Source organism: Myxine glutinosa, chromosome 5, assembly GCF_964187855.1.
Source record: "Myxine glutinosa chromosome 5, kmMyxGlut1.1, whole genome shotgun sequence".
NCBI lineage: Eukaryota > Metazoa > Chordata > Myxini > Myxiniformes > Myxinidae > Myxine > Myxine glutinosa.
In genome coordinates this window covers 6,590,807-6,734,985 of record NC_136265.1, presented here as the reverse complement: position 1 = coordinate 6,734,985, position 144,179 = coordinate 6,590,807, and the positions used below count along the sequence as shown (strand labels likewise).

At 45.5% G+C, this 144,179-nt stretch overlaps 2 protein-coding genes across 2 annotated transcripts; both read right to left on the bottom strand.

The window, feature by feature from the left end:
- Positions 1 to 10,461: 10,461 nt before the first annotated feature.
- On the bottom strand, positions 10,462 to 12,488 carry LOC137428753 (muscarinic acetylcholine receptor M2-like). Its single transcript, XM_068118650.2, has one exon. The coding sequence runs from the start codon at positions 12,412 to 12,414 to the stop codon at positions 10,462 to 10,464; it is 1,953 nt and encodes a 650-aa protein (XP_067974751.2). The 5' UTR covers positions 12,415 to 12,488.
- A 15,234-nt stretch (positions 12,489 to 27,722) lies between these two features.
- TPCN2 (two pore segment channel 2) lies at positions 27,723 to 116,484 on the bottom strand. Its single transcript, XM_068117900.2, has 26 exons — positions 116,207 to 116,484; positions 104,264 to 104,812; positions 103,667 to 103,716; positions 100,035 to 100,111; positions 96,684 to 96,828; positions 96,410 to 96,526; positions 96,155 to 96,261; positions 94,761 to 94,833; positions 82,411 to 82,510; positions 79,501 to 79,566; positions 79,209 to 79,273; positions 78,996 to 79,087; positions 78,820 to 78,901; positions 62,008 to 62,112; positions 61,177 to 61,296; positions 60,921 to 60,980; positions 60,698 to 60,826; positions 52,088 to 52,137; positions 50,548 to 50,650; positions 46,889 to 46,960; positions 46,396 to 46,481; positions 46,088 to 46,160; positions 34,022 to 34,104; positions 29,438 to 29,519; positions 29,105 to 29,196; positions 27,723 to 28,926 (listed from the first exon to the last, which is right to left on the bottom strand). Exons 2-26 carry the CDS (start codon positions 104,805 to 104,807, stop codon positions 28,809 to 28,811), a joined length of 2,691 nt encoding a protein of 896 aa, XP_067974001.2. The 5' UTR covers positions 104,808 to 104,812; positions 116,207 to 116,484; the 3' UTR covers positions 27,723 to 28,808.
- Between the last annotated feature and the right edge of the window lie 27,695 nt (positions 116,485 to 144,179).

Sequence of the window (144,179 nt, the reverse complement as noted above, 5' to 3'; positions counted from 1 at the left end):
CCTGTTTGCCATGTGACGCCAGGTTGACATCTTACCAAGGTTATCTTTGTCACCTTTACCAGTCTCCTATAGACCAATATGTATATTCTAGTATGCTTTTTGTTCACCGTTTGTTTCATGTGGAAATGCAACATTGGTGCACAACATGTAATGGTGCTTATTCATAGACATGCCGTTCACATACAAGGATTTTTTACACAGTTGGAACTGTTTCTCATTCCAACATCACCCGTGCATGTGGATCAAGTCGTATACAGTGATGGCTGGACGTACAGAGTACAATGAACGATGAATGAAAGTCTTTTTCGAATAAGCCCTGAAAGGAGCACTCTGAGGTTTCCAATTACTGGTACATGCTCATGTATCGGGGCCATGTCCCCTTCCATGCCTCACTTTATTGTCTTCGTTAATGATAACTATGGCCTGCTCTGGAATGGCTGGGCGAGCTCAATCTCGGTGAGAAGTTGGAGATATTATCAATAATACGGTTCATGTATGAGGAGTGTCTCTTCTGTTTCGGAGCTTTACCTGTACCCATCTTAGCGGCTGTTCGTGGCCCATGGATGCCTTGCGAAGTTTGGAGAGTACGTCAGCGCACGACAGTGCCCTCGTTCGCACACTGTGCTCAAATACACCACGTCGTACAACTATCGGGGATGCCGTTTCGCGGTGGTTGTACCCTCCCAACGCAAGTCGGCGGCCAGTTCTATTTGTCAGGACAGCAGGGAAGATTCCGGGTTCAAGATCAGAGTGCCAATCGGTCCCCATGTACCGACCCTTTCCCTCTTGTCCCTTCTCTTTTTCTCTCTCCCTCTCTTTCTCTCTCTCTCTCTCTAACTCTGTCAGGGCCTTGACTTCATGAAAGTGGGGGTACACCATGCTGGTAGTGGGGATCTCTGGGTCTCTCCTGGGAGATCGATCAGCTGTCTCCGTGCCATGGACTTGTTCGAGAGAACTGTCCAGGGCTAAACAACAACAACAACACAATCACCACCACCACGTCGAGGTGAAAGTCATTGCTTGGATATAAGCAGCAGCATCGGGGTTTGTCTCGCCCGTCACGGACATTATCGACCACTGTGACCAAACGGTGTTGCATTTTTATTTGCACGGCTAATCACGGTGTGCAGGTAGCGTACAGCGCGTCACAAAAAAAAAAAAGACGAGCGTGAATCAGTTTCAGGTACATTCAATGGCCGATCCATTAGAAAGCTGAACCAAGTTGTAGTAAATATGTACATTGCTATTAATATTGTACAATAGATTTAAATATATATTTTACTCACAAATATCATCAGGTGACAAAGTAATGGAAGTGAGATGGAATTTTCGAACGATTGAGTCGTCAAATAATACATTTGCTATGGTAATAAGTCATCATGATGGAGGATCTCTGTGTGACGGTGTGCAAGTTCTTGGCAATGAAACTTGCCATAATGATTACATGTGATCAATTTGTGATGGGTGTCCTGTGTCGGATCTATACTCTGGCCCGCCATATGGAATATCTATCTCTCAATCTTTGCACTGCAATTCCTCAAAGCCAAATGAATGATGTCTGCGCACACACACACACACACACACACACACACACACACACACACACACACACACACACATACATACATACATACATACATACATACATACATACATACATAGTCACATGAAAAAGTAAGTTCACCCCATGTAAAGTTTTGACTTTTTCAACATTTCAACATACAGCTATTTGATCTTCATTTCAACAATATTGATAGATAAAGGTGATATAATATACCAAATAGCATGAAACATTTACATTGTGTAGTCCATTGTATAATTTAAATAAACATAAATGCAAATTTCGCATGTGGAAAAAGTAAGGACACCCCATGAAATGTTTAAAAAAAAATCTTTTTAACATATGTGGACATATCAATATTTGATCTTCATTTAAACAGTATCGATAGATAAAGGTGATCTAATTGAACAAAAAAGAATGAAAAATTGACTTTGCAATAATTTATTCAACCAAAAATTGCATGCACAGCTCGTTTCAAATCCCCCCACAACATCTCGATGGGATTTAGATCCGGGCTTTGACTTGGTCATTCCAGAACCCTCCATTTCTTCTTTTCAGCCATTCCTTGGTGGATTTACTGGTATGTATTGGGTCATTGTCATGTTGCAAGGTCCACCTTCGGTTGAGCTTCAACTTTCCGACAGATGGCCTCACATTATCCTCAAGCACCCTCTGGTACAATGAAGAATTCATCGTGGATTCTATGATGGTGAGCTGCCCAGGCCCTGATGCAGCAAAGCTGCCCCAAACCATAATATTTCCACCACCACGCTTTACAGTTGGTATCAGGTTCTTGTGGTCAAATGCTGTCTTTGGTTTTCGCCAAACATGTCTTCTGGTACTGTGGCCAAATAGCTCTACCTTTGACTCATCTGTCCAGAGCACATTGTTCCAGAAGTGCTGGTCTTTGCCGAGGTGTTCATTGGCAAACTTTAGTCTTGCCCTGATGTTCTTTCTGGACAGCAACGGTTTCCTCCTGGCACACCTCCCATGTAGATCAAATTTGTGCAGCCTCTTTATCATGGTGGACTCGTGCACTTTGACATCAACAGTGGCAAGAGCTACCTGTAGGTCCCGTGATGACATTCTGGGGTTCTTCGAGACTTCTTTCAGCATCTTGCGGTCTGCTCTCGGGCTGAACTTGCTGGGGCGGCCTGGCCTGAACAAGTTGGCAGTTGTTTGGAATCTTCTCCACTTGTAGATGATCTGCCGGACAGTCGAATGAATGATTTCAAATTGTTTGGAGATCTTTTTAAATCCCTTCCCAGACTCGTAGGCATATATAACCTTCTTTCTGAATCCTCAGAGAGCTCTTTTGATCTAGGCATGGTGACGCCGCACACTTCAACAACAAAGAGCAAACCAAACGAAATGTCTGAGGTTTAAATAAGACAGGTTCCTCCAAGATCCTCTCTAACGATGTTCTAATCATTTGCACCTGAGCTGGTGCACCTGATTCTAATTTTAGGTATTTGAAGTAGTGATAAATGTAGGGGTGAACTTACTTTTTCCACGTGCGAAATTTGCATTTATGTTTATTTAAATTATACAATGGACTACAAAATTTAAATGTTTCATGATATTTGTTATATTATATCACCTTTATCTATCAATATTGTTGAAATGAAGATCAAATAGCTGTATGTTGAAAAAGTCAAAACTTTACATGGGGTGTACTTACTTTTTCACGTGACTATATATATGTATATATATATATATATAGATATATATATATATATATATATATATATATATATAGACACACAGTATATATATATATATATATATATATATATATATATATATATATGTATATATATATATATATGTATATATATATATATATATATATATATATATATATATATATATATATATATATATATATCATGTTTACCTGACAAGAAAATTATGTGCATAAGAATAATGACAGAACGTTTAGATACAAGAATGAAACGAGCAGAACAATTATCATGACGATGCTCCATCTGCCGACTAACGTGCGTCACAAGGCGCATACAATGGAGACACCTGGTGGTGCGGTCAAAGGGGGCAAAGGGGCGAGGAGGGGAATGATGGTGATGCGTGAAATCGTGGGACGCGAATTGCTGCTTCCAGCCGGTCGTTATCGATTCCTCCGGACAGTCAGCCGGGACGGCCTTCTCCCATCCCTCACCACCATCCCTTCTAGAGCCGTAGGTACGTTGAGCAAATCACCTGTGTCATTTGAGGAGTGAAAACGCTGTTTAAATCGAGGTACAAAGTTGAGACGACAGGGAGCTGAGTGGTCAGGTAGGCCGCAAGAATATCTGGAAGTAACTTGGGATGTATAAAATGGCAGTGAATGTGATGATCAAAACAAAGGTCAGACACCTCTGCTTGTCATACCTGTCAAAAGAATGTATTCTTACAAGATCACCAAAGCATGTTCCAATTGCTTCAGTCTTGAACTCCCACAGTGCAACCCTTAGTCTGGTGCAATGGGTCTGACGACCTTCAAACATTGTCCATTGAGTAGTCTTCTAATAGGAAGCAAACGGTACAATGCACGTTATTAATGTTGTGTAATCTACTTCTTTCTCTACTTTTCTTTACCACTCCTACATGTGTTGAATGCTCATTACATTGTGTATAATTGTCCTTTACTTCCTTTCCTTTCCCTTGGTTTCCAATACAAATGACCACGCTTGGTGTTCCTCATACGAAGTGGATATTTTATATGCCACTTTACATCCGGCTGAATGAGAGATCGGATTGTGTCAAGCACCTGGACCTGCGGAATGATCTCCACCCCACCGTCATCTAAAGAGTGCACCTTTCGGCAGGTGTTACAGGTAAAACCGTTCGACCTGTGATAGTGTTAAAAAACCGGATCTTTGGAACAGACGAGGCAGTAAAACCTGGAGTTGGCGAGACGGTGTGGCTGCAAATGGACAATGCCATGATGGATGTATTGGCATGATTATGGACGATGTGTGTGTGTGTGTGTGTGTGTGTGTGTGTGTGTGTGTGTGTGTGTGTGTGTGTGTGTGTGTGTGTGTGTGTGTGTGTGTGTGTGTGTGTGTGTGTGTGTGTGTGTGTGTGTGTGTATATATATATATATATATATATATATACACAGTGCATATCAAAAAAAAGGTAATCCGAATTCAAGGGGTTAATATGCAAAGGTTATTTAGTTTGACAATTTACATGTGGTTACGAATTATGAGGAGATCCTCAACTTTCCATTGATGCCTTTCATGCATCATTGCTGTCACACATGACCGAGTACATGTTCATTGAAAATGACAAGTTCAAATCGTATTTTTACAAGTTTGGCTAATCGGTGCAAGACAGTTTTAAATGGACGCATTACTTGTCAACTGCCAAGTTGATTATGTAAAATTGTTAAGCTGGTCTGGTAATCGTCGGTTGCGTCATCCTTTGTTTAATATGGGTATTTAAGATGGGCCGACAGTGTATAGGTTTTGAGACAGTCTGAGTCATTGAAAAGATGGTTCAACTTACAACTGAACAGCGGACCTTCGTGGTTACAACCTTTCACCAAACTGGAAGTTTGCAGTGAACTCGTGATGCGGTCAGGGAACGTTTCCCAGAACGGGAGCCTCCAGCAGCCAAAACCATCTCGGCGAATGTTAGAAAATACCAAGAGCATCGCACTAGCCTCAACTGCAACAAGGAGAATTCTGGTAGGAGGCGCACTGGGTGATCGGAAATGAACATTGCAGCAGTAAGGCAGCAAGTTTTGGAGCATCCGAGGGATACCAGCGCAAGACGAAATGGGACGGGATTGCCTTGGGCAACATTCAACCGAATCACAAGACTGGACCTCGACCAACATCCATATATGATTCACATCCGGCATCAACTTACGCCAGGGGATTTTGCCAGGAGGCTGGTGCTTGCCAGATGGTTGATAGCACCTTGCGAAGCAGTCAATTTCCTGCTGTATCTCGTTATCAGCGACGAAGCTGCTTTCGCCATGGACGGCAAGGTCAATACCCATAATGTTCTTGAATATGCACCAACAGGACAACCCCTGGAATTTTATTTTGACACCAACATGAATCGACAAAAGTGGACTGTTTGGTTGGGACTTTGTGGAAGTGGTCAGGTGATCGGACCATTTTTCTTTCAAAGGAATGTCAATGGTAACAGGTATCTGCAGATGATCAATGATGACGTTTTACCACAGCTGGAGGAGAACTTTGAGCGACAGGTTCGTGGTGTCTTCAGATATCTCTGGTGGGCCCAAGACGGCGCGCCAGCACATCGTCTTATCGCTGTCCGAGATCGACTGAGGGAACTCTTTGGAGACCGAGTCATCGCCCTCAACCATGCAGTGTAATGGCCGCCAAGATCACCTGACCTCACACCATGTGGTTATTTCCTTTGGGGACATTTAAAGAACAAGGCGTTCGTAACTCCTCCCCGTGATCTTGACGAATTGCAGGGCCGTATTCGACATGAAGTGGATGCTTTGCGCAATGACCCGGCAATGTTGAGACGAGCAGTTCAGGGTATGCTCCGCCACTGTGAGCTTTGTGTTGAAAGGGGAGGTGGACATGTTGAATGTGTGGGTGCATAAAGGCCAATCATTCCTGAGAAAAGTTCACATCTGACGTTCATTTTGCACCAATTATCCTGACTTGCATCGATTAGCCAAACTTGTAAAAATGCGATTTGAACTTGTCATTTTCAATGAACATGTACTCGGTCATGTGTGACAGCAATGATGCATGGAAGGTATCAATGGAAAGCTGAGGATCTCCTCTTAATTAGTAAACCACATGTAAATTGTCAAAATAAATAACCTTTGCATATTAACCCCTTGAATTCGGATAACCTTTTTTTTGATATGCACTGCATATAAAAAGTCATGTGAAAAAGTAAGTACACCCCATGTAGAGTTTTGACTTTTTCAACATATTTCAACATACAGCTCTTTGATCTTCATTTCAACAATATTGATAGATAAAGGTGATATAATATAACAAATATCATGAACATTTACATTTTGTAGTCCATTGTATAATTTAAACAAACATAAATGCAAATTTAGCGTGTGGAAAAAGTAAATACACCCCTACATTTATCACGACTTCAAATACCTAAAATTAGAATCAGGTGCACCAGCTCAGGTGCAAATAATTAGAACATCGTTAGAGAGGATCTTGGAGGAACCTGTCTTATTTAAACCTCAGAAATTTAGTTTGGTTTGCTCTTTGTTGTTGAAGTGTGTGGTGTAGTCAGGTTCACTATGTTAACAAATATAATTTCGTTCAAAATTTTGGTAGATTAGCAAAACTATACATTTTTGGAATATTCAGAGCATGAGGAATCCAAAAATTAATGTTTACATTTGCGTAGACACCTTTGTGAAAATGACACTCAGGACAGTGATTAAGATAGTCAGGTTCACTATGTTAACAAATATAATTTCTTTTAAAATTTTGGGATTAGCAAACCTGTACATTTTTGGAATCTTCAGAGCATGGAGAATCTGCAAATCAATGTTGGCATTTGCACAGACACCTGCATGGCCGCCATTTTGGATTTTGAAAATGGCCGCCATAAAATACATATTTTGCATGATCTCGGCTTCTAGTCAACCTAGAGACTTAATTAAATATGCTAATCCTATGTTTTCTGGGTCAAGGAATCCAATAAAGGCCTCAAAATAGTGCTCAGGATTATAGAAAAGCAACAATCAAAGGTAATTGAAAACCATTGTCTTTATATTTGTGATATAACTGTATTACATAATACATGATATTGCAAGTCCTTTGAAGTTATAGGTTGTTATAGGAAGTTATAGGTAGTATCAGATTGAACTATAAGTCCTATACACAGGATCTACGAGGTCTATACCGTTCAGGAATATGCTTTTACAGATCTTCATCACTGTCCTGAGTGTCATTTTCGCAAAGGTGTCCACACAAATGTAAACATTAATTTTTGGATTCCTCATGCTCTGAATATTCCAAAAATGTATAGTTTTGCTAATCTACCAAAATTTTGAACGAAAAAACATAGTGAACCTGACTAGCGTCACCATGCCAAGATCAAAAGAGCTCTCTGAGGACTTCAGAAAGAAGGTTAAAGATGCCTACGAGTCTGGGAAGGTATTTAAAAAGATCTCCAAACAATTTGAAATCAATCGTTCAACTGTCCGGAAGATCACCGACAAGTGGAGAAGATTCCAAACAACTGCCAACTCGTTCAGGCCAGGCCGCCCCAGCAAGTTCAGCCCGAGAGCAGACCGCAAGATGCTGAAAGAAGTCTCGAAGAACCCCAGAATGTCATCACGGGACCTACAAGTAGCTCTTGCCACTGTTGATGTCAAAGTGCACGAGTCTACCATTAGAAAGAGGCTGCACAAATTTGATCTACATGGGAGGTGTGCCAGGAGGAAACCTTTGCTGTCCAGAAAGAACATCAGGGCAAGACTAAAGTTTGCCAATGAACACCTGGCCAAAGACCAGCACTTCTGGAACAATGTGCTCTGGACAGATGAGTCAAAGGTAGAGCTATTTGGCCACAATACCAGAAGACATGTTTGGCGAAAACCAAAGACAGCATTTGACCACAAGAACCTGATACCAACTGTAAAGCATGGTGGTGGAAATATTATGGTTTGGGGCAGCTTTGCTGCATCAGGGCCTGGGCAGCTCACCATCATAGAATCCACTATGAATTCTTCATTGTACCAGAGGGTGCTTGAGGATAATGTGAGGCCATCTGTCGGAAAGTTGAAGCTCAACCGAAGGTGGACCTTGCAACATGACAATGACCCTAAACATACCAGTAAATCCACCAAGGAATGGCTGAAAAGAAAGAAATGGAGGGTTCTGGAATGGCCAAGTCAAAGCCCGGATCTAAATCCCATCGAGATGTTGTGGGGGATTTGACACAAGCTGTGCATGCAAGAAACCCCTCGAACATCGCACAGCTGAAAGAATTCTGCACGGAGGAGTGGGCAAAAATTTCTCCCAGTCGATGTCAGAGACTGGTAGATAGTTATAAGAAACGCCTACTTGAGGTTGTTTCTGCCAAAGGGGGCAATACCACCTATTAGAGCCAAGGGTGTACTTACTTTTTCCAAATGTGAAATTTGCATTTATGTTTATTTAAATTATACAATGGACTACAAAATGTAAATGTTTCATAATATTTGTTATATTATATCACCTTTATCTATCAACTAGGGCATGCCCGTACTATATATAAGCTAGGACGTGCCCGTACGTGGGTGCCCGTTCCTTGCCAAAAAAAAAAAAAAAAAAAAAATTTGTGTAGGGGTGTGTGTGTGTAAACATCCTAGGGCGTGCCCGTACGTGGGTGCAAAAAAACATGCGTGCAAACAACAACAACAAAAAAAAACTTTGAAACCACGTGGCAGTAACGACCACAGAACCCCCCCCCCCCTCTATTTACATGAATGGTTTGGTCCATTCGCAACGACCACAGAACCCCCCCCTCTATTTACATGCAATGGTTTGGTCCAAAGCGAACGGTTTGGTCCATTCGATGTGATTCGATGATTCGATGTGAATGGTTTGGTCCATTCGCAACGACCACAGAACCCCCCCCCCCCCTCTATTTACATGAATGGTTTGGTCCATTCGCAAAGCCAAAGCGAACGACCACAGAACCCCCCCCCTCTATTTACATGAATGGTTTGGTCCATTCGCAAAGCCAAAGCGAACGACCACAGAACCCCCCCCCCCCCCCTCTATTTACATGAATGGTTTGGTCCATTCGCAACGCCAAAGCGAACGGCGAACGGCTAAATCGCCATAGCTCGGTAAGTACTTGTCCGATTAATTTCAAACCTTGAAAAGGCACATCCTCGGGTCCCCAGCAATATACCTGGCAAGTTTCAAGTATATCGGACCGGTAGTTGTCGAGAAACAGCGGTCACAGACAAACAGACAAACGTACAAACGTACAGACAGAGATTACTGGAATTATAGATAGATGTTGTTGAAATGAAGATCAAATAGCTGTCTTGAAATATGTTGAAAAAGTCAATAGTTTACATGGGGTGTACTTACATTTTCACGTGACTGTGTATATATATATATATATATATATATATATATATATATATATATATATATATATATATATATATATATATATATATATATATATGGAGGGATAGATGGATGGATGTATGTATGTATATCTTATTTATAAAAGTGCTTTTGGCAACGATTTATTTTATATTTAAACTAGAAACTTAGTAACTTTCTCCTCTGGTGAGACTTCACATAAATTGACTTAGTCTTAATTTAATTGTTCCAAACAAGCTCAGAATTACCATAATTTGAGACGGAAAATGAAACCATCAGGAAGTGCATCGTAGATGAAGTTGTTGAGCCATTGCCGTCTTGCACAGATTTTGGGAGTTTCAGATGGCTTTGATTTTGTGATACGACCCGGTCTTTGTGGCATAAAGACCATCTAATTGAACGAGATCGGTCATGACGAGTGGTGCTTGTATTGCCGTCATCTTACCCGAGAAACCAGAATGTTCTGTGCGAGTGCCGAGTACACAGTTTGGTTCATTCGCTGGTGACCTCCTCCAGGCACTTGGCCTACTACCCCCAGAAAACAGAACTCGAGTTTCCACACCGTTGCTTAAAGGAAGACGAAGGTGTACGAGCAAGCACCTGCACAATAATCCACATCTCTACTAATCAGTGAGTTGTATACTATTGTACAACTATATGATGGTACAGAATTGTGTGAATGCCATTTTATCTGCAGACACGTCCACAGGTGTTGCAAAGATTATAAAAATAGTCATTTTTTGTTCAGTACATTGTGAAGTGCGAGAAACTCCGTGGCGGATGATATAATAGGTATAACAAGTTGGAGGATACCGGCCTTCAGCGCCCCGTAGCAAAGTTCCTGTAATGGCATCTGAGCAACCTCTTGAATGTCCTCTTGAAGGCGGCATTGCAGAGGGCGTAGCATGCGGGGTTGATGGTGCTGTTGATGTAGCAAAGCCAGTAGCCTGCCGTCCACACTCCACCGGGCACACAGCCGTGACACAGGGCGTTTATGAGCACGGCTACGTTGTAAGGAGTCCATGTGATGATGAAAGCCAGCAGAATTGCCAAGATTGTCCGTGTCACTTTCCTCTCTCGCGCGGCCACTGCTCGGCGGCGTCGTTGGGCCTGTCGGGCCACTGAAGCGAAGCGACAAGCTGCCGTCATTTTCTGTCTGTGGGCCGCTTGTCGTGCCTCGGCCACGCTCACGACTTCCACTGACGTTCTTACGGTCGTCTTTGTTGTAGCGTTTGTTATGATGCCGGCTTCACCCGGGTCTGCGCTTTCTGCTATCACCGGTCTAGTTACAATCCGAATTCTTGCCCATCGAGATGTCGTGGATGGGCGATTGGTCGCCGATATTCCTGGGTGCATCTCCAGAGGCTTGATCTTGTCCTCGCTGGGTGAGCTCTGACACTTTCTTTCTGCACTTAAAAGTGGGCCTTCGCCCTCTCTGTTTCCTTCCACCATTTGTTCTTCTTTCTCTTTGTCGTCACCCTTCTGTTCTTTGGTCTTTCCCTGTGCTTTGTTCTCTTTATTTTTGACTTCAGTCTTTACGCTCAATGTGGCCAACACCAGATCAGCAACCGACTTGCCAGGTGAAGCTTGTTTAAGGTCTTTATCGTCAGAAGTGCTCTCCGATTCAGACACCAAATCTACTGCTGACTGGGTTAGATGGGTTTTATTCAAGGCGGAAGGTTTGTTCTTTCTATTTATTAATGAGGCCTTTATGGATAGGGATTCGTTTAATGAACCTTGAACTAGGCCTAACTTGTTGCAAAATGAATCGTTCCCAAGATCCTTTTTTTCGATTATAGCTTGTTCGGATATGGTAAGGCCCAGCAAAGCCTGCACGAAACCTGTGCCGGTGAGTGGAGCCGGAATAAAGCCGGTGTAGCAAGGTTCCTCTGGATCCATCCTCGTGATGGGAGCTGTTGAAGCCTGTGAAATGCTTCCGGCACGACTGTGCTCCACACAGGCCGTTTCATAACTTTCCATCCGTTTGGCAGGAGACGGCGGTAGTTCCTTGATGGAGTCTTTTTTGCTCGGAGACATCTCGCTCGCGGCATTCCCTCTTACCGTCGGTGGTGTTAACGCCATTCGGAGCCGAAGGTGTGCAGCTCTGGCCTGTTGCCAGGTCAGCGAGAGAGTTCTGGCAAGGCACGAGAAAAACGATGCAAAGCAACGTGGTCCTAAGCTGACGGCTGGGCTTGACGGGGAAGTCGCTGGTAATGGCCCGAGACTAGGCCTCATCACGCGGCAGCGACTTGCATGCGACACTCTTACGTAAAGAAACGTCATTGTTATAACCGGTAGATAGAAGGCAATGATAGCCGTTCCAAAAGCTGCGGCGGTATTGGAGAGAAACTGGATGTGGCACTGACCATTTTGGAGGGAGCGAACGCCAGACGTCCATGGCCATAGCAAAATGGCGGGCGCCCAAAGTGCCAATGAGAGCAACCACGCGGAGGCGATCATTATGCCGGCCGTACCATGAGATCGACGCACTGGATACGTCAGGGGCTTGGTGACGCAGAAGTAGCGATCAAAGCTGATGAGAAGAAGGTTCATAACGGAAGCGTTGCTTACGACGTAGTCGAGCGCGAGCCACAAGTCGCAGAGAAGTGGACCCAGGAGCCAGCGGCCGGCCAACACGTATAATGTGTAAAGGTTCATGGAGAAGGCTCCGATGATGAGGTCGGCACAGGCCAGACTGAATAGAAAGGCATTGTTCACCGTCTGTAGTTGCCGGTTCACCTTGATTGAGAGCATCACCAAAACGTTGCCCATGATCGTCACCAAACTGAGAACAATGGAGAATGTTGCTATGGCAACAACCTCAAAGAGGCTGTAACTCTCCACAACCAGCGGTCCTGTTTTGTTTGTCCCCTCGGTGCTTCTGTTGTCCCAAGTAACATGTTCTGTTGAGTTCATGATGTTCATCGAATATAGTGGTGGTGATGATGGTGGTGGTGGTGGTGGTGGTGGTGGTGAGGCTGCTGAATTCGCTGGATCTCTAGAAGAATGAAGCACAATGGTGTCAAGGAAAGCAAAGATGCCATTTAAGGTAAAAATGTGAGTTAGGGAGTGCAGAGCGTCGAGGCAGAATGTGTATACAGGAATCTCTTATACCCTGAAATCTACCAACTACTTTGGCTTGGGTACTCGGACACCTACCTGTTAAACTGGAGGGAGGCCTAAGTGGACAGGAATGTATTTCTGATCAGTCGATTAGCAACTTCCATTTTGTTTTTTTTAATTTATTTTTGCTCGTGCTCAAGTCTTTCCCCTTGATGCAAATCTCACTGTCTATATCTTCATCTCTCAGGATACATTTGTGATAAATTGTGGCTAAAGATGCACCCGATTAGGTCCTAATTGCTATTTTAACGGTAAATTGGCCATTTTAAACGTGGCCTATCCAGGACACAATTTGCCTTGTTTACAAGGGAACACAAACTTACAAGCTGTGAAACTTCCTACCAGCAATATATAGATCCCAGCTGTCGTGGACCATCCTCCTGATCCAGGCCGAGATTAACTTCTTCCATTGTTGTGCATTTACCGCCAAATGTTGGATTGGTTCCTCCTTCAGGATGGACCGTGATCCGCCATATGGTTCCATTCGGAAAACATGCGGATAAATTGTCCGTCTTTCCTTGAAAGAGCAACTCGAACCTGGTGGTTTTGTCCCGTCCTCACGACGCAGACATCACGATGTAAGATTCACAGAAGAGACCACTCGTTGATTTGATGTTAGAGGCCAAACGTAGTGGTCTTCCTCCTCGAGCTGGGGTACTTGTTGCCTCCAATTCCAATTTCGAAAATTAATTATCACCTCGCGGTCGTGGCAAGGTTCACCTTCACCAGGTGAAGTTTGACCTGCAATCCCTCTCGTACGGATCTTAGAAGATCCCACTCAGGTGATCGAGTGCACTCGCTTGCTAGACTGCTGGTGGACCCTCCTGACCGAACGGTCGTGGAGGTGTGGACCTTTGCAAGGCCAGTCTTGGACACGGTGAGCACGTTGGATCGATTTGTCCTCAATACTTTCTCTTCATATACAAAATGATCTGTTCAAGTCAAATCCTTACTGATAGATGATGATGATGATGTTCCACTGTGAGAAATCATGTCCAGGCCTCGTATCCCATAAGGCAACATCAATGAGTCACTGCTGCCTTCATGTCTTGATGGGATTAATTGCCCTCCGTTCTCCCACCACCCACCCGTTCTCACCGCCCTGGTATCATTAGCCGCTGATCCTAATGGCTTTGTCTGAACGACAAGCAACAGAATGCAACCAAATTGGAACATAAGAAGGTTCTCATTAGCACCCACTCACTGGCTGTCCTGCGTGTCTCCACCGTCCTGGCTTCGACACTCGCATCTTCCGTCTGCGCTGTCCACGTTCCACGACAAACATTCCGACACCTTTAACGGCGACACGATTTGTCCTGCGGGTTACGAGCACTTTCTCTCGTCGCCCCAAAACCCCGTCTAGTCCTAATTTGCCAATAGTCTCAGGAACCGGGCAAGGTGTGACATTGTAACGACTGCATGAAAATGGGATTCCAACCACCTTCCCACAATAGCGCATCGCAAGCGACCCCACTGGCATCTTCAAACCTCAGACTTCGCTTCCCAAAGTACTCAAGAACCCAGGACCTTTTCTTTCCAACGGACACGTAGACCTTCCTCGCCACAATCACCCGGATTGCCACGTTGTGCATCAATTGTGGCATAAAAACGCATTATACGACGACGATGCAACAAACAGGTAAAACCTGTACCGTTAAGGTGTCTTTACCTACCCTATGAGAGACGAATGCAGGCACTGGCAGATATAAGCCTTAAATATGTTTGTCCTCATTAAATCTACTCGTGTTAATTCTGCTATCTTCTGCTTGCTTTGTACACCAATAACGAAGGAACAAAGATGATTAAATGAGGGATCATATGCCAAGTATGGAATAACGAAACGGTTTAAACGGTTCCCTTACCTGATCCACATTTATCTTCCTTTCCTCGCTGTCCCTCACTGAGCACCGCTTTGGCTACTCTCTTATTCCACCTCCTTGCAACCCCTCCCCTCCGGCCCCTCCCCTCCTTCTTGCCCCTCCCCTCCGGCCCCTCCTCTCCATCTTCCCCTCCCCCTCCATGTCTGTCTCCTTTAAAGGGTTGAAATGTCCATGATGAAGACAGCCCAGCTGACGATCCGGATGGTCCTTAGATCTGTCAGTTACTAGGTCAGTTATCCCATTTTGATGTGATTATGTTGGATTATGGCTGTAAATACAAGTGTGATGTGAGTTCATTACTCTCGGTGTAGTACTTGGGTTACATGGGTCTTAAAGGTGTTCTTATTCTTCAGATCTCTCCACCTTTACTGCTACCTCTCTACTACCTCAATCCTTACCTCTCCACCTCGACCGCATTTATCTCTCTGCAATCTCCACCTTTACGACAGAGTTGCATTAAACTGGGGAAACCTGTGTACCTACCTGCTTATTCATAAACGCAATGCTGTTAAATCCGCTAAATCCTCATCCGCTTTGTTTTCAGTCTTCTTCTTCTGTATGCTAAACATGGAAACGAAAAAAAAATACGAAAAAATTTGACGATTTTAGGTGACCTTGACCTTTTGACCTCAAAAGCAATAAGTTTCAGTGACTCAATATGCAAACCCTGCTCAAATGTCAGGTCAATCGGATAAAATTAGATTTTATGCAACCTTGACCTTTGACCTTTTGATTGAATTTTAAAAAAAAACCGGCTTCTAGCTTTTGATGAGGGAACCAATTCGGTGACCCGATGTGCAAATAGTTAAAATTTCAAGTCAATTGGATGAAATTTGATTTTATGCAACCTTGACCTTTGACCTTTTGATTGAATTTTTAAAAAAACAGCTTCTAGCTTTTGATTAGTGAACCAATTCAGTGACCCAATGTGCAAATAGTTAAAATTTCAAGTCAATTGGATGAAATTTGATTTTATGCAACCTTGACCTTTGACCTTTTGATTGAGAAAAAAAAAAACCGGCTTCTAGCTTTTGATCAGATATGAAAAAACAACCGGCTTCCAGCTTTTGATTAGTGAACCAATTCAGTGAGAACCAATATGCAAATTGTTAAAATTTCAAGTCAATTGGATGAAATTTGATTTGATGCAATCTTGACCTTTGACCTTTTGATTGAATAATAATAAAAAAACAAACTGGCTTCTTGCCTAGCTTTTGATTAGTGAACCAATTCAGTGAGACCCAATATGCAAATAGTTGAAATTTCAAGTCAATTGGATGAAATTTGATTTGATGCAATCTTGACCTTTGACCTTTTGATTGAATAATAATAAAAAAACAAACTGGCTTCTTGCCTAGCTTTTGATTAGTGAACCAATTCAGTGAGACCCAATATGCAAATAGTTGAAATTTCAAGTCAATTGGATGAAATTTGATTTGATGCAATCTTGACCTTTGACCTTTTGATTGAATAATAATAAAAAAACAAACTGGCTTCTTGCCTAGCTTTTGATTAGTGAACCAATTCAGTGAGACCCAATATGCAAATAGTTGAAATTTCAAGTCAATTGGATGAAATTTGATTTGATGCAATCTTGACCTTTGACCTTTTGATTGAATAATAATAAAAAAAAAAACTGGCTTCTTGCCTAGCTTTTGATTAGTGAACCAATTCAGTGAGACCCAATATGCAAATAGTTGAAATTTCAAGTCAATTGGATGAAATTTGATTTGATGCAATCTTGACCTTTGACCTTTTGATTGAATAATAATAAAAAAACAAACTGGCTTCTTGCCTAGCTTTTGATTAGTGAACCAATTCAGTGAGACCCAATATGCAAATAGTTGAAATTTCAAGTCAATTGGATGAAATTTGATTTGATGCAATCTTGACCTTTGACCTTTTGATTGAATAATAATAAAAAAACAAACTGGCTTCTTGCCTAGCTTTTGATTAGTGAACCAATTCAGTGAGACCCAATATGCAAATAGTTGAAATTTCAAGTCAATTGGATGAAATTTGATTTGATGCAATCTTGACCTTTGACCTTTTGATTGAATAAAAAAAAAAAAAAAAACTGGCTTCTTGCCTAGCTTTTGATTAGTGAACCAATTCAGTGAGACCCAATATGCAAATAGTTGAAATTTCAAGTCAATTGGATGAAATTTGATTTGATGCAATCTTGACCTTTGACCTTTTGATTGAATAATAATAAAAAAAAAAACTGGCTTCTTGCCTAGCTTTTGATTAGTGAACCAATTCAGTGAGACCCAATATGCAAATAGTTGAAATTTCAAGTCAATTGGATGAAATTTGATTTGATGCAATCTTGACCTTTGACCTTTTGATTGAATAATAATAAAAAAACAAACTGGCTTCTTGCCTAGCTTTTGATTAGTGAACCAATTCAGTGAGACCCAATATGCAAATAGTTGAAATTTCAAGTCAATTGGATGAAATTTGATTTTATGCCACCTTGACCTTTGACCTTTTGATTGAATAATAATAAAAAAACAACCGGCTTCCAGCTTTTGATTAGTGAACCAATTCAGTGAGACCCAATATGCAAATTGTTAAAATTTCAAGTCAATTGGATGAAAATCGCCGATTTTACGGCGGAAATTTTACGGCGATTTTACGGAAACGTGTTGTTGACCTTTCACACTCTGACCAAATTATTAATTTGTCTTCTCCATATTCCCATAATCAAGCTTTGGAAATTTGATGACAAAACTCAAATGGCAAAAAAAAGTTATGGTCCGGACAGAAAGACACAGAAGTGATTGCAAAACCCTGTCTTCTGCTGTGCAAGGGATTGGCTAATAATAAATAATAGCCTTGTAATAAATAAATAAATAGCTTTGACCCAATTTTCTGATTATGATCCTTCGCATTCTATAATAATCACAGCTGTCCAATTAAAATCTGCGAGTGAACATCCATAATGGGATCATTCAATGTTCTTCAATTCAATGTGCTCATCGATCATTAGCATTACTACCTGGAAGTGCGAGTTGAGGTATAAAATGTAAAATATTGGGTTTGTCTTTGGTGGCGACCTGTGTAAATAGTGTTCTTATTAGCACCAGGAGACGGGATCTTGCAATCACGTGTCTATCTGTCTGTGTCTCTCCGGGCCGTAACTTTTTACCATTTGAGCCAAAGTTTCACCAAAGCTCTCCTATGATGATACCGAGGAAGGCAAAATAATCATTTGATCAAAAGGTCAAAAGGTCAGCGTCACAAAAATCAATTTTCATCCAATTGACCTGAAATTAAAATTTACAATTTCAGTTTTGCCATATTTTCAACAAAGCTTTATTATGAGAATATGGAGAAGGGAAATTAATAATTTGGTCAAAAGGTCAAAAGGTCAGCGTCACAAAATCGCCAATTTTCACCCGATTGACCTGAAATTTTAGACTTTGCATATCGGGTCGCTGAATTGGTCTACCAATCAAAAGGTAGGGGGTCAATTGTTTTTTTTTTTAGATCAAAAGGTCAAGGCTGCGTAAAATCACTAATTTTCACCCGACTGACCTGAAATTTAAAGAATTTGCATATTGGGTCACTTAATTGGTTCACCAATCAAAAGGTAGGAGTTGACTGGTTTTTTTAAGATCAAAAGGTCAAAGGTCAAAGCTGTGTAAAATCACCAATTTTCACCCGATTGATCTGAAATTTTAGACTGCATATCGGGTCGCTGAATTGGTCTACCAATCAAAAGGTAGGGGTCAATTGTTTTTTTTTAAGATCAAAAGGTCAAAGGTCAAAGTTGCGTAAAATCACTAATTTTCACCCGACTGACCTGAAATTTAAAGAATTTGCATATTGGGTCACTGAATTGGTTCGCAAATCAAAAGGTAGGAGGTGACGTTTTTTTTTTAGATCAAAAGGTCAAAGGTCAAGGCTGAATAAAATCATCACTTTTCATGTTGTATTTTTTTTTTAACTGTTTTTGTTATTTTGAGCATATGGAAGAAGAAGACGTCTGAATACAAACGGATGCGGACGGGCTTTGCATTTTCAGATTCTTTCTAGTTTAATCATTTGTAGTACACATTGATATTGGTGTGGGCAGGAAGAGGTGTGGACCAATCGTATAATGTGGACGAGTCGGTTATATATGGCTACTTGATAATGGGGGAGGGGGTTCAGGTTTCGGGTCCAGATCCGACCTATCGGTGTATACAAAACGTAACCTGTTCATCCTGGCGGAGGTATGCTCTCTATCGAGTACCGTTCCACTTATTTATGCAACCAATTGTTTTTTTGTTTAACATATTGTGGATTATTAGACTTTGATTACAACTCCTATCCCCCAACCCTGTTACCTGGGATACAAGCACATTCTTCATGCTCAATGTCTCCTCGCTACATGTATAATTTGCTCTGAAAGAAGACGCTCCCACTGACAATGTAATTTTCCTATGACGTCACAGCCATTCTATTAAAAGCTATTCGGTGCGAAGGCTCAAAAACATTGATTGAACAATAACCGCTACATTTTGTGATCCTCCTCTTTGTTTACATCGTCTGTGACTGCATTATACCTTATTTGCTTGATGTGCATGAAATGTCACCAAGAGACAGTCTGGTGTCCAACCATCTACAGACATGTCGATTCAAAACTCCAGCAATCGGTCCACGCTACTCTTGGCTCTTCTTATTACGTTTTGTCTATCATCCTTTTCAAATGGAGAGAACTTTTACACCGGTCTCAGGACAAAGACATTTAGAGACTTTCATGAATTGAACTCTGTCCTGTGGCCAACTTCCACATTCTCTGGAGGGAAGAATGGGGTTAAAGACAGCTGTTCACCACCATCTCATAATCTCATATGGTCCCCAATCCAAAACTATGACCTTTCCTACCCGTGTTTACCCCCACCCAATCCCTCCTCCCAAATTTCCCTCCTGAGTTTCCTTCTTTACCCGTCTTGTTCATCCCATGTGTGTTTCCTCTAACCCTTGTTCCTCCCCACACATTTTGTCCAGGTCTCCCTATATCTTGTACCTATATCAACTCTGCGGTTGGTGTTGCCCCCTCTCTCAACTGTTCCTTTTGTCCTCTTGTGTCCTGATCCGTTCAGTTTAATAGTACTAGCTCTTCCATGAGCCTCGACTTTATATACAAAAAAGAACTAGTGTATAGTTTGAGGACCGAGTGTATAGGTTGAGGACCCATAGAGGACTAGACTCGCGGAAGAGCTAGAAAACAAAGCATGTTGAAGGTGAACAAAAACAAACAAGAGGGTGACGGTGAATAAATAGTTTGATAAGGGATGTGGACACAACATACAAGGTAGTAGATAAACCTGCAGACCTCTGACAAAGAGTAGATAAACCTCGAGATAAACCACTGACACAATCTGTCAATTTCCCGACCCGGATCTCAACCAATGGAGTATCTTCTCTTCTAGACTTGGTTATGACAAACTTCCCTGCAAATGTCTGCTGCTCTTCTTCTGCTCCAATCGGTTCTTCTGATCATGTGCTTGTTAAAGTGGACATCTCTCTGGCCATTCTCAGAGAGCCTCCTCAGCGTCGACGAGTCTGGCATTTCACTCAGGCCGACTGGCATGGTCTTCAAGCAGTCATCAATCATCTGGACTGGTCTCCCATCTCCACTGCCTCTGACATCAATTCTTCCTGGGAATTCTTCCAAAGCAAACTGCTCTCTCTCATGCACAGATTTATCCCATCTCGTCTTCAGTTGTCTTACCCTTCCTCCCGTCCATGGTACACTGAATCTTGTGGTGAGGCAGTTGCCCTGAAACAACTTGCCTTTGCCTCTTGGAAGGCTAATCCAACTGAAGGCAATCTCAGTTCCTTCCACCAGGCTCGGAACAAGTGTGTGTCTACCCTCAGGTGTGCCAGGAAGCACTATCTCTCCACACTCAAGAATGAACTCTCAAACCTGTCTCCTTCCTCCAAATCCTGGTGGCGTCTGGTCAAATCCGTTTCTGGTGTTTGTTCCTCCTCCATCCCCTCCCTTACCTCAAATGGCTACACAGTTGACACCGCACATGACAAAGCCGAATGCCTCAACTCTGTGTTTGCCTCAAAATCTTGTGTCCCAAACCCATCTCTCTCTGTTCCCACCTTACCCAGTCAAACCCAACTGCTCCTGGACTCTGTGTACTTCTCTCCTGACAAGGTGGAGGAGTTTTTGTCAAACCTCGACTATGATTCTGCAACTGGACCAGATATGCCCCAGCCCACGGGTCCTAAAATCCTGCTCTGGTGCTCTATCTCACCCTCTCTCTGTTCTTTTCACCCTATCTTTTGCTCAAGGTCATCTGCCAACTGCTTGGAAATCAGCAAACATTACCGCTTTACACAAAAAAGGTGCAAAAACAGATCCTTGCAACTACAGACCAATCAGCCTGCTCCCAATTATCAGCAAAGTCATGGAATCCATCATTGCTTCGGATATCAAATCCTTCCTCTTCTCCAATGGCTTGATCTCCGATCATCAATTTGGATTCAGACCAGGTCATTCTACTCTGGACATGCTGCTTCTGCTGTCTCAACAATGGATGGAGGTCCTCAATGCCAAACAGGAAATCAGAGCTGTCTCCCTTGACATATCACGTGCCTTCGATACGGTCTGGCACCCAGCTCTGCTCACCAAACTCTCCTCCTATGGTATCCATGGAAATCTCATGGCTTGCGGACTTCCTCTCTGGTCATAGTCAACGTGTGGCCCTGAATGGATTTCTCTCATCTCCCCTTCCTGTTCAGGCTGGAGTTCCCCAAGGCAGTGTTCTGGGCCCTGTGCTTTTTCTGATCTTCATCATTGTTCTCTCCGACTCTCTGGAAAATCCTCTCTATCTCTTTGCTAATGACTCCACTCTCTACCGCTCCAATCCACTTCACTCAGATCGGCAGTCTGCAGCCTCCTCACTCTCTGAAGACCTGGACAAAATCACAGACTGGGCAAACAAGTGGAACATGTCTTTCAATCCTGACAAATCTCACACTCTTACAATGTCTCTCCGAAAAGACCGACTGGACAACCCTCCCATCTGCTTTCTCAACAATCCTCTCCAGGAAGTTCTGTCGCTCAAGCTTTTGGGTCTCACTATCTGCCATGATCGTTCTTGGGAAAACCACATTTCCAAGCTGGCCTCCAAAGCTAGTCGCCGACTGGGCATCCTCCGTCGTGCGGTCTTTCCTTGGCACACCTGAGCTCCTCACCACGTACAAGGCTTTCACCTGCAGCTCAATGGAATACTGTTCTCCCCTATGGGCCGGTGCTCCTGCCTCACACCTAGCTCGGCTTCACGCTGTTGAAACCAAAGCTTTCAGAATCATTGGAATCTCCCGCGATGAAGCTTTCTCCGAGGGCCTTTCACTCACTCACCGCAAGCAGGTAGGTGGTATTTCTGTCTTCTACCGACTCCTCTCCGGCCTTGCTCCCCCAGCTCTCTCTGTGCTTTGTCCCCCAAATATTCCTACAGGTCGCACAAGATCTGCCAGCAACCCTCTGATGGTTAAAATGCCGAAATCTTGACTCTCTGCTCACCTTCACTCCTTCATTCCTATTTTCTCCCGCCTCTGGAACAAACTCCCACACTCCCTTCAATCCCACTCCTCCCTCCAGGTCTTTAAAACAGCTGTTCACCACCATCTCTTATCTTCCCCCATCCAAAACCTTGATCTTTTATACCCCCGCTAATTCACCCCAGATCCACTTTGTTTGAAATTCCAACTTCTTTCCTGGAAGTCCTTGCAGTGTCCATATGTTTTATACCTCTCCCACCTCCCCCCCCCCCCCTATTCCCATGCCTCCCCCCCAACCCCTCACCCAAAAGCCCTCTCCCTCCCACAGTTCTCTCGATGTCCCTGCTCTCAAATGTTTTGTTTCCTTCCCCCTCTCTCCCCATCTTGTCTGCCGCTCCCCATGTTATATGTTTTATGTGTCGGTTTGTCTTTCTGTGTGATTAATGTTCGCTCTTTCACGAGCCTCGATCTTGTATACAACAAAAGAAAAAGAAAAAAAAGACAAAGAAAGCCAGGGTAGTGAGAATAAAACAAGGGATAGGTGTAAGTGAGACAACATGCATCTTGAAGGATGAGAATGAAGGGCACAAATGAAATTTCCACCTCAAATCTATATGCTCTGAGAGGAGAGAGAAGGTGGTGGAGTGAAAGCTCTGCCCTGTCTCGGCCCAGCGAAAGCACTCTGTTCTGCTTCAGCCTGGCGAAAGCTCTGCCCTGCCTCAGCCCAGCGAAAGCGCTCTGCTCTGCTTTAGCCCGGCGAAAGCTCTGGCCTGCCTCGGCCCGGCAAAAGCTCTACTCTGCTTCAGCCCGGTGAAAGCGCTCTGCCCTGCCTCGGCCCGGCGAAAGCTCTGCCCTGCCTCAGCCCAGCGAAAGCTCTGCCCTGCCTCGGCCCAGCGAAAGCGCTCTGCCCTGCCTCTGCCCGGCGAAAGGGCTCTGCACTGCCTCTGCCCGGCTAAAGCTCTGCCTTGTGTTACGGATTCGTCACTTCCGTGGTTGTGGTTTTCACCCACTTGACATATTTCTGATATTATGTACTATTATTATCTTCAAAAGGTTTATTGTGCATGAACAGTTATCAAAAGTTAAAAAGGTTAACTTTAAATGATACAGGAAACCGAACGGGAAGACGACAGGGGGGTGAAGAGGAAGAGGAAGAGGCGTGGCGAGCAAAGTTGGACAAGACGCGTGACGTCGAGCTCCGTAGCGAGCGTTGTCTACCGAAGGTCGCGAGGGAATTTTGAGTTCCTTGAAAGGACATCCTGCGAGAGGTATTATCGCTGGGATTGAGAAACCTGCGTAGTCAGGTTTAGGCTGAGATTCCGACGAATCCTTGCCTGGCCGCATCGACTCAAGCAAGAGCCGTCGGCCATTTTGAACCTCGTGCTTCGTTCCCCGACCAAGGTTTTGCTACGCGTCAGCTCTTCTCAACATACTATCGTCTGTCGGGGATGTGTGTGCGCGACCGCTTTGTCTTCAATTACGTTGCGGTTCGCTGATTGAACTGTGAACGTGCACGTCTGGAGGGGGCCTTTGGGACTTCCCATCCCGCTGCCAGTTTACCTTTGGTTTGGACCACGTGACTGCCTACGCTTTGCCTACGCTTCATTACTCGCCTCATCGCCTCATCGTCTCATCACTACTCGCAGGAGGGGATCACCTTGGAGTTATAGAGACATTGAGGAGGGTTCTTTTTCACTCACTGGGAACGCAGTGAGTTATCTGACTTTAGCTGATGGTACCATCATAAGATGTATGAAGTGTACTTTTGATTGCTATTGCATTGGTTGTACCGTTATTCTGGTGTGATTTTCAATACAATATTTGTTCGTTTATAATCATGGGTGTGGTTTCACTATTGATTTCTAACCCAGAGTAACGTATTTTTCTGCCGTGGCTCCTCTCGGGGTTCGGAGGTATACCGAGACCAGGAGGTCGGGGAGGAACACGTAGCACTTGTCTCACTTCTGCTTCAGCAACAGGTCCAAATGGCATCGGTGCGTGTGATCTGAAATCCTGCTCTGCTGCTTCTCCTGTCTGCCCTATTCAGCCATTTTCCCCAGGACCACTTTTCCATCTGCTTGAAAGTCTGCAAACTTCATTCCCATTGACAAGAAGGATGCAAAAACATATATCAATGAGAGGCCTAGAAGCCTACCTACAATGAAAATATTCATAGAATCCATCATTGTTGCTGATGTTGTCTTTCCCGTTTTCAAACAACCTGATTTGGATTTAGATTTGGACCATCAGTTGGGATTCCGGCCCACTTAACTGTAGACTTCCTTCTGCTCCTCTATCAGCAATGGTTGGAGGATCTCGATCACAAACAAAAGGTCAGGATCGTCTCTTTGAATAAACCTCACGAATTTGACACTCTGACCTGCTACTTTGCTCAGACTTGCTCCACTCATGCAGTCAATGTGTTAACAATGAAACCCTCTCCTCACCTCACCCAGGGGAGGCTAGAGTGCCACAAAAAAATGTTTTGGTCCCAGTCTGGTTCCTCATCTCAATAGATGACCTCCCTGATCATCAGTACCCCCAGCCCCATCCCACTGATCGGCAAACAGCAGCTGCATCTCTTTCTGCTAATCTGGAATTCATTAGATGCTGGTCTCAATGATAAATGGAACATGTCCTTCAACCCAGGAAAATTTCAGTCTCACTCTGTCGCTTCAGGATTGTCTAACGAACCTGCCAATCAACTTGCATGGTCAGTCACTGGAGAGGTTCAGTGACTTGAACTTCTCGGGCTCACCATTAACCATGACCACGCTTGGGCCATTCATATCTCATAGCTAGCCTCAAGTTAGTAGCAGACTGCAGGGAATTCTCCATCATTCAAAGTCTTTCCTTGAAAAATCAGATCTAATCAGAGCCTACAATGACTCTGTCCTTAACTCTCTGGAGTACTGCTGTCCCATGTGGACTGGTGCCCCCGCATCATATCTATCTCTTTTTTTTTTTTTTTTTTTTTTTTTTTTTTTTTTTTTTTTTTTTTGTTTTGTTTTGTTTTGTTTTGTTTTGTATACAAGATCGAGGCTCGTGAAAGAGCGAAGTTGGACTCTCTGCTCTGTACTGCTCTCTCTCGCCCTCTCGGAGAATAAGTGGAATCTAAAGCTCCAAACATGATCAGAATCTCCAGCGATGAGGCCGAAGCACAAAGCAGTTCAATTCTGGAAAATCTGTCTCTGAAAAATCCTCTTTACCTCTTTGCTGATGACTCCACCTTCTGCCATGACATCACTCAGCAGCAGTCTCTTCTGTCTCTTCAGATATTGACAAAATCACAAACTGGTCAAACACTTCAAATATGTATTTTAATCCTGAGAAATCCGACACTCTCTGTCTCTCTCTTCCTGGCAGAATCGTATGGCAAACCCTCCAATCTACTTCCTAAACAATCTTCTTGAAGAAGTTCAGTCACTCAAACGTATGGGTCTCACTCCCAGCCATGACCTTTCTTGAGAAAAGCACATTTCAAAGTTTCATTTCAAAGTCACTGACTCAGCGTCCTGCCTTCCAAATCATTCTTTGGCACACATGAACTCCTATCTGCATACAAGGTTTTAATCTGTAGCCTGATGGAGTACTGCTCTGCACTCCCCTACCCCCCACCTCCGGGATGTCTTCACTGCATCGCATCTTGCTCAGGTTGATGCCATGGAAACCAAGGCCTTCAAGACTACTGCAATCTCCCACAAGGCAGCTGAGTATATGGGCATATCACTGTCACATCACCTTAGGCCTATCAATTTCACATCGTGACAGGTCGGTGGCCTCTGTCTTCTTCAGCCTTCTTTCTGGTATTGCATCATCTGCTCTCTCCGTGCTTTGTTCCCCCACCAGGAAAAATCTGCAGGGTGCACGTGTTCCACCAGCAACCCCCTTCTTGTGAAACTGAAATCCACAATTACTGCTCACCCCCGCTCGTTTGTTCCTCTTTTCTCATGTGTGTGGGACCAACTTCCACATACTCTTCAATCTCATTCTTCCCTCCAGGTCTTCATGATGGCTCTTCACCACCATCCCTCTTTAATGCCCCCCCCCCTCAACCCCCTCGTTCCTCCCCTCCAAACTTTGCTTCTGTATCCATCTTGTCCACTCCTACCCTTCCTTGTTTCCTGCATCCCTCGTTTGTCCGTTTCCATCTATTTTCTCTCTCGGCTCTCTCAAGCCTCTACCCTTCCCAGCAACTCCAGGAGCACGCATTCTTCCAGTAATCCTATCCCAGTTACATGTTTGTCTGCATCTCAACTCTGTTATTTTTTTTCTCTTGTTTGTGGAATTGCCATCCTTGAGCTGCTCTCGATTCAACTTTTCCATCCAGGACTTCAAGTAAGGAGTGCACCACCCTCTCATGTCATCCTCACCCACACCCTCACTATCCTAACCCTCTGACTTCTCGGATACTGTTTCCTTCCATGTTTGTTTATCCCTTTGCTTATTTTGGTCGACTCTCGCCTCACCTTTGTCAGTTCATACCCTCAATCACCTTGCTCTTGCATGAGACTCGATGTGCAAAGAGAAACAACAATTTAAAAAAAGAAGAGGAATTGGAGATTGCAGACCCTCAGCAGAACATGTGTGCTTTTGACCTATGGGTCCTCTGGGGCTTTGGGCGGGGTCTTTAGGGACCTCGGGGTCTTAAAATGTTTTCGGTGTCTTGAAGGTTCTTAGGGGTCCTAAGAGTTTTAATGGTCTTTGTTGTTAGTTTTAATGGTCCTTGGGGTCTTCATGGTTGTAAAGGGAATTAGGGGTCCAAAAGGGTCTAACTAATGTAATTTAAAAAAAAAAAATTTGTATACAAGGTCGAGGCTCATGAAAGAGCTAACATTAATCACACAAAAAGTCAAACCGACACATAAAACACAAAATAAGGGGAGCGGTAGACATGATTGGGGAGAGAGGGGGAAGGACACCAACACAACATTTGAGAGCAGGGACATCGAGAGAACTGTGGGAGGGAGAGGGTTTGGGGGGAGGTGGGAGAGGTATAAAACATATGGACACTGCAAGGACTTCCAGGAAAGAAGTTGGAATTTCAAAAGAGTATCTGGGGTGAATTGGCGGGGGTAGAAAAGATCAAGGTTTTGGATGGGGGAAGATAAGAGATGGTGGTGAACAGCTGTTTTAAATTAATACACATACTCACGTTTTGTGCAGAGAAACAAACAATAAATACATTGTGCAGAGCACGATACTTGTGAAATCCCAAAAATAAATTTGACCTTAAAAATAATTGGCGGTTCTCCCCCTAACCCTCCATTTCCTGCATCCCCCTCTGCCCTGCTATTGGTGTTTCCCCTTTCTCCTGCTGTTCCCTTTGTTGTGTTGGAGTATCAACACACGATTCTGTGTCCTAGCTCGTCCACAAGCCGTGTGTGTCCGTTTCCGTGTCCACATTCACATTTCCGTTTGACTTTGTCCACAGGTGTAAATGGTTTATCCTCGGACGTACCTTGAGTCAAACTTCGCTGACAACTCGCCAGCAGAGACAGTAGATTTTTTACCAAAGTCATGACTTGCTCTCAACCAGCGATTAGTGCAGCTTAAAGAAAAAACACATTCGAAAATAGTTCATTTTTAATTGTGGATCACAAACCAATTTCCTTAAAATCACAATCAACAATCACCATGAACAGTCTCCGTGGGGTGTGTGAAATGCACTCTTAAGTCTGTTTCTGTCATTTGGCACCGTGGAGCCGCTCACCCCCTGCCACGAGGCAAGGCCCAGTACTGCCCATGCAATTGTTGGCAAACCCAAACCCTCATAAAATGGCACATTCATGCCAAGGTGCATCATCACAGGACTAACTGTACAACATTTGAAAACAAATAACCGAAGTCAACGGACAGCAGGACGCACGGAATCTTCGATCCACGAGTCTTTACAGTTTGGAGGCAAATCTGCTGTCAGTCACAAAAAAGTCTCCAAAGAGGAGCACGCAAAGCCTCAAGGACACTGAGGCCGAGAGACGAGCACAAGGGCACAACAGGAAGGATTTAAAAACTGCGACAAACAAAAGTAAAAGCCGCATAAATCAGTGCAGACCATTGCAAATGAGGCTTTTTTAAAGAAAACTAAAAATCATTTTTAGAGCAGTGTTCCTGGAAAGTGCACAAGGAGTTCATCTTTATCATTACCCATTGTCCAGTTATGGTCTCATCACAGCATCAAAAGGCATGATCCTTAAAAAACATGGCCATACCACATACCAGGGTCCCAGAGTATGTCACGCGTGTACCTGAGGATTTCGTCACATGTATGAGGACTTCATGGCTGTGAAGGTAAACGTTCAGTAAACAAGGTGTACTATGCGCTGATCACTGTGCGCTGTCCAACAATTTGTCTTCTCCAGCAGGTGAGGAGAAGGCGCTCTCACCAATCCCGACACATTCGAAAGGAAAGGCTGTTTGTTCCATCTTATTGCGGATATTCGGAATGCGGACCAAGAGATCCAGGATGTTAGCAGGAAAGTATTTGCTGTAGATGCTCAATAATCCTGAAGGACTCAGAACTCCAGTGACGGACAAGTTGGAAGTGCAACCAAATTAGCCAAGTAAAAAAAAAAGAAAACGTTAATACATCTTAAACCAGTTATACATACTGCATTGTTGAGCCCAAAGCCATGGCCTTGTCTGCAGGCAGGGTCATGAGGTCAGAGAACCTTCATATTTGCTCTGCAAGTTTTCACAACTCTTGCGGATGTGGGGATTTCTGCTCAAAGAGTCTCTCAGCTCCTCGTCTGTGGGTTCCTTAACCGCATGACTGGAAGAAGACAAAGGTGTGTGATGGGATTGAGGTGAGATGGGTCAGAAAGGAAGAAAAACCAAAATCCAGAAACGAAGGTAATAAACAACCAGCTTGACAAATGGGGAAGCAAAGTTGAAAATGCAAGGCCAAGACCTCTTGCATGACAAACAATGACGTAAGCATGGTCTCTCACCGGAACATGCCTTCAAAGGTGAACAGGTGATTCTCGTCTTGCAATTGGGAAGATGGGGAACTATTAAGAAGATCGTACTTGCCGATGAAACTCTGAAAGGAAAGAAGGAAGAGGAACCTTAGAGTTGTAGTCCACTCGACCTTTACGACATTCAACGGGGGGAGCCGTCATCGTCATGGTGCCACGAGAGCCACACGTTTCAATGGGGCAGCAGCTTCAACCGCAGCGGTCGACAGTGGAGGATGAAGTTTGTCACATGGAGGTATAATATGTCGGACAAAGTTTCCATAAATGTACAATAGTGCAAGCGTTAGTGAGGAGCACAGCAACTACCTCGATAATGAAGACGATGAAGAGGTTCACACAGACGACAGAAGAGATAAACCACCAGCTAACAAAATACACCTCGCTCCATCTGCACATCAACACACGGGCAAGCAATTAACGGCAAGGATAAGCATGTCGGCACAGGAAGCACAATCAGCGGCACAGCGTGGCAATCTGAGCGTTTTGTATCAAATACAGTAATAAGCAATCCTGCAATAGCTCCAAACCGACCAATGATGGTCCTGCAAAAGACAAGAATAGCAATACACTATCTAATATAGACAGCCTTAAACACAGACTGGTAGGACATTATCAAGACATTTTGAATAGACCAGCACCTGAGTGGAGAATAAACCTGGATCAAATTTCTGGAATAGATGATTGGAAGGAATCACAACAGCCGAGATGCTTCACGCAACTTCCAAAGCTGATGGACAAAGCGGCAATGTAGAACCGAATAGCACCAGAATTGCTGAAAGCCAGAGCATAATCAAATATGGAAACTCTGCTACAGCTCTTCAGCTTCATTCTTGGGAAAAATGCCAGGGGCATAGAAAAGGCCCCTTTATATGGGATGTGGCAAACTATAGAAAAGAAGGGACATTATTGGGGAAAATGCCAGGGGCATAGAAAAGGCCCCTTTATATGGGATGTGGCAAGCTATAGAAAAGAAGGGACTTTCTTGTGGAAAAATGCCAGGGGCATAGAAAAGGCCCCTTTATATGGGATGTGGCAAACTATAGAAAAGAAGGGACTTTCTTGTGGAAAAATGCCAGGGGCATAGAAAAGGCCCCTTTATATGGGATGTGGCAAACTATAGAAAAGAAGGGACTTTCTTGTGGAAAAATGCCAGGGGCATAGAAAAGGCCCCTTTATATGGGATGTGGCAAACTATAGAAAAGAAGGGACTTTCTTGTGGAAAAATGCCAGGGGCATAGAAAAGGCCCCTTTATATGGGATGTGGCAAACTATAGAAAAGAAGGGACTTTGTTGTGGAAAAATGCCTGGGGCATAGAAAAGGCCCCTTTATATGGGATGTCGCAAACTATAGAAAAGAAGGGAAAATTATTGGGGAAAATGCCAGGGGCATAGAAAAGGCCTCTTTATATGGGATGTGGCAAACTATAGAAAAGAAGGGACTTCCTTGTGGAAAAATGCCAGGGGCATAGAAAAGGCCCCTTTATATGGGATGTGGCAAACTAAAGAAAAGAAGGGACTTTCTTGTGGAAAAATGCCAGGGGCATAGAAAAGGCCTGTTTATATGTGGGATGTGGCAAACTATAGAAAAGAAGGGACTTTCTTGGGGAAAAATGCCAGGGGCATAGAAAAGGCCCCTTTATATGGGATGTGGCAAAGTATAGAAAAGAAGGGACATTCCATGGCTTGTAGAAAATGCCAAACAATAGAAAAGAAGGGACATTCAAAAAAATATTTTGTGCATGCTGGACTACCCTTGTGTTCTTAGGAGGAACCAAGTAATGCTCCAGAAATGTTCATATAAAGGGGTGCCAGTTTGATTCATGCAGATACATGAAGAATTAAATGTATTTTAACCGATATATGTAGGGCGCCCCTTTATATGAACTTTTCTGGAGCATTACTTGTTCCCTCCGAAGAACACAAGGGTAGTCCAGCATGCACACGAGATTTTTTGATGCTCCTTATTTTGTATTGTTTGGCATTTTCTATAAGCTATGGAATGTCCCTTCTTTTATATATTTTGCCACACATGGGACATAAAGGGACCTTTTCTATGCCCCTGGCATTTCCCCCAAGATACATTTTAAATACGAACAAAATGCATTTGTTCATCGCACAAGACATTATTCAAGACGATATAAAAGACTTGGAAAAAGTAAGGGGAGAAAAATTATTCAACCCAGACAAGACTTGAACACACAATCCCCAACTTGGGGGTCTGATGCTTTATCCATTCGGCCAGCACATTCGATTTAAAAAAAATATATTTTAAAGTCATAAAGTGTGTATATATGGAGATTTATATGAACATATATATATATATATATATATTTATGTATGTACCGTGGGACCCCTTCTACAGCAAATGTAGAAGCAGGTCATGCTCGTGGCTCGTCGATGGTGTTTTTCCGTATATCCAGCCGCTTTATGCATGACTGGTGAAAGGTGGGTTTTATAAATACTGGATGTCAAGCTAACGGGTCGTGAATTTTTTTTTTTTTGCATATTTGAAATTTTGCTGAAATTTGGAACAAAAGGCATTTAGTTCTGAAATTTTCAGCCAATTCCGTCCAGTTGAAGCCGAGAAACGAATTTTCAGTCCCCATGTAAAAGTTGCATACAGAGAAAGGATCCCATATAAAGGGATGGGGCGCCTTGCGCCTCCCTTGATATGGAACATCGAAAGGACACCGAAAGAGTGGAGGAAAGGGATGGTGGTGTGGCGTCCTAAGAAAGGAGACCTCCACAACTCGAACCGGAGGGGAATTACACTCTCCATGCCAGGGAAGGTTAATTTTATAAAGTGGCTGAGGCTTTATTACCTGCATCACCGAAGGTGGACGGAGGTTATGTGTTTACCCCTGTATGTTTGTTTGTTTTTGTCTGTGAGCAGGATATCTCAAAGTTATGGACAGATTTGGACGAAATTTGTTGGACAGGTTTGGTGTGTGACAAAGCTCAATTGAATCCATTTTGGTGAAATTGCATATCTGGATCCGGATACAAGAATTTTTAAAGTGATTCTTCGCCATTGAGAGATCGGGCCACAAACGATATATAGCACAATATGTTAAAACGTGGTGGACGGATGATGACCAAACTAGGTGGATGAGTTGGATCGGTGACGAGAACAATTCAATTAGATTTTGGTTCAGGTCCCGACACAGATTTGGCCTAACAGTGGGATACAAAACGTGAATTGTTCAGCCTAGCGGAAGTATGCGCTTTACCGAGTGCTGTACTAGTACTGGTTTGTGCTTTGTTGATCAACCGGATCAAGAAAGCAGTTGTTGATCAAAGGATTTGAGTGCGACGAGCAGGATTTGGCCCGAGTGGATCATGAGCAAATATCTACACTCCGTAACGTCGTAGAACGCAGTGAAGAAATGGCAAACTCAGGTGTTCTTCAACTTCGTACACTTTCAAACAGCATTTGATGATGTTGATTGCAACCCACCGTGGAAGATGATATACTTTTATGTCTTTCCAGAAAGAATCGACATCGTCTGACCTCTGTACCCAAACACCAGGTGCTCCGTTGAAGTTGGCCTTGAAAAGCAGACTCGATTTGTGTCGCCACAGGTGAGTCCAATATCCTGTGCTCTTTGGAATAGCAATTGCTTGTATGATGTGCACACGGACTCCATCACATCAGTGCGCATTGTTGATGCATCTCTGCGTGGCCGGAGCAACCTGCTTGGAAAAACTTCCTTTCGTTGTAACTCCCTTGAAACTTTTTATCAGTTATGACGTATCCACACCTGCTGCGCAATAATTCGTCTCACAAAGCATACTTTCTTTTCCAAAGGACTGTCTACGAGTTCGTCAAACTTTAACTGTATACTCAAATGATTTAAACTACAGAATAAAATACTTCTATTCCTAGTAATATTTTGTGTAAGCCTAAAGAAGTAGTTCTGAAGCTATTATTATTAATAAGTGTTGAGCTCCATACAAGGACACACACGACGCATCCCACAAAGAACATTAGATTGTGACTTAGCAACTACATTGGAGGAGTACCGTTCCCGAGGGAAAGTCAATGAATGTACACTTTCTTTCTTTTTTGACACTGGAAGCAATCCTATTTGATGATATAACTGTATGCTTCACAATAACTGCGAATTGTACTTTCTGTAACCCAAAATCTCTACCAAGATGAAAGGAATGGACAAAACCAGATTGCCTTCATCACGCTTGGATCTCTTGCAACTTTTCTTATCTCGTTCCCCCATCCCCCGATCTAGGTTCCTCCTTCTCTCTCTCCTCACCTCAGCACCCCCCCCCCCACCCCACCCCTATAAAGGAGACTGTGCTGCACCAGTTTTAGGATTTTGCGTGTGTGTGTGTGTGTGTGTGTGTGTGTGTGTGTGTGTGTGTGTGTGTGTGTGTGTGTGTGTGTGTGTGTGTGTGTGTGTGTGTGTGTGTGTTCATTTTGGATTTGGATTCTTGCCAAGTGGTTTTCTGGTGGACATATATCTTCCTTGTAACCAAAGCGAAGTCCTCCACGTGTCATTAAAAAATCAGTCGATTGTCTTCTGAACAAGTTTGGACATTAATTTTTCAGTCTGTCTTTCATTCAAGGCTAAATTAATTAGTTCCACATCAGCTGCCAGGAGTTGGGGGGCGAGTAGGGAGGCCGGGGGGGGGAGGGGCGCTTAGAGCACCCGGTGGGGTGAGGGGAGCGTAGAGCGGCCAAGGGGTGATGGCGACGCGTGGAGCGTGGTTGCCTCGTGGTTCTCCAGAAACTTGTGGACCCAGGAGGCCAGCACACACTCCCTTGACACTTGTTCATATCCTCAGGATGGTTTTCATCCATATATCAATTGCCTGTATGTAGGACAAGGTTGTGAGTCAGAAAGGGAGGTGAATGGTTGTGAAACACAATACTTGGAAACGTGGCGAGAGTATGCGTCCATGAACACGTGCCAGTTATTCACCAACATGATGTTCCACAAAGTCACCATCGCTCCCTGCACACACACACACACACACACACACACACACACACACACACACACACACACACACACACACACACACACACATACACACACACACACACATACACACACACACACACACACACACACACACACACACACACACGTTTAGATTGAAACAAATATCATCCGTTTGGATTATAATTTTGTACAAAATAATGGCACTATTGTCACACTGGTATGATTGTAGGAGTAAACAGAAGTTGGTAAAGGAAATAACAAGATCAGCCAAAACAGAATAGGACTTGTTATAGCCAAGAATACATAATAACAAGGTAGTTTTAAGTACATACGGGGTAAAGAACAGGTGAAGACAGGAGTGGTGAGGAAGGGTTTCCGGAGGCAATCCAGATTGGAGTGGAGGATGTAAAGCAGCAGCTAATAGAAGATAACGCTGTGGGACCAGATAACATGCCTCCAAGAGTATCAAGGTCGGAGGCAGAGAGCAGATAAACGTGATGTGAACAGAGTGGATAAGCGTGATGTGAACAGAGTGGATAAGCGTGATGTGAACAGAGTGGATAAGCGTGATGTGAACAGAGTGGATAAGCGTGATGTTGTGGCGTACACGAAAGCCCACTGGCGTGGTGACATCATTCCGCGCACCAAGTGGGCGGCGGCCACGCCCGAGGGGTAGGCGTGGCCTCAGGATATACACCGGGCGAGCAGCCCGGAGCGCGCCAGTACCTCTGGCGCGCAAATCAGTCGATTGTCTTCTGAACAAGTTCGGACATTAATTTTTGAGTCTGTCTTTCATTCAAGGCTAAATTAATTAGTTCCACATCAGCTGCCAGGAGTTGGGGGGGCGAGTAGGGAGGCCAGGGGGGGAGGAGGGGCGCTTAGAGCACCCGGTGGGGTGAGGGGAGCGTAGAGCGGCCAAGGGGTGATGGCGACGCGTGGAGCGTGGTCTAGTGACCTCTTTGGAATAAAGAACATTAAACTTACCGCGTTGTCCGCTTCCTCCCTGGTAGCAAGTCGCGCGCGTAGCACCGCGTGCTTCATTGGTGACCTCCGACATTCGAGTCAGCCGTCGCTGACTACCCGAAACTGCCGCAACAATGGCTACCAACGCGGTCTCCATCAAGCTCCCCAAATTCTGGGAGTCACAAGCCGAAGTTTGGTTCCTGCAGGCGGAAGCCCAGTTCCGACTTCGAGGCATCACGGTGGACGAGACCATGTACTGCCACGTGGTCACCGCCCTCGGGCCCGGCACGGCCACCCGCGTCGTATCGGTCCTAAGGGATCCACCTGCCGACGGCAAGTACGAGGCGGTCAAGCGTCTCCTCCTCGCCACGTTCGGCCTTACGGTGGACGCACGGGCCGATAGCCTCTTGGACCTCCCCGAGATCGGGGACATGCAACCGTCGGTCCGTATGGACCATATGCTGGCGCTCATGGGCGACGAAACCCCGAACGCTCTATTCCGGGCGTTGTTTCGACGCCAGCTGCCAGCACGAGTCCGCCTCGCTTTGGCTGGTTCCGCGTTAACGGAATCCCGTGCGCTCGCTGCTGAGGCCGACAAATACTACGCGGCTTTGGATGCGCAGGTGAGTCTTGGCGCAGTTGCCGCTCCCGAGGCTCCCGAGGCTTTCCCCGATGCACCGCACCTCGTGTCCGCCATCACGCCCCGCCCACCACCACCGCCGCCGCCGTGAAGAAAACCGCGGCCTCCGACGCCGCAGCTGCCCGCCTGGTGTTTCTTCCACACCAAGTTCGGCCACGAGGCTCGGCAGTGTCGCCCGCCGTGCTCATTCGGCAGGTCGGGAAACGGGCGAGCCGGCGCTCGGTGGCAACGGTGAGCGTCGGCAATTCAAACAGCCTTCTGTACATAACGGACACCTTGTCCGGGCGCCGTTACCTGTGCGACACGGGGGTGCAGGTGAGTGTCGTTCCTGCCGGTACGTCCGACAAGCACACCGCGGGCCGAGGTCCCGCGCTGCTTGCGGCCAATGGTACGTCTATACGCACATACGGAAAACGCTGTCTCTCCCTGCGGTTCGGAGGTCAGGTTTTCTGTTGGTCGTTCGTTACGGCCGACGTGCCCATGGCACTGCTCGGCGCGGACTTCTTATGTGCTAATGGATTACTGGTCGATGTAAAGCGCAGAAGGCTTGTCCAGGCTGAGACGTTCAGCTCGCTTCCGTGTGCGCCACCCGCCTCGTTGAGCAGCTCACAGAGCGGCTCGCCGAGCGGCTTGCTGAGCGGTTCCGGTTCATCTGTACGCTTCCGGCAGCGGACGAATTCGCCCGCCTCCTCGCGGGTTTCCCGGCCCTCACGCGGCCCACCTTCTCGGCGGGGACCGTCAAGCATGGGGTGGAACATCACATCCCCGCCACCGGTCTACGCCCGGGCACGCCGCCTCGAGCCGACGAAGCTCGCGGTAGCGAAAGCGGGATTCGCCACGCTGGAGCGGCTCGGCATCGTGCGGCGCTCCGAGAGCGCGTGGGCGTCCCCGCTCCACATCGTGCCCAAGCCCGGCGGGGGATGGCGACCGTGCGGGGACTACCGGCGCCTCAACGACGCCACCACCCCCGACCGCTACCCCGTCCCCCACATCCAGGACTTCTCCGTCCGGTTGGCGGGGATGTCCTTTTCAAAGGTGGACCTCGTACGCGGCTACCATCAGGTCCCTGTCAGGCCGGAGGACATCCTGAAGACGGCTGTCATCACGCCGTTCGGGCTTTTCGAATTTCTTCGGATGCCCTTCGGTTTGAAAAATGCGGCTCAGGCGTTCCAGCGCCTCATGGACAGCGTCTTGCGCGACTTGGATTTTTTGTACGTCTACCTGGACGACATCCTCATCGCCAGTGCGTCCCGCGAAGAGCACCTTCGTCACCTCCGCACGCTCTCCGAACGTCTGGGCCAGCACGGCCTGATCGTGAACCCCGCCAAGTGCCGGTTCGGTGTCGCTGAAATCGACTTTTTGGGGCACCGCGTCACCAGGCATGGGGCCATCCCCCTACCGGCCAAGGTGGAGGCGGTGAAGGGGTTTCCGCGCCCCCGCACGATCAAGGGGCTCCAGGAGTTCCTGGGCATGGTAAACTTTTACCATCGGTTCCTGCCCCGCATCGCCCAGCTCCTGCGCCCCTTACACGAGGCCCTTCGAGGGAAGCCGGGCAAAGGTGACGTTACCTGAACCGAGCAAATGGAAGCGGCATTCTCGGGTGCGAAGCTCGCCTTGGCCAACGCCACCATGCTCGAGCACCCGGCGCCCGATGCACCGATCGCCCTCACCACCGACGCCTCGGACTACGCGGTGGGTGCAGTGCACGAGCAATGGGTGCGTGGTGCTCGGCAACCGTTGGGGTTCTTCAGCCGGCAGCTTCGCCCGCCCGAACGCCGGTACAGTACCTTCGACCGCGAGTTGCTTGGGTTTCACCTGGCGGTCAGGCACTTCCGCCATCTGCTCGAGGGCCGTGCGTTCACGGCCTTCGTCGACCACAAGCCGCTGGTTTTCGCGATGGGCAAGGTCGCCGAGCCGTGGTCGGCCCGGCAACAGCGTCACCTCGCGGCCGTGTCCGAGTACACGACGGACATCCGACACGTCGCGGGAAAGGACAACCCGGTGGCCGACTCTCTTTCCCGTGCCGTTGCCCACGCAGTCCACCTTGGCATCGACTATGCCCGGATGGCGGCGGACCAGGCCGCCGACCCCGGGGTCCAGGCCTTGCGGACCGTCGTCACGGGCCTCAGCGTCACCGAGGTGCCCTTCGACGGCGCGGGCACGGCCCTCGTTTGCGACGTCTCCCTCGGGCGGCCTCACCCCATCGTGCCCGCAGGCTGGCAGCGCCAGGTTTTTGATGCCATCCACGGCCTGTCCCACCCGGGCACGAAGGCCTCCCAGAGGTTGATCGCCGACAAGTTTGTCTGGCATGGCCTCCGGAAGGCCGTCCGCGGCTGGACCAGGACGTTCCTCGCGTGCCAGCGCGTGAAGGTGCACCGGCACACCCAGGCCCCCTTGGCCCCGTTTACGGTGCCGGAACGTCGGTTCGACCACGTGCACGTGGACCTAGTGGGACCTCTGCCCCCCTCGCGGTGTTTCACCCATGTCCTTACCATGGTGGACCGCACCACCCGGTGGCCGGAGGCCGTGCCTTTGGCGGCGACGACGGCGGCAGACGTCGCACAGGCGTTCATCGCCACCTGGGTCGCCCGGTTCGGCGCCCCCTCGGACATCTCGTCCGACCGCGGCCCCCAGTTCACCTCGGAGCTATGGGCCGCGGGGGCTCGGGGTCCAGCTGCACCGAACCACGGCCTACCTCCCCCAGGCCAACAGCCTGTGCGAGCGATTCCACCGCTCGTTGAAGGCCGCGCTCCGGGCCACCCTCCGCGACGGCGGCTGGATCGACAGACTCCCCTGGGTCCTGCTGGGCCTCCGGACGGCGCCCAAGGAGGACCTGCGCGCATCCGCGGCGGAGTTGGTCTTTGGACAACCGCTGTGGGTGCCGGGCGAGTTCCTCCACGACCCCACGGCACCTTGGTCCGCGGCGCAGGAGCGTTCTGCGCTGCAGGAGACCGCCCGGAGGTTCGCCCCAGTGCCGACGGCGCACCACGGGCACCCTCCTACACACGTCGCCCCGGAGCTTCGCACCGCGGAGTACGTCTTCGTCCGGCACGACGCCCGCCGGACACCACTGCGGCCCCCGTACGACGGGCCTTTCCGCGTGCTGGAGACCGGGGTGGAACATTTCACCCTGGACATCGGCGGCACTCCTGACCAGGTCTCCATAGACCGCCTCAAGCCGGCCCACCTTGACGTGGACCACCCACCGCCGGTGGCTCGGCCCCCGCGTCGGGGCCGCCCCCCTGCGGGCGGACCCCCGGCACCGCCCAGCACCGCAGGCACGCCGCCCCCCGGTCCGGCACCCATCCCGGGTACAGCCGGGGGCATCCCACCTGGCATCCCTGCACCCCGGACACCGCCGGTCGCCAGAGGGCGCTTCGGCCGGGTCATCCGTTTGCCCCGCAAACTGGCCCTCCAGGTGCGCGGGAATTCTGGGGGGGCGCGTGTGGCATACACGAAAGCCCACTGGCGTGGTGACATCATTCCGCGCACCAAGTGGGCGGTGGCCACGCCCGAGGGGTAGGCGTGGCCTCAGCATATACACCGGGCGCGCAGCCCGGAGCGCGCCAGTGCAACAGTGACCTCTTTGGAATAAAGAACATTAAACTTACCGCGTTGTCCGCTTCCTCCTTGGTAGCAAGTTGCGCGCGTAGCACCGCGTGCTTCAATGTGAACAGAGCGGATAAGCTTGTTGTGAACAGTGTGGATAAGCGTGATGTGAACAGTGTGGATAAGCGTGATGTGAACAGTGTGGATAAGCGTGATGTGAACAGTGTGGATAAGCGTGATGTGAACAGTGTGGATAAGCGTGATGTGAACAGAGTGGATAAGCGTGATGTGAACAGTGTGGATAAGCGTGATGTGAACAGTGTGGATAAGCGTGATGTGAACAGAGTGGATAAGCGTGATGTGAACAGTGTGGATAAGCGTGATGTGAACAGTGTGGATAAGCTTGTTGTGAACAGAGTGGATAAGCGTGATGTAAATAGGGTGGATAATCGTGATGTGAACAGAGTGGATAAGCTTGTTGTGAACAGAGCGGATAAGCTTGTTGTGAACAGAGTGGATAAACGTGATGTGAACAGTGTGGATAAGCGTGATGTGAACAGAGCGGATAAGCTTGTTGTGAACAGTGTGGATAAGCGTGATGTGAACAGAGCGGATAAGCTTGTTGTGAACAGTGTGGATAAGCGTGATGTGAACAGTGTGGATAAGCGTGATGTGAACAGAGCGGATAAGCTTGTTGTGAACAGTGTGGATAAGCGTGATGTCAACAGAGTGGATAAGCGTGATGTGAACAGTGTGGATAAGCGTGATGTGAACAGAGTGGATAAGCGTGATGTGAACAGAGTGGATAAGCGTGCTGTGAACAGAGTGGATAAGCGTGCTGTGAACAGAGTGGATAAGCGTGCTGTGAACAGAGTGGATAAGCGTGATGTGAACAGTGTGGATAAGCGTGCTGTGAACAGAGTGGATAAGCGTGCTGTGAACAGAGTGGATAAGCGTGCTGTGAACAGAGTGGATAAGCGTGCTGTGAACAGAGTGGATAAGCGTGCTGTGAACAGAGTGGATAAGCGTGCTGTGAACAGAGTGGATAAGCGTGCTGTGAACAGAGTGGATAAGCGTGCTGTGAACAGAGTGGATAAGCGTGCTGTGAACAGAGTGGATAAGCGTGCTGTGAACAGAGTGGATAAGCGTGCTGTGAACAGAGTGGATAAGCGTGCTGTGAACAGAGTGGATAAGCGTGCTGTGAACAGAGTGGATAAGCGTGCTGTGAACAGAGTGGATAAGCGTGCTGTGAACAGAGTGGATAAGCGTGCTGTGAACAGAGTGGATAAGCGTGCTGTGAACAGAGTGGATAAGCGTGCTGTGAACAGAGTGGATAAGCGTGCTGTGAACAGAGTGGATAAGCGTGCTGTGAACAGAGTGGATAAGCGTGCTGTGAACAGAGTGGATAAGCGTGCTGTGAACAGAGTGGATAAGCGTGCTGTGAACAGAGTGGATAAGCGTGCTGTGAACAGAGTGGATAAGCGTGCTGTGAACAGAGTGGATAAGCGTGCTGTGAACAGAGTGGATAAGCGTGCTGTGAACAGAGTGGATAAGCGTGCTGTGAACAGAGTGGATAAGCGTGCTGTGAACAGAGTGGATAAGCGTGCTGTGAACAGAGTGGATAAGCGTGCTGTGAACAGAGTGGATAAGCGTGCTGTGAACAGAGTGGATAAGCGTGCTGTGAACAGAGTGGATAAGCGTGCTGTGAACAGAGTGGATAAGCGTGCTGTGAACAGAGTGGATAAGCGTGCTGTGAACAGAGTGGATAAGCGTGCTGTGAACAGAGTGGATAAGCGTGCTGTGAACAGAGTGGATAAGCGTGCTGTGAACAGAGTGGATAAGCGTGCTGTGAACAGAGTGGATAAGCGTGCTGTGAACAGAGTGGATAAGCGTGCTGTGAACAGAGTGGATAAGCGTGCTGTGAACAGAGTGGATAAGCGTGCTGTGAACAGAGTGGATAAGCGTGCTGTGAACAGAGTGGATAAGCGTGCTGTGAACAGAGTGGATAAGCGTGCTGTGAACAGAGTGGATAAGCGTGCTGTGAACAGAGTGGATAAGCGTGCTGTGAACAGAGTGGATAAGCGTGCTGTGAACAGAGTGGATAAGCGTGCTGTGAACAGAGTGGATAAGCGTGCTGTGAACAGAGTGGATAAGCGTGCTGTGAACAGAGTGGATAAGCGTGCTGTGAACAGAGTGGATAAGCGTGCTGTGAACAGAGTGGATAAGCGTGCTGTGAACAGAGTGGATAAGCGTGCTGTGAACAGAGTGGATAAGCGTGCTGTGAACAGAGTGGATAAGCGTGCTGTGAACAGAGTGGATAAGCGTGCTGTGAACAGAGTGGATAAGCGTGCTGTGAACAGAGTGGATAAGCGTGCTGTGAACAGAGTGGATAAGCGTGCTGTGAACAGAGTGGATAAGCGTGCTGTGAACAGAGTGGATAAGCGTGCTGTGAACAGAGTGGATAAGCGTGCTGTGAACAGAGTGGATAAGCGTGCTGTGAACAGAGTGGATAAGCGTGCTGTGAACAGAGTGGATAAGCGTGCTGTGAACAGAGTGGATAAGCGTGCTGTGAACAGAGTGGATAAGCGTGCTGTGAACAGAGTGGATAAGCGTGCTGTGAACAGAGTGGATAAGCGTGCTGTGAACAGAGTGGATAAGCGTGCTGTGAACAGAGTGGATAAGCGTGCTGTGAACAGAGTGGATAAGCGTGCTGTGAACAGAGTGGATAAGCGTGCTGTGAACAGAGTGGATAAGCGTGCTGTGAACAGAGTGGATAAGCGTGCTGTGAACAGAGTGGATAAGCGTGCTGTGAACAGAGTGGATAAGCGTGCTGTGAACAGAGTGGATAAGCGTGCTGTGAACAGAGTGGATAAGCGTGCTGTGAACAGAGTGGATAAGCGTGCTGTGAACAGAGTGGATAAGCGTGCTGTGAACAGAGTGGATAAGCGTGCTGTGAACAGAGTGGATAAGCGTGCTGTGAACAGAGTGGATAAGCGTGCTGTGAACAGAGTGGATAAGCGTGCTGTGAACAGAGTGGATAAGCGTGATGTGAACAGAGTGGATAAGCGTGATGTGAACAGAGTGGATAAGCGTGATGTGAACAGAGTGGATAAGCGTGATGTGAACAGAGTGGATAAGCGTGATGTGAACAGAGTGGATAAGCGTGATGTGAACAGAGTGGATAAGCGTGATGTGAACAGAGTGGATAAGCGTGATGTGAACAGAGTGGATAAGCGTGATGTGAACAGAGTGGATAAGCGTGATGTGAACAGAGTGGATAAGCGTGATGTGAACAGAGTGGATAAGCGTGATGTGAACAGAGTGGATAAGCGTGATGTGAACAGAGTGGATAAGCGTGATGTGAACAGAGTGGATCAGCGTGATGTGAACAGAGTGGATCAGCGTGATGTGAACAGAGTGGATCAGCGTGATGTGAACAGAGTGGATCAGCGTGATGTGAACAGAGTGGATCAGCGTGATGTGAACAGAGTGGATCAGCGTGATGTGAACAGAGTGGATCAGCGTGATGTGAACAGAGTGGATCAGCGTGATGTGAACAGAGTGGATCAGCGTGATGTGAACAGAGTGGATCAGCGTGATGTGAACAGAGTGGATCAGCGTGATGTGAACAGAGTGGATCAGCGTGATGTGAACAGAGTGGATCAGCGTGATGTGAACAGAGTGGATCAGCGTGATGTGAACAGAGTGGATCAGCGTGATGTGAACAGAGTGGATCAGCGTGATGTGAACAGAGTGGATCAGCGTGATGTGAACAGAGTGGATCAGCGTGATGTGAACAGAGTGGATCAGCGTGATGTGAACAGAGTGGATCAGCGTGATGTGAACAGAGTGGATCAGCGTGATGTGAACAGAGTGGATCAGCGTGATGTGAACAGAGTGGATCAGCGTGATGTGAACAGAGTGGATCAGCGTGATGTGAACAGAGTGGATCAGCGTGATGTGAACAGAGTGGATCAGCGTGATGTGAACAGAGTGGATCAGCGTGATGTGAACAGAGTGGATCAGCGTGATGTGAACAGAGTGGATCAGCGTGATGTGAACAGAGCGGATCAGCGTGATGTGAACAGAGCGGATCAGCGTGATGTGAACAGAGCGGATCAGCGTGATGTGAACAGAGCGGATCAGCGTGATGTGAACAGAGCGGATCAGCGTGATGTGAACAGAGCGGATCAGCGTGATGTGAACAGAGCGGATCAGCGTGATGTGAACAGAGCGGATCAGCGTGATGTGAACAGAGCGGATCAGCGTGATGTGAACAGAGCGGATCAGCGTGATGTGAACAGAGCGGATCAGCGTGATGTGAACAGAGCGGATCAGCGTGATGTGAACAGAGCGGATCAGCGTGATGTGAACAGAGCGGATCAGCGTGATGTGAACAGAGCGGATCAGCGTGATGTGAACAGAGCGGATCAGCGTGATGTGAACAGAGCGGATCAGCGTGATGTGAACAGAGCGGATCAGCGTGATGTGAACAGAGCGGATCAGCGTGATGTGAACAGAGCGGATCAGCGTGATGTGAACAGAGCGGATCAGCGTGATGTGAACAGAGCGGATCAGCGTGATGTGAACAGAGCGGATCAGCGTGATGTGAACAGAGCGGATAAGCGTGATGTGAACAGAGCGGATAAGCGTGATGTGAACAGAGCGGATAAGCGTGATGTGAACAGAGCGGATAAGCGTGATGTGAACAGAGCGGATAAGCGTGATGTGAACAGAGCGGATAAGCGTGATGTGAACAGAGCGGATAAGCGTGATGTGAACAGAGCGGATAAGCGTGATGTGAACAGAGCGGATAAGCGTGATGTGAACAGAGCGGATAAGCGTGATGTGAACAGAGCGGATAAGCGTGATGTGAACAGAGCGGATAAGCGTGATGTGAACAGAGCGGATAAGCGTGATGTGAACAGAGCGGATAAGCGTGATGTGAACAGAGCGGATAAGCGTGATGTGAACAGAGCGGATAAGCGTGATGTGAACAGAGCGGATAAGCGTGATGTGAACAGAGCGGATAAGCGTGATGTGAACAGAGCGGATAAGCGTGATGTGAACAGAGCGGATAAGCGTGATGTGAACAGAGCGGATAAGGGTGATGTTTACAGAGCGGATAAGGGTGATGTTTACAGAGCTGATAAGGGTGATGTTTACAGAGCGGATAAGCATGATGTTTACAGAGCTGATAAAAGTGATGTTTACAGAGCGGATAAGCATGATGTTTACAGAGCTGATAAAAGTGATGTTTACAGAGCGGATAAGCGTGATGTTTACAGAGCGGATTAGCGTGATGTTTACAGAGCGGATTAGCGTGATGTTTACAGAGCGGATTAGCGTGATGTTTACAGAGCGGATAAGCGTGATGTTTACAGGCGGAAAAGCGTGATGTTTACAGAGCGGATAAGCGTGATGTTTACAGAGCGGATAAGCGTGATGTTTACAGAGCTGATAAAAGTGATGTTTACAGAGCGGATAAGCATGATGTTTACAGAGCTGATAAAAGTGATGTTTACAGAGCGGATAAGCGTGATGTTTACAGAGCGGATTAGCGTGATGTTTACAGAGCGGATTAGCGTGATGTTTACAGAGCGGATTAGCGTGATGTTTACAGAGCGGATTAGCGTGATGTTTACAGAGCGGATTAGCGTGATGTTTACAGAGCGGATTAGCGTGATGTTTACAGAGCGGATAAGCGTGATGTTTACAGGCGGAAAAGCGTGATGTTTACAGAGCGGATAAGCGTGATGTTTACAGAGCGGATAAGCGTGATGTTAACAGAGCGGAAAAGCGTGATGTTAACAGAGCGGAAAAGCATGATGTTGACAAAGCGGATAAGCGTAATGTCAGAGTTAAAGGCCGCCAATCGGCCATCTTTGGTAGGATTACAAAACAAAATCTTCTGCATATGTATACCTAATTTATTGTCTTTGTGCTAAGTATGAATAAAATCGGACCATGCGAGAAATGTTGGGGGACACGTTTAACTAACAAAATGGCTGCCAGTCGGCCATGTTGGATCTGATCTAAAAAAAATGACATGCATGTGTAAACCATCATTCATGACCTGTGTGCCAGGTTTCAACAAAATCGGTCAATATGTATCTGAGATATGGTTGTAAATGCATGTCCGAGATATGGTTGAGGACACGTTCAATATTGGGGTTCTTACAACTAAAATGGCCGCCAGTCTACCAGTCAGCCATCTTTTATCCGAATGCAAAATAAAATGCGGTGCACGTGTATGCCAAGTTTGAACAAAATCGGACCATGCATGTTCAGGAAATGATTGGGGACATGTCTAAGTTACAAAATGTCTGCCAGTCGGCCATCTTGGATCTGATCTGGAAACAAAACGATGTGCATATGTATGCCATCATGTGCATATGCGTGATGTTTACAGAGCAGATAAAATATGGGATGTGCCAAGTATGAACAAAATCGGTCCATACATCTCAAGAGATATGGTTGCGGCCACACGTATGCATGCACGCACGCACGCACGGACGGACGGACGGATGAGACCCAATCCATAAGCCAATCCATTTCAACCAATCAAGTTGGTGGCATTTCACCCAATCAAGTCCATAAGCAAGTAATGAGACCCAATCTATTTCGGACTAAGTACAATGGGGGCAAAAAAACCCCCCAAAAAACCACAGACGCACACACGCGCGCACGCACACACACACACACACACACACACACACACACACACACACACACACACACACTAAAATGATGAGAGACACAAATGATGAACATAAGTTTGAAATGTATTTATGTTATCTTTCCCATGTGGACATGTGTGTTATTGCTGTGAATGCTCACTCCGAATGAGTTGAAGTTATACGACCAGTATCCCAGCTGCTCAAACGTTCCACATATATATACGGGCATTGTGCTGCGGACAAAGTATAAAAATAAGAGTAATAAATAATCAACGTTTCATTGCAATTACAATGATGGGGTCATGTTAATTACACCTGCACTGAAAGGGGATAGGGGGAGAAGGTGAAGAAAGGATACAGGGAATTGGGATGAGGTGTGGGGAGCAGGGGTAGAGGAAGGTTATTGATTTTACCTTTTGACACACACAAAACTCACCCATCCACCAGAACCTTAACCTCAAAGCTCACCCATTAGTGAAGTTTGTCATTGGTGGTCTCTTGATCTTCCCATTAAAACACATCATTCCTAGAATAGCAAAGAAGTAGAATGCCACCTGTTGTGGGCAGAAACACGGTTTGGTAACCAAGCAGGACAACCGATGGAGGTACATTCCGATTAACGATAACAAACTAAACTATCACAGACAAACATACAATTGGTACAAAGATCAATCATGAAAATCAAAATGATCAGTGATATAGCAACCGACATGAAAACAGATCAACAATCACAACAAACAAAACTAACAAAGTAATAAACGGGTCCACTGGGGTGCAAGTGGCGATCAGTAAATGTATGGCCTAAACAAAACTTTATTCTTTAACCTGGTGTTTTCACAATAATTTAACTTTTCCACAAAGCACGAATCCTTATTTTTCTAAAAATCGATCTCATTTTGTTCAAGGCCACAGACTTGATGATCAACCCTCGCCTGTCTGCACGGCAGAACCTAAGGCTCACCAGCAGGATTCCAGCAAAAGCTCGTAGGTTCCTCACCATGATCCCCAATGTGGAGACCACCAAAGACATTCCCTGTGAAAATGACAGGAATGTTATATGACCCATGGGGTGCAGCACCTGTGCATACCCATTAAAATCTACATATAGTATATGCAAATGTCAGTGGGAGAAATAGAATAACTCGTTTTGCTGGTGAAGGCTCATGTCGATCCACAACGTGGACAGATAGAAAGAATGGGTGAAATCAATGGAATGTTCCCCGAGGTATGCTAATTGCCGTGGGAAGCAAAAAGGTGGAGCAAGACACCTTTCTTGGAGCAAAAGAGCTCCGCCTCAATACACAACAACAACAACATGCATTTTAAGGCCATTTTCCCTGCTAGAGCGGGGGTTAGCCTTGCGGTCCCCATGACGATCTTCTCCAGCTTGCCCTATTTTCTGCATCTCTCCTTATTAACCCCCTTGCCCGCATTTCTTCTTCGTCCATCTTTAGCCAAGTCTTTCTCGGTCTTCCCCGTCCTCTACTTCCTTCTACATTCATTTCCATCACTCTTCTCAACCAGTCACTTTCATCCTTCCTCAACACATGACCAAACCATCTCAACCTGTTCCTCTTCACAGCATCAATCACAGGCTCTATTCCCATCATCTTTCGCAATTCATCATTTGTCTTCCTCTCTCTCAACGATACTCCGCACATCCACCGAACCATTCGCATTTCCACCCTTTCCAGCCTTCGTTGCTGCTCTACGTTCATTACCCATGTCTCGCTCCCATAAATCATAACACTTCTCACACATGCAGCATACACCTTTCCCTTCAGCTTCAACGACACTCCCCTCCTCATCAGCACGCCACTCAGTTCCCGAAACTTCTTCCATGCACATCTCACTCTAGCAACCGTTGCTGAGTCTGATCCACTTTCTCCATTCAGTATGTCTCCGAGGTAGCAAAATGTTTTCACACCTTCCAGCTTCACGCAGTCTCCAAGATCAAACTCAACATTTCCTCCATCTGCAGCTCCCTCTGTGCACACCTTACATTTGAATGTAGCTGCCACACTGGTTAATGACCCTCTCAAACCACTACATTTTTGATGAACCCACTCGGCGCACTTTGTACATTGAATAGAGTTCACTCCGACTCCCTTCCTACACACAGCACATGGCCACTTCCCAGTTCTTTCCACCTCACCACATGCTTTACCACTTGCCATCACCTTCGTCTTTCCGATATTCACCTTCAGACCTTTTGTCTCCATACATTCCTTCCACTTGTTCATCTTTTCCTTCAGTCCATCCATACTTTCCGCAATCAACACCAGATCATCTGCATACAACAACCACCAAGGTAAACCCTCCTTTACGTTCTGAGCCAGCACCTCCATCGCAGCTACAAATAGTAGTGGACTTAGTACCGACCCCTGATGCACTCCCACCTTCACCTCAAACTCACCACTGTTCCCGTCCTTCGTCCTTACAGCTGTGCGTGCTCTTTTGTACATTGCCATCACTACTCTGATCAACCATTCCTCCGCTCCTAACTTCCTCAATGCCCATGTCAATACTTCGCGTGGAACCCTATCCAATGCTTTCTCCAGATCAACAAACCCAAGAAACAACTTCTTCCGCTTCTCCATGTACTTCTACTGCAACTGCCTCACAATAAAGAGCGCGTCTGTCGTTCCTCTTCCTGGCATAAATCCAAACTGCATTTCGTCGATCTTCACTTTCTTCCTTATCCTCCTCTCCAACACCCTTTCCAATACCTTCATTCCATGCTCCAATAACTTTATCGCTCGGTACGAGCCACACTCCAGAGGGTCACCTTTCCCCTTGTATAGAGGGACGAGGGTACTCGGTTCCCAATCCACTGGAATGCGGCCTTCTTTCACCACCAGATTACAGATCTCTGTCATTCTCTTCACACCCCAACTTCCTGCTGCCTTCAACATATCTCCCACAACTCCCGTCGGCCCTCCCGCTTTTCTACTCTTCATTGCTTTTATCGCTTCCTCAACTTTCTTCTCAGTTATCTTCTCTGCCGGTCCTAAAACTGGGTTACTCTCGATGTTGCCATCCCATTCATTCTCTGTATTCAACAGCATTTCCATAAATCTTTTCTATCTTCCTTTAATTCCATCTGGGTCCACAACGATTTGTCCCACTTCATCCTTCAAGCAACTCACCCCCATCACATCACACCTCTCTTTCGCTATCTGCTTTGCAATCCTGAATACTCCTCTCTGACCCTCTTCCGAATCCAAGCGTTCTCCGAACATTTTCCTACATGCCTCCTGCGCCTTTGCAGCCTTCTTGGCTGCCTTATAACTTTCATGCTCTGCTGTTTCTGCTCCCGTACCCTTCGCCTTCTGCCACTCCTTGAACTTCTTCCTCTTCTCGTCAATCCTCTTTCCAACTTCATCATCCCACCACCATGTTTCAGAGTGCCTCGGTGGTCCTTTTGTCCATCCACATACCTCACCAACGGCTCCCAACAGACTATCTTTCATTGACATCCAACCACTTTCAAGCTCAACCACATCATCCTCTGCCCTACTCAGCCTCTCTTTTAATGCCTCCCTCACTGTCACCTCTTTCAACCTCCACACCTTCATTCTCGGTTGGTACTTCACCCGCCGAGCTCTCCTCGCACCTTTCACCCTTATGTCGCAGACAACCAAGTGGTGCTGTGAAACAGCCTCCTCCCCGGGGATCACCTTTGTGTCCCGGAGGTGCCCCCTATCTCGCCTACGCCCCAGCAGGTAGTCAACGGTTGTCGTCGACCCACCTGACGTGTATGTAACAAGCTTATTATCCTCTTTCTGGAACTGAGTGTTACAAATCAACAAATCAGCTCCATCAGCAAACTCCAAAATCCTTTCACCTTCTCCATTTCTCACACCATATCCGTAACCCCCATGAACTCCCTCAAAACCATCCGTCTCAATGCAGGAAGAAAATAAATCCTTGTGTTGTTTCTTACATGTACACTATACATATAGCACATGCATATCACATGTATGCTAGACATACAGCATGTGCACGTCATGTATGCTGTACATATAGCACGTGCATGTCATTTATGCTGTACATATATAGCACGTGCACATCACATGTATGCTGTACATATAGCACGTGCACGTCACATGTATGCTGTACATGCAGCACGTGCACGTCACATGGATGCTGTACATATAGCACATGCACATGATGCATGCTGTACATATAGCACATGCTCATCACATGCATGTTGTACACAGTGCACTTGCACATCAATGTATGTTGTACTACATATCGCATGTGCATATCACATGTATGTTGTACCACATGTTGCATGTGCACATCACATGTATGTTGTACCACATGTTGCATGTGCACATCACATGAATGCTGCACCACATGTAGCATGTGCTGTACATTTAATGTGCACATCACATGTACACATGCTATGTGTACATTGTACGGCATATTTAACGTGGAATTACAAATCCTATCTCTGTCATATCCCCGAGATTTGAGATGGTCATCAGTTGAAAATTGTCAACAAGTGAGTGTGAGTGTGTGTGTTGCATGTTGTGCGTGGTGCCATTATAGTGCACTGCATGTGTCCATGTGTGCGTCTGTGGATGTACATGTTTGCACACAAAACCTATTTACCTGTGTGTGAAGAATGATGCGAAGCAGGCGGGTGATGATGACCATATTTACCAGTCGCACAAATTGCCATAGCAACATTGAAGACCTTGCAGACGTTCCAGTCCTGCATTCAGCACACACAGCACTGCTGTCATTCACTCCACTTCCTCCTCTCTTCACCTCCACCATATATAAAGGTACCCGCATTGCCAGGCAATCCAGAGACACTTAATGACAAGAATATGAAGAGAGTGGAGGGCAGGAGGGGAAGGAGAGAGAGGAGGAGGTGAGTGGAAGTTGAGGGGAGGGGAGAGAAGGGTAGGGACAAAGGGGGAGGGGAAGGGATGGGGTAGAGACAGAGGGGGTGGGGAGAGAGGCAATGAGGGGTGGGGGAGAAAAAAAAAAGAGAAAGGTGAGGGGAGGAGTTAGCAAAGAGAATGACATGATCTTAATGACCGAACATGCACACACACACACACACACACACACACACACACACACACACACACACACACACACACACACACACACACACACACACTCTGACATACACACACACACACACACACACACACACACACACACACACACACACACACACACACTCTGACATACATACACACACACACACACACACACACACTACCTTTTATTATTACTTAAATATATTACACACACATCCCATCCATGCCAATAGTATTCAAACCTTAACAGAATGCAATCTATTGGATTAAAAAACACCGGGGAAATACCCCCGGCGCTCACCTGGTGGAATAAACAGCATACTACACCGACTCAAGGTAATTTAAACCAATTTCAGTGGTTGCTGGAAGACAGGGCAGCATGTGGAGTCATACTAACATAATCATAAGACTTTAAACAAACAAACAAAAAAATACCTATTTTGGGGGGCAACGCCCCTCCCTGTAGACCCCCCAAAGCAAAGGGGCAGATTTATTTAAATTCCGTGAACAAACTTTGGTGCATCACAGGTGATGGAGGTTGTGGTGAAGTTTCATCAAAATCGTGTGTAGGTTCAGAGGAAAAAGCAAATACCTATTTTGGGGGGTCAAACCTGGATCCACTTTGACCCCCGGTAAACCCCTTAGATTCAGATTTTTTTTTAATGCCGTGAACAAACTTGAGTCACAACACAATAAATATGATTTGTAACAAGTTTGTCACAATCCCATCAGCGGTTTGGAGAAGTTACAAGTGAAGTGTTTACGGACGGACAACGCGCTATCGTATAACCCACATATTGAACTTGGTTACCTATTTTGGTATAGGAACTTCGTTCCAGGTGAGCTAATAATAAAAACTGAACCCACCACCAGGATAAAGGGGAAAATGACCCCCAGATTAAAAGCTACCAGAAGAACAATCCAGTTGAACCGCACCGCATATTCTTTCAAAGCACAAGTATCGTTTGCAATAACCACAAATGGCGTCCAGCAATGCACGATTGTGTCAAGGTGAAGGCCGGAGCAATCGCACAACCTGTACACGGTATGTCGTAGGTGTACACGGTATCTCGTAGTACTGTGCTTGATGTACTGACCAGCCATGGTGTGGAAATCCGTACATGCCCAAACAGCACATTTCCAAAATCTGTCGAGACAAAACAAATGGAAGATTCGGTTTGGAGTTTCAGCATTTATGATAACCGGGATTAGAGGTTATTATTGTTTTTATGTGTATTGTGCGATTTATTGGATATCGTGCAAGGTTATACCTGTGTTGGTAGTGAAATCACAGGTAATTGTATTCGTTTTGTTTAGAAGCGTGTGTGTTGTAAGGCCTGGTCGGTTGGGCAAGTTGAGCGGAACATTTTTTTCAATCGGAGTAGGTTTGAGAAGGTCATTAACCAGTGTGGCAGCTACATTCAAGTGTAAGGTGTGCACAGAGGGAGCTCCAGATGGAGGAAATGTTGAGTTGGATCTTGGAGACTGAGTGAAGCTGGAAGGTGTGCACAGAGGGAGCTCCAGGTGGAGGAAATGTTGAGTTGGTCTTGGAGACGGAGTGAAGCTGGAAGGTGTGCACAGAGGGAGCTGCAGATGGAGGAAATGTTGAGTTGGATCTTGGAGACGGCGTGAAGCTGGAAGGTGTGAAAACATTTTGCTACCTCGGAGACATGCTGAATAGAGAAGGTGGATCAGACTCGGCAACGGTTGCTGGAGTGAGATGTGCATGGAAGAAGTTTCGGGAACTGAGTGGCGTGCTGATGAGGAGGGGAGTGTCGTTGAAGCTGAAGGGAAAGGTGTATGCTGCATGTGTGAGAAGTGTTATGATTTATGGGAGCGAGACATGGGTCATGAACGTAGAGCAGCAACGAAGGCTGGAAAGGGTGGAAATGCGAATGGTTCGGTGGATGTGCGGAGTATCGTTGAGAGAGAGGAAGACAAATGATGAATTGCGAAAGATGATGGGAATAGAGCCTGTGATTGATGCTGTGAAGAGGAACAGGTTGAGATGGTTTGGTCATGTGTTGAGGAAGGATGAAAGTGACTGGTTGAGAAGAGTGGTGGAAATGAATGTAGAAGGAAGTAGAGGACGGGGAAGACCGAGAAAGACTTGGCTAAAGGTGGTGGAAGAAGAAATGCGGGCAAGGGGGTTAACAAGGAGAGATGCAGAAAATAGGGCAAAATGGAGAAGATTGTCATGGGGACAGCAAGGCTAACCCCCGCTCTAGCAGGGAAAATGGCCTTAAAATGCCTGTTGTTGTTGTTGTTGTTGATGTTGAAGCCTCTTTAATATTTGACTTTGTCCTTCCTTCCATATCTGTCCTTCAAAACTGAAGAAGAACCACAGGGGTCAAAACAAAAAACAAAACAAAAGTTCAACTCAAATATTGTTGTTGTTCTTGGTGGAACTTTTTGCTATCTTCCGACTTTGTTTTCGGCAGGAAGTGTGGGGACTTGCGATGGCCTGCCATCATTTACGCTCTCGTTCTAGTTTTGATGTTTGTTTTTTCATGGACGCATTGATTTCTGCATTTGACAGAAATAACAACAGCAGTGATTTATATTTTGTGAATAAGAATTGTCAATCGTTTTGGTGATGAAGACGAACACCAGGAGAAGTTCTGTATTTGATGGAAAACTCGGTTAGTGATGGCAAAGAGTTGTGAGTGGGAGGATGAAGGTAGTGGGGTACCTGAGGGATCAGTTGTGGGATCATCATTAGTCAATCTGCATCAATAAGACACAAAAGCTTGTATAAGGTGTAGTTATTGGAATAATCTTGGAGGTAAGGTCGATGGTAGAGAGTGGGGGAGGGGGGAGGGGGCTTGTACAAGGTGTAGTTATTGGAATAATCTTGGAGGTAAGGTCGATGGTAGAGAGTGGGGGAGGGGGGAGGGGGCTTGTATAAGGTGTAGTTATTGGAATAATCTTGGAGGTAAGGTCGATGGTAGAGAGTGGGGGAGGGGGGAGGGGGCTTGTACAAGGTGTAGTTATTGGAATAATCTTGGAGGTAAGGTCGATGGTAGCGAGTGGGGGAGGGGGGAGGGGGCTTGTACAAGGTGTAGTTATTGGAATAATCTTGGAGGTAAGGTCGATGGTAGAGAGTGGGGGAGGGGGGAGGGGGCTTGTACAAGGTGTAGTTATTGGAATAATCTTGGAGGTAAGGTCGATGGTAGCGAGTGGGGGAGGGGGGAGGGGGCTTGTACAAGGTGTAGTTATTGGAATAATCTTGGAGGTAAGGTCGATGGTAGAGAGTGGGGGAGGGGGGAGGGGGCTTGTACAAGGTGTAGTTATTGGAATAATCTTGGAGGTAAGGTCGATGGTAGAGAGTGGGGGGAGGGGGGGAGGGGGGCAGAGGGGGGAGGGGGCTTGTACAAGGTGTAGTTATTGGAATAATCTTGGAGGTAAGGTCGATGGTAGAGAGTGGGGGGAGGGGGGCAGAGGGGGGAGGGGGCTTGTACAAGGTGTAGTTATTGGAATAATCTTGGAGGTAAGGTCGATGGTAGAGAGTGGGGAGAGGGGGGCATAGGGGGGAGGGGGCTTGTACAAGGTGTAGTTATTGGAATAATCTTGGAGGTAAGGTCGATGATAGAGAGGGGGGGAGGGGGCTTGTACAAGGTGTAGTTATTGGAATAATCTTGGAGGTAAGGTCGATGGTAGAGAGTGGGGGGAGGGGGGCATAGGGGGGAAGGGGGCTTGTACAAGGTGTAGTTATTGGAATAATCTTGGAGGTAAGGTCGATGGTAGAGAGTGGGGGGAGGGGGGAGGGGGGCAGAGGGGGGAGGGGGCTTGTACAAGGTGTAGTTATTGGAATAATCTTGGAGGTAAGGTCGATGATAGAGAGGGGGGGAGGGGGGAGGGGGGAGGGGGCTTGTACAAGGTGTAGTTATTGGAATAATCTTGGAGGTAAGGTCGATGGTAGAGAGTGGGGGGAGGGGGGAGGGGGGCATAGGGGGGAGGCGGCTTGTACAAGGTGTAGTTATTGGAATAATCTTGGAGGTAAGGTCGATGGTAGAGAGTGGGGGAGGGGGGAGGGGGCTTGTGCAAGGTGTAGTTATTGGAATAATCTTGGCGGTAAGGTCGATGGTAGAGAGTGGGGGAGGGGGGAGGGGGCTTGTGCAAGGTGTAGTTGTTTTACAATAGATACAGGTGATTATGAAGGGATGAAGGAGTTATTAAGATAATGAAGGGTACACAAGATAAATGAAAAAAGATTCAATAATTTTTCAGCAGGAAATGTTTCGTTTCGGCTTACAAACCAATATATTTAATGAATGTGGTGTTGACCTCGTGTAAGCTCGATGGGCCACGTTACCTCCTCGTGTATCCTTGTTATCCCAACACGTTTTGAAAAACAATGGGGGTGAGGGCACAGGGGGGTTTGTAATGGGCTTCATCTGTCCGTCCGTCCGTCACCATATCTCCTCCTAAACCCTAAACGGTTGTGCAGGTATTCACCAAACCTGGAAGTTATGATCACCACATGGCAACAAAGTGCAAGAGCAGTGTCAAGTTTGGCCCAGCCTACCTGGGCAGAGTCAAAAGGGATTTGACCCTTTGGGGGTAAATCCTGATGGGTGGGGTGAGGACCTGGAGGGTCACAAACGTCAAAACAGGAAAAAAAATTCACTCCAATTTTGATATCGGGTCCACCCTGGTGGAACATTGTGCCATCTTTGAACTTTGATTTAGGGAGGAAGTGTGGGGATAGGTGCAGGTACAACATCGATCTCCCTCGAGTTTGGGGTTGCAATGATGCCACTCTGAAGCAGGACACACCTGAGGATGCCGGCGATAACTCATCTACTCTATCTGAAGGACACGGTGGGATCGTTAACGTCCACTAATGCTCACGGACAAGACCTCCAGTTTAATATCCATCTGTGTGACGGTGCACACCTTCAACACCCCGGGATGAGTTGAGAGCCGAGTCAGGATTCAAACCTAACACCTTCAACACCCCGGGATGAGTTGAGAGCTGAGTCAGGATTCAAACCTAACACCTTCAACACCCCGGGATGAGTTGAGAGCCGAGTCAGGATTCAAACCTAACACCTTCAACACCCCGGGATGAGTTGAGAGCCGAGTCAGGATTCAAACCTAACACCTTCAACACCCCGGGATGAGTTGAGAGCTGAGTCAGGATTCAAACCTAACACCTTCAACACCCCGGGATGAGTTGAGAGCCGAGTCAGGATTCAAACCTAACACCTTCAACACCCCGGGATGAGTTGAGAGCTGAGTCAGGATTCAAACCTAACACCTTCAACACCCCGGGATGAGTTGAGAGCTGAGTCAGGATTCAAACCTAACACCTTCAACACCCCGGGATGAGTTGAGAGCTGAGTCAGGATTCAAACCTAACACCTTCAACACCCCGGGATGAGTTGAGATCTGAGTCGGGATTCAAACCTAACACCTTCAACACCCTGGGATAAGTGAGATCCGAGTCAGGATTCAAACCTAACACCTTCAACACCCCGGGATGAGTTGAGAGCCGAGTCAGGATTCAAACCTAACACCTTCAACACCCCGGGATGAGTTGAGAGCTGAGTCAGGATTCAAACCTAACACCTTCAACACACCGGGAGGAGTTGAGATCTGAGTCGGGATTCAAACCTAACACCTTCAACACCCCGGGATGAGTTGAGAGCTGAGTCAGGATTCAAACCTAACACCTTCAACACCCCGGGAGGAGTTGAGATCTGAGTCGGGATTCAAACCTAACACCTTCAACACCCTGGGATAAGTGAGATCCGAGTCAGGATTCAAACCTAACACCTTCAACACACCGGGAGGAGTTGAGATCTGAGTCGGGATTCAAACCTAACACCTTCAACACCCTGGGATAAGTGAGATCCGAGTCAGGATTCAAACCTAACACCTTCAACACCCCGGGATGAGTTGAGAGCCGAGTCAGGATTCAAACCTAACACCTTCAACACCCCGGGATGAGTTGAGAGCTGAGTCAGGATTCAAACCTAACACCTTCAACACACCGGGAGGAGTTGAGATCTGAGTCGGGATTCAAACCTAACACCTTCAACACCCTGGGATAAGTGAGATCCGAGTCAGGATTCAAACCTAACACCTTCAACACCCCGGGATGAGTTGAGAGCCGAGTCAGGATTCAAACCTAACACCTTCAACACCCCGGGAGGAGTGAGATCCGAGTCGGAATTCAAACCTGGAGACTAGACAGTTCAGGGTTGATTGTGTAGGCCTCTGGCCTACCCAGCCAGGTTTCTTTAATTCAGTCGGTTTTTAACTTTCTGCATTGCTCGTGAACATATGACTGGCACGGTCACGAATCCTCGGCTTTCACGGCCAAAATGGCCATTAGTTACATGCATGACACCATTGTCAAGAGGTGCCTTTTTAAGGGCCTAACCCTTACTCTGAGAATTGTGGGAAATGACAGTAAAATCCAGATAATCTGAGAGTATTGATAGTTTCCTATTTTTTTTGGTGGTTAACTCGACACACAATATCTGGAAGCTGCTAATGCAGGACTTGCAATTTCAAACAAGAATGTTCTACTGGTATCTGAAAGTCAAAAAGAATTAAAAGCGGTTGAAAAATGTAAAGGTGCATTAGAGAAGAAAGGTGTACAGGTCAACATGATTAGCACGAAGGCCAGGTGAGTGGCGAAGTAGAAAGGGTTGAGAAAGCAGACGATCGTCTTGTTCAATATGTGGGAAAGAGTTGGACAGAACTCATTTCAATGCAGGTAGTTTTATAGATTGTGTCATAAGAGGTGCAGTGGCACCACTAGATATAAATGAACAAGACTTGGATCTTCATGTTGAAAGATGTGAAGATCAATCATTTCAAGAACAAAAGGAAATGTTTCTGAGCTCAGAATTTAACTGAGAAAAGGTGAAATGTTTCTGTTATCTTCGAGACATGTTCAAAGCATCAGGACGGGCTGAATTCGCCGTTAGATGAAAGGGTGAAGTCAGTTTGGAATATGTTGGGACAATTCCATTGTAACAATCAGGATGTGCACAAACATTCCATTAAATGTAAATGTTGTAGTTTATAAAGCTTGTATCAGACCCGCATTGATGTAAGGAAGTGAAACGCTGACGATGCGGATCAAAGAAGTAAAAAATAATGGAAAGATCTGAATGATACGAAGGATGAATGGATCATCTCTGAAAGAACGAATTCCGAACTCATATCATATGTGAGTAAGAGATTAAAAATCAACACTAATCCAGAAGAACACAGGAAGAGAAGACCTGGCTGGTAAGGTCATGTGCAACGAAGGACAGAAGATGAAGCTGGAAAGAAAGTAATAAGCTCGTGGTCGAAGAAAGAAAGTAATAAGTTTGTGGTCGAAGAAAGAAAGTAATAAGCTTGTGGTCGAAGAAAGAAAGTAATAAGTTTGTGGTCGAAGAAAGAAAGTAATAAGCTCGTGGTCGAAGAAAGAAAGTAATAAGCTCGTGGTCGAAGAAAGAAAGTAATAAGCTCGTGGTCGAAGAAAGAAAGTAATAAGCTTGTGGTCGAATAAAGAAAGTAATAAGTTTGTGGTCGAAGAAAGAAAGTAAGAAGCTCGTGGTCGAAGAAAGAAAGTAATAAGCTCGTGGTCGAAGAAAGAAAGTAATAAGCTCGTGGTCGAAGAAAGAAAGTAATAAGCTCGTGGTCGAATAAAGAAAGTAATAAGTTTGTGGTCGAAGAAATAAAGTAATAAGCTCGTGGTCGAAGAAAGAAAGTAATAAGTTTGTGGTCGAAGAAAGAAAGTAATAAGTTTGTGGTCGAAGAAAGAAAGTAATAAGCTTGTGGTCGAAGAAAGAAAGTAATAAGTCCGTGGTCGAAGAAAGAAAGTAATAAGCTCGTGGTCGAAGAAAAAGTAATAAGCCCGTGGTCAAAGAAAAAGTAATAAGCTCGTGGTCAAAGAAAGAAAGTAATAAGCTCGTGGCCGAATAAAGAAAGTAATAAGCTCGTGGTCGAAGAAAGAAAGTAATAAGTTTGTGGTCGAAGAAAGAAAGTAATAAGTTTGTGGTCGAAGAAAGAAAGTAATAAGTTTGTGGTCGAAGAAAGAAAGTAATAAGTTTGTGGTCGAAGAAAGAAAGTAATAAGCTCGTGGTCGAAGAAAGAAAGTAATAAGCTTGTGGTCGAAGAAAGAAAGTAATAAGTTTGTGGTCGAAGAAAGAAAGTAATAAGCTCGTGGTCGAAGAAAGAAAGTAATAAGCTCGTGGTCGAAGAAAGAAAGTAATAAGCTTGTGGTCGAATAAAGAAAGTAATAAGTTTGTGGTCGAATAAAGAAAGTAATAAGTTTGTGGTCGAAGAAAGAAAGTAATAAGCCCGTGGTCGAAGAAAGAAAGTAATAAGTTTGTGGTCGAAAAAAGAATAATAAGCTCGTGGTCGAAGAAAGAAAGTAATAAGCTCGTGGTCGAAGAAAGAAAGTAATAAGCTCGTGGTCGAAGAAAGAAAGTAATAAGTTTGTGGTCGAAGAAAGAAAGTAATAAGCTTGTGGTCGAAGAAAGAAAGTAATAAGTTTGTGGTCGAAGAAAGAAAGTAATAAGTTTGTGGTCGAAGAAAGAAAGTAATAAGTTTGTGGTCGAAGAAAAAGTAATAAGCTCGTGGTCGAAGAAAGAAAGTAATAAGTTTGTGGTCGAAGAAAGAAAGTAATAAGTTTGTGGCCGAATAAAGAAAGTAATAAGCTCGTGGTCGAAGAAAGAAAGTAATAAGTTTGTGGTCGAAGAAAGAAAGTAATAAGTTTGTGGTCGAAGAAAGAATAATAAGTTTGTGGTCGAAGAAAGAAAGTAATAAGTTTGTGGTCGAAGAAAGAAAGTAATAAGCTCGTGGTCGAAGAAAGAAAGTAATAAGCTCGTGGTCGAAGAAATAAAGTAATAAGCTTGTGGTCGAAGAAAGAAAGTAATAAGTTTGTGGTCGAAGAAAGAAAGCTGAGAGGATGTATTAAAAAGATAAGGGTTGAAATTGTCAAGAAAGACATGGAATGTTTGTGTTTGCACAAAACTGACGCAATAGATAGATCCTTATGGAGGAAAGGTCATCATTCTGCCGACACACTGAAAAAAGGGGGAGTGGTCACACAATGGTTGTTACCTCCGCCACCAAAGGTGGATGGAGGTTATGCTTTCACCCGTTTGTTTATTACTTGCCGGAATAGATTCCGGCAAGTATGTTGGTTGGTTGGTTGGTTGGTTGGTTTATCTGTCTGTTTGTGTGCAGCACGACGTCTACATCGTTGCACATAGTGTCGCCATACTTTACACACATATTTTTCTTGCCCTGGAATCGACTGTGCCCAATTTTTAACTCTCTAAGCCCAAGGCCTCCATTATGACGTCATAATTCGACAAGTACAAAACTTCATCCGATGAAGATGCAATTTCTTGAGCACCATGTCGGCATAAACTGGTGCAGAAAACAAATAATGATGACGTCATCGGGCACGTGGTTCGGCCGCCATCTTGGAAAAACCGAAAAACTTTGCACCTCTATATCTCTGAAAGTGCTGAATAGAAAAAATTGAGACATGGCTCATTGTAAATAACTCTCCATGGGGAATAAAATATGTTAATGATGATGTTCTTCACCATTCACCATATTCTTCACCATTGAGTGATATGGCCAACCAGGCGGAGGTATGTTCTCTACTGAATGCCGTTCTAGTTTTCACTGTTACGTTTTATTATAATTAGGTGATAAGCAGTGGAGGATGTGAAGGAACACACCGCCAGCAGTAGAGTGAAGGTTCCATCAAAAATGTTTCTGTTTGTGTGACAATAGACCCATGGACCGAGGGCCACAAGCTTGAGGAGCTGCTCCAGCAGGTAGCACAGCGTGAAGGTGAAATGCATCACCTGTGGAATCCGCACACAATAAACATGGCACTCGACACCACTCAATGTGACTCACCAACAACATAACAGCCAGGGCACACAAATTAGGACTCACCCCCAACAGGAAGTCATCTCTGCTCTGAGGCATCTGTGAGGAATGGTCTCCGAGTTCCACCTGCAATTTTGTGGAAATTTAATGAACGTGTGTCTAACCATGGAAATTAAATGAGAGAGAAAGACTTGTGACTTTAGACAATGAAAAATTCAAATCCAATAATATACAAGCACGAGATATAAAAAAAAGCTTTAAATTATCGACACGGAATCTGAAGGTACCGCATGGTTTTGGTGTGGGTGCGATGTCACATTACCGTCATCCATATGACATTTGCTAGGACGATAAAGTTTCCCAGTTGATCAAAATATTTGTGCGTGACGGCTTTCTGCAGATGCTGCAACCAACGTGTTTGAAATTGGGGCAGAAGCGGTTCCTGGGAAGAAACACCACGACGGTTACAACTCAAGTTTGAGTAGGAAAGAGCACAGTTAATGGACAGCCATGCTATTTGAGCCATCACAACTCAAGCTTGAGTAGGAAAGACCACAGTTAATGGACAGCCATGCTATTTGAGCCATCACAACTCAAGCTTGAGTAGGAAAGACCACAGTTAATGGACAGCCATGCTATTTGAGCCATCACAACTCAAGCTTGAGTAGGAAAGACCACAGTTAATGGACAGCCATGCTATTTGAGCCATCACAACTCAAGCTTGAGAAGGAAAGACCACAGTTAATGGACAGCCATGCTATTTGAGCTATCACAACACAAGCTTGAGTAGGAAAGACCACAGTTAATGGACAGCCATGCTATTTGAGCCATCACAACTCAAGCTTGAGTAGGAAAGACCACAGTTAATGGACAGCCATGCTATTTGAGCCATCACAACTCAAGCTTGAGTAGGAAAGACCACAGTTAATGGACAGCCATGCTATTTGAGCCATCACAACTCAAGCTTGAGAAGGAAAGACCACAGTTAATGGACAGCCATGCTATTTGAGCCATCACAACACAAGCTTGAGTAGGAAAGACCACAGTTAATAGACAGCCATGCTATTTGAGCCATCACAATTGATGCCAATCACTTGAAGCCAATCACAGTATTGCCTCTGACAGACGCGCAAAGAGGCGTCCATCGTATCACCTGTGAGAAAAACGAAGTTGCCTTGTGGAGATGTCGATCGACGTTTTCGAAAATAGAATGAAACTCTGATACGTAGAGGATTGTGGAACGCTTTGCCACCACATCCTGCGAATAAGTAACAGGTACAATGAGGAAGTACAAAACCGTTTTCCTCAGCATGTCATAAAAATGGTGAGCATGGTACGTGAATGAGGAATGAGAGCAATGGGCAGGCATTCTTGGAGTCAATAGGTGAGTGATGGGCAGGTGAATAGTGACAAAGGTGTGAGTGGGAGGTGTGCAGCGCAAGTCCTTAACAACAGGTGTATACTAGGACCAAAGGTGCACACAGTAAGTGAACACAATGTTAAGCGATGGGCCACAACCATCCACTCACCTGCTATTCCTCCCCCACCAACTCCTAGTGCGGACGACCAAATTTGTGGTCACATTCTAACATGAACGAGAACATCACTCGGTAGAGCGCACACCTCCGCCAGGCTGAACAGTTTGTTTTGTATCCCACCGATAGGACAGATATGGATCCGGATCTGAACCAAAATCGAGTTGCTTGTTCTTGTCGCCTGACCAGCTCAACCACCTAGATTTGTCATAGCTCGTCTACAATTTTTTGAAACATCATGCTATATATCGTTTTTGGCCCGATCACTCAATGAGGAAGAATCACTGAAAAAAATTCTTGTATTCGGATCTTCAACAAAATCTAATAATTAAATCCTCGTCATACACCCAACTTGTCCAGCAAGTTTCATCCGAATTCGTCCACAACTTGAACATTGTTGTCCATCAACGCTCCCCACGCAACTTCACTGACCGTGAACAGTTTTGTACATAAGAATGAGCAAATATTGCCCGATCAAGGTGTGCAAAGTTGGCAGAGACCTTTCCCAACAGACTCACAGGTGTAATTTCTGTCAAAGGTGCTTCCACCAAGTATTAAGTCAAGGGGGGTGGATACTTAGCCAACCAAGATATTCGAGTTTTGTATTTTTAATTAGTTTGTGGAATTTGTTTTTCACTTGGAAGTCGTGAGTTATGAAGTGTAAATAAAGGTGGAAAAAGTCTGATTTGATACATTTTAATTCCAGGTTATAAGGCAACAAAAGGTGAAAATTTTCAAGGGGGATGTAGACTTTCTGTAGGGACTGTATATATTGCTCAATAAACCTTTATTTAATTATTCTTCCTTCTTTTTCCACAAAAAAATTTGAGCTCCATCTCCCAACCAACATTTCTATCCTCTAGCACTGGTAAAACCCCTGTTTGTCTGTGTTATTATGTTCTCTTATATCTTCTATTCTCTTATATTCTCAAGTCTGTCTGTATGTGAACAGGATATCTCAAAAAGTTATGGACATATTTGAAGCAGACAAAATTTGGTGGTCAAGTTTTGTGTGTGACGAGGACGAATCGATTCGATTTTGGTGAAGATTTGGATCCGGATGTGAGAATTTTTTTCATTGTCGAAGTGATTCTTCACGATTGAGAGATGCGGACAAAAACGACAAATAGCATGCTATTTCAAACGAACGACACTCTTTGACGTCACGACATCGACCAATATGCCTCCGCACACATTATTACATCATTATGCATACTTGTGCCAAGTTTGATTTAAATCCCTTCAGCTGTTCTCAAGTTATCACATTTTTACCTGACATGACCTCTGATCTTTGACTTCTTGATGCCATAATCCAATCAGTTCATCTTTGCATCATATATACGTAAACCAAGTTTGTTCAAAATACCATCACTTGTTCACAGGTTGGCATGGCAACATAAATGTTACTCAACTTCACCTTTGATCTTTGACCTCGTGACCCCTCAATCTAATCAGTTCATCTTTACCTCATTATACAGTGCATTCAGAAAGTATTCAGACCCCTTCACTTTTTTCACATTTTGTTATGTTGCAGTTTTATGCTGAAATCGTTTAAATTCATTTTTTCCCTCACCAATCTACACTCAATACCCCATAATGACAAAGAGAAAACAGGATTGTAGAAAGTTTTGCAAATTTATTAAAAAGAAAAAACTGAAATATCACATTGACATAAGTATTCATACCCTTTGCTATGACACTTGAGATTTAGCTCAGGTGCCTCCCATTTCTCTTGATTGTCTGTGAGATATTTCTACACCTTGATTGGAGTCCACCTGTAGTAAATTCAATTGATTGACATGATTTGGAAAGGCACACACCTGTCTATATAAGGTCTCACAGCTGACAATGCATATCAGAGCAAAAACCAAGCCATGAGGATGAAGGAACTGTCTGCAGAGCTCAGAGACAGGATTGTGTCGAGGCACAGAACTGGGGAAGCCTACAAAAAAAAACTCTGCTGCATTGAAGGTTCCCAAGAGCACAGTGGCCTCCATACTTCTTAAATGGAAGAAGTTTGGAACAACCAGGACTCTTCCTAGAGCTGGCCGCCCGGCCAAACTGAGCAATCGGGGGAGAAGGGCCTTGGTAAGAGAGGTGACCAAGAACCCGATGGTCACTCTGGCTGAGCTCCAGAGATCCTGTGTGGAGATGGGAGAAACTTCCAGAAGGCCAACCATCACTGCAACATTCCACCGATCTGGGCTTTATGGCAGAGTGGCCAGACGGAAGCCAAACAGTTCAATCTTGGTTTCATCAGACCACAGAATCTTGTTTCTCACAGTCTGAGAGTCCTTTAGGTGCTTTTTTGCAAACTCCAAGCAGGCTGAATACTTATCTGAATACTTATGTCAATGTGATATTTCAGTTTTTTGTTTTTCAGAAGATTTCTATGTTGGAGGTAGTTGTAGATTTGTAGTGTGGGTTGGTGTAATTGTATGCAGATGTCTATGTTGGAGGTAGTTGTAGATTTGTAGTGTGGGTTGGTGTAATTGTATGAAGATTTCTATGTTGGAGGTAGTTGTAGATTTGTAGTGTGGGTTGGTGTAATTGTATGAAGATTTCGATGTTGGAGGTAGTTGTAGATTTGTAGTGTGGGTTGGTGTAATTGTATGCAGATGTCTATGTTGGAGGTAGATGTAGATTTGTAGTGTGGGTTGGTGTAATTGTATGCAGATGTCTATGTTGGAGGTAGTTGTAGATTTGTAGTGTGGGTTGGTGTAATTGTATGCAGATTTCTATGTTGGAGGTAGTTGTAGATTTGTAGTGTGGGTTGGTGTAATTGTGTGAAGATGTCTATGTTGGAGGTAGTTGTAGATTTGTAGTGTGGGTTGGTGTAATTGTATGAAGATTTCGATGTTGGAGGTAGTTGTAGATTTGTAGTGTGGGTTGGTGTAATTGTATGCAGATGTCTATGTTGGAGGTAGATGTAGATTTGTAGTGTGGGTTGGTGTAATTGTATGCAGATGTCTATGTTGGAGGTAGTTGTAGATTTGTAGTGTGGGTTGGTGTAATTGTATGCAGATTTCTATGTTGGAGGTAGTTGTAGATTTGTAGTGTGGGTTGGTGTAATTGTGTGAAGATGTCTATGTTGGAGGTAGTTGTAGATTTGTAGTGTGGGTTGGTGTAATTGTATGAAGATTTCTATGTTGGAGGTAGTTGTAGATTTGTAGTGTGGGTTGGTGTAATTGTATGCAGATGTCTATGTTGGAGGTAGTTGTAGATTTGTAGTGTGGGTTGGTGTAATTGTATGCAGATGTCTATGTTGGAGGTAGTTGTAGATTTGTAGTGTGGGTTGGTGTAATTGTATGAAGATGTCTATGTTGGAGGGAGTTGTAGATTTGTAGTGTGGGTTGGTGTAATTGTGTGAAGCTTTCTATGTTGGAGGTAGTTGTAGATTTGTAGTGTGGGTTGGTGTAATTGTATGAAGATTTCTATGTTGGAGGTAGTTGTAGATTTGTAGTGTGGGTTGGTGTAATTGTATGAAGATTTCTATGTTGGAGGTAGTTGTAGATTTGTAGTGTGGGTTGGTGTAATTGTATGAAGATTTCTATGTTGGAGGTAGTTGTAGATTTGTAGTGTGGGTTGGTGTAATTGTATGAAGATTTCTATGTTGGAGGTAGATGTAGATTTGTAGTGTGGGTTGGTGTAATTGTATGCAGATGTCTATGTTGGAGGTAGTTGTAGATTTGTAGTGTGGGTTGGTGTAATTGTATGCAGATGTCTATGTTGGAGGTAGTTGTAGATTTGTAGTGTGGGTTGGTGTAATTGTATGAAGATTTCTATGTTGGAGGTAGTTGTAGATTTGTAGTGTGGGTTGGTGTAATTGTATGAAGATTTCTATGTTGGAGGTAGTTGTAGATTTGTAGTGTGGGTTGGTGTAATTGTATGAAGATTTCTATGTTGGAGGTAGTTGTAGATTTGTAGTGTGGGTTGGTGTAATTGTATGCAGATGTCTATGTTGGAGGTAGTTGTAGATTTGTAGTGTGGGTTGGTGTAATTGTGTGAAGATGTCTATGTTGGAGGTAGTTGTAGATTTGTAGTGTGGGTTGGTGTAATTGTGTGAAGATTTCTATGTTGGAGGTAGTTGTAGATTTGTAGTGTGGGTTGGTGTAATTGTATGCAGATTTCTATGTTGGAGGTAGTTGTAGATTTGTAGTGTGGGTTGGTGTAATTGTATGCAGATTTCTATGTTGGAGGTAGTTGTAGATTTGTAGTGTGGGTTGGTGTAATTGTATGCAGATTTCTATGTTGGAGGTAGTTGTAGATTTGTAGTGTGGGTTGGTGTAATTGTATGAAGATTTCTATGTTGGAGGTAGTTGTAGATTTGTAGTGTGGGTTGGTGTAATTGTATGCAGATTTCTATGTTGGAGGTAGTTGTAGATTTGTAGTGTGGGTTGGTGTAATTGTATGAAGATGTCTATGTTGGAGGTAGTTGTAGATTTGTAGTGTGGGTTGGTGTAATTGTGTGAAGATTTCTATGTTGGAGGTAGTTGTAGATTTGTAGTGTGGGTTGGTGTAATTGTATGAAGATGTCTATGTTGGAGGTAGTTGTAGATTTGTAGTGTGGGTTGGTGTAATTGTATGAAGATGTCTATGTTGGAGGTAGTTGTAGATTTGTAGTGTGGGTTGGTGTAATTGTATGAAGATTTCTATGTTGGAGGTAGTTGTAGATTTGTAGTGTGGGTTGGTGTAATTGTGTGAAGATGTCTATGTTGGAGGTAGATGTAGATTTGTAGTGTGGGTTAGTGTAATTGTATGAAGATTTCTATGTTGGAGGTAGATGTAGATTTGTAGTGTGGGTTGGTGTAATTGTGTGAAGATTTCTATGTTGGAGGTAGTTGTAGATTTGTAGTGTGGTTTGGTGTAATTGTATGAAGATGTCTATGTTGGAGGTAGTTGTAGATTTGTAGTGTGGGTTCGTGTAATTGTATGAAGATTTCTATGTTGGAGGTAGTTGTAGATTTGTAGTGTGGGTTGGTGTAATTGTGTGAAGATTTCTATGTTGGAGGTAGTTGTAGATTTGTAGTGTGGGTTGGTGTAATTGTATGAAGATTTCTATGTTGGAGGTAGATGTAGATTTGTAGTGTGGGTTGGTGTAATTGTGTGAAGATTTCTATGTTGGAGGTAGTTGTAGATTTGTAGTGTGGTTTGGTGTAATTGTATGAAGATGTCTATGTTGGAGGTAGTTGTAGATTTGTAGTGTGGGTTCGTGTAATTGTATGAAGATTTCTATGTTGGAGGTAGTTGTAGATTTGTAGTGTGGGTTGGTGTAATTGTATGAAGATTTCTATGTTGGAGGTAGTTGTAGATTTGTAGTGTGGGTTGGTGTAATTGTATGAAGATTTCTATGTTGGAGGTAGTTGTAGATTTGTAGTGTGGGTTGGTGTAATTGTATGCAGATGTCTATGTTGGAGGTAGTAGTAGATTTGTAGTGTGGGTTGGTGTAATTGTATGAAGATTTCTATGTTGGAGGTAGTTGTAGATTTGTAGTGTGGGTTGGTGTAATTGTATGCAGATGTCTATGTTGGAGGTAGTTGTAGATTTGTCGTGTGGGTTGGTGTAATTGTATGAAGATTTCTATGTTGGAGGTAGTTGTAGATTTGTAGTGTGGGTTGGTGTAATTGCATGAAGATGTCTATGTTGGAGGTAGTTGTAGATTTGTAGTGTGGGTTGGTGTAATTGTGTGAAGATGTCTATGTTGGAGGTAGTTGTAGATTTGTAGTGTGGGTTGGTGTAATTGTATGAAGATTTCTATGTTGGAGGTAGTTGTAGATTTGTAGTGTGGGTTGGTGTAATTGTATGCAGATGTCTATGTTGGAGGTAGTTGTAGATTTGTAGTGTGGGTTGGTGTAATTGTATGCAGATGTCTATGTTGGAGGTAGTAGTAGATTTGTAGTGTGGGTTGGTGTAATTGTATGAAGATTTCTATGTTGGAGGTAGTTGTAGATTTGTAGTGTGGGTTGGTGTAATTGTATGCAGATGTCTATGTTGGAGGTAGTTGTAGATTTGTAGTGTGGGTTGGTGTAATTGTATGCAGATGTCTATGTTGGAGGTAGTTGTAGATTTGTAGTGTGGGTTGGTGTAATTGTATGCAGATGTCTATGTTGGAGGTAGTAGTAGATTTGTAGTGTGGGTTGGTGTAATTGTATGAAGATTTCTATGTTGGAGGTAGTTGTAGATTTGTAGTGTGGGTTGGTGTAATTGTATGAAGATTTCTATGTTGGAGGTAGATGTAGATTTGTAGTGTGGGTTGGTGTAATTGTATGAAGATTTCTATGTTGGAGGTAGTTGTAGATTTGTAGTGTGGGTTGGTGTAATTGTATGAAGATTTCTATGTTGGAGGTAGTAGTAGATTTGTAGTGTGGGTTGGTGTAATTGTATGAAGATTTCTATGTTGGAGGTAGTTGTAGATTTGTAGTGTGGGTTGGTGTAATTGTATGCAGATGTCTATGTTGGAGGTAGTTGTAGATTTGTAGTGTGGGTTGGTGTAATTGTATGCAGATGTCTATGTTGGAGGTAGTTGTAGATTTGTAGTGTGGGTTGGTGTAATTGTATGCAGATGTCTATGTTGGAGGTAGTAGTAGATTTGTAGTGTGGGTTGGTGTAATTGTATGAAGATTTCTATGTTGGAGGTAGTTGTAGATTTGTAGTGTGGGTTGGTGTAATTGTATGCAGATGTCGATGTTGGAGGTAGTTGTAGATTTGTAGTGTGGGTTGGTGTAATTGTATGAAGATTTCTATGTTGGAGGTAGATGTAGATTTGTAGTGTGGGTTGGTGTAATTGTATGAAGATTTCTATGTTGGAGGTAGATGTAGATTTGTAGTGTGGGTTGGTGTAATTGTATGCAGATGTCTATGTTGGAGGTAGTTGTAGATTTGTAGTGTGGGTTGGTGTAATTGTATGCAGATGTCTATGTTGGAGGTAGTTGTAGATTTGTAGTGTGGGTTGGTGTAATTGTATGAAGATTTCTATGTTGGAGGTAGTTGTAGATTTGTAGTGTGGGTTGGTGTAATTGTATGAAGATTTCTATGTTGGAGGTAGTTGTAGATTTGTAGTGTGGGTTGGTGTAATTGTATGCAGATGTCGATGTTGGAGGTAGTTGTAGATTTGTAGTGTGGGTTGGTGTAATTGTATGAAGATTTCTATGTTGGAGGTAGATGTAGATTTGTAGTGTGGGTTGGTGTAATTGTATGCAGATGTCTATGTTGGAGGTAGTTGTAGATTTGTAGTGTGGGTTGGTGTAATTGTATGCAGATGTCTATGTTGGAGGTAGTTGTAGATTTGTAGTGTGGGTTGGTGTAATTGTATGAAGATTTCTATGTTGGAGGTAGTTGTAGATTTGTAGTGTGGGTTGGTGTAATTGTATGAAGATTTCTATGTTGGAGGTAGTTGTAGATTTGTAGTGTGGGTTGGTGTAATTGTATGAAGATTTCTATGTTGGAGGTAGTTGTAGATTTGTAGTGTGGGTTGGTGTAATTGTATGCAGATGTCTATGTTGGAGGTAGTTGTAGATTTGTAGTGTGGGTTGGTGTAATTGTGTGAAGATGTCTATGTTGGAGGTAGTTGTAGATTTGTAGTGTGGGTTGGTGTAATTGTGTGAAGATTTCTATGTTGGAGGTAGTTGTAGATTTGTAGTGTGGGTTGGTGTAATTGTATGCAGATTTCTATGTTGGAGGTAGTTGTAGATTTGTAGTGTGGGTTGGTGTAATTGTATGCAGATTTCTATGTTGGAGGTAGTTGTAGATTTGTAGTGTGGGTTGGTGTAATTGTATGCAGATTTCTATGTTGGAGGTAGTTGTAGATTTGTAGTGTGGGTTGGTGTAATTGTATGAAGATTTCTATGTTGGAGGTAGTTGTAGATTTGTAGTGTGGGTTGGTGTAATTGTGTGAAGATGTCTATGTTGGAGGTAGATGTAGATTTGTAGTGTGGGTTAGTGTAATTGTATGAAGATTTCTATGTTGGAGGTAGTTGTAGATTTGTAGTGTGGGTTGGTGTAATTGTATGAAGATTTCTATGTTGGAGGTAGATGTAGATTTGTAGTGTGGGTTAGTGTAATTGTGTGAAGATGTCTATGTTGGAGGTAGATGTAGATTTGTAGTGTGGGTTAGTGTAATTGTATGAAGATTTCTATGTTGGAGGTAGTTGTAGATTTGTAGTGTGGGTTGGTGTAATTGTATGAAGATTTCTATGTTGGAGGTAGATGTAGATTTGTAGTGTGGGTTAGTGTAATTGTATGAAGATGTCTATGTTGGAGGTAGTTGTAGATTTGTAGTGTGGGTTGGTGTAATTGTATGAAGATTTCTATGTTGGAGGTAGTTGTAGATTTGTAGTGTGGGTTGGTGTAATTGTATGAAGATTTCTATGTTGGAGGTAGTTGTAGATTTGTAGTGTGGGTTGGTGTAATTGTATGAAGATTTCTATGTTGGAGGTAGTTGTAGATTTGTAGTGTGGGTTGGTGTAATTGTGTGAAGATTTCTATGTTGGAGGTAGTTGTAGATTTGTAGTGTGGGTTGGTGTAATTGTGTGAAGATTTCTATGTTGGAGGTAGTTGTAGATTTGTAGTGTGGGTTGGTGTAATTGTATGAAGATTTCTATGTTGGAGGTAGTTGTAGATTTGTAGTGTGGGTTGGTGTAATTGTGTGAAGTTGTCTATGTTGGAGGTAGTTGTAGATTTTTAGTGTGGGTTGGTGTAATTGTATGAAGATTTCTATGTTGGAGGTAGTTGTAGATTTGTAGTGTGGGTTGGTGTAATTGTGTGAAGATTTCTATGTTAGAGGTAGATGTAGATTTGTAGTGTGGGTTGGTGTAATTGTATGAAGATTTCTATGTTGGAGGTAGTTGTAGATTTTTAGTGTGGGTTGGTGTAATTGTATGAAGATGTCTATGTTAGAGGTAGTTGTAGATTTGTAGTGTGGGTTGGTGTAATTGTGTGAAGATGTCTATGTTAGAGGTAGATGTAGATTTGTAGTGTGGGTTGGTGTAATTGTATGAAGATTTCTATGTTGGAGGTAGTTGTAGATTTGTAGTGTGGGTTGGTGTAATTGTGTGAAGATTTCTATGTTGGAGGTAGTTGTAGATTTGTAGTGTGGGTTGGTGTAATTGTATGAAGATTTCTATGTTGGAGGTAGATGTAGATTTGTAGTGTGGGTTGGTGTAATTGTATGAAGATGTCTATGTTGGAGGTAGTTGTAGATTTGTAGTGTGGGTTGGTGTAATTGTATGAAGATTTCTATGTTGGAGGTAGTTGTAGATTTGTAGTGTGGGTTGGTGTAATTGTATGAAGATGTCTATGTTGGAGGTAGTTGTAGATTTGTAGTGTGGGTTGGTGTAATTGTATGAAGATTTCTATGTTGGAGGTAGTTGTAGATTTGTAGTGTGGGTTGGTGTAATTGTATGAAGATTTCTATGTTGGAGGTAGTTGTAGATTTGTAGTGTGGGTTGGTGTAATTGTATGAAGATGTCTATGTTGGAGGTAGTTGTAGATTTGTAGTGTGGGTTGGTGTAATTGTATGAAGATTTCTATGTTGGAGGTAGATGTAGATTTGTAGTGTAGGTTGGTGTAATTGTATGAAGATGTCTATGTTGGAGGTAGTTGTAGATTTGTAGTGTGGGTTGGTGTAATTGTATGAAGATTTCTATGTTGGAGGTAGTTGTAGATTTGTAGTGTGGGTTGGTGTAATTGTATGAAGATTTCTATGTTGGAGGTAGTTGTAGATTTGTAGTGTGGGTTGGTGTAATTGTATGAAGATTTCTATGTTGGAGGTAGTTGTAGATTTGTAGTGTGGGTTGGTGTAATTGTATGAAGATTTCTATGTTGGAGGTAGTTGTAGATTTGTAGTGTGGGTTGGTGTAATTGTATGAAGATTTCTATGTTGGAGGTAGTTGTAGATTTGTAGTGTGGGTTGGTGTAATTGTATGAAGATTTCTATGTTGGAGGTAGATGTAGATTTGTAGTGTGGGTTGGTGTAATTGTGTGAAGATGTCTATGTTGGAGGTAGTTGTAGATTTGTAGTGTGGGTTGGTGTAATTGTATGAAGATTTCTATGTTGGAGGTAGTTGTAGATTTGTAGTGTGGGTTGGTGTAATTGTGTGAAGATTTCTATGTTGGAGGTAGTTGTAGATTTGTAGTGTGGGTTGGTGTAATTGTATGAAGATTTCTATGTTGGAGGTAGTTGTAGATTTGTAGTGTGGGTTGGTGTAATTGTATGAAGATTTCTATGTTGGAGGTAGATGTAGATTTGTAGTGTGGGTTGGTGTAATTGTATGAAGATTTCTATGTTGGAGGTAGTTGTAGATTTGTAGTGTGGGTTGGTGTAATTGTATGAAGATTTCTATGTTAGAGGTAGTTGTAGATTTGTAGTGTGGGTTGGTGTAATTGTATGAAGATTTCTATGTTGGAGGTAGTAGTAGATTTCATCACCATTTATTTTTCCACATTTCAAACGATTCGAGTAAAAAAACAGAGAAAACTAGAAAGAGCAATCAGAGATTGCAGATCCTCTCCAGGATGTGTTTTTAGTGGTTTTAAAGGCTTTTGTGTTAAAACAAATATGGCGGCCGAACCACGTGACTGATGACGTCATCATTGTTGTTGTTTTTTCATGCACAAATTTATCCATAGGTGACGTTCAAGAAATTTCATCTTGATCGGATGGTTTTTTTTTTTAACTTGTCGAATTATGACGTCATAATGGAGGAACCTATGACATCATTACCATGTGTTATTCCCCATGGAGAGTTATTTACAATGAGCCATACCTCATTTCTTTCTACGCAGCGCTTTTGGAGATATTGAGGTGCTGAAGGAGCTGTGGCTCCCACGTCGATCGAAAGAATGGACGCGACAAAAAGCTTGGATTCATCTGAGCTGCTTTATTAGAATCAAACACTCAGGCACTCTGGGAAAAACGTTTTACGGTCGGCAATATATATCTATTCCGCCAGGGGGTTTGCCCAGGCCTGGCGCCAGGGGGCGTGGCCCCGCGGGCCGGTTGCGGCCTGGCAAGCCGAGGGCGAGCCTGCCCGGGCGTCCCGACCGAGGCCTGGCAAGTCGAGCGCGGGCCTGCCCGGGCGTCCTGGCCGAGCCCGGCCTGGTGATCGCTCCGCGTCCTTGATAGGTGCAAGGCGATTGTGTAACCCCAGCGGCAGCCGCTACACACGTCCCCCCAGAATCGACTTGCACCGGCAGGGTCAACTTGAGGGGGGTCCTGATGACCCGGCCGAAGCGACCCCTGGTGGGTCGTGGGAGGGGGTCCGGTGAGGTGGTGGGCGGTCGAGTGGGGGGCACCGTGGACGGGGGGCGGCCTCGCCGCGGTGGGAGGGCCACCCGTGGTGGGTGGTCGACGTCCACGTGCGCCGGCTTGAGGCGGTCCACTGCAATCCGGTCCGACCTGCCGCCGATGTCGATGACGAACGACTTGTCGTCCCGTCGCAGCACCCGGAAGGGCCCGTCGTACGGCGGCTGGAGTGGCCGCCGATGTGCGTCGTGACGCACAAAAACATACTCCGCGGTGCGGAGTGCTGGGGGGACGTAGGACTGGGGGTCACCGTGGTGGGATGTCGGCACGGGGGCAAACCGTCGGGCGGCCTCCTGGAGGTCCGAGCGCTGGCGAGCTGCGGACCAGGGGCTGGTAGCGTCGGGCACGAATTCGCCCGGGACGCGTAGCACCTGGCCATAGACCAGCTCGGCGGTGGATGCCTGGAGGTCCTCCTTGGGGGCCGTGCGAAGGCCCAAAAGGACCCACGGCAGCCGGTCGGCCCAACCGCCGTCTTGAAGGCCGGCCATGAGCGCGGCCTTCATGGAGCGGTGGAATCGCTCGCACAACCCGTTTGCTTGGGGGTGGTAGGCCGTAGTACGGTGGAGCTTGACCCCCAGGTTGCGGGCGACCGCGCCCCACAGCTCGGAGGTGAACTGTGGTCCGCGGTCTGACGAGATGTCCGCCGGTGCGCCGAAGCGGGCGACCCAGGTGGCGATGAAGGCCTGCGCCACGTCGGCGGTGGTGGTGGAGACGAGGGGAACGGCCTCCGGCCACCTGGTGGTCCTGTCCACCATGGTGAGCAGGTGTGTGAACCCTCGTGATGGGGGAAGGGGGCCCACCAGATCCACGTTGACGTGGTCGAAACGTCGTTCGGGCACGGTGAAAGGTGCCAGCGGGGCCTGGGTGTGTCGGTGGACCTTGGCCCGTTGGCAGGCGGTGCAGGCGCTGGTCCAATCGCGGACGTCCCGACGAAGGCCGTGCCAGACGAAACGCGCCGACACCAGCTTCTGGGAAGCTTTCCGGCCCGGGTGGGAAAGGCCGTGGAGGGAGGCGAAGATGCGGCGTTGCCAGGTGACGGGCACGATGGGGCGAGGCCGGCCTTGGGAGACGTCGCAGAGCAGGACAGTGTCCGCGCAGGGGATGTCGGCCAGGCGGAGGCCCGTGTCCGCCGCCCGGAGGGCTTGCACCGTGGTGTCGGTGGTTTGGTCCGCCGCCATGAGCGCAAAATCCACGCCCAGGTGGACCGCGTTCGCGCTGGCCCGGGAAAGACAGTCGGCCACGGCGTTGTTTTTGCCGGCGACGTGCCGGATGTCCGTGGTAAACTCCGACACGGCGGAGAGGTGGCGCTGTTGGCGGGCCGACCATGGCTCCGTGACCTTGGCCATGGCGTAAACCAACGGCTTGTGGTCGACGAACGCCGTGAAAGGTCGGCCCTCCAGGAGGTGGCGGAAATGGCGGACGGCCAGGTGTAGACCGAGGAGCTCCCGGTCAAACGTGCTGTATTTGAGCTCGTTCGGCCGGAGCTGCCGGCTGAAAAAAGCGAGTGGCTGCCAAACCCCGTTCACCCATTGCTCATGTACGGCGCCCACCGCGTAGTCGGAGGCATCCGTGGTGAGGGCGATGGGAGCGTTGAGCACCGGGTGAGCGAGCAGTGTTGCGTCGGCGAGGGCCCGCTTTGAGCTTTGGAAGGCCGCATCCATTGCTGCGGACCAGGCGATGTCGTGCTTGGCCGGCTTGCCCCGGAGGGCTTCGTAGAGGGGCCGCATGAGTTGAGCAGCGCGGGGCACGAAGCGGTGATAAAAATTCACCATTCCCAGGAATTCCTGCAGGGCCTTTATGGTGCGGGGACGCGGGAAAGTGGTGATGGCCTCGACCTTGGTTGGCAGCGGCACAGCCCCGTTCTTGGTGATGTGGTGGCCCAAAAAATCAACGGCCGTCGTGCCGAAGTGGCATTTGGCCGGGTTGACGATGAGGCCGTGCTCGCTGAGGCGCCCGAACAGTGTTCGGAGGTGGAGGAGGTGCTCGGCCCGGGACGTGCTGGCGACGAGGATGTCGTCCAGGTAAACGAAAAGGAACGGCAGGTCACGCAGCACGCCGTCCATCAAGCGCTGGAACGCCTGAGCCGCGTTCTTGAGACCAAACGGCATCCGCAAGAACTCGAATAAGCCGAACGGCGTGATGACTGCCGTTTTAGGGACGTCGGCCGCCCTGACAGGTACCTGGTGATATCCCCGTATGAGATCAATTTTTGAAAAAATGACCCGTCCCGCCAGACGGGCGGAGAAGTCTTGGATATGCGGGATCGGGTACCTGTCGGGTGTTGTAGCGTCATTAAGACGGCGGTAGTCGCCACACGGGCGCCATCCACCCCCCGGCTTTGGCACGATGTGCAGTGGCGAGGCCCACGCGCTATCGGAGCGCCGCACGATGCCGAGGTGCTCCAACGCGTCGAATTCGGCCTTCGCAACGGCAAGCTTGGCTGGGTCGAGGCGGCGGGCCCTGGCGTAGACCGGCGGGCCCGTGGTTGGTATGTGGTGCTCGATCCCATGCCGTACTGCGACGGCCGAAAACGTCGGCCGCGTGAGGGCCGGGAACTCCGCGAGCAGGCGAGCAAACTCGTTCGCCGCCGGGACGGTGCATGCCAGCTCGGTCGGCGCGGAGCTGCTCAATGTGCATACCAGGGAGCTGAAGGTTTCAGCGTTGATTAAACGACGCCGTTGGACGTCCACCAGCAGTCCGTGTGCGCAGAGGAAGTCGGCGCCGAGCAGAGCCATGGGCACGTTGGCGGTTACAAACGTCCAAGCGAAGCGTTGGCCGCCGAAGCAGAGGGTGACGTTGCGCGGGCCGAAGGTGCGGATAGTCGATCCGTTGGCCGCAACCAAGGAGGGGCCGCAAACCGCGGATTGCCTGTCCTGGTCAGAGGCGGGCATGACGCTCACTTGGGCGCCGGTGTCGCACAGGAAGCGCCGTCCGGACGCTTTATCCGTGATGAACAGTAAGTTGCCCGTGTGACTGTGGCCGGCGCTCATGGCAGGTAATGAACGCCGGCCTGGCCGTTTCCCGACCCGCCGAAGGTGCACGGGGGTCGGCATGTCCGGGCCTTCTGTCCGAACCTGGCATGATAGGAACACCACGCTTGGTCGGGTGGAGGCTTCGGACGTCGTGCTGAACGTGGTCGGCTCGGTATAGCGGCCGCCAATTGCGTCGGCAGTTCGGCCGTCGAACGCGCCGGGTGCTCGGGCGCCATGGATGGTGCATCAGGCGGCGGCGGGTCCCATGTCGCCGCTGCGATGCGCTGTCCCGCGGCGGAGATTTTGTCGGCTTCTCTGGCAAGGGCCCGGGGATCTGTGATCGTCGTGCTTGCCAGGGCGAGGCGTACCGGGTTAGGCAGCTGACGGAGGAACAGCTCCCGGAACAGGAATGCCGGAGAGTGCTCGCCGAGCAGCGAAAGCATGTAGTCCATTCGCTCGGAAGGGCGCGTGTCGCCGAGCTCCGGCAAATCGAGCAGGCGCCGTGCGCGTTCCGCCGCTGGGAGGGCGAAAGCATCGAGTAGAAGCTTCTTAATCGCGCCGTATTTGTCCGCGGCTGGCGGGCTCTCGAGGAGGCTCAGGGCGCGGGCTGCGGTGGCTGAACCGAGCGCAGCGACCACGTGGTGGAAGCGGGTGTCGTCCGCCGTGATGCCCCGCAGGGCGAACAGGGACTCCGCTTGTGCGAACCAAACCGCCGCGTGAGCCTCCCAGAAGGTAGGCAGTTTAAGGGCGACTGCCGTGTCCATGTCGGTAGGTCACCAATGAAGGAGCTGTGGCTCCCACGTCGATCGAAAGAATGGACGCGACAAAAAGCTTGGATTCATCTGAGCTGCTTTATTAGAATCAAACACTCAGGCACTCTGGGAAAAACGTTTTACGGTCGGCAATATATATCTATTCCGCCAGGGGGTTTGCCCAGGCCTGGCGCCAGGGGGCGTGGCCCCGCGGGCCGGTTGCGGCCTGGCAAGCCGAGGGCGAGCCTGCCCGGGCGTCCCGACCGAGGCCTGGCAAGTCGAGCGCGGGCCTGCCCGGGCGTCCTGGCCGAGCCCGGCCTGGTGATCGCTCCGCGTCCTTGATAGGTGCAAGGCGATTGTGTAACCCCAGCGGCAGCCGCTACAGTGCAAAGTTTTTCAGTTTTTCAAAGATGGCGCCCATACCACGTGACCTATGACGTCATAATTATCATTAAAAAATTATACAGTAGGCTGTGCAATATGGTCAAAATTTCCTGTCAATCAGACCAACGGTTGCAGAGAAAAGTAGAACGGCGCTCAGTAGAGAGCATACCTCCACCTGGTGAACAGTTTACGTTTTGTATCTCAGAGTAGACCAGAAAATCACAATACAGAATCACATTTAATCAAAATCAATCACCGGAATCACCATAGGCCCAGTCCTTCATACCCTGGTCTACCCCTCGTTTTTGGCCACATCACTCAATGGTGAAGAATCACTAAAAAAATTCTACTGGCCGGATCCGGATCCAGATCTTCCCCAAAATCGAAGGTATTTCTCCTCGTCAGACACCCAACCGGTCCACCAAGTTTCGTCCAAATCCGTCCACAACTTTTTGAGATATCTTGTTTATAAACGGACAGACAGACAAACAGACAAAGACAGACAGACAGGGATGAAAACATAACCTCCATCCACCTTTGGTGGCAGAGGTAATCATATTTATTCTGTGCGGACAAACAGACAGACAAACGGACTCAAATGCAATGCCCTCTCCTCAGGTGAGGGTAACTAGAAAGCGTCTGAAAATGCAAAGCCTTTCTGTGTCCGTTTGTATTCATTCGTCTTCGTCTTTGTCCGTCTGCTCAAAATAACAAAAACAGTTTAAAAATAAATACAAAATAAAAATGGATGATTTGATGTGACGCTGACCTTTGACCTTTTGATGAAATTCTTAACTTGTGTCCTCCATATTCTCATTATGAAGCTTTGTTGAAAGTTTGATGACAATCGTTCATGTGGTTAAAAAAAAGTCACCACACAGACACACACACACACACACACACACACGACAATACATATGGTCTTGTTACCACGCTCACCCCCCTCTCACACCTTCTCACACCTCTATTAACAAGAGCCGGTCGGTGGGAAAGTATTGAGCAGACGGTGTGAATAATTACCTGAATGAGGGCGGTGCGGTTGGCAGGAGACAGGCTGAGGAACTCGATCACAGTTTCGACAATGGTCGCTTCAACTCCAGGACTACAGACATTGAGGGACGAGAGAGACAGAGGTGGACACTAAAGTTGGCCGTGAGGGAGCGAGACAGGAACTTGATGGAGAGAGGTGGACTTACTCGACACGTTCCTCGGGGGTCATACCGCAGAGGACGTTGTACGCAGCTCGGACACCCTGGCACCTGCGGTTGATGGACGTCCGGATGGAGTCCTATTGAGAAAGGAGGTTGTGCACCATTTAGGTTGTCCACCTTTTTGACCACGTACCAGACACGGAAACATCAAGTGATAAAAACAAAACAATAGACGTTTATTTTTCAAGTCAAACTCACCTTGAGATATCCACGAAATTGACTGTAAATAATTGCGGTGAGGAGATTCATCAACAAGTACGTTCCTAAACGAAGATAAATCGAAAAACACGGACGTCACAAATCGTCCTTTAAAAAACGTTCTCCTTTTTGTGGAGTACCTAATGCTTGTGAAGAAGAGGAAGACATAACTTTCCACCATGACAGCGTGTTCAGAAAAAGGCTTTACAAAGTGACATCGCTGAAACGGCACTAACTTCAGGGGCCGCGCTTCCGCACACTCGCAACAAACTTGAAGAAGCAGCTTCGTTACCAATAATGTTGAAAATGATGAAGAAGATCATGTAGAAGTGGCTGTGATTGAACGCAGGCATCGTCACTGCAAACATGCATCAAAGAAAGCAACTTGAGGGTCAGAGAAAGGTTCCATTTAATCACAACGTGGTTAACAGCAACTGCTAATAATTACTAGTTGTATCTTGAGCTTGAAGAATAACACTTTATTGATAAAGTAGTTGTTGGACCAGAATGGCGAGAGTCAAGTGAGGCTGAGGATGTGGTTGCGAGACTTGGATGATGGTGCAATGATGTCATCATTGCTGAAAGCGGTGAAGCAACAATATTTGGAGGAATTATAATTGTGACTGTAGTAATTGTGACTTTAACAATTGTGAGTTTAGCAATTGTGACTTTAGCAATTGTGACTTTAGTAATTGTGACTTTAGTAATTGTGACTTTAGTAATTGTGACTTTAGAACTTGTGACTTTAGTAATTGTGACTTTAGCAATTGTGACTTTGGTAATTGTGACTTTAGTAATTGTGACTTTAGTAATTGTGACTTTAGCAATTGTGACTTTAGTAATTGTGACTGCAGTAATTGTGACTTTAGTAATTGTGACTTTAGTAATTGTGACTTCAGTAATCGTGACTTTAGTAATTGTGACTTTAGTAATTGTGACTTCAGTAATCGTAACTTCAGTAATCGTGACTTTAGTAATTGTGACTTCAGTAATTATAACTTTAGTAATTGTGACTTTAGCAATTGTGACTTTAGCAATTGTGACTTTAGTAATTGTGACTTTAGTAATTGTGACTTTAGCAATTGTGACTTTAGTAATTGTGACTTTAGTAATTGTGACTAGTAATTGTGACTTTAGTAATTGTGACTTTAGTAATTGTGACTTTAGCAATTGTGACTTTAGCAATTGTGACTTTAGTAATTGTGACTTTAGTAATTGTGACTTTAGTAATTGTGACTTTAGCAATTGTGACTTTAGCAATTGTGACTTTAGTAATTGTGACTTTAGCAATTGTGACTTTAGCAATTGTGACTTTAGCAATTATGACTTTAGTAATTATGACTTTCGTAATTGTGACTTTAGTAATTGTGACTTTAGCAATTGTGACCAGTAATTATGACTTTAGTAATTGTGACTTTAGCAATTGTGACTTTAGTAATTGTGACTTTAGTAATTGTGACTTTAGCAATTGTGTCTTTAACAATTGTGACTTCAGTAATTATGACTTTAGCAATTGTGACTTCAGTAATTATGACTTTAGTAATTGTGACTTTAGTAATTGTGACTTTAGCAATTGTGACTTTAACAATTGTGACTTCAGTAATTATGACTTCAGTAATTGTGACTTTAGCAATTGTGACTTCAGTAATTATGACTTTAGTAATTGTGACTTTAGCAATTGTGACTTCAGTAATTATGACTTTAGTAATTGTGACTTTAGCAATTGTGACTTTAGTAATTGTGACTTTAGTAATTGTGACTTTAGCTATTGTGACTTTAGCAATTATGACTTTAGTAATTATGACTTTCGTAATTGTGACTTTAGTAATTGTGACTTTCGCAATTGTGACCAGTAATTATGACTTTAGTAATTGTGACTTTAGCAATTGTGACTTTAACAATTGTGACTTCAGTAATTATGACTTTAGTAATTGTGACTTTAGCAATTGTGACTTTAGTAATTGTGACTTTAGTAATTGTGACTTTAGTAATTGTGACTTTAGCAATTGTGACTTTAGCAATTGTGACTTTTGTAATTGTGACTTTAGCAATTGTGACTTCAGTAATTATGACTTTAGTAATTGTGACTTTAGCAATTGTGACTTCAGTAATTATGACTTTAGTAATTGTGACTTTAGCAATTGTGACTTCAGTAATTATGACTTTAGTAATTGTGACTTTAGTAATTATGACTTCAGTAATTGTGACTTCAGTAATTATGACTTTAGTAATTGTGACTTCAGTAATTATGACTTTAGTAATTGTGACTTCAGTAATTGTGACTTCAGTAATTATGACTTTAGTAATTGTGACTTTAGTAATTATGACTTCAGTAATTGTGACTTTAGCAATTGTGACTTTAGTAATTGTGACTTTAGTAATTGTGACTTTAGTAATTGTGACTTTAGCAATTGTGACTTTAGCAATTGTGACTTTTGTAATTGTGACTTTAGCAATTGTGACTTCAGTAATTATGACTTTAGTAATTGTGACTTTAGCAATTGTGACTTCAGTAATTATGACTTTAGTAATTATGACTTCAGTAATTGTGACTTCAGTAATTGTGACTTTAGCAATTGTGACTTTAGGAATTGTGACTTTAGCAATTGTGACTTTAGCAATTGTGACTTTAGCAATTGTGACTTTAGCAATTGTGACTTTAGCAATTGTGGCTTTAGTAATTGTGACTTTAGTAATTGTGACTTTAGCAATTGTGACTTTAGCAATTGTGACTTTAGCAATTGTGACTTTTGTAATTGTGACTTTAGCAATTGTGACTTCAGTAATTATGACTTTAGTAATTGTGACTTTAGCAATTGTGACTTCAGTAATTATGACTTTAGTAATTATGACTTCAGTAATTGTGACTTTAGCAATTGTGACTTTTGTAATTGTGACTTTAACAATTGTGACTTCAGTAATTATGACTTTAGTAATTGTGACTTTAGCAATTGTGACTTTAGTAATTGTGACTTTAGCAATTGTGACTTTAGCAATTGTGACTTTAACAATTGTGACTTCAGTAATTATGACTTTAGTAATTGTGACTTTAGCAATTGTGACTTTAGTAATTGTGACTTTAGCAATTGTGACTTCAGTAATTATGACTTTAGTAATTGTGACTTTAGCAATTGTGACTTCAGTAATTATGACTTTAGTAATCATGACTTCAGTAATTGTGACTTCAGTAATTGTGACTGACCATCTGGATGGTTGGCAGTTGTGAGAAGAACCAGCAGAGAGGTGAAAGATTGAAGCAAGGTTTGAAAGTACCGTTTCCACACCACGTCGTCCTCACGGTCCTGCAAGCGCACAACCACAACGGTAGCGTTTCAAATCATGGCTCTCACACCACGATCGTCTGTTCGTCCATTAATGCTTGAAATTTTGCGTGAACACCTTCGCCATCACAAGGGTACTTTCTCCCTCGTCGCAAGCTGCGCTTCAACAGGCCAACACCTTTTCGGGTGTGTGCTTCCAAGCGGCCCCTCGATGGCTCCAACAAAAGATGGCTGCTTACGGCAACCTCAGGACCAACGAACGATGCACCGGGTGTCCGACAAGATTGTATTATTACTCCGCGCACGCAAAGTGAAAAGCGGGGTTAAGCAGTTCATTCACAAACATCAGTTTATGGTCGAGGAACAACTTGATCTCGATTGAATGTTCGATTTTGAACATGAATCGGAAAACGAACCTCCGCTTTCTCTGTACTTTGGCTCTGAATTTGTCCCGATCGCGCAGGTACACAGAAGAGTAAGATAATATTTATATTCTGTTTCTCTGTCTGTCAAACAAAATTTTAAATCATGCCAAACAGGAAACCTACTGTTTTTACGGACATCATGAAGGACACAAACAAGAGGCACGGATAACCAATGTAACGTGTTAGATCGGGTGATGTATTCGTCGCTGTGTCAACAACGGTAAACTTCCGATAATTATGATCAATATTTTTTGTACCTTTTAAAAATCGTTATTCCATTACCTCCTTCACCTAATGTGGATGGAGGTTTATGTTTTCACCCCTTTCTGTTTGTTTGTTACTTGGCAAAAAAAAAAAATTGACAAGTATGTTGGCAAAAAATATTGTACTCCAGGTTGTGTGTGTGTGTTTGTTTGTGTGTGTGTGTTTGTGTGTGTGTGTATGTATGTGTGTGTGTGTGTGTATGTGTTTGTTTGTGTGTGTGTGTGTGTGTGTGTGTGTGTGTGTGTGTGTGTGTGTGTATGTATGTATGTATCTGTGTGTGTATGTGTGTTTTTGTTTTTGTGTGTGTGTGTGTGTGTGTGTGTGTGTGTGTGTATGTATCTGTGTGTGTATTTGTTTGTTTTTGTTTTTGTGTGTGTGTATGTGTTTGTTTGTGTGTGTGTGTGTGTGTGTGTGTGTGTGTGTGTGTGTGTGTGTGTGTATGTGTTTGTTTATGTGTTTTTGTGTGTGTATTTGTGTTTGTTTTTGTGCGTGTTTGTGTGTGTGTGTTTGTGTGTGTGTATATTTGTCTGTCCGCTCTTGGCGACTTATACTTACCGACACTTCTACTGATAACTTATATCTCAGAACACTTATACTTACCGACAGGTCACAATTTTAAACAGATCTTTACGAAATTTCACCAAATGGTAGTTGGTGGTCAGACAGAATCCTATTTGTTTTTCCAGTCAAAAGGTCAACAACCGTTGCAAGTTTCTAAAATCCTGAACTTTTCATCCGATTAACTTAATTTTAGACGATTTGCATATCAGGTCACTTAATTCAACCACCAATGATTTTTGAGGTCAAAAGGATGCTCGACTACTTTGTTCTCTTATGCCAAGTGTCGCTCTGCGTGAGTTTTCATTTGTTTGTTTGTGAAAAGGATATCTCAAAAAGTTGTATACGGATTCGGACAAAATTTGACGGAGAGGTTGCGTATGTGACAAGACCAAATCGATTCGAGTTTGGTGAAGATCTGAATATGGATTCGGATACGATAGTTATTTAATTTTTAAGTGATTCTTCACCATTGAGAGATCGGGCCAAAAATGATATATAACAGGATATTAAAAAAAGTTATGGACGCGTGGGGTCGGTGACAAGAACAAGTCGATTGGATTTTGGTTCTGGTCCGAATCCAGATCCGACCTATCAGTGGGATGCAAAACATAAACCGTTCAGCCTGGTGGAGGTATTCGCTCTACCGAGTGCTCTTCTATTTTCAATTGAATTGTGTACTTGAATACCGCAGAACACATATCGCCTTTTTGTCACTTTCAAAACCCTCCGTTTAGCAGGACTTGGCCAAAATAGTAATGCCTTGAGGGCAGAGCAAGTATGGTGAAAACGGAGATAATCAGCATTCTCACCATCATGCCCCGAGGGCAGCACAACTGTTTGAGATTCTGCATTCAGACAAATATGGCGGCGCGTAGCTCTGTGTGTGTCTACCATCACCGCCTGTTATGGAAGAATCACGACCAAAACAAACTAGATCGTGCTTGGAAACACAAAGCAAGAGTTTAAGACTCTACCCATGTCCCCATGTCCTTTTTCTCAAAACTGTGTGGGGTAAGGTAAGCTAAGGTGGTCTATGAATTTTCTAGTTTACTATATGGTTGTTAACAAAGGGAGACTGATAACAAACAAACAAGAGCAGACAAAGGGAATCGATTATTGTGTTGGTTGCTATGAAAGACAATCTAGTAGTGATGACTTGCAATGCTGAAGGCCTGGTGGGAAGACCACGTAAGGGATGAGACCGTTTGTTGTTCGCAAAGATTTTGATTTTTAAAGTGCCCATTTTTCGTTGGTGGTTTTACGGTATCAGTAGGTTTATGAAATGCCGGCGTGAGGCCGAGGGCAAGGAAGAATTGTGATAAATATCGAAATTTTTATACTTAGGGTAAGAGTGATATGAAATGGTAAGTAGTGATATGCTAAATTATAAATTTATAAATAATTGTATAAATATTATATTTTATAAATTATATATGATTATATAATTACATAAATATTAAATAGTGATGTACTAAATTATAAATGTCTAAATAATTATATAAATATTAAATAGTGATGTACTAAATTATAAATGTCTAAATAATTATATAAATATTAAATAGTGATGTACTAAATTATAAATTTCGAAATAATGACATAAATATTAAATAGTGATGTACTAAATTATAAATTTCTAAATAATTATATCAACATTAAATAGTGATGTACTAAATTATAAATTTCTAAATAATTATATAAATAATATATTTCATAAATTATATATAAAATTATATAAATAATTACATGAATATTAAAGTGATATACGAAATTATGAATTTCTAAAGAATTAGCCGAAAGCACCCGGCGTTGCCCGGGTTCTTTTTGAATGAATTTACTACTATAATTCAGCTTTTACTCATGGCCGTAGAAGATTGACTACTATAATTTAGCTCAGCTTTTAATTGCGAAATGGGCCCAGCCCGGCCGAAGCGACCTCGACCGGCCTCGCCACCAAGCCTATAACCTTCCCGGGGCCCGTCCCGACATTTTTTGTTTCAGAGGTTTCCTCCTGTCTTTCACCGTTCAGGAGATTAGCGCGTGCAGACAAACAAACAAAAAACAAACAAAAACTTTTATCTATATATAGACTAGCCGAAAGCACCCGGCGTTGCCCGGGTTCTTTTTGAATGAATTTACTACTATAATTCAGCTTTTACTCGCGGCCGTATAAGATTGACTGTTCAGCTTTTAATTGCGAAATTGGCCCGGCCAAGGTGGGCCTTGACCGGTCTCGGAAACCTCGCCTAAAACCTTCCCATGGCCCGTCCCGACATTTTTTGTATTGGAGGTTTCCTCCTATCTTTCACCGTTCAGGAGATTAGCTTGCGCAGACAAACAATCTCGCGAGATCACGGCGAGGTCACGTCTTTTCGAAGCTGCTCCATGCGCTCACGCTTTCGAAGCTAAGTGATATTTCTCAATTGTGTTTTTGTCGAGACTGTATCTATCTTTCGGTGTATGTACCTACAGCGTATCTTTTGGAAAATTTTCGGTGCTAATTTTTCGTTCATGTATACACAATCGTCGGTTAATGGTATCGAGTATTCTGCGGCCTAGTACTCGTAGGCTTAGACTACCGTACCGTCTGAGACCTTGTGGTTTGTTTTTCTCTCAGCGATTCGTCGAATGCGCTGAAATTATTTTCGTTCTCTGTTTCGTACCAGTCGTTCACCCCGTACCTCCTTGTTTAATATCTGTACTCACAAAAATAAAAAATAAAAATAAAAACCCAAAAAAATATTTCCTTCCCAGGTCTTATTCGTTTATTTGTTGTTCTTTTTGTTTGTTCGTTCTTCGTTCGCGATCACGCGGTTAGAAATGTATAATCTCTCCCCTGAACAACTATTTTCTCTCATATATTATAACACCCTTTTCTTCTTTTCCTACAAAAGGATGCTTTCGTCTTGCTCACCAAATCTATTCATTCCAAAAAATATATATAATACCATCTCTTACAGTTCCTCCTTTCTACATTCCATAAACTATCCAGAACTCCATCCCTCCTCCAGTGTCCTCAAACGTATTTTTGACTCGAAGGTCTCAAACTCATTTTGCAAAAAATGTTCGTTTCCCATGAATCGTACACTTTTCAAAATCCAATCTCATCCCTCCCCTCCAAATCCTCCCCATCACCCATCCCTTTCAAATCTCCCCCCTTGCCCCTTCCCTCCCCTCCCTCCTAAACTCCCCCCTCACCCCTCCCCTCCGAGACTCTCCCTCGCTCCTCCCCTCCTAGACTCCCCTCTCACCCCTCCTCCTCAAAGCATCCTCCCTGCTTCTTCCTCCTTCCAACTTTCACCTTCATCTCCCCAAACCTCCTGCCTTGCTCTTCCCCCTCCTCAAATAACACCTCACTGTGCCTCACCCAATCTCCATCAAACCTTTTGTCTGCCCCATTCTTCCCTTTCTCCAAGCTATTCTGAAATCTCTGACACACCTTCAACAGCTCTCCCTACCTCTTCCTCCTCTTCCACATCTTACCCTACCCCTCCCCCCCCCCTGTTCTGGACCCGATGCTCCCCCTTCCTCTTCATTAACGGTATGGACCTCAAACATCCGGGGCCTTCGCTCAAACTTGACTGACCTCTCCATACAGGTTGCTTCTGACAAACCAGATGTGATCTGCTTAACAGAAACTTTCCTCCTTCATGATGTCTCTGATGCCTTGGTATCTCTCCCAGGTTACTCCCTCCTCCGGTATGATAGACCTGAGCCTCGTCCTGGAGGTGGGGTTGCTATCTTTATAAAAAACTCTCTTCCTCACTCGCCCTCCACTGCCCTCTCTCCACCTCACCCCCAGGAATACCTTTGGCTACGGCTTCCCCTTCGCTCCCACCTTTTGTTCATATGTGTGTTGTACCGTCCACCAATCAGCGATGACTCCATCTACATCTCACTGTCTGATAATATGGACCAACTTCTATCTACCCATCCCAACTCTCTCTTCCTCATATGTGGTGATTTCAATTGTCACCATGCCAGTTGGCTGGGTGTGGGTACCTCTCTCACCAGCCATGGCTCTTCAGCAAAGGACTTCTGCGACTCACTGGGACTGACACAATCTGTCAATTTCCCGACCCGGATCTCAGTCAACGGAGCATCTTCTCTTCTGGATTTGGTTATGACAAACTTCCCTGAAAATGTCTGCTGCTCTTCTTCTGCTCCAATCGGCTCATCTGATCATGTGCTTGTCAAAGTGGACATCTCTCTGACCATTCTCAGAGAGCCTCCTCAGCGTCGACGAGTCTGGCATTTCACTCAGGCCAACTGGCACGGTCTTCAAGCAGCCATCAATCATCTGGACTGGTCTCCCATCTCTACCGCCTCTGACATCAACTCATCCTGGGAATTCTTTCAAAGTAAATTGCTCTCTCTCATGCACAGATTTATACCATCTCGTCTTCAGTTGTCATACCCTTCCTCCCGTCCATGGTACACGGAATCTTGTGGTGAGGCTGTTGCCCTGAAACAACTTGCTTTCGTCTCCTGGAAAGCAAATCCAACGGAAGGAAATCTCATTTCCTTTCACAAAGCCCGAAACAAGTGTGTGTCCACCCTCAGGAGAGCCAGGAAACAATATCTCACCATTCTCAAGACCGAACTCTCTTATCTGTCTCCCTCTTCCAAATCCTGGTGGCGTCTGGTCAAATCTGTTTCTGGTGTTTGTTCCCCCTCCATCCCCTCCCTCACCTCAAACGGCTTAACGGCTGACTCCGCACGTGAAAAAGCTGAATGCCTCAACTCTGTGTTTGCCTCTAAATCTTGTGTCCCAAACCCATCCCTCTCTGTACCCACCGTACCCAGTCGTACCCAGCTGCTCCTGGACTCTGTGTCCTTTCCTCCTGACAAGGTGGAAAAGTTTCTGTCAACCCTCGACTCTGATTCTGCAACTGGTCCTGACGGAATCAGCCCACGGGTCCTAAAACCATGTTCTTCTGCTCTTTCACTCCCTCTTTCTGTTCTCTTCACCCTCTCTTTTGCTCAAGGTCATCTGCCATCTGCTTGGAAATCAGCCAACATCACCGCTTTGCACAAAAAAGGTGCAAAAACAGATCCCAGCAACTACAGACCAATCAGCCTTCTCCCAATTATCAGCAAAGTCATGGAATCCATCATTGCTTCAGATATTAAATCTTTCCTCTTCTCCAATGGCTTGATCTCTGATCATCAATTTGGTTTCAGACCTGGTCACTCTACTCTGGACATGCTGCTTCTGCTTTCTCAACAATGGATGGAGGTCCTCAACGCCAAACAGGAAATTAGAGCTGTCTCCCTTGACATTTCACGTGCCTTCGATACGGTCTGGCACCCTGCTCTGCTCTCCAAACTCTCCTCCTTTGGTATCCATGGAAATCTCCACGCATGGCTGGCGGACTTCCTCTCTGGTCGTAGTCAACGTGTGGCCCTGAATGGGTTTCTCTCATCTCCTCTTCCTGTTCAGGCTGGAGTTCCCCAAGGTAGTGTTCTGGGCCCTGTGCTTTTTCTGGTCTTCATCAATGATCTCTCTGACTCTCTTGAAAATCCTCTCTATCTCTTTGCTGACAACTCTACTCTCTGTCGCTCCATTCCTCATCCCTCAGATCGGCAGTCTGCAGCCTCCTCACTCTCTGCAGACCTGGACAAAATCACAGACTGGTCAAACAAGTGGAACATGTCTTTCAATCCTGACAAATCTCACACTCTTACAATGTCTCTCCGAAAGGACCGACTGGACAACCCTCCCATCTACTTTCTCAACAATCCTCTCCAAGAAGTTCTGTCGCTCAAGCTTTTGGGTCTCACTATCTGCCATGATCTTTCTTGGGAAAACCACATTTCCAAGCTGGCCTCCAAAGCCAGTCGCCGACTGGGCATCCTCCGTCGTGCGAAGTCCTTCCTTGGCACACCTGAGCTCCTCACCACATACAAGGCTTTCATCCGCAGCTCAATGGAATACTGTTCCCCCCTCTGGGCTGGTGCTCCTGCCTCACACCTTGCTCGGCTTCACGCTGTTGAGGCCAAAGCTTTCAGAATCATTGGAATCTCCTGCGATGTAGTCAACGCCCAGGGCCTTTCACTCACTCACCGCAGGCAGGTTGGTGGTCTTTCTGTCTTCTACCGACTCCTCTCCGGCCTTGCCCCCCCAGCTCTCTCTGTGCTCTGTCCCCCCAATATTCCTTCAGGTCGCACAAGATCTGCCTGCAACCCTCTTATGGTTAAACTGCCAAAGTCTAGGCTCTCTGCTCACCTTCACTCTTTCATTCCCCTTTTCTCCCGCCTCTGGAACAAACTCCCCCACTCCCTTCAATCCCACTCCTCCCTCCAGGTCTTTAAAACAGCTGTTCACCACCATCTCTTATCTTCCCCCATCGAAAACCTTGATCTTTTCTACCCCCGGTAATTCACCCCAGAGTCCTTGCAGTGTTCATATGTTTTAATCCTCTCCCACCTCCCCCCAAGTCCTCCCGATGTCCCTGCTCTCAAATGTTGTGTTTGTGTCCTTCCCCTTCTTCCCCCTCTCTTTTGTGTCCTCCCCCCTCTCTCCCCATCTTGTCTGCCGCTCCCCTTGTTTTTTGTGTTTTGTGTGTCGGTTTGTCTTTTTGTGTGATTAATGTTTGCTCTTTCACGAGCCTCGATCTTGTATACAAAAAAAAAAAAAAAAAAAAAAAAAAAAACACATAAACAAACAAACAAAAACTTTCTTTTATATATATATAGATTATATAAATAATTACATAAATATTAAAGTGAGATACTAAATTATAAATTTATAAATAATTACATTAATATTAAATAGTGATAAACTAAGTTAGAAATTTTGCCAGTGTGTGCCCCGGTTTAGAATAGGTACACCGTATCCCTGCGTGTTGCAAGAGGCGACCAAAGGGTTGGCGTCAGGAAGGGAATCCGGCCATAAAAACATTGCCTCAAAAAGGGAACCATGACAATTGTCATGGGGCCCGCAAGGCTAACCCCCCCCCCCCCCCCCCCCTCTAGCAGGGAAAATGGCCTTAAAAAGGGAATTTTTGGTTTTTTTAATATGAAACTAGCGAGGTACCTGTGCCACGCACGGGTGGGAGGCCATAAACAAACAGACAATGCAGAAACGGTGAATGCCAAAGCATGAAACCAAAAAATTCCACATTCCTATGCCACCTGCAGTCGAACATCAAGCATGGACAGCAGTTTCGTGAAAGACTTGGGTAAAAAAAAAAACAAAAAAAAAAACGACGAATGGGAAACCATGGAAGCAATAAATTCCACATTCCTGTGCCACCTGAAGTCGAACATCAAGCATGGACAGCAGGTTCGTGAAGGACTTCCACGAAAAACGTACCCGTTTGAATGGTTCCATACCCAATCAATGGCGAATCTGCATATGGTGATCCGCGAATGTCACGCTTGGAAAGTAGAAACCGTGATGCCATTTCGTCATTCACTTGAACTCAATATCTTTTTTCATTCCAAACAGCATAACACCAATTACAAATTAAATAGCATTAATATAAAAAAATTAACTTTTAACAACATTCATGACAAAAAAAAAAAAATTTAAATCCTGATGTGAAGTTCTGTACCGTTGGGTGAATACAATTGCGAATTCAAAATCGTAATTGTATTCACTCAATTCCAAACGTCATTCCAATCATAAATTGATACTTTAACAAAATACTGTTTTAAATGACGATTGTATTGAGATATTATCAAACCAGCTCATTGCCGTCATCTGGCCACTTCCAGATTCGCAGCAGGTTCGTATTGAGTTAAGTTCAAAATCATAATTTTATTGGGGATTTTTTGAAACCTCTTACCTACCTTAGAACATCCGCTGGGACCCCAAAACGTTCCACAGGTTTGGCGGGGCTAGTCCCAAAACTGAGGGAGTAATTTGGGGATGGACAGACGGATGGACGGACACTCCTGTTTTATAATATAGATGATACATTTATAAATAATTATATAAATATTATATTTCATATATTATATATAATTACTAGTGGGGCGGCTTAGCCCAAATATTCAAAAGAATTGTGCATTTTGTGAAACAAGCACCAAATTTGGCACAAATGTACATTAATATGTTGCGAACATTTTCAGATATTGGGCCACTTGAAATTCCGTAATTTTTTTTTTCAAATTTTTTCAAATTTCGTAATTTCAAATTTTTCGGGTGACACCGTCACAATTTCGGTCTTCGAGGCCGGCCGATAGGCAAAGTGTGACCGGAAGGGACGAGGTTCTCCTGACCACGTGGCCCTCGATCTGGGAAGCGAGAGGCGTTCCATTAGTGGACGCGCCCCTCACGCCCGACTTTTGGGCGGCCCCGGCAGGCCGTTTGTTTTGACGTTCCGTGACAGGCCCCGCACCCCCACCTCCGGGCCGACCGGAAGCTTGTGCTGAGTACATCATACCTGAACAACTCAGTGAGGCAGAACACAGCAGTGCACACCAGGGTGACCCCTTCAGTGCATAAACCAATTAACCTGTCCACTGCAGGGCATATAGAAATGAAGTTATTTTCTGCATATAATAATAATTATATAAGTTCAGTTCTATATAACAATTTCTGTTATCACCACTACCACTACAACTACCACTACTACAAGCTTTGTCTGGAATTTTGTGGACTAACAGACAAACAGACATACAGACAAGCTGGGATCAAAACATTACCTCCTTCCACCATTGAGTGTAGAGGTAAACATCATGGAAATTATATCATGCCCTAGATTTAATTCATGCTTACCCGTGTATTTGCTTCACTGGTTCACAAGGTCTTTTGCATACATGTAATTCAGACTCTCGTCTTCATTGCTGACCACACAATGTTCGCAACATATTAATGTACATTTGTGCCAAATTTGGTGCTTGTATCACAAAATGCACAATTCTTTTGAATATTTGGGCTAAGCCGCCCCACTATATCGGCCGGCCTCGAAGACCGAAATTGTGACGGTGTCACCCGAAAAATTTGAAATTACGAAATTTGAAAAAATTTGAAAAAAAAAATTACGGAATTTCAAGTGGCCCAATATCTGAAAATGTTCGCAACATATTAATGTACATTTGTGCCAAATTTGGTGCTTGTATCACAAAATGCACAACAGGTTTGCTATGCTGCTACACTATACATAAATAATTCCATAAATATTAAATAGTGAAATACGAAATTATAAATTTATAAATAATTATATAAAAATATTTCATAAATTATATATAATTATATAAATAATTACATAAATACACTACATGACCAAAAGTATGTGGACACCCGAACATCACACATCTCATTCCAAAATCATGGGCATTAATATGGAGTTGGTCCCCCCTTTGCTGCTATAACAGCCTCCACTCTTCTTGGAAGGCTTTCCACTAGATGTCGGCACATTGCTGCGGGGATTTGCTTCCATTCATAAGTGAGTCACAAGAGCATTAGTGAGGTCGGGCACTGATGTTGGGCGATTAGGCCTGGCTCACAGTCGGCGTTCCAATTCATCCCAATGGTGTTTGATGGGGTTGAGGTCAGGGCTCTTTTCAGGCCAGTCAAGTTCTTCCACACCAATCTCGACAAACCATTTCTGGATGGACATCGCTTTGTGCATGGGGGCATTATCATGATGAAACAGGAAAGGGCCTTCCCCAAACTGTTGCCACAAAGTTGGAAGCACACAATCGTCGAGAATGTCATTGTATGCTGTAGCATTAGGATTTCCGTTCACTGGAACTTAGAGGCCTAGCTCGAACCATAAAAAACAGCCTCAGACCATTATTCCTCCTCCACCAAACTTTACAGTTGGCACTATGCATTCGGGCAGGTGGTGTTCTCCTGGCATCCGTCAAACCCAGATTCGTCCGTCAGACTGCCAGATGGTGAAGCGTGATTCATCACTCTAGAGAATGCGTTTCCACTGCTCCAGAGTCCAATGGCGGCGAGCTTTACACCACTCCAGCCAATGCTTGGCATTGCACATGGTGATCTTAGGCTTCTGTGCGGCTGCTCAGCCGTGTAAACCCATTTCATGAAGCTCCTGATGAACAGTTGTTGTGCTGACGTTGCTTCCAGAGGCAGTTTGGAACTCGGCAGTGAGTATTGCAACCGAGGACAGACGATTTTTACGCGCTATGCGCTTCAGCACTCGGCAGTCCCGTTCTGTAAGCTTGTGAGGCCTACCACTTCGCGGCTGAGCTGTTGTTGCTCCTAGACGTTTCAACTTCACAATAACAGCACTTACAGTTGACTGGAGCAGCTCTAGCAGGGCCGAAATTTGACGAACTGACTTGTTGGAAAGGTGGCATCCTATGACGGTGCCACGTTGAAAGTCACTGAGTTCTTCAGTACGGCCCATTCTCCTGCCAATGTTTTTCTATGGAGACTGCATGGCTGTGTGCTTGATTATATATACCTGTCAGCAATGGGTGTGGCTGAAATAGCCGAATCCACTAATTACAACTTGTGTCCACATACTTTTGGTCATGTGGTGTATTAAATAGTGATATACTAAATTATAAATTTATAAATAATTATATAAATATTATAGTTAATAAATTATATATAATTATATAAATAATTACATGAATATTAAATAGTGATATACTGAATTATAAATTTATAAATAATTATATAAATATTGAATTGTGATATACTTGTTGATGATATTGAGGAAGTAATTGGAGATTTCAAACAGCGAGAGGTTTGATTCCAACCGGAATGATGAATTTTATTCTGACAAGGAATGAAGTGCTTTTTAAAATTACTTTATTTTACTTCGATCTAAGACTCATGGACTAGCTTGTTCATAATTCACATGGAGGACAAGGACAATAGGAGATAGCGGTGCACTTTAACATGAATCACAAAGGCACTAGTCGACAATGGACTAGTCCAATGAAGAATGGACGTACCCAAACATAAGGTAGTTGGGGTTTGCACCTGGTGAACTGGTATAATTAGCCATTGTTTTTGATGGGAAGACGAACAGGCCAATCCCTGAGGTATAATGTATTTGGGGTGGTGTATTTGAGGTGGTGTTGGATGATGGTACCTTTCCTTTTTGGAAGAACAGGATTGCCAGCATTGTGAAGAAGTATAGATGGAAAGACAGCAGCATCATCACCCTGAGAATGAGAAACTTTCATGAGTTTCGTACGTGATGATGTCTCCTCTTCACACGACCTCTCCTCCGCCCCCCCCCCCCCCGTCCCAACTCCCACCCACAACCTTAACCACAACCACGTTTCACGATAGGTCACTTTTAATTGTCCTCTGGCCTGCATGAAACTTGATACAGCGTAGCCCGTAGGACAATGCCTGTCTGTATGTATGTATGTATGTATGTATGTATGTATGACAGTTTTACAAAACCGCTCAGAGGCAATGGCAACCACCATATAGGTCCCTTAGTGTAGCTATTTCCATAGTGTAGCATTATCATAGCTCCTTCCCTTTGTGTAGTGGGATAGAGTATATTCGTGCGTGGCAGCCTCAGGCCCCTAAAGTTTGAGGGTAACTGAGGCTACCCCCCCCCCTAGTGGACTCGAAACCCAGGGCCATGTATGTATGTATGCATGTATGTATGTATGTATGTATGGATATCCCTTCCGCCGGCATTCTGTGGGTTTATTCTCTTTAAAATTCGTTTTCTCTGCCACCGTTGGTCCGATTGACACAAAATTTTCACCATAGGTGCAACGCCTCCTGTAGAACTTTTAAAATAATTATGACGTCATAGGTCACGTGGTACAGGCGCCATTTTGGAAAAACCGAAAAACTTTGCACCTGTATCTCCAAAACTGCACCATGGAAAAAATTGAAAGGTGGCTCATTCTAAAGTACTCCGCATAGGGAATAACATATGTTAGTGGTGATGTCATAGGTGCCTTCATTATGACGTCATAAATTGATAAGTAGAACTGTTGATCCAATCAGTATGAAAATTATTGAGCGTGATCTAGGGATAAATTGGTCAGAAAAAAAAGATGACGTCATCAGTCATGTGGTTCGGCAGCCATATTGTTACAGTGTGAACACAGTCTGGAACAGCGTTTGTCTGTCCGTCCGGTGTATGTATTTATGTCCCTCACAAATGTCCACCAATCAGAGCTGAGGATCTGGTCACATGACAGGGGGACAGCAGATCCTGCACTCAGCATATCCAAGCCCAGGGCTACGCTGTTGTTAAGACTACCGATGGTCTTTTTTTTTTCTTTTTTTTTTCCATAAATTCCCCCTTCCACCTCTTTTGTTTCCTGCAGGTCATTCAGCTGAACCGAATTTACAAGAGTTGTACAACATTCTGGCTGAATGGGCAGACAACAACAACTTGTGAATATACGAGTGAAGACACATCAATGGTGTCCGCCATATTGTTTTCAGGTACAGTGAGCTGTATAAACTTTCCAAACTTGTCAGGTCACTTCCCTCTTTCAGGCCCTTTACCTCAGTATATCAGGTATGGTGTAGCCGATGCATTTCAGAATCTTTTTCATATGCGAGGAGTTCTCGAGCAAGAAGAAGGGACGAAGGATTCGTCGAACACGAATCGTCTGCGTCCACAACCGTACACGGAATAACGAGCACAACAGCAGTGGATAAAACATGCAGGTAAGGACAAGGTGTAATATGCATGCATCAAAAGGAAGTGTTTTTACAGGTGCGGTACAAGTTCGTCAAACCGACAAGCGTATGCCTCACCTCTTTGCAGACGTACGAGATGGAGATTCCCCAGTCAATGAGAGAGACCGCAATGCACAAAAGGTACACCTGTAACCAGTGGGAACGAGCTACGCCATCCATTTGCACCAAGGCCACCTGCAGGCAATCGTTTGATGGTCACGTCCTTTCGGACCACAATCCAGTCCGAAACGAGATCATTTGACACTGCACACTGAGGATTTGCCTGCATTGTAGTACAGTATTACAGGTATAAACAATCAGGTTGGCGAGGTAGACGCAATTGTGGATGAACCTTGAGAGCAAGATTTAGGAGGAAGATCAGAAGACAAATGGCCTCGAACGTCTCCAGGGCACCACATGGTATATCGAAGGTCATCAGGTTCGGCTTTTCGATGAAGGCAAGAAAGAGGATTATTGCAGTGGCTCCTCTCAGTGTCCTGGTGCAAAAGAAAGGAGCATGTACCTGGCGAAATGAGTCTCGTGAAGGATCCTTGGACAAAAACAAAGTAAACAGTTGAGATGGTGCACAGGTAAAAAGAGGTTGTTGTCCGAAATGCAAATACGTAAATCTACGAGAAATGGATGAGGTGTGTGTGTTTGTGTCTGTGTGTGTCTGTGCGTGTCTGTGTGTGTCTGTGCGTGTTTCTATGTGTGTGTGTGTGTGCTGTTGGTTGTTATCTCCATGTTCGGGTTTCAGGAGGTGAAAGAGTCCTCCCAGGACCCAAAGTATCCACCTCTTCTTCGCAAAGGGATCACGGTTCACGGACCAAACTGTTCAACCTTTTCACAGTTTTGGTCCAAGATCTCTTTTCAGGAATCGTCACCGAACCCCGGATTGCCTCCAGTTGTGGTTCATTTGTGGTGATATTCCTGGGGATGGTTTTTAAAATCTCAGTGAGGTTCTTCTTCATCATTCCTTTTGCTCCAATTATCACTGGTACAATTTCGATGCTCTTCAGCTTCCAAGATCTCTGAACCCCTTTTTGAGGTCCTGGTATTTGGTGATTTTCTTGATTTCTGCCTTGTTTAGGCCAAAATCGCTGTGTACTGATATCTCAATCATCAATGCTGTCTTTTCCTTTTTGTGCCTGAGTAAAATGTCCGGATGCAATTGTTTGTTTTCTATGTTCACGCTGGATGGAATCATCAGGTCGTACATGAGCAGGACGGCCTCATTTTCAACGATTGCCCTTGGTTTGTGTTTCCATGAGTTTTCTGGTCCTGGCAAGTTTACAATTTTGCAGATTTGTCAATGAATCCACTTTGCATACTTTGTTATGCCGTTGTGTGTAAAGTTGTTCCGATAGTTTTTTGCATCCCGAGAGCAGGTGACTAGTACTTCCTGTTTCTGTCTTGCAGAATCTACACTTGTCCGTCTGGCTCAGTCCTGCAATCTTTTAAAATCCATTGGTGTAGTGTCCTTGATCTTGAGCACTTATTATGATTTTTTCGCCGTCCCAGTTGAGCTGATCTCTTCTTCACCATTCCAATGAGCCTTCTTTGTCTATCCCCACTCTGTCCAATTTTTTTTTTTGTATTTTCCTGCTCTTTTTTTTCGTTCTTCCAGTTGTTGGTGTATATTTCTTGATATTTCTTTTTATATATTTATTTTCTCTTTTTTTGCAATTGATGGGCCTCTATTTGTTACTGTTTCATTTTCCTGTGCAGCATCTTCTATTTGCACCTGTTTTTGGAAATTCTTTGCAAGGTGATTTAGGGATGTTTTTTCAGGTTTGTTGTGTTCATGCTTGTTTACAAATTGCATCCGATAGTCTGTTGAGCATTTCACATACTCAGCTAGTCCTACACTCGTCACTCTGTGCACCTGGTTGAGTTCCATCAGGCCGCTCCCTCCCTCTCGTCTCGGGATGCACTGGTTTTTGTGGAACATTTTGTGGATGGTAAGGAGTTTTCTTGTTTTGATGTCTCGCTTGTTGATTTCTGATTGGGCCCAGTTTATTATTCTGCAGCTATATCAGAACGCTGGTACTGCGAGCTAGTTTATGGCTTTGATTTTGTTTCTTTGGGAGAGGTATGTTTTCAGGATCAGCTTCGTTCTACGTCGGTATTCCTTGGCGATTATTTTGCACATTTGTTTGTGACATATTTGGTGTCCCTCTTCTACTCCGAGGTATTTGTATGATGCTTCGTTTTCTAACTTCTGTATTGTTGTTTGAAGGTCAATTTTTATGTTGTCTGTTTTTGTTGGTTTACCTTGTACAAATGTGCACTTGGCACACCTGTGTAGCCCAAATTCCATTTGAAGGTCCTCGGAAAACCATTTTACTCGTTTTCGTTGTTCTGTCAATTTTTCGTCATTTGACAAGAAGAGTTTTAAATCATCCATGTATGGTAGATGTGTCACCTTTCCTATTTCTTTGGATGTTGGTCTATTGGTTGTTAGGGTGTATCCGTGTCTTTGTTCATTGATGGGGTTACTTAGTGGGTCCAAAGCCCGACAAAACAAAAGGGGGGAAAGACCGTCTCCCTGGAAGATTCCACGTCATATCTTCACATCTGGTATTTCGATATTCCCTTCCGAGTGCTGTAATTCAAGGTGGTATTCCAGAGCTCCATTCCTTTTCCAATCAGTTTGATTATTTGGGGATTGATTTTGTATATGTGCATGCATTTTATCATCCACGAATGTGGGACACTATCAAAAGCTTTCTTATATTCTATCCAGGCGGTGGATAATTTAGTTTTTCACATTTTGCAATTTTCAAGTTTGGCCTTGTTCAGTAGTAGGTGGTCAATTGTTCCATTACACCCTCTCTCACATCCCTTTTGTTCTGCCTCTAAACCTCCTTGTTGTGTTCGATGACGGTACATCATTTATGTGATGATTCCTGCCGCAGTTTGTATGTGGTTGGTCGGCATGTTATCGGCCGGTATTTGTGGGGAAGTTGGGTTTCCTCCGATTTTGGGATGAGAAAGATGCTCCCTTCTACGAGCTACTCATCCACTGCCTTTTCCTCTTGGATCGGTTCGTTAAATGTCCTGGTGTAGTGATTGTGAAGAGCATCAAGTTGTTTTACCCAGAAATTTGGAAGTGTGTGTGTGTGTGTGTGTGTGTACATGTGAGTGTATGTGTACGTGTGTATTATGGGTGTGTAATGTGTATGTGAGTGTCATGGCACTTGGAAATAACGCTGAAACAATCCAACAATTACATCATCAATTCTACATGTTCGGGTTTTCATGGCATAGCGTGTATTAGATGTATCAACGCCTCCGCATGAAAGTTCCCAATTGGTGTCGCAACCAACTTCCTCCTGCACCATGAACCGTACCACATGTTCGCGTAACTACCTCGCATTTGCACAAGCCTCTGCACCACCTTGTTGTCATGACGACAGCACAAGTACCTGCCGGCTCTGCTGATCACAAACCAACGTCTGAGACATCTTGCACTTGACTGAGTCATTAAAAAAATTGTTCTTTTCGGAAATGTATTGAGTAAACGGCCTTAAGGACATCAATCTCCACCTTTATCTTTGTCTGCACCTCCTCACTTGCTAAAATGAGTCGTTGGTGATGTGCTGCAAGCAATGAATGAGTTAATGAAATGCCAATCGCAATGTATTGCTGAGTGTAATTATTCTGCGGCTGTATGCCAATGGTCAAATGATTGAGGCAATACCATTGGTAGGGCTTTGAGTAGTAGAAGCGATGAATTCTCAACGCCATCACGTCTGTACGATGCGAGAGGGAACGGTACTAGAAGGAGTGAAAAAATAGGGGAAGGTTAAGTTTAGTGGGGGAGGAGGACAAAGGAAAGACAAAAACGAATGACACATAATGGAACACAGGTATCAGGTTATGGGGTTCATTTTCTTCAACCTCTAAGAAGAGGTAGAACTCCCTTCGCCCGCAACCCTTGCTGTAGGTGGAACCCCAGGCCTTGTGTGTACACAGTGTAGCTTGATGTAAAAAAACAACAACAAGACTTGTTATAATGTTCAAATTGTCTTCCCCTTAGGTCGCATGAAACCAACACCCACAATCATGGTGTTAGCTTAACGGTTAAGTTGCCTGGCCTAAGATCTTTGGGTCTTGGGCTCGAGCCCCGTGCCGTTCGATTAACCAACACCAGGTGGGTTGACTCAGCCTGTCATCGTTCCAAGGTCGGAAAAACGAGTACCAGCTTACTGGAAATGGGGGCACTGACTGCATCAGAGGCACAGCCGCACTCGCATCAGGATTCAATGAGAAACATCCGGAAGGTCCAGTTCTACACAGCACACAGTGTATTTTGTGTGGTGTTTATTACTCCCGCCAGGGAGTAATGCATTCACTCGTGTGTGTGTGTGTGTGTGTGTGTGTGTGTGTGTGTGTGTGTGTGTGTGTGTGTGTGTGTGTGTGTGTGTTCGTGAACAGGATATCTGAAAAAGTTCTGAACGGATTTGGATGAAAGTTGGTGGGATGATTGCCCTTGGGATAAGGAAGAATTGATTAGTTTTTGGTGAAGCTCAGGATATTATTCCGGATCCAGGAATTTTTTGAAGGATTGTTTACCATTGGAAGATAGGGCTCATTTTTTTTTAACATTATCTTCTATTTATTCTATATTTAACATTGTGATGTGAAAATAGTTTTCATATTTGTTGTAAATCTAGTTTAAACTCGTGGTTATGCGTTAGAGCGGTGTATTTTGTTAGCAGCGTCGTCTTCAATGTTCATTTTTTTATGTATCGTTTGATACGTATATTAATGCTTTAAAACTGTTTTTTTTTTTTTTTTTTTTTTTTACCTCAGTAGAGATATCAACATTTAGCTCGGCGAATGTCATTCACGGTGTCAGTATTTGATGAACTTATAAAGACTTAGTTCCAGATTTGTCAATGGCTGAGGTTTATTAACAAACGAATAAAACAGATTTGGCAAAATTCGAACTTTTTTTTAAAAGATCCCATATTCACCCGGGGTTGTGAGAGGCTGAAGAAGAAGAAACCTCGCATGGGCTTCCCAGACCAAATAAATAATTCTGGTTCTGGCTCTGCGATTTTCAGGTTTATTACTCCCGCCAGAGAGTAACGCATTCGATCGTGTCCGTCCGTGTGTGTGTTCGTGTGTGTGTGAACAAGATATCTGAAAAAGTTCTGAACGGATTTGGATGAAAGTTGGTGGGATGATTGCCCTTGGGATAAGGAAGAATTGATTAGTTTTTGGTGAAGCTCAGGATATTATTCCCGATCCAGGAATTTTTTTGGGAAAGGTTTTTTCTGTTTTACTGCATTAAAGCTTTTATTCTTATTCTTAAATGAGGTTTTTCTCCTCTAATTCCGAGATATATCAAAATAAATTCTCTGGCAGTTAGGGCCTACTTTCCTTTTCATTTGTTGTTTTGGGGAGAGGGGATGTTAAACAAAACGTATTATTCCAACTAAACCCACGGCGGGAGTATGCGCTCTACTGAGTGGGCGTTCTAGTTGCTGCTGTGTTTGTTTGGTTTATTGACATAGAATTATGTTCAATCCATTATGGCTGCTGAACCATGTAACCAATGACGTTATCGATTTAATTCTTAAATACAGTTTTTGTGTAGATCATGCTCAATAAATTTCAAACTGATCAGATCAAGCGTTCTACTCATCCAATTATGATGTCATAATGAAGGCACTGATGATGTCATCATGAGCATATGTTGTTCATCAAGGGGAGTACTTGACGATGAGCCACGTTTCAATTTGTTCCACGGAGCGGTTTCGGAGATATAGAGGTGCAAAGTTTTTCGGTTTTTCGAAGATGGCGCCCGTACCACATGGGGTATGACGTCATGATTATCATTTTAAAATTCTACAGGTGGAGGTGCTCCTATGGTGAAAATTTCTTGTCAATCGGACCAACGGTTGCAGAGAAAAGCATACCTATTCTGTGAGGACAGACAAACAAACAAACAAACAGACAAACAAACAATGGGTGTGGGGAGGAAGGAGTGTTAGTGGTGGATACATGAGATGGGAAAGATGGATAAAGAAGGAAACCCTCAGGAAGGAAAAACTGGAAATTTAGAAGGTTGACTGGGTTGAGCGGACAAGGGGAGGTTGACGTGGGTAGAAATGATCATGGTTTTGGATTGGGTATGATCTGAGATGGTGGTGAACAGCTGTGTGGAGACCTGGAGGGAAACATGAGATTGAGGAGAATGTGCAAGCTGGTTCCACGAGTGGGAAAAAGAGGGACGAATGAGTGGAGATGAGCAGTGATCCTGGATTTGGATTGTTTCACCGGAAGGGGGTTGATGGTGGACCCTGCAGCAACCTGGGGGAGACAACGCAGAGGGCGCAAGACCAGAAAAGAGGTGGTAGAATACAGAGAGACCACCGACCTATATGCGACAGGAAAGTGATAGGCCCGTAGACTCTGCTTCGTCACGGAAGATTCTAATAGTCTCGCGGGCCTTGTTTTCCACGGTGTCAAGCTCCCCCAAAATGGAAGACTTGTTGCAGTTGAACTTCCACACAACCTGTCATTCAGGATAATGACCCTAAGGTTCTTACCAGGGTGTAAAGGTTGGTTGTTGTTGTCGTAGTTAGTAGTTAGTAGTAGTAGTAGAGCCCTGGAAAGTTCTGTCAAACAGGCTTACAGCATGGAGACAGTTGATCAATCTCCCAAGAGCAATCCAGAGATCCCCCACATCCAAGATGGTGTACCCCTGCCTTCATGAAGCCAGGCCTATGAGAGACGGAGAGAGACAGAGACAGGGAGCCAGGGCCATGAGAGATGGAGGGAGAGAGACAGAGACAGGGAGCTAGGCCCATGAGAGAGGGAGAGAGACGGAGACAGGGAGCCAGGGCCATGAGAGACGGACGGACGGAGATATATATAGAGAGAGAGAGAGAGAGAGAGAGAGACAGGGAAAGAGACAAGAGGAAGGAGGCCATATTTCTTGGGGACCGCTCAGCACTCGGACCATGACCATGCTGCCCTGACGAATCCGGGAAGCAGGGAAGAATGGGGAAGATTTGGCCCTCGATTTGTGTTAGTGAGTACAACCACCATGAAGAGGCAACCCCAATAATTGTAGAAAGAGGGGGGCGGGGGGGTTATGATAGTGGGGTGCAGGAGGGACACCGACTTTTAGAACACGTGATATATTTCTCAATTGTCCATCGAGTATCCCCTTACCTGTCCGTTCATTGCTTATTGTGTACAACTGCGACCCCACTGTTCCCATTGTCATGATTTTGTTGCCTTATTAGAATCTGTCACCTCACTCTTCCATGAGCCTCGATCCTAGATAGAGTATGAACTTGATGAGAAAGTACACACCTGTATCGCGTCATCCAGAAAAACAACAGCTGTCTGCAAGCACAGAGGATCTGAGGAAGAAGGACAACGACAGTCGGTCAATCAAAGACAGACAGTTGACGGTATCTAACGGCACATTTATCATTTGTTGAGAACACCAAGAATTGTGGAAACCTGGATCCTTATGATGCAATACTCTGTGGTGATGTCGTGACGTCATCCTGTTCACTCACTCCTTCAGCCTTCATGTACGTAACACGACCAACCCTTCTCAACATTATGTATTCCAAGCACCGTCTACTCGAGATCCTAATTGATCAGACTCCCAATCTCGGTTTGCACTCGGCCCAAACTCCTTAAAACAAACATCCTTTACCTGAGCAGCACTTTACCTGAGAAGTCCAACAACGCGATTGAACAAATGGACATTCTTTGGGTTGTCCTACTTTGGAAGGTGGCAGGGAACGTCACTCATAACATTTCAAGATGTTAGCTCCATCACCGAAGGTCAGAGCTTGATTTGATGAATTAGATACATCAGGAACATCGGACGCACGACACGCGTCGGGCAGCCGAGTTTAATGTCCAACCGTGATGGTGTCAATGGCAGCAACTCACCTGGGATGTGACATCTGCTTCTCTTCTTTGCCTTTTCTTTAGTTGCGTGAAACTCTTCACAGAACACAAGGTTATCGATTCCACCACCGTCGTCTTCCCCAATTGTAAACTTCGGACGTTCTGCTCCAATCCCACAGTCCTCCACGTCCTGCACGGCCTTTCCAATTTTTTGGCCACATTTATCCATCGCAAGTCCCTCGCACCTTTCATCACCGATCTCTGAAAAAGACATCGTACACCTGTGCGCGGATGCCCCAAGTGACACGGCCCGCCTTTTCTTGCAATCCGCGAGTGACACTCTCCACCCGTGTTTGCAACATTCTTCCTCTTGCTTCACGTCAAAGCTTCCTGACATTTCTGTTTTGCCATCACCGTTCCGTCTCCTTTGCCGTTCCGTTTCTTCTGCCACGACCAAACCCTGTGTCGTCTGCGATGATCCCTCCCGACCCTGTTCCAGCCCCTCCCAGACTGCCCCATAAGTGGCTGGCACAGCTCTGACATCAGGAGCGTCTGGGGGTAACAGGTGACTCCATTCAAGTCCCATCAAATCTGCATAACAAATGACAGAAAGATTGATGATGGTGGTGATGATACAATCATGATGTCAATAACAAGAGGGAATTATCAACAATATTTTTTAAATGGGCAGTCTGGTTAGGGTCACCGGCAACGGTACCCGCCCGATGGGCCCCACGGGTGGGGCTTCAATTGGGAGGCCCAAAAGAAAAGGCAAAATATCAGAAATGGAAGGGTTTTTTTTATTTTAAACGATTTATATAAACGTCCGTTGAATCATATCGCACGCAAATCATCAAAATCTAAACGGTATTTGTAGAATTTCAACAAAAGCCACATCACTGTTCATATCGGTAAATATTATTCCTTCATGTTTGGAAAAACTGAAAAATTGGAAAATTGGAAAAATTGGAAAAACAATATAGCCTATTTATTTATTTATTTGTTTATTTGTTTGTATACAGAATCGAGGCTCGTGAAACAGCTAACATTTATCACAAAAAAAAAAATCAAACAGACAAACAAAATATATAAAAAGAGGGAGCGGTACACAAGATGGGGAGAGAAGGGGAAGCACATAAACACAACATTTGAGAGCAGGGACATCGGGAGATCTGTGGGAGGGAGAGGGCTTGGGGGGAGAAGGCGTGGGAAGGGGGAGGGAGGTGGGAGAAGTTTAAAACACAAGGACACCAAGGACTTCCAGGAAAGAAGTTGGTATTTCAAAAAAGTGGATATGGGGTGAAATTAGCGGGGGTAGAAAAGATCAAGGTTTGGGATGGGGGAAGATAAGAGATGGTGGTGAACAGCTGTTTCAAAGACCTGGAGGGAGGAGTGGGATTAAAGAGAGTGAGGGAGTTTGTTCCAGAGGCGGGAGAAAAGAGGAATGAAGGAGTGAAGGTGAGCAGAGAGTCTTGATTTTGGCAGGTTAACCATCAGAGGGTTGCTGGCAGATCTTGTGTGACCTGCACGAATATTTGGGAGATAGAGCACAGATAGAGCTGGGGGAGCAAGGCCGGAGAGGAGTCGGTAGAAGACAGAAAGACCACCAACCTGCCTGCGGTGAGTGAGTGAAAGGCCCTCGGAGTTCGCTTCATCGCGGGAGATTCCAATGATTCTGAAAGCTTTGGTTTCAACAGCATAAAGACGAGCTAGATGTGAGGCAGGAGCACCAGCCCAGAGGGGAGAGCAGTACTCCATTGAGCTGCGGATGAAAGCCTTGTGTTACGTGCTCCTCCCCAAACCCCCTGGTCACGGTGTACCTCCGAGCCCCGAGAGGAGTCACGGCAGAAAGATGTGTTATTCTGTGTCAAAGATCAATGGTGAAACCACACCAATTGTTACCAACAAACAAATATTGTATTAAGGTCACACAAGAATAACAACACAAAAACAATAGTAATCAATTGTACAACCAATATATATTTCCTATGATGGTACCATCAGGTTCGTACAATATAACTCGCTGTGCTCCAAGTGAGCGAAAAGAAGAACATTCCCAATGTCTCTATTCCGGCATCAAGCCAAAGTCGTATTCCGGCATCAAGCCAAAGTCGATCCACTCCAGTGGTCGTCCGTACGATGTCGTATCGAGACCAGAATCCCGTTCGGATGACAGTCACAGTCCCGCTGCCAAAGCTGCGTAAAGGCGCCCTCAAGGCGACTGGGAAATCACACCCTTGGGTATGGACGTTTCACGGCTCCCACTCGGTGAACCGCAGATTTCCAACTCAAAAGCCTCGTTGTACACACACACACCAGATTAGCGTCTGAATGCGGTGAAAGTGGTTTGAAGCGAAGTGAAAAACCTTGAGCGAAGCGCAAAGCGCGCGAGTCAAAATGGCCGACGGCCCGTTCTCGAGGTGTAACGGCACTACGATGATTCTCCTCGGAATCAACCACAAAACCTGACACGCAGGTTGATCTGTCACAGCGATGACAACTCTGTCGCAGGAATCCCTTTCCCGGGAAACCATAAAGTTCACTCGTGACTCTCGTTCGCCAATCATTCGCTCCAGACCTCGAAGCAGCTAGGCTTCTTCCCCGACTCACTCGCTCCGCCTTCTCTTTCTCTTCTTCTCCCTCGTCGTCCGGTTCCCGATCCGGTTTCCTGTTTCTTTTAAAACATTAACTTTTTTACCTTTTGCAAATAGTAATCTCTGTCTCCCTTCAACGACAACAATAAATAGTACATGGAATCAAAAATGTTTACAGTGGATGATTGGATTTCAACAGCGTAAAGACGAGCCAGGTGTGAGGCAGGAGCACCAGCCCAGAGGGGAGAGCAGTACTCCATTGAGCTGCGGATGAAAGCCTTGTATGTGGTGAGGAGCTCAGGTGTGCCAAGGAAGGACTTCGCACTGGAGGATGCCCAGTCGGCGACTGGCTTTGGAGGCCAGATTTGAAATGTGGTTTTCCCAGGAAAGATTTTACTCCAGGGAGTCCCAGGATTACCCACCCAAAATTTCGTTGCGATCGGTTGAGCCGTTTTTGCGGTACCTGGGAACAGACAGACATTTGGTGAATTATAGTAAGATGGTCTGAGTCCTTGCCTCAAGATCATGTGACCATACTAAAAACGCATGCCCTTCATTACAATGGTTATTGGTCCGTTATGTGTTTGCTATTCAAATAATACTGGACATGTAATTATAACAAGCTTCCCAATGGGAAAGACTAAATTAAATCCATTCTAATTATAACAGGTCACTGGCACCTTCACGGCTTCCGAGCAGCAAAATGTCGAGAGGAAAGGAGTCACGAGACACGTTCAAATGTAAGGTTTTCAAACGGAGATGGCCATCTTATTTTTACCTCTCCTTCGCAAACTTGAACCTTCCTGGCTGTTACAAGAAGTACAAAGAACTCTGACTAGGAAGAAGACCATTTTACCCATCATGCCTGCACTGTATAAACAACACTAAGTGCAATTTATTAGGTTAATGGATGTGACCCCCAAATAACCCCATTCCGATGCACTCCCATTTTCCAGGTTATTGTGATTCCCCACCTCCCTCCTCCTCCCAAAGTATGCGGTGAAATGAAGCATCTCAAACGAGTACACTGTATGTGTCTTAGCCCAAAGGTCAGGTCACATGATCATACAAAAACCTACTGAGGTCAGGGTGCATGATCATACAAAAACCCACAGGGCCCCTGAGGTCAGGGCACATGATCATACAAAAACCTACAGGGACCCTAAGGTCAGGGTACATGATCATACAAAAAACCTACAGGGCCCCTGAGGTCAGGGCACATGATCATACAAAAAACTACAGGAACCCTAAGGTCAGGGTACATGATCATACAAAAAACCTACAGGGCCCCTAAGGTCAGGGTGCATGATCATACAAAAACCTACAGGGCCGCTTAGGTCAAGGCACATGATCATACAAAAGCCTACAGGGCCCCTAAGGTCAGGGCACATGATCATACAAAAACCCACAGGGCCAGAAGGCAATTCTAGTTTAAACCTATCAACTTTTTCTGCTTGATGTGTCTCTGACCATTCTGGTGAATGAGTTCTGCATTTATTTTGCAGTTCCCTTCATCATCTTAAACATCTTTATCAGATCCCCTCGTAAACACCACCCTTCTAATGTACAAACACCTGTCACCTTTACTCGCGACTCATAGCTCTCTAGCTAGGCCCGGAACCAATTTTGTCGTTTAACGTTGAACCCTGTCTATGGCAACACATAGACCCATAGAACCCTGTCTAAGTCTGGTGTTGGCTTAGCGGTTAGGGTGCCGGCTTGGGATCCTGGGTTAGAATCCCGGTCTATCGCTGAATTAACACCAGGGGGGTTTACTTAGCCTGTCATTATTCCGGGGTCCGCAAATTGAGTACCAGTTCACTGGTAATTCCCTGTGTGTCGCAAGAGGCGACTAACAGGGTTGGCGGCAGGAAGGGCATCCGGCCATAAAATATCGCTTCAAAAGGGGACCAAGGTGCCCGAAAAAGGCCAACCCCTGCTGTGCGGGGAAAAATGGTCTCTTAAGGTGGTTCTTGTCTATGGCAGCTCGAAGTATCCTTTTTGGTTATTCTTACCCATCCCAGTCACATGACATTTATTTATGTTAAACTGCATCTGCCAATCTTTTGCCAAATCTACAAAAGTATCTCGACTTTCCTGAATCTGATTCCTACCCTCTCTGTTATCTATGTTACCTCCAAACTTTGTGTCACCTGCAAATTTGGAATTCCGACTCTTCACCGCATTATCCAAATCATTGATTAAAATTATAAAACATAAGGGGCAATACACCTGGCACTCACCTGGTAGAACAAACAGTATACCGCACCGACTAAAGGTATTTTAAGCATGTAGAATGTAGAATCATACTAACATAATCACATTACTTTAAACAAACAAAGAAAAAAATACCGATTTTGGGGGGAAAACCCCCCGTAGATGCCAATTTTTAAAAAAATTCCGTGAACAAACTTTGGTACATCACGGACGATGAAGGTTGTGGTGAGGTTTCATCAAAATCGTGTGTGTAGTTTCAGAGAAGAAAGTAAGTATCTATTTTGGGGGGGGGGGGGGGGTCAAACCTAGATCCACTCTGATCCCGGTAGACCCCCTTAGACCCAGATTTTTTTAAATTCCGTGAACAAACTTTGGTACATCACGGACGATGAAGGTTGTGGTGAGGTTTCATCAAAATCGTGTGTGTAGTTTCAGAGAAGAAAGCAAGTATCTATTTTGGGGGGGGGGGGGGGGTCAAACCTAGATCCACTTTGATCCCGGTAGACCCCCTTAGACCCACATTTTTTAAAATTCCGTGAACAAACTTTGGTACATCACGGACGATGAAGGTTGTGGTGAGGTTTCATCAAAATCGTGTGTGTAGTTTCAGAGAAGAAAGTAAGTATCTATTTTGGGGGGGGGGGGGGGTCAAACCTAGATCCACTCTGATCCCGGTAGACCCCCTTAGACCCAGATTTTTTTAAATTCCGTGAACAAACTTTGGTACATCACGGACGATGAAGGTTGTGGTGAGGTTTCATCAAAATCGTGTGTGTAGTTTCAGAGAAGAAAGCAAGTATCTATTTTGGGGGGGGGGGGGGGGGTCAAACCTAGATCCACTTTGATCCCGGTAGACCCCCTTAGACCCACATTTTTTAAAATTCCGTGAACAAACTTTGGTACATCACGGACGATGAAGGTTGTGGTGAGGTTTCATCAAAATCGTGTGTGTAGTTTCAGAGAAGAAAGCAAGTATCTATTTTAGGGGGGGGGGGGGGGAGGGGTCAAACCTAGATCCACTTTGATCCCGGTAGACCCCCTTAGACCCAGATTTTTTAAAATTCCGTCAACAAACTTTGGTACATCACGGACGATGAAGGTTGTGGTGAAGTTTCATCAAAACCGTGTGTGTAGTTTCAGAGAAGAAAGCCAGTATCTATTTTTTGGGGGGTGGGGGAAGGGGGGGTGGGGGGAGGGGTCAAACCTAGATCCACTTTGATCCTGGTAGACCCCCTTAGACCCAGATTTTTTTTAATGCTGTGAACAAACTTTAGTCACAACACAACAAATATCATTTGTGCCAAATTTGGTCGCAATCCATTCAGCGGTTTCGGAGAAGAAATTTCAAGTGTTTATGGACGGACGGACAACGCGCCATCGCATAAGCTCCCCTGAACTTCGTTCCAGGTGACCTAATAATAATGGTCCGAGTAGTGACACCTGAGGTTCCCCACTATTTACATCCTCCCAGGTAGATATCCCCCCACTCACAACCACTCTCCTCGCTTGTCCAACCCTGGTCTTTACCCCTTATATAATTAAATAATACCTTGATATTTTGTTTAATATTCTTATCAATCTCCTCATCTCTTTTCCTTGCCGATCAATTTCCTTAACTCGCTTCTCTTCAGACCAAATACTCGAGTGGTTTTGGAGATATCTTGGAACAGGCCACAAAGCCATGATGGCTATCAAGCCTTTTGCCCAATCAGGTTCACTGGATTGAACATGAAGGACAAGTCCTGATAAACTTCGAACAACCCTGTGAAGTTTGTCAAGGTGGGATGTCTCAGAAAATTAATAATTTGACATCACAGAAAGAACAAAAGGTTATATCGGATTATGGTTCGGAGTTTCCGGAGCACATTGGAAGTTTTCATTCTAAACGGAAAAATGGACTTTGAGTTACGACTTGAGTTGCACGTTTGTCTGCCCTTTAAAACCACGGTGGAGGTAGTCATATTAGAACAGCAAACAAGCTTTCCCTATCAAATATAAATCCCAAAAGGACATCACGAGCACAGGTGGAGGTTTCAACTCGAGCTCCGATCCGCTGCCCTTTCATCTTCTGCCTATTAATGTGAAAAATTAAAACAAAAAACAATGACGCAAGCGGAACACAAACCACAAGGAAACCACAGTGGTAAACTTATGGCTTGTGGTAAACCCTCCAAAGCTTATCATCACAGTTCAGACTCTTGTTATCAGTTTATTACCATCATGCAATTCATTAGAAAGGGGACAAAATTCAACTTCACACACTTGAGACGGCAACACGTATCCACACTTGGCCATATCTTGTTTGTACCGAATATTTTCTGTGACTTTACAAACAAACTTCTGTTCTCTTCACACTCTCTTTTGCTCAAGGTCATCTGCCATCTGCTTGGAAATCAGCCAACATCACCGCTTTCCACAAAAAAGGTGCAAAAACAGATCCCAGCAACTAGAGACCAATCAGCCTTCTCCCAATTATCAGCAAAGTCATGGAATCCATCATCGCTTCAGATATGAAATCTTTCCTCTTCTCCAATGGCTTGATCTCTGATCATCAATTTGGTTTCAGACCTGGTCACTCTACTCTGGACATACTGCTTCTGCTGTCTCAACAATGGATGGAGGTCCTCAATGCCAAACAGGAAATTAGAGCTGTCTCCCTCGACATATCACGTGCCTTCGATACGGTCTGGCACCCCGCTCTGCTCACCAAACTCTCATCTTTTGGTATCCATGGAAATCTCCACGCATGGCTGGCGGACTTCCTCTCTAGTCATAGTCAACGTGTGGCCCTGAATGGGTTTCTCTCATCTCCTCTTCCTGTTCAGGCTGGAGTTCCCCAAGGCAGTGTTCTGGGCCCTGTGCTTTTTCTGGTCTTCATCAATGATCTCTCTGACTCTTGAAAATCCTCTCTATCTCTTTGCTGATGACTCCACTCTCTGCCGCTCCATTCCTCATCCCTCAGATCGGCAGTCTGCAGCCTCCTCACTCTCTGCAGACCTGGACAAAATCACAGACTGGGCAAACAAGTGGATCATGTCTTTCAATCCTGACAAATCTCACACTCTTACGATGTCTCTCTGAAAAGACCGACTGGACAACCCTCCCATCCACTTTCTGAATAATCCTCTCCAAGAAGTTCTGTCACTCAAGCTTTTGGGTCTCACTATCTGCCATGATCTTTCCTGGGAAAACCACATTTCAAATCTGGCCTCCAAAGCCAGTCGCCGACTGGGCATCCTCCGTCGTGCGAAGTCCTTCCTTGGCACACCTGAGCCCCTCACCACATACAAGGCTTTCATCCGCAGCTCAATGGAATACTGTTCCCCCCTCTGGGCTGGTGCTCCTGCCTCACACCTCGCTCGGCTTCACGCTGTTGAAACCAAAGCTTTCAGAATCATTGGAATCTCCCGCGATGAAGCTAACTCCGAGGGCCTTTCACTCACTCACCGCAGGCAGGTTGGTGGTCTTTCCGTCTTCTACCGACTCCTCTCCGGCCTTGCTCCCCCAGCTCTATCTGGGCTCTGTCCCCCAAATATTCCTACAGGTCGCACAAGATCTGCCAGCAACCCTCTTATGGTTAAACTGCCAAAATCTAGGCTTTCTGCTCACCTTCACTCCTTCATTCCTCTTTTCTCCCACCTCTGGAACAAACTCCCTCACTCCCTTCAATCCCACTCCTCCCTCCAGGTCTTTAAAAACAGCTGTTCACCACCATCTCTTTTCTTCCCCCATCCAAAACCTTGATCTTTTCTACCCCCGTTAATTCACCCCAGATACACTTTTTTGAAATTCCAACTTCTTTCCTGGAAGTCCTTGCAGTGTCCTTATGTTTTATACCTCTCCCACCTCCCCCAAGCCCTCTCCCTCCCACAGTTCTCTCGATGTCCCTGCTCTCAAATGTTGTGTTTGTGTCCTTCCCCCTCTCTCCCCATCTTGTCTTCTGCTCCCCTTATTTTGTATTTTATGTGTCGGTTTGACTTTTTGTGTGATTAATGTTAGCTCTTTCACGAGCCTCGATCTTGTATACAAAAAAAATAAAAATAAAATAAAATAAAATAAAGGGAGCAGGTGACAAGAGGTCATATATTTAACACAAAACTATAACAATGCAAACCGCACGTCATCACCCTCTATGTTGATCTGACAAATTAAACAGGTCTTTCCATCCTGGAAAATATCACCTTAACGCTTCAGAATGATCATCAAACGAACCTACCTTTCAATTTCCATGTACAGCCGATAGAAGAGGTTACGTTTCGTGAACTTTTGGGTCTCAAAATTAGCCACGAGCTATCCTGTGCTGTTCAGGTAGCAAATCTGACCTGCAAAGCCGGTACAAGTAGAGTGGAGGAATCCTCTGGCATTCCAGGGCATTCCTTGTAAGAGCAGAACTACTCAGCTTACAAGGCCTCTGTTCATGGCTTGATGGAGTACTGCTCCCCACTATGCGCTGGTACCCCAGCATGAAATCTGTCTCTCCTGAATTCTGTGCAATATAAAGTTCTCACAATTATTTCAATCTCCCATGATGAAGTCGAAACACAAGTTATGTTCCTCCCACATTGCAGACAGGTCGGTGATCTCTGACTTTTACCACCTCTCCTCTGGTTTAGCTCCCTCTGCTCTCTCAGCCCTCGACAATCCCAATCAACTGCAGGACACAGGCGTTCTTCCAGTAACCAGCTCCTGCTTAAACTTCCAAAATCCTGGCTCACTCAGCACTCCTCAACTCGTTTCCTCATTTCTCACGTTTGTGGAACATCTCTGGATGGTTCAATCTCACTCTTCCATCCACAACTTCAAACAGGTAGATGCACCACACAATCTCTTGTCATTCTCCATCCTTACCCACAACTTTTTTTATCCCCATTAACCCTTCCTAATCAAAGTAAAACTTTGTGTCAAGTGTGAAACTTTGTATAAAGTGTGGAACTTTATATAAAGTGTGGAACTTTATATAAAGTGTGGAACTTTGTATAAAGTGTGGAACTTTATATAAAGTGTGGAACTTTGTATCAAGTGTGGAACTTTGTATAAAGTGTGGAACTTTGTATAAAGTGTGGAACTTTGTATAAAGTGTGGAACTTTGTATAAAGTGTGGAACTTTGTATAAAGTGTGGAACTTTGTATCAAGTGTGGAACTTTGTATCAAGTGTGGAACTTTGTATCAAGTGTGGAACTTTGTATCAAGTGTGGAACTTTGTATCAAGTGTGGAACTTTGTATGAAGTGTGGAACTTTGTATAATAAAGTGTGGAACTTTGTATAAAGTGTGGAACTTTGTATAAAGTGTGGAACTTTGTATAAAGTGTGGAACTTTGTATAAAGTGTGGAACTTTGTATAAAGTGTGAAACTTTGTATAAAGTGTGGAACTTTGTATAAAGTGTGGAACTTTGTATGAAGTGTGGAACTTTGTATCAAGTGTGGAACTTTATATAATAAAGTGTGAAACTTTGTATAAAGTGTGGAACTTTGTATAAAGTGTGAAACTTTGTATAAAGTGTGGAACTTTGTATAAAGTGTGAAACTTTGTATAAAGTGTGGAACTTTGTATAAAGTGTGAAACTTTGTATAAAGTGTGGAACTTTGTATAAATTGTGGAACTTTGTATAAAGTGTGGAACTTTGTATAAATTGTGGAACTTTGTATAAATTGTGGAACTTTGTACAAATTGTGGAACTTTGTACAAATTGTGGAACTTTGTACAAAATGTGGAAGTTTCAATCAAATGTGGAAGTTTCTTTCAAGTGTGGAAGTTTCTATCAAGTGTGGAACTTTGTATCAAGTGTGGAACTTTATATAATAAAGTGTGAAACTTTGTATAAAGTGTGGAACTTTGTATAAAGTGTGAAACTTTGTATAAAGTGTGGAACTTTGTATAAAGTGTGAAACTTTGTATAAAGTGTGGAACTTTGTATAAATTGTGGAACTTTGTATAAATTGTGGAACTTTGTACAAATTGTGGAACTTTGTACAAATTGTGGAACTTTGTACAAAATGTGGAAGTTTCTATCAAATGTGGAAGTTTCTTTCAAGTGTGGAAGTTTCTATCAAATGTGGAAGTTTCTATCAAATGTGGAACTTTGTATCAAGTGTGGAACTTTGTATCTCGTGTGGAAGTTTGTATCTCGTGTGGAAGTTTGTATCTCGTGTGGAAGTTTGTATCTCGTGTGGAAGTTTGTATCTCGTGTGGAAGTTTGTATCTAGTGTGGACGTTTGTATCAAATGTGGAAGTTTGTATCAAATGTGGAAGTTTGTATCTCGTGTGGAAGTTTGTATCTCGTGTGGAAGTTTGTATCAAATGTGGAAGTTTGTATCAAATGTGGAAGTTTGTATCTCGTGTGGAAGTTTGTATCTCGTGTGGAAGTTTGTATCTAGTTTGGACGTTTGTATCAAATGTGGAAGTTTGTATCTCGTGTGGAAGTTTGTATCTCGTGTGGAAGTTTGTATCAAATGTGGACGTTTGTATCTAGTGTGGACGTTTGTATCAAATGTGGAAGTTTGTATCTCGTGTGGAAGTTTGTATCTAGTGTGGACGTTTGTATCTAGTGTGGACGTTTGTATCAAATGTGGAAGTTTGTGTCAAATGTGGAACTTTGTATCAATTGTGGAAGTTTCCATCAAGTGTGGAAGTTTCTATCACATGTGGAAGTTTGTGTCAAGTGGGGAAGTTTGTATAAAGTGTGAAACTTTGTATAAAGTGTGAAACTTTGTATAAAGTGTGGAACTTTGTATAAAGTGTGGAACTTTGTATAAAGTGTGGAACTTTGTATAAAGTGTGGAATTTTGTATCTAGTGTGGAAGTTTCTATCTATTAATGTGGAAGTTTCTATCAAATGTGGAAGTTTCTATCAAGTGTGGAACTTTGTGTCAAGTGTGGAAGTTTGTATCTCGTGTGGAAGTTTGTGTCAAATGTGGAAGTTTGTATCTCGTGTGGAAGTTTGTGTCAAATGTGGAAGTTTGTATCTAGTGTGGAAGTTTGGTAGCAGACTGTCCGCACAAGGCACAAGATATATCAGCAAACAAGGAATCACACGTCATCAAGTTATTGTAAACTTCTTGTACCTCGAATTTCCATTAACTAATAGTAATACCTGACAAACACCTTTGCGTCGTCACTATCACTAAAATCAATCAATTAAAATGAATTGCTTCAACTTTCCATCCAACGTACCTGTACTTGGAGCCTGCGCTGCTATAAAGCAGAAATGCTTGTGGTTATTTGAGTGTTTGATGATAAACTTCGTTCCGCCTGGTGGTTCCTTTGGCTTCTCAGAAGCACCAACCAATACCTGGGACTCTAGATACTACACTCCGAGGTTTATTTGGGGAGAGTGAACGTATTCGAGACGACTCGCGCTAGATTGCTGAGAACACACCAGGTCTCCGGTACACCCAAATACCAACAGGCAAGATAGCCAGCTTCACATTCTTTTGAATGACGTCATCTACAAGACACCACCCTTCCCTTAAGGAACCAAAGGTAGAGGTTGTTGAACCCGAGTGGGAGCATTGAGAGGTGTATAAGTACCGACACGCTCACCTGACGTCTGTTGCTGTTTTACAAATACTGTACTTTATAATTGTGATCGATTCCAAAAATACGCTAATAAACATTGTGTTTCAGATTTTACGCACTCTGGGAGAAATAAAAAATATCCGATTATGCAAACTGCGAATTATACTTTTACACCGCCTATTTTTAAAGGTGAGTTTAACGTTAACCCATAAAGTGCTGGATTTACTGGTGTCGGCCGGAAATGAAAATTTTAGCTTTTCTCCACCAATTAGAAGTAAGCTTTTATAAGTTACCTGGGTGTTATACATCACAAGAAAGGTCGTGATTTGTTGTTTGGGATGACGTCATTTTAAACATTTGCATACACGTATCTACAATCAGCACGTTCGTTTCCCCAAGTGATTTATGGGTAAACATCGTGACGACGATTTATCGGACCGTTTGTGAAACATTTATAAAATGGACACGATCTAGAATAATAAATATACTTGGAATGGTTGTAGAATGAGGAATGAATAAACAGAGACGGCACTTTTACTTGATACAATTACATGACGTCATCATGATCATGAGATAGGTATATATATAATTACCAATTCATATCCAGCCACCTTCCAGTCCTACCAACCCTTATATCCTTATATATACCCTTATATCTGTAATATATCCAGGTACCTATCTAATTACAGTTTAAACCTGTCTACCTTCCAGTCCTACCAACATCCATGTACCCCTATATCTGCAATGTATCTAGTATCTATCTAATTACAGTTTAAACCTGTCTACCTTCCAGTCCTACCAACATCCATGTACCCCTATATCTGCAATGTATCTAGTATCTATCGAGTTACAGTTTAAACCTGTCTACCTTCCAGTCCTACCAACATCCATGTACCCCTATATCTGCAATGTATCTAGTATCTATCTAATTACAGTTTAAACCTGTCTACTTTCCTGTCCTATCAACATCCATGAACCCCTATATCTGTAATATATCCAGGTATCTATCTAATTTCCATGAACCCCTATATCTGTAATATATCCAGGTATCTATCTAATTACAGTTTAAACCTGTCTACCTTCCAGTCCTACCAACATCCATGTACCCATATATCTGCAATGTATGTAGTATCTATCGAGTTACAGTTTAAACCTGTCTACCTTCCAGTCCTACCAACATCCATGAACCCCTATATCTGTAATGTATCCAGGTACCTATCTAATTACAGTTTAAACCTGTCTACCTTCCAGTCCTACCAACATTCAGGTACCCCTATATCTGTAATGTATCCAGATACCTGTCTAATTATAGTTTAAACCTGTCAACCTTCTTGTCCTACCAACATCTATTTACCCCTATATCTGTAATGTATCCAGGTATCTATCTAATTACAGTTTAAACCTGTCTACCTTTCAGTCCTACCAACATCCATGTACCCCTATATCTGTAATATATCCAGGTACCTATCTAATTTCCATGTACCCCTATATCTGTAATATATCCAGGTATCTATCTAATTACAGTTTAAACCTGTCTACCTTCCAGTCCTACCAACATCCATGTACCCATATATCTGCAATGTATCTGGTATCTATCTAATTACAGTTTAAACCTGTCTACCTTCCAGTCCTACCAACATCCATGTACCCATATATCTGCAATGTATCTAGTATCTATCGAGTTACAGTTTAAACCTGTCTACTTTCCAGTCCTACCAACATCCATGTACCCCTATATCTGTAATATATCCAGGTACCTATCTAATTATAGTTTAAACCTGTCAACCTTCTTGTCCTACCAACATCTATTTACCCCTATATCTGTAATGTATCCAGGTATCTATCTAATTACAGTTTAAACCTGTCTACCTTTCAGTCCTACCAACATCCATGTACCCCTATATCTGTAATATATCCAGGTACCTATCTAATTATAGTTTAAACCTGTCAACCTTCCAGTCCTACCAACATTCATGTACCCATATATCTGCAATGTATCTAATATCTATCGAGTTACAGTTTAAACCTGTCTACTTTCCAGTCCTACCAACATCCATGTACCCCTATATCTGTAATGTATCCAGATACCTATCTAATTATAGTTTAAGCCTGTCTACCTTCCAGTCCTACCAACATTCCTGTACCCCTATATCTGTAATGTATCCAGGTACCTATCTAATTATAGTTTAAACCTGTCTACCTTCCAGTCCTACCAACATTCATGTACCCCTATATCTCCAATGTATCTAATATCTATCGAGTTAGTTTAAACCTGTCTACCTTCCAGTCCTACCAACATCCATGTACCCATATATCTGCAATGTATCTTGTATCTATCGAGTTACAGTTTAAACCTGTCTACTTTCCTGTCCTATCAACATCCATGTACCCCTATATCTGTAATATATCCAGGTATCTATCTAATTACAGTTTAAACCTATCTACCTTTCAGTCCTACCAACATCCATTTACCCCTATATCTGTAATATATCCAGGTACCTATCTAATTAGAGTTTAAACCTGTCAACCTTCCAGTCCTACCAACATCCATGTACCCCTATATCTGTAATGTATCCAGATACCTATCTAATTATAGTTTAAGCCAGTGGGAGGGATTTAAGAGTTTAAGCCACCGTGAGACGGTGGGAGGGATTTTCGAAGCTCCACACGGTCTCCACGTTTTTCGAAGTTAAGTCTGTTCACAATTGTATTTTGTCGAAACTGTATTTATCTTTCGGTGTGTGAAGTTATTGTGTGCAACTTTGGTTGTTTCTCGGTGTTTATCTTTCATAAATTGATCGTCTGTTTGCCGTGTCGTGTCTTGAGGCCTTGTACAGTGTGCACTGTACAACCTTGAGGCTTTGTTTTTCTCTCAGCGGTCCGTCGTTTGTGATCCAATAACTTTCGTTCTCTGTATTCCCAGTCTTTTCACCCATAGCCTACTTCCTTGTGTAAATCTCAACTCAAAAAAAAAAAAAACAAAAAAAAAAAACATTTCCTTCTCTGTTCTCATTCGTTTATTCATTCTTATTCGTTCGTTCGTTCTTCGACCACGTGTTTCTCCCCCATTTCCCCAGATAGTTTTCACTCATTAACCTTCAATGTTTACACTTTCCCCTCAAGTTATGTATTCCGTCATATTTTATAACACCTTTTTCTTCTTCTTCTTTAAAAGGCTGCTTCCGACTTGCTCACCAAATCAATTCATCCCAAAAAAAATATCCATCTCCTATAGTGCCTTTTTTCTACATTCCCTAAACTCTCCTGCACTCCATCCTCCATCCAGCGTCCTTAAACGTATTTTTAACTCGAAGGTCACAAGAAACTCATTTTGCAATAAATGTTCGTTTCCCATAAATCGTACACTTTCAAAAATCCAATCTCACCCCTCCCCTCCAAATCTTCCCCATAACCCCTCCCCTCCAAATCTTCCCCATCACCCCTCCCCTCCAAATCTTCCCCATCACCCATCCCTTTCAAATCTCCCCCCTTGCCCCCTCCCTCCTAAACTACCCCCTCACCCCTCCCCGCCAAGACGCCCCCTTGCCCCTCCCCTCCTAGACTCCTGCCTCACCCCTCCCCTCCAAATCTCCCCCATATCCCATCCCTTTCAAATCCCTCCCCTTGTCCCTTCCCTCCCAAACTCCCCCCTCACCCCTCCCCTTCAAATCTCCCCACCCTCATTGCTTCTCAATTTCCCCCCTCTCACTCCCCCTCCTCAAAGCGTCCTCCCCGCTTCTTCCCCCTTCAAACTCTCACCTCCATCTCCCCCAACCTTCTGCCTCGCTCTTCCCCCTCCTCAAATAACACCTCATTGTGGCTCACCCAATCACCATCAAACCTTTTGTCCGCCCCATCCTTCCCTTTCTCCGAGCTATTCTGAAATCTCTGACACACCTTCAACAGCTCTCCCGATCTCTTCCACCTCTTCCACATCTTACCCTACCCCTCCTCCCCCCTGTTCTGTATCTGATGCTCCCCCTTCCTCTTCATTAACGGTATGGACCTCAAACATCCGGGGCCTTCGTTCAAACTTAACTGATCTCTCCATACAGGTTGCTTCTGTCAAACCAGACGTGATCTGCTTAACAGAAACTTTCCTCCTTTATGATGTCTCTGATTCCATAGTATCTCTCCCGGGCTACTCCCTCCTCCGGTATGATAGACCTGAGCCTCGTCCTGGAGGCGGGGTTGCTATCTTTATCAAAAACTCTCTTCCTCACTCGCCCTGCAATGCACTCTCTCCACCTCACCCCCAGGAATACCTCTGGCTACGGCTTCCCCTTCGCTCCCACCTCTTGTTCATATGTGTGTTGTACCGTCCACCAAACAGTGATGACTCCATCTACATCTCGCTGTCTGATGATATGGACCAACTTCTATCTACTCATCCCAACTCTCTCTTCCTCATATGTGGTGATTTCAATTGTCACCATGCCAGTTGGCTGGGTGTGGGTACCTCTCTCACCAGCCATGGCTCTTCAGCAAAGGACTTCTGCGACTCACTGGGACTGACACAATCTGTCAATTTCCCGACCCGGATCCCAGTCAACGGAACATCTTCTCTTCTGGACTTGGTTATGACTAACTTCCCTGAAAATGTCTGCTGCTCTTCTTCTGCTCCGATCGGATCATCTGATCATGTCCTTGTTAAAGTGGACATCTCTCTGACCATCCTCAGGGAGCCTGCTCAGCGTCGACGAGTCTGGCATTTCACCCAGGCCAACTGGCACGGTCTTCAAGCAGCCATCAATCATCTGGACTGGTCTCCCATCTCTACCACCTCTGACATCAACTCATCCTGGGAATTCTTCCAAAGTAAATTGCTCTCTCTCATGCACAGATTTATCCCATCTCGTCTTCAGTTGTCATACCCTTCCTCCCGTCCATGGTACACGGAATCTTGTGGTGAGGCTGTTGCCCAGAAACAACTTGCCTTCGTCTCCTGGAAAGCAAATCCAACGGAAGGAAATCTCATTTCCTTTCACAAAGCCCGAAACAAGTGTGTGTCCACCCTCAGGAGAGCCAGGAAACAATATCTCTCCGTTCTCAAGACCGAACTCTCTTATCTGTCTCCCTCTTCCAAATCCTGGTGGCATCTGGTCAAATCCGTTTCTGGTGTTTGTTCCCCCTCCATCCCCTCCCTTACCTCAAACGGCTACACAGCTGACTCCGCACGTGAAAAAGCTGAATGCCTCAACTCTGTGTTTGCCTCTAAATCTTGTGTCCCAAACCCATCCCTCTCTGTACCCACCATACCCAGTCGTACCCTGCTGCTCCTGGACTCCGTGTCCTTTCCTCCTGACAAGGTGGAAAAGTTTCTGTCAACCCTCGACTCTGATTCTGCAACTGGACCCGACGGCATCAGCCCACGGGTCCTAAAATCCTGCTCTGCCGCTCTATCTCACCCTCTCTCTGTTCTCTTCACCCTCTCTTTTGCTCAAGGTCAACTGCCATCTGCTTGGAAATCAGCCAACATCACCGCTTTGCACAAAAAAGGTGCAAAAACAGATCCTAGCAACTACAGACCAATCAGCCTTCTCCCAATTATCAGCAAAGTCATGGAATCCATCATTGCTTCGGATATGAAATCTTTCCTCTTCTCCAATGGCTTGATCTCTGATCATCAATTTGGTTTCAGACCAGGTCACTCTACTCTGGACATGCTGCTTCTGCTGTCTCAACAATGGATGGAGGTCCTCAATGCCAAACAGGAAATTAGAGCTGTCTCCCTCGACATATCACGTGCCTTCGACACGGTCTGGCACCCCGCTCTGCTCACCAAACTCTCCTCCTTTGGTATCCATGGAAATCTCCACGCATGGCTGGCGGACTTCCTCTCTAGTCGTCGTCAACGTGTGGCCCTGAATGGGTTTCTCTCATCTCCTCTTCCTGTTCAGGCTGGAGTTCCCCAAGGCAGTGTTCTGGGCCCCGTGCTTTTTCTGGTCTTCATCAATGATCTCTCTGACTCTCTCGAAAATCCTCTCTATCTCTTTGCTGATGACTCCACTCTCTGCCGCTCCATTCCTCTTCCCTCAGATCGGCAGTCTGCTGCCTCCTCACTCTCTGAAGACCTGGACAAAATCACAGACTGGTCAAACAAGTGGAACATGTCTTTCAATCCTGACAAATCTCACACTCTTACTATGTCTCTCCGAAAAGATCGACTGGACAACCCTCCCATCTACTTTCTCAACAATCCTCTCCAAGAAGTTCTGTCGCTCAAGATTTTGGGTCTCACTATCTGCCATGATCTTTCTTGGGAAAACCACATTTCCAAGCTGGCCTCCAAAGCCAGTCGCCGACTGGGCATCCTCCGTCGTGCGAAGTCCTTCCTCGGCACACCTGAGCTCCTCACCACATACAAGGCTTTCATCCGCAGCTCAATGGAATACTGTTCTCCCCTATGGGCCGGTGCTCCTGCCTCACACCTAGCTCGGCTTCACGCTGTTGAAACCAAAGCTTTCAGAATTATTGGAATCTCCCGCGATGAAGCTATCTCTGAGGGCCTTTCACTCACTCACCGCAGGCAGGTATGTGGTCTTTCTGTCTTCTACCGACTCCTCTCCGGCCTTGCACCCCCAGCTCTCTCTGTGCTCTGTCCCCCAAAAATTCCTACAGGTCGCACAAGATCTGCCAGCAACCCTCTGATGGTTAAACTGCCGAAATCTCGGCTCTCTGCTCACCTTCACTCTTTCATTCCTCTTTTCTCCCGCCTCTGAACAAACTCCCTCACTCCCTTCAATCCCACTCCTCCCTCCAGGTCTTTAAAACAGCTGTTCACCACCATCTCTTATCTTCCCCCATCCAAAACCTTGATCTTTTCTACCCCCGCTAATTCACCCCAGATCCACCTTGTTTGAAATTCCAACTTCTTTCCTGGAAGTCCTGGCAGTGTCCATATGTTTTATACCTCTCCCACCGCCCCCTTCCCATGCCCCCCCCCCCCCAAAGCCCTCGCCCTCTCTCAGATCTCTCGATGTCTCCATGTCTCTCGGTCCCTGCTCTCAAATGTTGTGTTTGTGTCCTTCCCCCTCTCTCCCCATCTTGTCTACCGCTCCCGATGTTATATGTTTTATGTGTCGGTTTGTCTTTCTGTGTGATTAATGTTCGCTCTTTCACGAGCCTCGATCTTGTATACAAAAAAAAAAAAAAAAAAAAAAAGCCTGTCTACCTTCCAGTCCTACCAACATTCATGTACCCCTATATCTGTAATGTATCCAGGTACCTATCTAATTATAGTTTAAACCTGTCTCCCTTCCAGTCCTACCAACATTCATGTACTCCTATATCTGTAATGTATCCAGGTACCTGCCTAATTATAGTTTAAACCTGTCTACCTTCCAGTACTGCCAACGTCCACATTCCCTTGTATCTGCAATGTATCGCAGTATCTATCTAATTATAGTTTAAACTCTACCGTTCCTCCTGAGACTACCTTTCCAGGGAGGCCATTCCAATGGCTAACACACTAACCCTCAATTTATAACCACTTATCCTATAACCCCTACACCTAACTTGCTAACCCTAAATCTCTAACCCCTTCCTATACCCCCATGCCTAACTCACTAACCCTAAATCTATAACCCCTTATCCTGTAACCCCCATGCCTAACTCACTAACCCTAAATTTCTAACCATTTATCCGATAACCCCCACGCCTAACTCACTAACTCGAAATCTCTAACATCCTTATCCTATCACCCCATGCCTTACTTGCTAACCCTCAATCTCTAATCCCCTATCCTAAAACCCCCATGCCTACCTCGCTAACCCTCAATCTCTCATCCCTTATCCTATAACCCACACACCTAACTCGCTAACCCTAAATGTCGAAACACATATCCTATAGCCCCCACGCCTAACTCGCTAACCCTCAACCTCTTATCCCTTATCCTATAAACCACACGCCTAATTTGCTAACCCTAAATGGCTAACCCCTTATCCTATAACCCCCACGCTGAACTCACTAACCCGAAATGTCTAACCCATTATCCTGTAACCCACATGCCTAACTCGCTAACCCTAAATGTCGAAACCCTTATCCTATAACCCCCACGCCTAACTCGCTAACTTTCAATCTCTAATCCCTTATCATATAACCCACACGCCTAATTTGCTAACCCTAAATGGCTAACCCCTTATCCTATAACCCCCATGCCGAACTCACTAACCCTAAATATCTAACCCCTTATCCTATAACCCTCATGCCTAACTCGCTAACCCTAAATCTCTAACCCCTTATCCTATAACCCCCATGCCAAACTCGCTAACCCTAAATCTCTAACCCCTTATCCTATAACCCCTTCTCTCTAACCCTGTGGTTGCCCAATGATTGGCAGTATCTTTGCAAAACTTCCCCAAAGCTTCTCAAGAAGGTTTAAACATTTCATACAAATGGAAGATTCGTTCTGACATTGTATTGGTTTTCGGGTACATTCAAAGTTAAAAACTAGAAAGAGCAATCAGATTGAAGACCCTTGCCAGGACGTGCTTTCAGTGGTTTTTAAGGCTTTTGCGTAAAAATAAATATGGCGGCCGAACCACATGACCGATGACATCATTTTTTTTCTTCGCCAATTTATACATTTTTTCTCTGCCAAGGCCAATGTTGACCTCAAAAATAGTTGGTGGTTGAATTCAGTTAGTTGATATGTAAATCATATTCAAATTTCAAGTCAATCGGATGAAAATTGAGGCTTTTCGGAATTTCAAACAAAAGTGGTTGACCTTTGACCTATGTTGACCTTTTGGCCGACGCTGATCTCAAAAATAGTTGGTGGTTGAATTCAGTTTGCCGATATGTAAATCATATTCAAATTTCAAGTCAATCGGATGAAAATTTAGGCTTTTAGAGATTTGGAAAAAGTGGTTGACCTTTGGCCTATGTTGACCTTTTGACCTTTTGACATCAAACATATATAGGATTTTGTCGGACCACGAACTTTGGTGAAGTTTCGTGACGATCGGTTTAAAATTGTGACCTATAGGCAACCCCTTATCGCCTAATTTTGCCAAACGCCAAATATCGCCAAACAAAATATCGCCAAACACAAACACACAAACAAACACACACACAACACACACACAAACAAACACACACACAAACACAAACACACACACAAACAAACACACACACAACACACACACAAACAAACACACACGCAAACACACACACAAACAAACACACACGCAAACACACACACAAACAAACACACAAACACACACACACACACAAACAAACACACAAACAAACACACACACACACAACACACACACAAACAAACACACACGCAAACACACACACAAACAAACACACAAACACACACACACACACACACAAACACACACACAACACACACACAAACAAACACACACGCAAACACACACACAAACCAGAGTGATCAACATACTTGTCAAAAAATGGATGCAAATGCAATACCATCTCCCCTGGCGAGGGTAACAAATGGACTCAAATGCAATACCATCTCCCCTGGCGAGGGTAACAAATGGACTCAAATGCAATACCATCTCCCCTGGCGAGGGTAACAAATGGACTCAAATGCAATACCGTCTCCCCTGGCGAGGGTAACAAATGGACTCAAATGCAATACCGTCTCCCCTGGCGAGGGTAACAAATGGACGCAAATGCAATACCATCTCCCCTGGCGAGGGTAACAAATGGACTCAAATGCAATACCGTCTCCCCTGGTGAGGGTAACAAATGGACTCAAATGCAATACCGTCTCCCCTGGCGAGGGTAACAAATGGACGCAAATGCAATACCATCTCCCCTGGCGAGGGTAACAAATGGACTCAAATGCAATACCATCTCCCCTGGTGAGGGTAACAAATGGACTCAAATGCAATACCGTCTCCCCTGGCGAGGGTAACAAATGGACTCAAATGCAATACCGTCTCCCCTGGCGAGGGTAACAAATGGACTCAAATGCAATACCGTCTCCCCTGGTGAGGGTAACAAATGGACTCAAATGCAATACCGTCTCCCCTGGCGAGGGTAACAAATGGACGCAAATGCAATACCGTCTCCCCTGGCGAGGGTAACAAATGGACGCAAATGCAATACCATCTTCCCTGGCGAGGGTAACAAATGGACGCAAATGCAATACCATCTCCCCTGGCGAGGGTAACAAATGGACGCAAACGCAATACCATCTCCCCTGGCGAGAGTAACAAATGGACGCAAATGCAATACCGTCTCCCCTGGTGAGGGTAACAAATGGACACAAATGCAATACCATCTCCCCTGGCGAGGGTAACAAATGGACACAAATGCAATACCATCTCCCCTGGCGAGGGTAACAAATGGACTCAAATGCAATACCATCTCCCCTGGCGAGGGTAACAAATGGACGCAAATGCAATACCATCTCCCCTGGCGAGGGTAACAAATGGACGCAAATGCAATACCATCTCCCCTGGCGAGGGTAACAAATGGACGCAAATGCAATACCATCTCCCCTGGCGAGGGTAACAAATGGACGCAAATGCAATACCATCTCCCCTGGCGAGGGTAACAAATGGACGCAAACGCAATACCATCTCCCCTGGCGAGGGTAACAAATGGACGCAAATGCAATACCATCTCCCCTGGCGAGGGTAACAAATGGACGCAAATGCAATACCATCAACCCTGGCGAGGGTAACAAATGGACTCAAATGCAATACCATCTCCCCTGGCGAGGGTAACAAATGGACTCAAATGCAATACCATCTCCCCTGGCGAGGGTAACAAATGGACTCAAATGCAATACCATCTCCCCTGGCGAGGGTAACAAATGGACTCAAATGCAATACCGTCTCCCCTGGCGAGGGTAACAAATGGACGCAAATGCAATAACATCTCCCCTGGCGAGGGTAACAAATGGACGCAAATGCAATACCATCTCCCCTGGCGAGGGTAACAAATGGACGCAAATGCAATACCATCTCCCCTGGCGAGGGTAACAAATGGATGCAAATGCAATACCATTTCCCCTGGCGAGGGTAACAAATGGTCGCAAATGCAATACCATCTCCCCTGGCGAGGGTAACAAATGGACGCAAATGCAATACCGTCTCCCCTGGCGAGGGTAACAAATGGACGCAAATGCAATACCATCTCCCCTGGCGAGGGTAACAAATGGACGCAAATGCAATACCATCTCCCCTGGCGAGGGTAACAAATGGACGCAAATGCAATACCATCTTCCTTGGCGAGGGTAACAAATGGATGCAAATGCAATATCATCTCCCCTGGCGAGGGTAACAAATGGACGCAAATGCAATATCATCTCCCCTGGCGAGGGTAACAAATGGACTCAAATGCAATACCATCTCCCCTGGCGAGGGTAACAAATGGACGCAAATGCAATACCATCTCCCCTGGCGAGGGTAACAAATGGACTCAAATGCAATACCATCTCCCCTGGCGAGGGTAACAAATGGACGCAAATGCAATACCATCTCCCCTGGCGAGGGTAACAAATGGACTCAAATGCAATACCATCTCCCCTGGCGAGGGTAACAAATGGACGCAAATGCAATACCATCTCCCCTGGCGAGGGTAACAAATGGACTCAAATGCAATACCGTCTCCCCTGGCGAGGGTAACAAGATGTAGTTTTGTCCTGATTGCACCTCACAGGTTTGCGGATTGTTTCCAACCAATCTCGCCCATGATTCTCCCATTTGTCCCTGTGTACTCTGAAGCGGAATACTGCTCCCCTGTTTGGGAAGAGAGGAGACCCACAAAGCACTCGTTCATTGTCCTGAAATCACTGATGTGGATAATGAGCGGTGCACTGAAATCAGCACCTGTGCAGTGGCTCTGCGTCCTGTCTAACATCCCACCCCTTGATGTCTACCAAAGACATCCAAACCCTTAATGTCTACGATTTGCTATATCTACCAAATATGCGACTCGAGTCACACAATTTCTGTGGCTCTGCAGGAGTTTTTGAGTGATGCGGAGTTTAACACAAAGGATAAATGGCGCAATCTCTGGACAGACAACAACATTGCTAACAAACACCTGGTGAGTGATCAGACAGAAGAAGCTCCAGGTTTCGAGCTCCCCCAAAAACAGTGGTCTACGCTCAACAGGATCCGTACTCTCCATGCGAGGACATCACTCCACAACTGGAATTCCAAACACAGGTGGCATGTGACCGTGGTCACCCAGATCAGACTGTTCATCACATTGTGAACGATTGTCACCTGCGGAAATTTAATGAAAGATTTACGGCAATCCACCCTAACAGACAAGGCTGTGACTTGGCTGTCCCACTTAGACTTCGATCTGTGAGCTGTAATTTGTCAGACACAAGACTGGATTAAATTTGTCCCTCTGGATCAAAGGACGATCAATTTGCCACCAATCAATGTCTGCTATTCGTGTTTTGTGATTAGACTGTAAACGGAGCGAGGAAGGTCATCAGTATATTGGTATGTTGGTAGAGGGGGGGGGGGGGGGGACACCACCATTTGCCAAAGGTCATCAATATATTGGTATGTTGGTAGAGGGGTAACACCACCATTTTCCAAAGGTCATCAGTATATTGGTATTTTGGTAGAGCGGTAACACCACCATTTGCCAAAGGTCATCAATATATTGGTATGTTGGTAGAGGGGTAACACCACCATTTTCCAAAGGTCATCAGTATATTGGTATTTTGGTAGAGCGGTAACACCACCATTTGCCAAAGGTCATCAATATATTGGTATGTTGGTAGAGCGGTAACACCACCATTTGCCAAAGGTCATCAATATATTGGTATGTTGGTAAAGGGGGTAACACCACCATTTGCCAAAGGTCATCAATATATTGGTATGTTGGTAAAGGGGGTAACACCACAATTTGCCAAAGCTCATCAGTATATTGGTATGTTGGTAGTGGGGTAACACCACCATTTGCCGAAGGTCATCAGTATATTGGTATGTTGGTAGAAGGGTAACACCACCATTTGCCAAAGGTTATCAGTATATTGGTATGTTGGTAGAGGGGTAACACTACCATTTGCCAAAAGGTTATCAGTATATTGGTATGTTGGTAGAGGGATAACACCACCATTTGCCAAAGGTCATCAGTATATTGATATGTTGGTAGTGGGATAACACCACCATTTACCAAAGGTCATCAGTATATTGGTATGTTGGTAGAGGGGTAACACCACCATTTGCCAAAGGTCATCAGTATATTGGTATGTTGGTAGTGGGGTAACACCACCATTTACCAAAGGTCATCAGTATATTGGTATGTTGGTAGAGGGGTAACACCACCATTTGCCAAAGGTCATCAGTATATTGGTATGTTGGTAGAGGGGTAACACCACCATTTGCCAAAGGTCATCACTATATTGGTATGTTGGTAGAGGGGTAACACCACCATTTGCCAAAGGTCATCAGTATATTGGTATGTTGGTAGCGGGGTAACACCACCATTTGCCAAAGGTCATCAGTATATTGCTATGTTGGTAGAGGGGTAACACCACCATTTGCCGAAGATCATCAGTATATTGGTATGTTGGTAGAAGGGTAACACCACCATTTACCAAAGGTCATCACTATATTGGTATGTTGGTAGAGCGGCAACGCCACCATTTGCCAAAGGTCATCAGTATATTGGTATGTTGGTCGAGGGGTAACACCACCATTTGCCAAAGGTCATCAGTATATTGGTATGTTGGTAGAGGGGTAACACCACCATTTGCCGAAGGTCATCAGTATATTGGTATGTTGGTAGAAGGGTAACACCACCATTTACCAAAGGTCATCACTATATTGGTATGTTGGTAGAGGGGTAACGCCACCATTTGCCAAAGGTCATCAGTATATTGGTATGTTGGTAGAGGGGTAACACCACCATTTGCCAAAGGTCATCAGTATATTGGTATGTTGGTAGAGGGGTAACACCACCATTTGCCGAAGGTCATCACTATATTGGTATGTTGGTAGAGGGGTAACACCACCATTTGCCAAAGGTCATCAGTATATTGGTATGTTGGTAGAGGGGTAACACCACCATTTGCCGAAGGTCATCAATATATTGGTATGTTGGTAGCGGGGTAACACCACCATTTTCCAGGAAGGTTTGCGTGTACCACCCATCCCTGGGATGTTGTGGGGTTGTTTTGTTGAGATTGAGGATGCCAGATGGAATTTCGATTCGTAGTTGAATGTATCCCATCGCTTTAAAATGGGTCCAATGGAGGACCGTGCTTGTGTTTTGAGAGTCTGGTAGCTTGATTTGTGGGCTTTCCAAGTTTCTCCATGAATAGATCATACGGAAGGGTACGACAGCGAGGGTCTTCCTTGGATCCCAGAGTGGATGCAACGTTGCCACTGCCACCGACACGTTGTGTGTCGTTCGAATCACAACAGGAGCCTTATGAGCAGGAAGCCAAGTTCTGGGGAGAGACCCTTTTACTTTGGAATTATTTTTAACAATTGGCAACAATTTTTTCCCTGATCTTCATCAATGATCTCTCCGACTCTCTGGAAAATGCTCCCTGTCTCTTTGCTGATGACTCCACTCTCTGCCGCTCCATTCCTCATCCCTCAGATCGACAGTCTGCAGCCTCCTCACTCTCTGCAGACCTGGACAAAATCACAGACTTGTCAAACAAATGGAACATGTCTTTCAATCCTGACAAATCTCACACTCTTACGATGTCTCTCCGAAAAGACCGACTGGACAACCCTCCCATCTACTTTCTGAATAATCCTCTCCAAGAAGTTCTGTCGCTCAAGCTTTTGGGTCTCACTATCTGCCATGATCTTTCCTGGGAAAACCACATTTCCAAGCTGGCCTCCAAAGCCAGTCGCCGACTGGGCATCCTCCGTCGTGCGAAGTCCTTCCTTGGCACACCTGAGCTCCTCACCACATACAAGGCTTTCATCCGCAGCTCAATGGAGTACTGCTCTCCCCTCTGGGCTGGTGCTCCTGCCTCACACCTGGCTCGGCTTCACGCTGTTGAAACCAAAGCGTTCAGAATCATTGGGATCTCCCGCGATGAAGCTGATTGTGAGGGCTTCACTCACTCACCACCATCTCTTATCTTCCCCCATCCAAAACCTTGATCTTTTCTACCCCCATTAATACACCCCAAATCCACCTTTTTTCAAATTCCATTTTCTTCCTGAAAGTCCCAGTAGTGTCCATCATGTTTATCCCATGTACCCCACCTCGCCACCACTCCTCCCCTATTCCTCAACATCCCTGTCCCGGATTGTTAATTGGTTATCATTAAATTGATGATAATAGCGCTAGCTAGGCGGATAACACCCATTATTAGGGTAAATTGTTCACATTGTTAAACAAGCATGAAATTTGACATTGATGTTCTTATATAGATCATGTTTAAATCCAGTCGATTGCCCAACTCCAAATTCTACATGGCGGCCATTTTTCTTCAAAATTTCAAAATGGCCGCGTTTATGATTTTTAGCTCACCTGGAACGAAGTTCAGGGGAGATCCTGCGATGACGCGTCGTCAGTCAGTAAACACTTGAAACCTCTTCTGCGAAACTGCTGAATGGATTGCGACCAAATTTGGCACAAATTCTATTTGTTGTGTTGTGACTAAAGATTGTTCACGGCATTTAAAAAAATCTGCCCCTTTAGGGTCTACGGGGGGAGTGGTGGGGGGGTGGTTGCCCCCCAAAATAAGTATTTGCTTTTTTCCCTGAACCTGCACACACTATTTCAATGAAACGTCACCACATCTTTCATCATCCGTGATGTACCAATGCTTGTTCAAGGCATTGGAAAAATTGGGGTCTTAGTAGGTATACGGGGTTGGGGGAGGGGGGTGCCCCCCAAAATAGGTATTTTTTTTGTTGTCCCCCGTCGCACCGCGGAGCGAAAGGGGGACTATGGTTTTCCCCTCCGTCCATGTGTGCGTCCGTGTGTGCGTCCGTCCGTGCGTCCGTGCGTGCGTGCGTCCGTCCATGCGTGCGTCCGTCCGTGCGTGCGTGCGTCCGTGCGTGCGTGCGTGCGTGCGTAAGCGAAGGATCGAATTCTAATTTGGTGTGTGGGTGCAACCCACGTCCAAATCCAAGATGGCCGCCGCCACGTATGTCTGAACCTTGTGAGCGGAATATCTTGAAAAATAAACGAACTACTAACTTCTAATCTGGTGCGTGGGTGTATCGAGGCATAAGGGAGAACGCTATTGAAAATTGGGTCGCCACGTCAAAATCCAAGATGGCCGCCTTGCGTCCTCCACTTTGTCAACTCACATCACTTCACCGACGGGGGACCTAGGCGTAACGCTTGTTTGTAAGTATGATTCTACCTGCTGCCCTGTCTTGTAGCAAGCATTCAAATTGGTTTAAAATACCTTTAGTCGGTGCAGTATACTGGTTATTCTACCAGGTGAGCACCAGGTGTATTGCCCCTCTGTTTTTCAAAATGGCAGCCAAAATTGCTAAAATGTGCCATAAACTTTTTAATATCGAATTTAGGATGTACGAGTATCAATACAAAATCACAGAAGTACATGTTATGGATAAGAGGTATTTAACATTTTAATTTACCTAGTTAAGTGAAGATATTGATTGTATTGATCGTTGTACAGGTACATCGTAAATTCAATGATAAAAAGATTTGAGTAATCCAAGCCCCTGTGGTTCCCCTGCCTTGTCCAAGTTAAAGGTTTATTGTTCCCAAAGTAACAAAGGAAGCCTTTTCATCACCTGCTCTTTCTGCTTTCTCACGACACCCACCTGTACCTGAACCTTCCACCTGAGCTTCTCGTGCTCGGATCTCGAACAATGGCCGTGTGTGTGTGGGTGTCCTGTTCGGGTGTTCCACGGCCTCTTACACGTGATCTCCCCCCTCTCTCGTCCCCTCCTCGACGCTGAACACACCACACACCACACCACCCCACACCACCCCACACCACCCCCACTCCACACAGCACACACCACTCACTGAGTTACCGAGACGGAGTCTCTCCCTCGAGCGGAATGGCGTCCGTTGGCAGCTCCTCTGGGTCCGGCTACGTTCTCTGTGTCTCTCTCTGCGGTAAATGATGGGACGAGAAACACCGAGATTCGAACCATGGAACATCAAGTTAGAGTTACAGATGATTTATTTTGGAGTGAAACGCTCACATGTCTTTCTTTCTTCTTTCTGTTGCATTTCCGTGTTTGCATGTGTGTGGTGTGTGTGTGTGTGTGTGTGTGTGTGTGTGTGTGTGTGTGTGTGTGTGTTTGTATGTGCGTGTGTGTGTTTGTATGTGTGTGTGGTGTGTGTGTGTGTGTGTGTGTGTGTGTGTTTGTGTTTGTATGTGTGTGTGTGTGTGTGTGTTTGCATGTGTGTGTGTGTGTGTGTGTGTTTGTATGTGTGTGTGTGTGTGTTTGCATGTATGTGGTGTGTGTGGGTGTGTGTGTGTTTGTGTGTGTGTGTGTGTGTGTGTGGTGTGTGGTGTGTGATGTGTGTGTGTGTGTGTGTGTTTGTGTGTGTGTGTGTGTGTGTGTGTGCATGTGTGTGTGTGTTAAAGCCAGTACCACGAGGAAGTCATACATTATATCATCTGATATGTTAAGTTTTCTTCCTCTTGACCCTAAACGTGGTTTATTTCCCACCGCAGTGACCCGAGAGGTTTGGTAAACCAAGTGAAGGTCACACGGTCTACAGTAGATGATTATTGTTTTAATTCCTATTTTTATTATTATTTTGATAATATTGTTATGAATTTGGTAATGCAACATCTAGAGCTAGGTAGATCTGAATAGGTAGGTATTCGGCTGTCGTGACAGGGACTCTACATGTAATAAGTTATTGATGTTCAGGCGGTTGTCGGGGTAAGATGTATGAGTGTGGATCTACCTGGAGATTCGAGTGTTAAATAGTGAGGGATTAAAGGTAACGCCCCTGTGAGTCTCACCTAGTAATCAAACCTTTGTCCTTTATGGCACTGCAAACCACATAAACATTAGTTCGGTCCTTAGCGCAACATTAAATAATCCCCCTTTCCCTGACAAGGACTTCGTATTAAATTGACAGGAAACCAGGTCAAAAACACCGCCACGATTGGCCGCCACCGTGTACACCTCCAAAGGCCTACAAACCTGGCCGGCACGTGTTATGCCAGGACCGCAGGGTCGCGTAACGGGGGAGATGTCAGGAGTCGCGGGAGGCTTTGATTGGCTGAGGAGTGCGCAATGGGACGTCATCGGCCACCAATATAGGCGACGGTCGGACGCCATTTTCAAGAGTTGAGTTCACCAGTTCACGAGTTCGCCAGTTGAGTCTCTCTGAGCAGACGCGGGCAGTTGAGTTGAGTTGAGTTGGGTTCGTGGCAGGCACTGGCGGACGCGGGCAGGCACCAGAGAGTTGAGCGGTGGTGGAGAGTTGGAGAGGACGCGCCATTCCAGTCGCAGTTCGAGTGCAGTTCGGGTTGTGGGGAGTCGCAGGAGACACACGAGAGCACACCCAGTTGGCACTGAGCAGTTCGTTGGCACTTGGCTGCCAGCACTCCCGCGTCGTCGAGTCGAGTGGAGTTGAAAGGAGTCCTTCCTGTCCCTGGTCAAGTGGAGCCGCTGGCCTGCGTCGGACGCGTGGTGCTTGGAGCGAGGGGCCTCGTGGTGTGCGATCGGGCCGGAAGGAGCGGTGCTGGACACCAACAATACAAGACGACAAAGACAGATAAGCCCGATCTCCGCGTATATTTTGAACGACGGGACGTGTTATTTTCGTGATTAATCTCCCTCGTTTGTGTTTGCTGTCAGTCGTGTGGGGACGTCCCGATTTAGGTTTATTAGAAGTATTAGATTTACCGGCGGGCTTTTTCACTGGCTTTACTTTTCCTAATAAACCCTTATATTACTTTTTGTACATAATATCTGAACGCAGTTTTCCTGGGTGTTTGATTTGAATAGATAAGGTTGCGGAGCCTTCGCTGCGCCCCGCCATTCCGCGCGTTGGTGTTGAACTTGAGTCCGCCATTGAGTGTTCGCCTCGGGAGTTAAAGTCTCGCAAATCGGTCATCCGTAACTGTGGTGTTAATCACGGTTACGCGACAAGTGGTGTCAGGAGTGTAGGATTTGAACCCGTCGGACAAATTTTTTTGTCCGCGGGGCGACATCGACACGGTCGGGCGTACATTGCGCCCGACGTTCGAACGCAAAATTTTTATAGTCGAGGCGGAGAAATTTAATAATCAATTGGGCATACGGAGCGCGATATCGCGTCTTCGTCAAATTTAAATTGTGTTTTTGGAATTGAAATAAATACGCGCGCGGGGAACGACCTTCCGAAAAGCGGATGTCGGAGGTCGACGAAATGGAGGTACGCAGCGAGGCCTCCGTCAGCGTTGGGAGTGAGCCGGAAATAGGGGAAATAGATGCAGAGGTGAGCCTTGGAACCTCCCTCGTCCCGAGCACCAACTTATCCCCCTCCCCCACCGGGGAGTCGGGAGCAGTAGGAACGGCCCCGACAACCGACCAGATGTTGGGTCAATTGCTTCGAAAAATTGACGGGCTGGAAAATAAAATGAGTAAGGAATGTAGGGAAGGAATGAAGGGAATGAGTGAGCGATTGGAGGAACAAATGGGACAAATGAAAAGTGGGATGGAAAATAAAATGGAGTCCCAGGGGAAGGAATGGAGGGAAGGAATGAAGGGAATGAGTAAGGATATGGGAGAAATGAAAAGTGGGTTGGAAAATAAAATGGAATCGCAGGGGAAGGAATGGAGGAATGAAATAAAGGAAAGGAATGAACAATTGGAAGAAAAAATTGGGGAAATGGCACAGCAGCTGGGGGAACGAATTGATGGCATAGAAGGGAGAGTGCAAAACCAAATTACGGACAGACTGGGGAAATTTGAGGGTAAAGTAGAAACTCAAATGGGGGCACAGGAGAAGCCAAAGGTGGCAAAAATTGAATCGGAACGGGGGGAAGCTAGATTGGGAACAGGAGAGAGTACGGCCCATGCAGATGTGCATGTTGCTCACGAGCAGGGAATTGCACCGGGAATGGCAAAATTGGGAATTGCACAGGGAATGGCAATTGAAGTAAATGGGGAGACTGCAGGTGCAGAGGTGGACGGGGAATGTCCACAGGTGGATGGGGAATGTGTACAGGTAGAGGGGGAATGCCTACAGGTAAACGTGGAGAGTCCACAGGTGAGCGGGGAAGGAAATTTGGAATGTGAGAGTTGTAATGGGGAATGTTTCCCACATTCTGGCCTGGTTGTTTATCGGGACCGTGTGGATGTCACAACACCCCAACCGGGGGATGAATTTGGAATTGTGCAGCACCAGGGCGGTGGTGCGGAGCAAGAGGGGGTAGAGTTTTTGGGGGTCCATGCGATAGAGCCGGACCGGGTATTTATTGGGGATATTGATCAAAGCCTGGCGGGGCCAGGAATGATTTCTAATGATGAGGATGAGTTGATCCAGCGGCTGGAGACCTGTGACAGTCCCATGGAGGTAGAGCTTGTTCAGGCCCAAAGGAGTCTGGGGGAAGAGGTGAGTTGGTTCGAGGAGGTGGTTGGAATGACCGAGGGGACGCTCACTGTACACTGCTATTTGGAAACAGAGGCTCCAAAATTGGACAACCAGTTGGGGGAGTGTGTTGGCTCCGGGCTGGATTTGGATCTTGGAGGATCGGGAGATAGAGCTTCTGGAGATTTGGTCCCTGTAGGGAATTTGGATCAACTGCAGGGAGGGGCAGAACAACCGGTGGTAGAGGTTGTTCCCTGCAGCTGCGGAATGGCAGTGGGAATGAAAATTTGTAAAATAAAATTACAATGGGAAATTGATTTGGAGCAGCCATGGTTTGGATTGGTCCCCGGGCTGCGGGATCTGGATATGGAGAGGTCATGGGTGATGGCCTCGGGCAAAAGTTGCCCCTTTCAAAATTTGGGTATGCCAGCCAGCTGGGGGGCTGTGATGGCGAGATTTGGACGTGGGGTCCAGCCTTGGGTGTCGAGGTACGACCTGGGTCCCACGGGGGGTCTGGTGGAGTGTGGCGTCCCTTGTCCGTCGGGGCGCCGTCCGAGCTGGTGGCTCGGGCCGGCAGGGTCACCGGACCCTGGTGGGGGTTAAGACCTCCAGGGAGGTCCGAGGTGGTTTCTCAAGCCTGGGATGGCAAATATTGAGGACCACTAGGGGGAGGTGTTGTGGGTCGCGCTTTGGTGGTGGCACTGTGGACGGCCAACTTGGGACTGATGTGGTGACCACCCGGGCATGCGGCCTGGCACTCTCCTCCAGGGACTCTGGGACAACCAGCATGTGGTGACCTGGCATGGTGGTTGGTCTATGGACGCGGGTCAAACCGAATGGACAGGGATGGAGATAGCCTGCCGGACAACCATTGGGGCATCTGTGGAACGTGATGGTGTGAGTGACCTTCCACAGATGCTCCGTTATGATTTATGGACTCTCGGGTTGGGAAGAGAGCCATGGGGATGTGAATCGGGAGATGTGTAACGCGCCGAGCATATGGGCCATGCTCGGCTGGCATGTGTATGGCAAAGCATCCTTCTTTGGTGAGGTGAGTGAAATGTGACAAATGGTTGGCATGGGTAATCTGTGGGTTAGATGGAAATTTAAGGGTGGATTTTGAAATGCCATGGTGGACACTGTACAGTGACGCCATTATTGATCCAGGTGTGTAGACCAAAGTGTTGGAGGCTGTGATGAAATTAATAGGGTAGCAAGACACAGCTTTCATCTGGTTGCGGGGGCAACTGTGCTGATATTTGGGACGCGGGATGATGGGGATGTAGTTGTGTAGCCTGAGGGTCAACGTGGTGCTGTGCGTGTCCGAGGTGTGTGGACCATGTCTTCTGGGTGAGTCTCCTGGTGGAGCATGGCTGTTGACTGGACCTTGGTGTGGTCAAGTGTGGGTGAGCACTGGGGGGCTGCAGTTCTGTAGTCGGACTGGGGGATGATGGGGAGGTGCAGGGGACGTGGCTGTAGGGATGCCACGCACTGCGACCGTGCCCCCCAGGGCCGAGGTTGTGTGTGCGGTAGTGTGTGTTTTGGCAGCAAGTGCTCACCACATTGGCCAGCTGGGGCTGCTGCAGCTGTGTTCCTGGCAGGGGGGGCCGAAGGATGGATGGTGGGTCGCACCCTTATGGACACTCATGGGCCATGTTGGCGTTTTGACTGCTCACCTTGTCTCGGTGACCCTTGCACGGTAGAGGTGCAGAGCTGTCGTGGCCACAGGTAGTTGTGTAGTGATGATCACCGTTGGATGCGGATCCACATACCTGCCAGTGTAGTGGGGACAAAAGAGAAATTTGGAAGTATTTGGTAGGCCCAATGTGAAATTTTGGGATTGTGAAGGGTGGATGACACTCTTGGACCTGACCAACCTGCAACTACCTGCACTTGAGGTGAGTGTTTTGAGGAGTACTGTCCCAGGCTTCAGGATTTGCTTTGGGAAATTGGGGACATGTAATTTGGAGTTGGGAGGCGGGTGAGAGTGATGACATGGCCGGTGAGGGGATGGAATGGGAGCCACAGTGTCTTGTGGGTGGCGTATGTTTTTGTGTTGTGGTTAGGTGTTTTGATGTGGTCGTGAGAGTGGAACCTGGAGAGTGAGTGATGATTATTGGAGATAATGAGGGGCGATAATTGTGCTTTTTGGAAATGTGCCAATGGAAATGTGTAAGGATTCAATGATTCGAACTGTGAATGGGATTTCACATTGGCAGGCCATGGCAAGCCTTGTAACACCTTTTACACCATCTATGAATTGTGCTGAGTTGTGTGGAGAATTGAATGGCAGCGGGGGAGGAAGTGTGTTTTGGGGTCTTGTGGGTGGGGAAGGTGTGTGTGTCCGCAGGTACAGAGCAAGCTCTGAGGAGCGATGCCTGCGGGCCCCCCTCTGCGGCAATTACCCCTGGCAGCCGGTGGTAACTGGAAATTGGAGCTCGTCGGTGGAGGGTCTGGTTGGGCGCCGCGGGGTGAGGAAGTCCCCCGGTGACCCGTGTTGCTGCGCGAAAGCAGGAGGCAAAGGAGCCTGGTGTGTGTGGAGACCCTCACCGGCGAGGTAACGGCGGAAAGGGGCTGTTGGGCTGTCATGGGGCCAAGAGGTAAAGGGGGGGGGGGGCAATGAACTTGTAAGTCGGTTGACTTGTTTTTGGGACTGCGGGCACCACAGCCTGATGCGCCCCCACCATCTTTTTGTGCGGTACCTCCCCGCTGCCTAGTTGAGGAATGCACACACACGTGAATGACATCAATGCCATGGTCCTGCAGGGGGTGTATTGGGAATAAGTGCTTTGTTGATTTTTGAAATGCCTTGATGACCTATGGAATGAGAATGAGTGGTTAAGGGGTCTGTGTAGCATGAATGTGGGCGAAATCCACCGAGCCGTGTCACTCACCTGTAACATCTGGACAAGGCCCGTGGAAATTTAGTGGGATGCATTGGGGATGGCCCCGCAGGTAAGGTTGAGTCTTGTGGCATCCACCGGGGGACGCGGTCTGTAGACCGGGGTATGTACAAAGGTTAGAGTTTTGAGTTTTGGAAAGATGGTTAAGTTTTGTGGTTAAGTTAGTGTTGTGTGTTGTTGTTTCCTCCCTCCACAGGAACAACGAAGAAGATGTACATACTTGCATGATGGTTAAGGGGTTCAGCATGTTAAGGAAGTGTAGGTAGGTAGTCCGACTCACTTCCCACAGCCCTTCCTGATTTATTTCATAGGTTAATTAAGTGTGTGACAGTAAGTGTGAAGGCTGGAATGGTAGCCCTGCGGTGAACCTTGCAGGAGCTACGGTTCCAGGGGGGGGGCTGTGTTATGAATTTGGTAATGCAACATCTAGAGCTAGGTAGATCTGAATAGGTAGGTATTCGGCTGTCGTGACAGGGACTCTACATGTAATAAGTTATTGATGTTCAGGCGGTTGTCGGGGTAAGATGTATGAGTGTGGATCTACCTGGAGATTCGAGTGTTAAATAGTGAGGGATTAAAGGTAACGCCCCTGTGAGTCTCACCTAGTAATCAAACCTTTGTCCTTTATGGCACTGCAAACCACATAAACATTAGTTCGGTCCTTAGCGCAACATTAAATAATCCCCCTTTCCCTGACAAGGACTTCGTATTAAATTGACAGGAAACCAGGTCAAAAACACCGCCACGATTGGCCGCCACCGTGTACACCTCCAAAGGCCTACAAACCTGGCCGGCACGTGTTATGCCAGGACCGCAGGGTCGCGTAACGGGGGAGATGTCAGGAGTCGCGGGAGGCTTTGATTGGCTGAGGAGTGCGCAATGTGACGTCATCGGCCACCAATATAGGCGACGGTCGGACGCCATTTCAGGAGTTGAGTTGGGTTCGTGGCAGGCACTGGCGGACGCGGGCAGGCACCAGAGAGTTGAGCGGTGGTGGAGAGTTGGAGAGGACGCGCCATTCCAGTCGCAGTTCGAGTGCAGTTCGGGTTGTGGGGAGTCGCAGGAGACACACGAGAGCACACCCAGTTGGCACTGAGCAGTTCGTTGGCACTTGGCTGCCAGCACTCCCGCGTCGAGTCGAGTGGAGTTGAAAGGAGTCCTTCCTGTCCCTGGTCAAGTGGAGCCGCTGGCCTGCGTCGGACGCGTGGTGCTTGGAGCGAGGGGCCTCGTGGTGTGCGATCGGGCCGGAAGGAGCGGTGCTGGACACCAACAATACAAGACGACAAAGACAGATAAGCCCGATCTCCGCGTATATTTTGAACGACGGGACGTGTTATTTTCGTGATTAATCTCCCTCGTTTGTGTTTGCTGTCAGTCGTGTGGGGACGTCCCGATTTAGGTTTATTAGAATTATTAGATTTACCGGCGGGCTTTTTCACTGGCTTTACTTTTCCTAATAAACCCTTATATTACTTTTTGTACATAATATCTGAACGCAGTTTTCCTGGGTATTTGATTTTAATAGATAAGGTTGCGGAGCCTTCGCTGCGCCCCGCCATTCCGCGCGTTGGTGTTGAACTTGAGTCCGCCATTGAGTGTTCGCCTCGGGAGTTAAAGTCTCGCAAATCGGTCATCCGTAACTGTGGTGTTAATCACGGTTACGCGACAAGTGGTGTCAGGAGTGTAGGATTTGAACCCGTCGGACAAATTTTTTTGTCCGCGGCGAGACATCGACACGGTCGGGCGTACATTGCGTCCGACGTTGGAACGCAAAATTTGTATAGGCGAGGCGGAGAAATTTAATAATCAATTGGGCATACGGAGCGCGATATCGCGTCTTCGTCAAATTTAAATTGTGTTTTTGGTATTAAAATAAATACGCGCGCGGGAAACAACCTTCCGAAAGGCGGATGTCGGAGGTCGACGAAATGGAGGTGCGCAGCGAGGCCTCCGTCAGCGTTGGGAGTGAGCCGGAAATAGGGGAATTTGATGCAGAGGTGAGCCTTGGAACCTCCCTCGTCCCGAGCACCAACTTATCCCCCTCCCCTACCGGGGAGTCGGGAACAAATGGGACGGCCCCGAGAGACGACCAGGCTTTAATGAAATTTTTAAAGGAATTAATGGGAGAAATGAAAAATAAAATGGAGTCCCAGGGGAAGGAATGTAGGGAAGGAATGAAGGGAATGAGTGATCGATTGGAGGAACAAATGGGAGAAATGAAAAGTGGGTTGGAAAATAAAATTGAAGGGATGGAAAATAAAATGGAGTCCCAGGGGAAGGAATGGAGGAATGAAATAAAGGAAAGGAATGAACAATTGGAAGGAAAAATTGGGGAAATGGCACAGCAGCTGGGGGAACGAATTGATGGCATAGAAGGGAGAGTGCAAAACCAAATTACGGACAGACTGGGGAAATTTGAGGGTAAAGTAGAAACTCAAATGGGGGAGATGGAAAAAGCCATAGGGGTGGAAATTGAATTGAAACGGGAAGAATTAATGTCAAAAATAGAGGAGGGCGTGACGCAGGCTGTCCAAATGGGGGAAAAGTTGGAGGGTCAGATTGGTGCCACAAATGCTCGAATTGATAAAGCAAATGGGGACCTGGAAGGCTATCGGGGCCGGGTGGATGCCAGAATGCTACAGCAGAGTGAGGAATGGGGATTGCTCAACCGACAAGGGGGCAAATTGGCCGAGGAGGTGAGGGGGTTGGAAACCCGCATAAAAGAACAGGAGCAAGGGGTAATTGAGAAAGGCCTGTGGGGGCCACTAATGGATAATGAAAGGGTGAGTGATTTTATGCAGGAGCGACTGGAGATCTGGGACAATACCATCAAGAAGGAGGTTGGTCGGGTTCAAGAGAGCCTGAAGGAAGAGGTGAGTAGGTCGGTTAAACATTTTCAGGACCAGATTAAGGTGACCCAGGAGACCCTCACCACGAGCCACATTTGGACACCAGAGGCTCCGAAACGGAATACCCAGTTGGGGGGGTGTTTTGGCCCCGGACTGGATTTGGACAGAGAGGAATCGGGGAATAGAGTCTCTGGAAAAACAATCCCCCTCGTACATTTTGACGGATCAGGGAGCCTCGAGGCTTTCCTGACACAATTTGAGTGCGTGTCTCAGCTCAATGGTTGGGGAGAGCGGGAGCGCATGGGGAATCTGGTGGCGACACTGCGTGGGTCAGCCGCCGACGTGTTGAATGTAGTCCCAGAGGGAATATTGACCAGCAAGGCCATTTGTGAGGCCTTAAATAACAGGTACGGGACAGGCGCAAGGTGCGACCTGGTCAGGGCACAGCTGCTGCATCGCAGGCAAAAGCCTAATGAGACGTTGCAGGAGCTGGCCCAGGATATATACCAGTCTGTGAGGATAGCATACAGGGACCTACCAGCACAGGCGTGGGACAAGCTGGCGATAGAAAAATTTATGGCGGCTCTCCCTGATCCTGAGGTCCGGACGTTGGTGGAGTTACAGGACCCACCCACGGTGCACCGGGCAGCGGAATGCGCGGCGAGACTGACCTTTTTGAGAAGGTCGAACCGCGCATCGGAGAGGGCACCTGTGACGGTACGGCAGACCGAGGTGCGGGATCGGGAAAAGCCAGAGGATGACATCGGGCGAATGTTAAGGGGAATCAGCCGCCAGCTGACAAATTTGATGGGGGGACAAATTGCAGGGAGCGAGTCACGACAGGGTGGTCCAGGTTGGCCATCAGGACGGCCTGATTTTTATCGGGCTGGGCCGGGAGAAAGGGGGGCTCCACCTGGCTACCAGAGGGGTCCGTTCTTGGGGACTTGTTTTAGATGTGGGAGAAGAGGGCACAGTCAGAGGAATTGTCGGCAACCATATGGGCCCCCACCTCCTGACAGGCTTCGCAGTCCAGAAAGGAGGGGGCCCCCAGTAGGTCCACAGATGCCAGACAGAGGACCACCACCTCCGCCTGGGCCAATAGAGGTAGAGTGTGCGGGAAACTAGAACGAGCCGAGCATACGGGGCCATGCTCGGCTGGCAAGTGTGTGGAGAAGCGCCCTCCTTTGGTGGAAGTAGTGAATTGCGGACAAATTGGCACGGGTAATCTAAGGGTTAGATGCAAAATTGAGGGAGAATTTTGTGAGGCTGTGGTGGACACTGGAGCCAGTGACACCATTATCAATCCGGGTGTGCTAGACCAGAGTGTTGGAGGCTGGGACAAAATTTATAGGGTAGAAGGACACAGCCTTCAACTGGCTACGGGGGCAACGGCACCGATATTGGGACGCGGAGTGGTGAGGA

Coding starts and splice junctions, on each gene's coding strand:
- LOC137428753 (XM_068118650.2), bottom strand. CDS start 12,414: ATGGGCAACGTTTTGGTGATGCTCTCAATCAAGGTGAACCGGCAACTA.
- TPCN2 (XM_068117900.2), bottom strand. CDS start 104,807: ATGGGACTTGAATGGAGTCACCTGTTACCCCCAGACGCTCCTGATGTC. Junction 79,088..79,208: donor AATTTCGTGGATATCTCAAG/GTGAGTTTGACT, acceptor CTTTCTCAATAG/GACTCCATCCGGACGTCCAT. Junction 34,105..46,087: donor ATAACTTCAACTCATTCGGA/GTGAGCATTCAC, acceptor GTGTGTGTGCAG/GGAGCGATGGTGACTTTGTG.